This window comes from Ahaetulla prasina, chromosome 9 (assembly GCF_028640845.1).
Source record: "Ahaetulla prasina isolate Xishuangbanna chromosome 9, ASM2864084v1, whole genome shotgun sequence".
Taxonomy (NCBI): domain Eukaryota; kingdom Metazoa; phylum Chordata; class Lepidosauria; order Squamata; family Colubridae; genus Ahaetulla; species Ahaetulla prasina.
In genome coordinates, this window is record NC_080547.1 from 12,394,490 (window position 1) to 12,534,550 (window position 140,061).

At 44.0% G+C, this 140,061-nt stretch overlaps 1 protein-coding gene across 2 annotated transcripts; it reads right to left on the reverse strand.

Annotated features, from left to right (window-relative positions):
- Positions 1 to 70,326: 70,326 nt before the first annotated feature.
- On the reverse strand, positions 70,327 to 121,039 carry TRIM29 (tripartite motif containing 29). Of its 2 annotated transcripts, XM_058194087.1 has the most exons (9): positions 119,939 to 121,039; positions 96,264 to 96,359; positions 92,199 to 92,432; positions 91,221 to 91,419; positions 85,188 to 85,274; positions 83,584 to 83,700; positions 81,316 to 81,417; positions 79,372 to 79,448; positions 70,327 to 71,913 (listed from the first exon to the last, which is right to left on the reverse strand). In XM_058194087.1, the coding sequence occupies exons 1-9, from the start codon at positions 120,782 to 120,784 to the stop codon at positions 71,851 to 71,853; spliced, it is 1,821 nt and encodes a 606-aa protein (XP_058050070.1). In that variant the 5' UTR covers positions 120,785 to 121,039; the 3' UTR covers positions 70,327 to 71,850. The 2 variants fall into 2 exon arrangements, with proteins under 2 accessions (XP_058050070.1, XP_058050071.1); XM_058194088.1 differs by lacking the exon at positions 81,316 to 81,417.
- Positions 121,040 to 140,061: the final 19,022 nt, after the last annotated feature.

Here is a 140,061-nt window from a genome sequence, read left to right on the forward strand (position 1 = left end):
CCCATAAGCAGAGCAACGGATGGCTGGGTCAGCATTTGAGGACAATCATAGATCATCGCCTTTTCTTCTGCAGGAAGGAGGGTTCCTCCAAGGCATAAACTCTCTTTTCTCCTCTGGAGGTTGCAGGCCAGGGTGGAGAAAACCCCATCAAACATCAGTTGAGACCTTGATGTGCAATGTTGTGTTTGTAGTTGAAGAAGCAGGAAAGAGTGATGAAGTCGGGATAAGAAAAGAGACATTCCAGTTGGTTGCCAGGATGCAAGCTGGCTCTAAATCCAAGGAAGTTGAAGGTCATGGGTGTTGTGACCCAGGCCCAAGTAGCTATAACCAGACACAATCAGTCCCAAACAAACATATTTATTAGAACAGCGGAAAATTACTTCATTCTCAGCTTAGTCCAAATTAATAACCATCAGGTTTGGCCCTGTCCTTCAATACATTTAATATAATTATTTCATGAATTTAATAATTTTCCCATTCTTCACCTTAACCATTATAATTAACTGGCAAATGGTGGTGGTATTCTGGGAGTAATATTCAAAATTTTCAGAGGCCCCGTATGGTGCTGAGTTTTAAGTTGTGCATCCCTGCTCTGGACCATTCCTGAATTATCCTTTAGAACTGCTGGAAGAATTGCAAATTGTTCTCTCTTTCATTGCAAGCTCCATTGTGCATCAAGGCCTATAATTAAGTAGAGACTTTTAGGTTCCTAAAAATGTGTGCAACACTTGCTTTAGTATAAAATTTAAAGAGAGAGGAAAAAAAAATACAAGCAAATTATCAAGACTGCGACAAATGGGCATTATTGTGGCATGATTCATGGCACGCCAAATATTCACGGTAAAACGTCTTCGGCTACCGCACAGAAATAGAAAAGATAAACATGTCACTCTATTACAGAGGAAACTGGAATTATTTCTAGGGAGACAAGCCTAAAATGATATACTTAGCGGAAGACGCTGAAACCCCTGAAGTTTAAGTGGCAGGTGAGATCGTGTTCATTTTGCTTTGAACGTGAAAAAGGATGAAATCGGGGATATAGTGCTGCTCCTGGTCTCATCCTGAACATACTTCTCCAAAATCCAAGTGGCATTCCTGAAGTTCAGTGGGTCACTCTAACACAACCAGGGACGCACTGCTGATGTTCAGTCAATGATCTTGGTTTGTGAGCAATTTTTTTTCCTATCGGTTCTGTGGGCAGGGTTTGGTGGGCATGGTGTGGCTTGGAGGGTGTGGCAGGGGAAGGATACTGCAAAATCTCCAGTCCGTCCCCACTCCTGGCTAAAGGATACTGCAAAATCTCCATTCCCTCCCCACTCCTAGGGGAAGGATGCTGCAAAATCTCCATTCCCTCCCCACTCCTGGGGGGAGGATACTGCAAAATCTCCATTCCCTCCCCACTCCTGGGGGAAAGATATTGAAAAATCTCCATTCCCTCCCCACTCCTGGGCAAAGGATACTGCAAAATCTCCATTCCCTCCCCACTCCAGGGGAAAGGATATTGCAAAATCTCCATTCCCTCCCCACTCCTGGCTAAAGGATACTGCAATATCTCCATTCCCTCCCCACTCCTGGCTAAAGGATACTGCAATATCTCCATTCCCTCCCCACTCCTGGCTAAAGAATACTGCAATATCTCCATTCCCTCCCCACTCCTGGCTAAAGGATACTGCAAAATCTCCATTCCCTCCCCACTCCTGGGGGGAGGATACTGCAAAATCTCCATTCCCTCCCCACTCCTGGGGAAAAGATATTGCAAAATCTCCATTCCCTCCCCACTCCTGGGGGAAGGATATTGCAAAATCTCTATTCCCTCCCCACTCCTGGCTAAAGGATACTGCAAAATCTCCATTCCCACCCCACTCCAGGGGGAAGGATATTGCAAAATCTCCATTCCCTCCCCACTCCTGGGGACCAGCCAGAGACGGTATTTGCTGGTTCTCTGAACTGCTCAAAATTTCCGCTACCGGTTCTGCAGAACCTGTCAGAACCTGCTAGATTTCACTGCTGCCGTCGAGGCCCAGACAGCAGTCAGAACTAGGAAATGTGGATGCAGTGATTAGATGACAAGCTTTAGAAGCCACCAAGTTGATGATGCTTCAAATTAGCCAAAGAGGGCATGGCTGCTCTTCAGACCAAGAAAATCAGGTGTTATGGACCAGCTATGAGTTCTGTTCTCCAGAACTATGTTCATCTCTTCTGAAGGAAGTTCTAATGGAACCTGAGCTACTGTCTACTTAACATTTATTTTATTGCAGTGGTGAAATCTGAACCGGTTTGCTACGGTTTGCTGGCTGCACATGTGCGCTGTGCGCCAAGCACATGCTGTGCGTGCGCATACACAGCAAACACATACTGCATACACATGCTAGTTTTCCTGCTTTCTAGCAAAACTAAGCCATACGGCATAGCTGATCGTCGGATCGTAGCTTTTGTTTTTAACTACCAGTTTGTCCAAACCGGTAGCTTTTTTTTACTACGAGTTCGTCCGAACTGGTAGCTTTTTTTACTACAGTTCATCTGAACCGGTAGTTTTTATCACTACCGGTTTGCCCGAACCAGAGCGAACCAGTAGCATTTCACCCCTGTTTTATTGTCATTCCACTACATCATATTCTGATACTATTCTATTTAATGGATTCTTCTCACATTGCATAATCATGTTTTGCTTCTGTCCTCATTTTGCAACCTGTTGCATGAAGACTCAACCTTAAGTGACAGGAAGAAGGGACTCTCCTTTCTTCAAAGCTGCTGATGGGTTGAAGAAGAACACAGGATAGCTGGTCCCGTCTATTATTTCAAGGAAGCAAGTTCTCCTCTTTTCATTTATGAATTGTGCCAAGCAGATGATAGAACATGCTCTTGCATTTAAATCAAATGAGTGTTTCAGGTTTCTTCTCAACACAATAGATTCTTCTGGGATACGGAGCATAAAACCTTGCTCTGTAGCAATAGAATAATCTAATTTTCAATGCCTGCAAACCTTCATGTTCATTTATGACAGTGTGTATTGATTGAGAGAGCTTGACAATGAGTAAACGGATCCGTGTAGTTGGAATAAATAAATACATGTACATAATTTACCAGCAGCCTTAATATTCTAGGACCTCCAATTCAGAAATGAAAATGTTCTGGCTATTCTTCCTTCCTTTAGACCAGTGTTTCTCAACCTGGACAACCTTAAGATGCTTGGACCTTAAGACTGGCCGACTGGGGAATTCTGGGAGTTGAAGACCATGCCTCTTAAAGTTGTTGCTTTAGACCATGTCCCATCTAGAGGTTCGGCCAAACCTATTTACTTCTGCTGCTTATTCAAGATCTTTGACTACAAGCCACAAGCCTTAAATACCCGGAAAGCAGGGGTGAAATGCTCCCGGATCGGACTGGATCGTGCAATATGGTAGCAATCGTGGCCGGTAGTTCAGGGATCGGGTAGCGATGGCAGAGCAAAGCTCCACCCACCCACCTGAGTGTCATTACTTCCTGGTTTTAACCAATGTGTTTTTTCCTTCTGTGCATGCACATGCACTTCCGAGCTGGTAAGGAAAGTAAGTAGATTTCATCCCTGCAGGAAAGGTATAATTCATAATCAACATTGAAGAATGTGTTCCCAACAATTGATTCCTCTTTCATTTTTAGCATTACCTGGAAAAGATCTTGCAAACTCTTGGTTGCCACGATGTAAAAAAGATATAGAGACTTTAGAAAGAGTGCAGAGAAGAGCAACCAAGATGATTAGGGGACTGGAGGCTAAAACATATGAAGAATGGTTGCAGGAACTCGGTATGTCTAGTTTAATGAAAAGAAGGGGAGACATGATAGCAGTGTTCCTACCCTGTGGAACGAGCTTCCCCCCGGGCTTCGACAACTACCTGACCTTAGGACCTTTCGCCGCGAACTTAAAACTTATTTATTTCATATGGCTGGACTGGCCTGATTTTAAATTTTAAATATTTTAATTGTGGGTTTTAAATTCCTGTCATTTTTATGGGGTGTAATGGTATTTTAAATTCTCTGGCATATCGAATCAGTTTTTTAAGGGTTGTTTTAATTATGGTGTATGTTTCTGTTTGTATTTTATTGGCCTGTTCACTGCCCTAATTTGTATTAATTTTAATACAAATTAAAACATTATTATTATTATTATTATTATTATTATTATTATTATTATTATTATTATTATTATTATTAATATTATTATTATTCCAATATCTCAGGGACTGCCCCAAAGAAGAGGGAGTCAAGCTATTCTCTAAAGCACCCGAAGGCAGGTCAAGAAGCAATGGGTGGAAAATAAGCAAGGAGAGAAGCAACCTAGAACTAAGGAGGAATTTCCTGACAATTAGAACAATTAATCAGTGGAACAATTTGCCTGCAGAAGTTGTGAATGCTCCAAGACTGGGATTTTTTAAGAAGATATTGGATAACCATTTGTCTGAAGTGTTTCCTGTCTAAGCAGAAGCTGGACTCGAAGACTTCCAAGGTCCCTTCCAACTCTGTTATTCTATTCTATTCTACCTTGGAAACCTTCCATCATCTACCAACAAGAAACAATATCAGCGGTCTGTTAATTCCAAGGAGCTGATCAGGAGAATGTCCCAATGGAAATCAACCCATCATTCAGGGGAGAAATCTAGCAGGTTCTGACAGGTTCTGGAGAACCGGTAGTGGAAATTTTGAGTAGTTTGGAGAACTGGCAAAAACACCTCTGGATGATCCCAGAGCAGGGTGGGAATGGGGATTTTGCAGTATCCTTCCCCCAGGAGTGGGACAGGAATGGGGATTTTGCAATATTCTTCCCCTGCAGTGGGGAGGGAATGGAGATTTTGCAGTATCCTTACTCTGGAGTGGGGTGGGAATGGGGATTTTGCAGTATCCTTCCCCCAGGAGTGGGACAGAAATGGAGTTTTTGCCTGTATCTTTCCCCCGGGAGTGGGGAGGGAATGGGGATTTTGCAGTATCCTTCCCCCGGGAGTTGGGAGGGAATGGGGATTTTGCAGTATCCTTCCCCTGCCACACGCACCAAGCCACATCATGCCCACCAAGCCATGTCTACAATTTTAAAAAAATTGGATTTCACTACTGCCATCATTCAGTTGAGTTCTGTCTATTTCCCAAACTTAATGTCAACGATCTACAGGAACAACCCAAATTTCCTTATAGTGGAGCCAATTTTTCACCACTGGTCATAACTGGTGCAGGACCCAGCCATGGTATCGCTGGTGTGCATATTTATTTTTGAATTGTTTTCCTTCCTTCCTTCCTTCCTTCCTTCCTTCCTTCCTTCCTGCCTGCCTGCCTGCCTGCCTGCCTGCCTGCCTGCCTTCCTTCCTTCCTTCCTTCCTTCCTTCCTTCCTTCCTTCCTTCCTTCCTTCCCTCCCTCCCTCCTTCCATCACTGTCAAAAGATCCAGACTGTGTCAGCACTTTGCATCATTTCTGCCACTTAACAGTGGTCTCCTCTAATAATAGGCTAATAATCATAGCAACTTCCTAAGGTTACTGCCAGCCTTCCACACCGATTATATGTTGCAAATAAATATACTTCCTTCTGCATAGTGGGGTCAATAATTAAAGTTCTCGCTGGCTCTTTTTTCTTTTTCCACTTTCCTGTACTGACATGAGCCGATGGCAGATGAAATTGCAGCTTCTTGCTGCTCACATAGAAGTTCTCCTGGGGTTCACCCCTCCTCCTCCCCCCTCCCCCCCTTCTCTTTTTAAAGCATTTGCTGAGTCCATTAATTTGTGGCTGTTTTGCCTGTGACAAAGACAGGAGCTGGGCTGCAGTCTAATTAAGCTGTGCTAAAAAAAATTCCTACGGTGGGAATGGAGCAGGGAAAGAATGGAATAGAATAACAGACTAGCACGGATGTGCGAGGGGAACCTTTACCTTTACCTTAAAGAATACTTCAAAGACCTTTTTGGTATAAAAGAGAATATTGCTTTGTCTTGGGTTCCTACATTGGGTTCACCTAGCTGTGCCTTCTTCATTTGAACTTGATCCAGGCTACATTGTGGTTTCTTGAACGCCATTGCAGAATAGGATGCAACCAAAAAATGGCTGATTTGTCCTTTATTGATTGGAAATCTTGGGTTGTATTGTCCCAAAGGGTTACCTTCCAGCTGATTGGGAGGAAATGGGGATTTTGCAGTAATCTTCCCCTGGAGTGGGGTGGGAATGGAGATTTTATAGTATCCTTCCCCTGCCATGCCCACCAAGCCATGCCACACCCACCAAGCCACACCCACGGAACCAACTGTACTTTCTTGGTTTTTTTTTCTTTGAAAAGGTTTCGCTTCTCATTCCAAGAAGCTTCTTCCATTCTGAGAAAAGGTTTTCAAAGAAAAAAAAAACACCAAGGAAGTCCAGTTGCCTTTTTGGAAAAGCATCTTCGGAACTATCTCTTTGATGCTGGATTGCTGTTGACAGTGAAACAGAGAGACCCGAAGGCCAAACGCAAGCAAGAGAGAAGCGGAAATTCCTCCTAGTGGAAGATGTTTCCTTTCGCTCCGTTCAATTTTTATTCAATTAATTAATTGATTGGTTCGTCGTTCTAATTTTTCCTCTTGTTGATGGGCCACATGTCCTTCCGTGAAATACATACAATATAATGGCCTTGAAATCCCTATTAGGTATAAAACGGCTAATAAATCTTGAACGATAGCCAAATAGACAAACACTGTGATTAATCTGATCGCCCATGATTCATCAGGACTATAAAATATGGATCGGTCTTCTTTGTGGGGAGAAATTAGCATGCAGGGAAAGCACGATTCCTCTCTCTTTCTCTCTCCAATTACCACAGCGTTATCTCCTGTGGCAGAAGCTCTTTGAGATTTCAAATTGGCAGAAAAATCTCTCCCTCGACCTGCGGCTTGATCTTCTGACGAAAATCCTGGAGAAGTCAGGAACTGATTGTAGGACCTTTGTCTCCCAAAACCGGGATCACTGTTTGACTACCATCCATTTCTTATGAGCCAAAAGAGAGGTCAGGCAACCTGATTCGAGGGGGATTCACCTGCGGCAGAGGAACCCGTTCTCCTTTAACGGTGGTCTAGACAAAAGACAGGAGATGCCCAGTGGTGGGATTCAACTAATTTAACAACCAGTTCTCTGCCCTAATGACCGGATGGGTGGGTGTGGCCATGGTGGGCGTGGCCACCCCTCTGGGAGCAAAAACGGGCCACACGGGGGAACGTGCCACCACCGCACCCCGTTTTGGGCCTAGGAGGCCTCCCGGAAGCCTCCTGGGACCGAAAATGGGTCACCGAAGGGGGGAGGGGTGTGTCGCACTCCCCTGGGCCATGTTTTGGGCCTAGGAGGCCTCCCTGCACTTCCCTGGGTGCCAAAATGGACTCCTGGAAGGGGCAGGGAGGGGAGGGGCCAGCCAGCAATTATTTTTTATTTTTATTTTTTTATTTGCATTTATATCCCGCCCTTCTCCGAAGACTCAGGGCGGCTTACACTATGTCAGGCAATAGTCTTCATCCATTTGTATACTATATACAAAGTCAACGTATTGCCCCCCAACAATTTGGGTCCTCATTTTACCTACCTTATAAAGGACGGATGGAATTTAACTACCGGTTCGCCTGAACCGGCTCGAACCAGTTGAATCGCACCACTGGAGATGCTCGATGAGCTCAGGAGATGTTCTGGGACCTGGGTCAGGCCTTCTGAGATGTTGACTGTTGCTCTCGGGGAAAAGGCACCAGGAAATAGATTCTCTCCTCGTTTCTGTCTTGTAATACCACTTCCAGAAATACAAATCCAGATAGGCAGATCAAAGCTAAGATTTATTTTGTGTATGTGTGTGTGGTGGTGGTGGGGAGCTAACGACTGCCACGAAGGCTTTAGTCTCTGCATGTTCGTGCCTGTGTAGAAACACAGCATCACACGCCGTGTCATTAACGCAGCTCTGACACACTTTTCAAATGAAGACAAAGCACAGAGAAAGGAACCCAATAATTCTCAGCAGGGATGTCATCTTCCCAAGGAAAAAGCTGTTGGTAGTCAGCTGGAGCTGGTGATAGGATTAAAAAGTGCCCAATATCTAAAATGCCAGGTAAAGGTATCCCCTGTTGGGTAGAACTCTGCAGTGATTCTCAGTTGTCCAGGTTGTGGTTGTCCCAAAAGTACTATTTTTTTCAGGAGGCAAATGGACTTTCTTGTATTTTGTTTTGAAGACGTTTTGCTTCTCACCCAAGAAGCTTCTTCAGCTCTGACAGGATGGAGAGGAATGGAAGGCTTTATACTCCTTGCAGACAAGGAGGCCTCTGTAGCTCAGACTGCTAATGCAGTCTGTTATTAACAGCAGCTGCTTGCAATTATTGCAGGTTCAAGCCCCACCAGGCCCAAGGTTGACTAAGCCTTCCATCCTTTATAAGGTAGGTAAAATGAGGACCCAGATTGTTGGGGGCAATAAAAGTTGACTTTGTATATAATATACAAATGGATGAAGACTATAGGTTAACATACTGTAAGCCACCCTGAGTCTTCAGAGAAAGGCGGGATATAAATGCAAATAATAAAAATAAAAAAATAATAATAAGACAGACAGCTGGTCATTTGCATTCTTTTAGAGAGTCGTTGAGGAGGTTTATCTGTGTCCTCAGGGTCACCTGAGTTGGTCCTCCTGGGTCCTGTAATTAGTATTTTTTTCCCTCTGGAAATCCATTCCTACTCCCACAATATTCCAAGGATGTTCATCCCAAACTGTACGGCTAAAAGTCTCTAGAGATTTTTCAGTCATCCAGGAGCGCCACTCACATAACCCTCATGACACAGATAAACCTCCAAGTGGCCTCAACGACCCTTTAAAAGGATGCAAATGACCACCTGTCTGCAAAGAATATCAATCCTTCCATTCCCCACCTGTCGTGTCCCACTCCTCCGCTGACGGCCGAGTCAGGGAAATCTGAATCAGGCGTGCCTCTGCAGCTCTGCCAAAGTCCTAGCAAGGCAGGAGACCAGAAAGTGACTTCAGCAAGATATGTTTAGACTTTGCCTGACTCAGATTGCCAGAAAGCAGGTCCTTTATATAGGCCATGGGGTGTGGCTCCATGACTCAGCACTTATCCAGGCCTGCCCCTCCCTTCCTTCTGTTGCCTCCGCCTATCAAGTCTTCTGACGCGAGGGTCACTCCAGTCGGCAGCTGTTGGCAATTGACCTCCCTCAGGCTCATATGCTGTGGAGGAGGGGGAGGGGTCTAGTTGCTCCGTTTGCCTGAGCATGGAGCCAGAGCTGGGGGCTGGAGATACTTCCTCCTCTTCGGCCTGTCTGGGCATGGAGCCAGGGCTGGGGCCGGGAGGCATACTGGGACATTCCTCCATGTTCGGAAGCAGATAAGAAGGCCCCGGCTGTGGTGAGATCGGATGAGACACAACACCATTTCCTGATTCTGTTCTATGTTTATATTTTCTACTGTATGTCTAGGACATGCCCATATAGGAACCTTATAATTTAGTTTATAAGAGTATTTTTCCAAACACATGAAGGGCATTTCTTAGCACATGATTTTTAAAGGCCTTATCCACTTTTTGTCATAAATTAAATATGCATGCCATCCATATAACAAATCATAACCTTCTATATTCAAAATTCTGTCCTCTGTTAAATTAAACCAATCACTTATTGCAGAGAGCAGCTGCTTCATAATATAATTTAAAATTAGGCATTTTAAACCTCCCTTTCCGAGAATCTTGAATTATTTTCATTTTAACCCTAGCTTTTTACCTTCCCATATAAATTTGTTAATTCCTTCTGCCATTCCTCAAGATTCTTATCTTTCTTAATTATTGGTATCATCTGAAAGAGGAATAAAATCTAGGTAAAACATTCATTTTAATAGCAGCAATTCTCCCAGCAAAGATAATTGCAATTTTTCCAAACAATCAACTCCTTCTGAACTTTTGCCATAAAACCTCATAGTTATTCTTATACAATTTCACATTTGATGACGTAATATAAACCCTAAATACTTAACCTTCTTTACAATTTCAAATCCTGTTACTTCCTCTAGTTTTTCTTTCTGTTGTCTGGCCATATTTTTATTATCACTTTTGTCTTTTCTGATTTACCTTAAACCCTGAGACATTCCCATATTGATCAATTATTTCCAACAAAGATTTACTAGAATTTATAGGGTTTGTTAAAGTAATCACCAAATCATCTGCAAAAGCTCTTAACTTATATTCATACTGTCTAACTCTAATTCCTCTATCTCCTTTACTTCTCGTATTTTATCCAATAATGGTTCTAGAGTTAAAATAAACAATAATGGTGATAAAGGACATCCCTGTCTTGTTCCTTTCGCAATCTTAAAAGGTTCTGTTAAGCTACCATTGATTATAATCTGTGCTGTTTGCTCTCCATAAATTGCCCTAATTATTCTTAAAAAACCATCTCCAAATTGCATCTTTTCTATTAATTTAAATAAAAAATCCCAATGCAATCGATCAAAAGCTTTCTCTGCATCGAGAAAAATAAATGCTGCTGGAATAAAATTTTTCTTTTATGTACACTGAGAGCTTATGCACCAAGACAAATTGCTTGTGTGTCCAATCACAGTTGGCCAATAAGAAAATTCAATTCAATCCAATCCAATCCAATCCAATCCAATTCAATTCAATTCAATTCTATTTTTTATTTGTACCTTATGACTATCATTAAGTGTTGTACCTTATGATTCTTGATGAACGTATCTTTTCTTTTATGTACTCTGAGAGCATATGCACCAAGACAAATTCCTTGTGTGTCCAATCACACTTGGCCAATAAAATTCTATTCTATTCTATTTTTTATTTGTACCTTATGACTATCATTAAGTGTTGTACCTTATGATTCTTGATGAATGTATCTTTTCTTTTATGTACACCGAGAGCGTATGCACAAGACAAATTCCTTGTGTGTCCAATCACACTTCGCCAATAAAAAATTCAATTCAATTCAATTCAATTCAATTCTATTTTTATTTGTACCTTATGACTATCATTAAGTGTTGTACCTTATGATTATCATTAAGTATTGTACCTTATGATTCTTGACGAATGTAACTTTTCTTTTATGCACACTGAGAGCATATGCACCAAGACAAATTCCTTGTATGTCCAATCACACTTGGCCAATAAAATTCTATTCTATTCTATTCTATTCTATTCTATTCTATTCTATTTTTCTATAGTACGTTGTTTTTGTCTTTTCCTTAAAGTGTATGCTAACCACCTACCAGGTCTATTTGCATTACAAAAGTATTATGTTTGGCATATTGTATATTTGTTGCCACCTGATCAGCCATTATCATATTAAATTGATTCTGTAGTAACTTTATTGCATCTTTAAGTTTTTGATCATGTGGGTTATGTATTAATAATTGTTGTTTCTTATAAATTTCCTCTTCTAAATACCTCGCTGTCTTTGTTGCTTGTATCCTTATGATTTATATTGATATTGATTGTTTCATGATTGTTTATTTGTACCTTATGACTATCATTAAGTGTTGTACCTTATGATTGTTGATGAAGGTATCTTTTCTTTTATGTACACTGAAAGCTTATGCACCAAGACAAATTCCTTGTATGTCCAATCACACTTGGCCAATAAAAAATTCTATTCTATTCTATTCTATTCTCCTTCTCTTTCTCCTTCTTCGTATATTCCCGCAGGTGCATGGTCCACCTGTAAGATCACTGAACGCCATTTTGCATGCTCAGCTGTGTCTCCATGGCGCAGGCCCGTGGCTTGCATATCTTTGTTGATGGTGTCTTGCCATCTCTGTTTTGGATGCCTGCGAGGTCGCCGGACATTGACTTCTACTTGGTAGGCAGTCTTGGCCACAGTTGAAGGCGCTGCTCTCTGGATGTGTCCGTACCAGCGGAGCCGCCCTTCTCTCGTCTTCTCTATAATTGGTGCCACACCAAAACGTTGTCGGATAGCATCATTTGTGATGTGTCAACCTGACTTCCAATCTAATTCCATTTTCTGAATTAAATCAGGGAACGGAAGGGTGAATCAGGTTGAATCATTAATTTAAATCGAATCGTGGATTTCATAAAACACCCTTGTTGGCTTATTCAGAAAGTCTACAACGCTTTGCCTGTGTGTAGTGACAAGGCAGAAGATCATTGTTATTTCAACGAGCTCAGCGACATATTTCCTCCCCCCCACACACAAAAATCTTCCAAAGACCTTCAAGAACCAAGGTTAGGCGCAGCACAGCATGTCTATGGACTGCAGAACCAGAACCTTCTTCTCATCCCCAACCTATAAGCAGTGGTGGGATTCAAATAATTTAACAGCTGGTTCTCTGCCCTAATGATTTCTTCCAATGACCAGTTCACCAAACTGCTTAGAAAGTTAACAACCGGTTCTCCTGAAGTGGTGCGAACTGGCTGAATCCCACCACTGCCTACAAGCCCTACAGGTTTTTCAAAACAAGTTTCCTCTCCATTTTCTGCAGGTACACTCGGCTACAAAAGTTAAGTTGTTGAAGGAGAATATTTGAATCTTTCCCCTGACTCTCCACCTTCTGATTTTTGAAAGGAGCTCAGGACTGATTGATTATGCTAGCACTGCAAGATTCTCTCCTCCTAAATCAATAACGAGAGAGGGAATATTGCAGGATTCATTCAACACTGTGTAAGGTCCAATATTAATGTGTTTAAGCTCATAAATGCCAAACAAGAGACTTAAACAGAGGCTAGAGTAAAATAGCATTTAATCTTGATCAAGTTTAAATGGTGATGTCGTGTCCCACTCCTCCTCTGACGGCCGGGTCGGGGAAGTCTGTATCAAGCGTGGCCACAAAGCCTCCGCAGCTTTGCCAAAGTTCTGTCAGAGTTCTCAGGGCAGGCAGGAGTCCAAGATGTGACTTCAGCAATCCAAATTAGACTTTGCCTGACTCAAAGAATGTCAGAAAGCAGATCCTTTATATAGGCCATGGGGTGTGGCTCCATGACTTAGCACTTATCCAGGCTTGCCCCGCCCTTCCTTTTGCTGACGTCGCCTCTCCATTCTCCGGAAGCGTGGATCCATCCACCCTCCAGCTACCGGCAATTCCAGTTTGTGACTGGCTTCATACTCCTCATGTTCACATGCTGTGGGGGAGGGGTTTATTTGCTCAGTTTGTCCGGGCATGGTGCCAGGACTGGGGGCTGAAGGCATGCCAGGCCATTCATCTTGCTTGGTCTGTCCGGGCATGGTGCCAGGACTGGGGGCTGGAGGCATGCCAGGCCGTTCGTCTTCATTATCATCTCTGGCTGAGATAACAGGAGATGAGAGGAGCCCGGCTGCAGAGAAGGGGGCGGCCGAGGCACAAGAGGTTAGTTGTTCCACAAACATAGAGGATACATGTCAGGAAGAACTATGAACCCAAGACAAAGCAATATTCTCTTTTATACCAAAAAGGCCTTTGAAGTATTCTTTAGGAATGTCATAAACCCTCAACTCTGGCATCTTTGGAATCTGTGTATCCTGGAGTCTGGTTTGTGTATTCCCCCTCCCCAGGGTAGAGCCTCTTAATGAGCACCATTAGCATTATCTCTCTTCTGATCATCTCCTTTGTTTTCACACTTGGCTATTTGACTATTTGCACACTATTTAATTTAATTTTTTTTTAATTTAATTAAAATTAAAATTAAAAATTAAAAAATTAAAATTAGAGCTTAATTTAATTTAATTTAAATATTTGACTATTTACACACTTGGCTATTGACCTCACCCCATTCCTAAGAGGTCTGTAAGGGGCGTGCATAAGAGCACAAACGTGCCTACCGTTCCTGTCCTATTGTTTCCTTTCGTTATATCCAATTAATATAGTTATTGCATACTTTTGCTTATATATTATATAGTTACTTTCATGCTTATGCTTATATATACTGTTGTGACAAAATAAATAAATAAATAAAAATAAAATAAATAAATATTTGGCCCCCTGATGTGGAGGGAACTTCAAACATGAAAATCGTTCTTAGCCAGAATGGGGTATCATGTCTCATACATATATATGTTGCAAGAAACAATTAGCAAGTTTCCACTAATTCTAGTATTTCAGTATATCTCTTCCCTTACAACTGAATCAGCTTTTGCAGAGCTGATGCAAAATATGCAAAGAATATTTACCTTGGACCAGGGAGGTCTCCAAAATCTCCATGCTTTCACATCTCTTCCTTAAATGCTTCTTCTGCATTTTATCCTGGCTACCCCAGAAACGTTTAGCAACTTTAAGACCTGTGGACTTCAACTCCTCCCTTTAAGACGTGTTGAAATCCACACGTTTTAAAGTTGCAAAGATTGGACATATCCGCTCTAGACCAGGGGTCTGCAACCTTAAATACTCAAAGAGCCATTTGGACCCGTTTCCCACAGAAAAGAAAACACCGGAAGCCACAAAAACCCTTCCTGTGCCTGACTATTCCTTGAGCGGCCACAAAACTAGCATATGTTGTTGAATTAATCTTTCTGTTTTCTTCTGAAACTTTTCTTTTCTTGGATTTCTCCATGGTTGGCCTACCGGGGGTTGAAAAGCTCAATAAATCGCGTGCTGGTGGGTGTTGCATATTGGTGGTTGTGATGCCTATTGTTGTGTCCTCCTCGACTCCGTCCGAACGATGGCTTAATTAGCCGGCTCTTATCAGCTCTGGCAGCAAAAGAATCAGTGTCTGCCAAGAGCCCTCGATAGCTGCCAAGACGCTGGTGAGTCACAACCTTCAGCTCTAGTCAATCCGTGGATTTGCCTGATACAAAGAGACACACCAGCTCTTGTTGCCTTTTATATCCTGTGGGGTGTGGCTCCATAACTCAGCACTTCCTAGGCCTGCCTCTCCCCTGTTTCTGTCATTCCCTTCTCTCCTGCCTACGAAACCTGGGATTGAGCCAAGCCTGATTGCTGTCAGCTGGGTCTGCAGGCGTGGCCTGGGAGGGGAAAGAGTCAGGAGAAGGAGGCCTCGTTATCTCCTCCACCTGGCCTGCCTCTGGCTCCTAGAGCTGAGCCAGGGAGGCCGATGCTTGCGAGGTAAGTCCTGATGGCTCTTCCCCCTCACTGTCCAAATCACTTTCTGGCAGCAGGCCCGGCTCCAAGGCACTTCAGGCATGGGGCCAGGTTCGGGGGCGGGAGCCACAACACCTATTTTGAGCAACAGGGAGCCACAGCAGAGGGGTGAAAGGGCCACATGCGGCTCCAGAGCTGCAGGTTTCTGACCCCTGCTCTAGATAGACCTACATACACACAGCCCCAAATTTGCCCAATGAAAGCTCAGAATGTATGCTTGTAGACGCACAGTCTTTGCCCATTCTGCAATCCCTTCCTTCTTTCTCCATGTTTTCGTTTAGCTGGAAGATAAGTCAGTGATGTGTGGGCAGGTTGGAAGATTGAATGATGAACAATAAGGGACCGGCTAGAAGCCACCAGCAGATGGCTAAACAGACCTATGTGCTTGTCAACACATGCCTACACTTTTTCTCCAGCTATCTAGGTCAGCACTGTGTTTTGATGACCGCCAGCCAAACATCTCCAACATAAAGCCAACATCACAGAATGCCATAAATTCCAGAGATCAACTTCTCAATCCAAAGAATGGTGCACCTCCACATTCTCCTTAACTTCTCCATATATCTCTCAGCTTGTTAAATCGGCTTGCTCATTTTCACTTTAAATGTATGATTTTTGTTGTTGTTGGTGGTGTTATTTTCAGGAACAGGAGTTGTAAGAAGGCTTAAGGCTTTTGTTTCTTTTTCTTTTAAAGAAAAAAAAATCCATAAAGGCACAGATCATTAGCTGAATTAGCAGAGGGCTGAGATTTATGATTCTATCAGGAGGAAAACACTGATGGCGTTGTATTTCCCCCCCCCTCTTTGTTTTAAGTTGGACTCCAGCTTAAGGGCTGATCATAGGAGGGTAAATTAGACGATCATATCCCCGCTTTAAAAAAGAAAAGAAAAGAAAACTCGTATTTTTGGTTTAAAGATCTTGAGAAGGTTTATGAAGAGGTGAGAGCTGCCTCTATTTTCGAGGCTCCTGACCTACATGATTAAATCTTCAGAAGAATTATAATAATAATAATAATAATAATAATAATAATAATAATAATAATAATAATAATAATAATAATAATAATAATAATAATAATAATAATAATAATAATAATAATAATGTTTTAATTTGTATACCGCCCTTCTCCCGAAGGACTCAGGGCGGTGAACAGGCAGATAAAATACAAACAGAAACATACACCATAATTAAAACAACCCTTAAAAAACTGATTCAAATTCGCCAGAAATTTAAAATAACATTACACCCCATAAAAAATTACAGAAATTTAAAACCCACAATTAAATTTTAAAATTTAGAATTTAAAATCAGGCCAGTCCAGCCATAGGAAATAAATAGGTTTTAAGTTCGCGGCGAAAGGTCCTAAGGTCAGGTAGTTGTCGAAGCCAGAGGGGAAGCTCGTTCCACAGGGTAGGAGCCCCCACAGAGAAGGTCCTCCCCCTGAGGGCCGCCAGTTGACATTGTTTGGCTGACGGCACCCTGAGGAGTCCCTCTCTGTGGGAACGCACCGGACGCTGGGAGATAGAGGCCGGCAGTAGATGGTCCCAAAAGTAGCCCGGTCCTAAGCCATGGAGCGCTTTAAAGGTGGTAACCAATACCTTGAAGCGCACCCGGAAAACAACAGGTAGCCAGTGCAGTCTGCGCAGGATAGGTGTTACATGGGAGCTTCGAACCGCTCCCTCAATAACCCGCGCAGCCGCATTCTGGACTAGCTGAAGTCTCCGGGTGCTCTTCAAGGGGAGCCCCATGTAGAGAGCATTGACCTTCTCGTAGGTGGACAATATATCCCTTACTTTAACGAGATGGCCATAAGATGTCTGTTGAAGAAACTTCCCACAATCTGCCAGATCTCAGCATTTATGGAGCACAGAGTTATCTGTAGAAAGAGAGCAAGTGAACAAAAAAATAGAAGCATAGGGCTGGAATTAGTGGTGGGTTTCAAAAATTTTTACTACCAGTTCTGTGGGTGTGGCTTGGTGGGCATGGCTTGGTGGGCATGGCAGGGGAAGGATACTCTAAAATCTCCATTCCCACCCCACTCCAGGGGAAGGTTACTGCAAAATCCCCATTTCCTCCCAATCAGCTGGGACTTGGGATGCAGAGAATAGATGGGGGTGGAGCCAGTCAGAATTTTTTACTACCGGTTCTCCGAACTACTCAAAATCTCTGCTACCGGTTCTCCAGAACGGGTCAGAACCTGCTGAAACCCACTTCTGGCTGGAAGGGATCTTGGAGGTTTTCTAGTCCAACTGCCTGCCCAAGGCAGGAGTCCTTAACCTTAATGGAGAAATGGTGGTCCAATCTTTTCTTGAAAACCTCCGGTGATGGATCACTCACAACTCTGGGAAGCAAGCTGTCACATTGATTAATTGCTCTGTCGAGAAATTCCTTCTTATTTTCTGGTTAGATCTCCCGCTGAAGTGTTCCCATCCATCGCTTCTTGAAACGTGCCATGAGGCAGATCCCATAACTTCTATACTTGATTTAGACATCAGGATTAGATCCTTCTAATCAAATCTCCTTCTAATCAAGTCTTCAAAACAAACTGAAGCAAAGGTAAAGTAGAATACTGGGTGACACTGAATCAGTCATCAATCCACAGGGATTGACTTCTTCTTTACTATTAATCAATTTGCTTTCACCAATCACTGATTTCACTTGCTGTAGTGACACCATCACAGAACTAAATATAATTGTATTCTCTATATGCATCAGTTGATATATTGAGACAAATACAAAGAATCACTTTTAATTTAAAAATTTACAAAACGGAGAGAGAAAGGAAACAGGAAAAATTCATTTGTTCATTTGTTCATTCATTCACTCATTCATTCATTCATTCAATTTCTATAGCCACCCGTCCCAGTCAGTAAGTCAAAATGTTGACTTCTGACTCTTTCCAACACAGTAAAATACTAATATAGTTGCAACCTCCACTTTTTACATAATCTATAATTATTACCAACCATTTCTGTAACTACATAATTATTCAATCTTCAAACTAAATTTTAAATTTCATATTTCCCCCCCTCTTTCGATGAGAAGCAATAACCCAATGGGAAGAAAGGCAAATGAAATATCTCGGTTTAAAAATCACAACTAATCTTTAATAGAAATGCTAAAACCTGCCCTTATATGAGCTCTTAAGAATCAAGGGGGGTTTTTTAGCGTTAAAAGAACTTTGCATTATTTTCCTCCAAATGATATTATTGTAGTTTTGTCCCTAAATTCGATGACATTGTGATTGCTACTGGTAATTTTAACTTGATTATTCTGCTGGGTTGTTGTTTTTTTATACTCTGTAATTTTTATTGTATGTTTGTAACTCATTTGTACCCAACTTGGAAAAGTGCATTTAATGGGCAGATTAGAAATGCCGTAATTTATTTGAATATATGAAGAGGCTGTTTTGGTTTTAGAACTCATTTGGGCCATTGTGAGCCAGTCTTACACCATCTGACTTACTTCTAAAACTATATTAAGTTGCCTGCTGTGAAAGGCATCGAGTTAGGAAGACATTCCACAGACCATAAAAGTAATTTGTAATGAATTTATTTGTTGAAACATTTATTGCCTGCCTGCTATCCTAAGGAACTCTCAAGGTAAAATGAAATAATGAAATACAACAAAAAACAAGACTACTTTAAAGGGCTTTTAAGGGGATTAAAGAGGCAATTATTATGGATCAGAAGTTCTAAAATCTTTGGTAACTTCTTCTGAAGAGTAAAAGGCTAAGGTAGACTAAGAGAAGTAGGTACTTTTCTGAGCCCTTCTAATTGCTAGAAGACTTGGTCTTCAACACTGGGGAAAGGCATTTATGACCTCAATTGGTCAAAGGACACATAAGTCATTGGTGACTTATTTTAAGAGTTTAAGGCACCAGGGTAAAAAGCAGGAGATGGTGAGTTCTAGTCCAACCTTAACCGTGAAAGCCAACTGGGTGACGCTGGGCCAATCACCAGGAGATGGTGAGTTCTAGTCCCACTTTAGGAATGAAACCAGGTTGGGTGATAGGACTGAGGAATTTGTGTTGGAAGGCATTTGCTTTAATCTGAGTTGAACGATGCTGGGAATGAAGTAATTCTCAGCTGTTCGAATAAAGTTTGTTTTTTCACGGGCTGAGTTTCCTACTACTTACTTGGGCCTGGGTCACAACAACCTCCTCTCAGTGAGCGAAATGATCAATGTTTGGGCAACATCGTATTTGTCGCTACTGATCCCTGGAACAAGTTTATTAAGAGCAAGAGGCTGCAAAATGAATCGATGTGCCAGAATAGTCTTCTAATCGCAGTTCCTCAAGCCAGTACAGATGGAGTTTGCTTTTCCTTATCGAGATAAGAGGCTGAATTTGGGACGGGCAGCATTTCAGTTTGTTCTTTCCTAGCCTGGGGAAGTGGTTTTTTTTCGAGCACATCGTTGGATTGTGCCTGATGGTCTTTTTCTCAAGCCTTTTGGAGCGCGGTAGAAGAAAGACTCAAGCGTCAAACCGCCAGATAGTAGAAGAAGAAAACTTTAAATGCATTTAAAGAGCTCTAAGTCCATGAAATAAGTAGTAAGCTAGAATCCAAGGTGGGGTAGGGTGGAACAGAACTGAACAAATAGACTCCTTGCCAAGTGTGAAAGCATTAAAAGTAGAGTGCTGTAGTTGGAGCAATTTTGTGGGAAGAACAAACTGACATCGTGTCTTGTTTTTGAATGGCCTGACCTTCAACGTTGGCGACCCCAATTTTGTTCTTCTACTTCCTGAATCATATTAGCTAAACACATTTCTTCTGTCAAACTAAGAAAGCCATATTTTTCTTTTTATCTAAAAATATTAATTTTTGCCTATTAGCTCTTGTTCTCTATCTCTATCTATCTATCTATCGCTATCTATTATCATCTATCTTCTTTCTATCAACTGTCTATCATCTATCTATCTATCTATCTATCTATCTATCTATCTATCTATCTATCTATCTATCTATCTATCGCTATCTATTATCGTCTATCTTATTTCTATCAACTGTCTATCATCTATCTATCTATCTATCTATCTATCTATCTATCTATCTATCTATCTATCTATCTATCTAATCTGTCTAACAGTCATTATCAATCATCTATCTATCTATCATCTCTCTCTCTCTCTCTCTCTCTCTCTCTCTCTCTCTCTCTCTCTCTCTCTCTGTCTATTATCATCTATCTATCTACTGTATCTATCTATTATCATCTATCTTATTTCTATCAACTGTCTATCATCTATCTATCTATCTATCATCTATCTATCTATCTATCTATCTATCTATCTATCTATCTATCTATCATCTATTTAATTTATCTACAATCTTTATCTATCTAAAAATCCAAATTTAAAGTCTTTCATTTAGGAAAAGAAAACCAGCATATATTTGTCTGCAATTGTATGATAATCTTAGAGGGAGCTCATAGATCTGCAAACTGGATCCAACTACATCTGTACCTTTATTGTTTTTTATGAGGGTGAAATTTATATGCCGCCATTCTCACCAAGAGGCAACTCTAGGCAGCTAGAGTTTTGCATTGCCGTAACTACGCCTGAAAGCTAAAGAGAACAGAATTCACAGCTGTGCGCTTGTGGTTTTCTACACCCAGCAGGGGAGAAACATCTGACCCAAAATTTTATTTATTATACAAGTCCACCCTAGTATTGACTCTTTATTGCTGATGCGTTAGCCATAACTAGGGCATATAAAACCTTTGCCAGACCTATACTTGATTACTGTTCAGCTGCCTGGAACCCTCATGTATTTCAGACATCAATTCATTAGAGAGGGTCCAGAGATATTTTACTACGAGCGTTCTCAAATCTTCTGCTCGGAAACAAATTCCCTATACCACCAGTCTTGAAATTTTAGGTCTAGATAGCCTTAAACTACATCGTCTACATTCTGACCTAAGCTTAGTTCATAAGATTATTTACCAAAACCTTCTACCTGTAAATGAGTACTTTAATTTCAACTGTAATAGCACAAGGGCTATCAACAGGTTTAAACTCAGTGTAATTCACTCTAATCTTAATTGCAGGAAATATGACTTCTCAATAGAATAGTAAATGTCTGGAACAATCTACCTGATCCTGTTGTTAGTCTCTCTAATCCCCATACCTTTCACCATAAATGGTCTATCATGGACTTTTCATGTTTCTTAAGAGGTCCCTAAGGGGGCAAGGCATAAGCGCACCAGCGTGCCTCCCATCCCTCTCTTACTGTTCCCAATTCTATGTAATCATTCTATGCGTTTATAGCTATGTTTTGCCTATTTTTGCCTACTTCAAGGTTTTGGTTACCACCTTTAAAGCGCTCCATGGCTTAGGGCCCAGGTACTTACGGGACCGCCTGCTGTTACCTCATGCCTCCCACCGACCCGTACGCTCACACAGAGAGGGACTTCTCAGGGTACCATCCGCCAAACAATGTCAGCTGGCGGCCCCCAGGGGTAGGGCCTTCTCTGTGGGGGCTCCTACCCTCTGGAACGAACTTCCCCCTGGTTTACGCCAAATACCTGTCCTTCGGACCTTCCGCCGCGAATTGAAAACAAATTTATTTATTCGCGCGGGGCTGGCTTAAATTTTGTTGGTTTTTAAACTTTATATTATGAATTTTAATGGGTTTTTAGAATTTTAAATGTTTTAAAGTCTTAGGCCAATTGTGTAATAAGTTTTTTAATTTTTGTTTTAATTGTATATTGTATTGTTTGTTTTTATTTTGGCTGTACACCGCCCTGAGTCCTTCGGGAGAAGGGCGGTATAGAAATCTAATAAATAATAATAATAATAATAATATTTATATCCTTTTTTTTTGGTGCCAAAAAATTTTCATGTGTCCATGTCTCTTTGTCTATTCTGTTCCTTGTTTTCTTGTATTTGTTGACAAATAAATAAATAAATAATGAGACCCCAGCTCTCAAGGAAAAAGGAAAGTCGCAGTCAGGGTTCCGATGGATGCCCTAATTAAACCACGAGCCTGATTGTTGGGATTGTTTGATCCCAAAATTGTATATCTGCATTAAAAGATGCTTGAACTTCATGAATTCAGACAACTATCATCCCCTTTTAATGACACCCCCCCCCCAATAATCCCTTGTGGAGTGGAGTCTGAATGGAGCTGAATGTTTACTGGCCGGATGCCCTTCCTTCGACAATGCCGAGTTTCATTCAGCAGATATATTCTCAGTGTGCCCAGAGAAAGGAAATATCTGCCTCTAACCTAGGATCGAACTCACAGCCTCCAGAGCTCCACCTCTAGGCCACCGCACCACTCCTGAATTCAGACAACTATGGTTTAAGATTAATCAGGCTTGAAGAAGTGGGGAGAAAGTAACTTTCTTTTCTGCAGAGAACTTTTCAGACCAAAAGAATGACGGAATACTTCCAGCAGAGGGATCTAAACGAAGTAAATGTCACTCAACGACATTTGGAGAATGGATCTTTCCCTCCACCCTTTCCTTGAACAGCCGAAAAAGGTAGCTGGGCCACAGGATCCTAATGCCAGTAAGATAAATTGGGGGAGTGGGCAGGATATTCCTCCCCCCACATACACATACACATTTTAACACGCCACGTTTCAATCAAGCCAGCGTTAGTCTTTTGCTTCCGATAACATATAATTGCTAGTGGATAATCCCATATTAACTCCCCACTCCCCACCCAACCCCCACCCTATCAGAAGGGGCCTGGTGGGAATCAGTCACGTCCCATCTCTTAAACGGTGCCGTTATCATGTTTATGAACAGCCACACCAGGAGGGGACATTTGCATATAAATAACCTGCCAAGCCAGAGAAAAGGCACCTGGTTAACTATTTCATTTATTATTCCTGGAGAGAGGTGGAGACAAATGGACCAACACGGTGGGTAGCTGTGTCATGGAAATTCAACTGCCATCATTGATTAGACTAGGCGGGACCATGACCCCATAAATGCTGTGTGTGTGTCTGTGTGTCTGTGTGTTAAAACCATGCATGTTGATCGGTGTCCTTCTCTCCTTTCATTAAGAAGCTGAAGAGATGAAGTGTTGCGACCCAGGCCCTTGTAGGTAGTAGGAAACTCAGTCGATGTAAAAACAAACAGACTTTATTCGAACAGCTGAGAATTACTTCATTCTCAGCGTCATTCAACTAAATTAAAGCAAATTCCTCCCAACACAAATTCCTGCCAAAGGCCTTTCTTGGCAAAAGTTCAGAAGACACCGATACAAAACAAATGTAGCAAGACAAAGCTATCAACGTTGTTTTCCGGCAAAGCCCAAACACCATTGCTGGTCTTTTAAGCCTTATGGGAGGGGCCAATCATCTCTTGGCCCTACTCCCGAGTCGTCCTCTTTGCTTTAGCTGCTCTTGCCTTCTGGCAGGTCTTCTCATGCGTGCATTAGGAACAGGCTCCTCCTGTTCCTCTGCCTCACTACTATCAGCCTCTGGAGGCTCCGGTGTTCGCACCTCACTCCCAGATGGCCCTGGCCCCACCTCAGCCTCCGATGCAGAGCCCTCATCCAGGCCTTCCCCAGCCTCCAGGACTGGCCTATGCTCTTCCTCAGCCTCATTGCTGTCCGACTCCGTTGCCAGCAACATCTGGTCTTGAAAATTTCATTTGCCATATTTTTCAAAGTATAAGATGCACCTTCCCCCCCCCAAAAAAAAGAGGTTGAATATCTGGGTGTGTCTTATACTCCGAATGTAGCCCCGCCCAGCTTCTCAAACGGAGGTTTCAGAGGCTGAAAAAAGCATCAGAAACGAAACATCAGAAAAGAAGTTTCAGGAAAAAAAGCCTCCAAACAGAGCTTCAGAAAAGAAGCTCTCGAACAGAGCTTCAGAGGCTTTTTTTCTGAAGATGTTTCGGAGGCTTTCAGAGGCAGAAAAAAAAAGCCAAAAAAAAAGCAAGGCACAGAATTCACAACCAAGGAATCTGTTGCTAAAATTCACCTCTGGGAACAGCTGATTGGGGGTATTCCAGGAGGCCGATCCACCTGCCAATCAGCTTTTTTCTTATTTTCCTCCCCAAAAAGTAAGGTGCATCTTATACTCCAAAAAATACAGTAGTTGAATCTCCTGCCATGTTTTCTTTTTTTCACCAAGTAATTCTGAGAACTAAGTTTATGAAGTACAGAAAGGCAGGCTAGTTCCAGATAAGTATCTCCTAAGGCTCCGGAGCAGAGGAATTATAGGCCCATCCATCTTTCCATTCATCTTTCCATCGTAATAGTTTGTTTGTATATGTGCGTGTTCAGAGCAAAGATAGAAGATTTTTACCAGATGGTTACAAATCAGAAAATGTTATTGAGCTACCCTGTAAAAAAAAGAAAAAGAAAAAGAAAGAAGCTGAAGGCAAGGTGAATACACAATAAAAACTTTGCCTGGAAAGATCTGTGTCCTTTCCAACTTTACCACCATCCATAATTTTATGTACTTCTGTTCTGTCAGTTTCCCCATTTCAGCTGTCTCTTTCCAAAGTAAAAATAGCTAGGAACTTTAGCTTTTCATTGCAGGGTTTCAAAATCCTTCAATAATTCATAAAGCTACTCTGTCTCGGCCAGTGGTGGGTTTCAAATTTTTTTACTTCCTGTAGGCTCGATGGGCATGGCTTGGTGGGCGTGGCAGGGGAAGGTTACTGAAAATTCCCCATTTCCTCCCGATCAGCTGGGACTTGGGAGGCAGAGAATAAATGGGGGCGGGGCCAGTCAAAATTTCCACTACAGGTTCTCCAGAACTGGTCAGAACCTGCTGAAACCCATCTCTGGTCTGTGCCAATGTGATATATCCAATAATCCTGTTCTTTGGGGAACCTGCTTGTTCTGTCCCCCCTCGCCTCCATCCGAGCGATGGCTTAATTAGCCGGCACTATCAGCTCTGGCAGCAAACTAGCGAGCATCTGCCAAGTGTCTCTGTTATCTCCCTTGATGCCGATGAGTCACCCAGGAACAAACAGTACTTCAGCTCTAGTTAAGCAGTTGATTTGCCTGCTACGAAGAGGCAAAGCAGCCCTCGCTGGTTTTATATCCTGTGGGGTGTGGCTCCATGACTCAGCACTTCCTAGGCCTGCCCCACCCCTGCTTCTGTTGTTCCCGCCTCTCCTGCCTATGAAACCTAGGGTCCAGCCAGGCCTGATTGCCATCAGCTGGGTCTGGAGGCATGGCCTGGGGGCGGGGAAGAGTCAGGGGACAGAGGCCTCATTATCTCCTCCACCTGGCCTGCCTCTGGCTCCTAGAGCTGAGCCAGGGAAGCCGGTGCTCCTGAGGTAAGTCCTGATGGCCCTTCCCCTTCACTTTCCAAGTCACTTTCTGGCAGGGGCCCCGGCTCGGGGGGTGCAGACACAACACTGCTTGCCTCAGAGTTCTGTTTGCTATGGGTGTATTACTTGGAACCCTGACAGCAGGGAGTTGGGCTAAAAGACCTACAAGCTCCTTTGTAACTCTGCTTCTCTGTTATTCTGTTACAGGTGGTGTCTGGCTGCAATGGCTTATTAGTGTCACAATGTCACCCAATTCATAAAGTGACATCTGGGTAGGTTTACCGGAGGAAGGTGCCTTCATTAATAGAGAGAAATAAGGAAATTAAAAAGGCAGCCAAGAATGAACCAATAGGATATAATAGCAGTGAAGAGGTTAACAAACCTGCGCCTCCCTTGAAATGGATTTGGGGACTAATAAATCCATTCTTGACAGGCGACACCTTTTATCTGAAATTGAAATGGATGAATATTTCGTAGCTTGGGTCTCTGCAGATCCGTAGCCTAGAAAAGAGACACCAGCAGGTTATGTTGTGTGGGTGGAAGGATGGTTAACAACCCGAGTGGAAAACAGGGTGGTCTGGATTCCTCTTATTGAACGTGGGTTGTTTATGTGACATTGCCATGGCAACGGAAAGTGAAGGTTGGCATGTGCTGATGCTGTCACATCGAAAGCACTAATGGAGCCTATTAGAGGATCACAATCCATTTTGGAAACATGGTTTGCACACGTAGGAGACCAACAGAAAATAGTTCGATGAGTTGCAGGGGGTGGGTTGTTAAATGGGAGAGTCAAAGCTACAAGGAACAGGACGAGGGGTTGGTGAAAGCGTTTTATGTGAATTTTGTAATCACACTCAATGAGGAGCTGGGAGTCAAGGGCTATCCTAAAGATGCTGTCGCAAGGTTTGGTGGGTGTGGTGTGGCTTGGTAGGCATGGCAGGGGAAGGATACTGCAAAATCCCCATTCCCACCCCAATCTGGGGCCAGCCAGAGGTGGTATTTGCCAGTTCTCCGAACTACTCAAAATATTCACTACCGGTTCTCTGAACTGCTCAAAATTTTTGCTACCGGTTCTCCAGAACCTGCTGGAATTCACCCCTGACCAGATCCCTTTCTGAATCCCACCCTGGACAAAACCTGGGCCAGTACCAACGGTGTCTTGAGGTGTCCAATCCCCAAGAGAGGCCGCAGCTGGAAGGTGACGCCACACTCATCACCAACCCCCTCGAAGTAGCTTCGAGCAGCGCGGGTGAGGGTTGCGGTGTCGAGATCCCCACCTCCCCAAAATTTAACCTGCCAATTTCTTGGCTGCTGTCTCATTACCATCATGAGGCAGAACCTTATGGAACAGCCTCTGGCAGATTGTAACATCATCCGAGGTCCCTCTGAGGACAAGTCATTAGTCCCCGGTATAGATGGGCTGGAATGCCACTCTATCCGTGGTGACCTGTTCCTCATCAACCTCCAAAATCTGCTAATGCTTTAGTAGAAGACATGAGAATGTCGCCTCTTTCTTCATTTCAGGAGACGAGCGCAAGCAGCAGGAACATCTTCCGAGGCACACAAAACATAGAGGAAATGCTATTTTTAGCATTTATAGGCCACTCTTTAACGAAGTCCTTGGGGCAACTCGCAGCCCGTCGTGAAGCAATTCGATGCTGGATACGCGCTATGGAGAGAGCAAGCCTCAGTTCCATTGTAGAAGGGTTGCAGAAGGAAGAGAGGTTGGAGAGAAAGAGACACCACTTAAAACAACCTTGTGGTCTTTCTTTGCCTCTCCTGTAAGCGCTGGAACGCCAGGTAGGGTGGAGCGTTTGCAAGCCGAAGGAAGGAAAGACAACTAAAACCCGAAACTTGCTCATTTTGAAGGAAAAAGAAACAATAGTTTCCCCGCTCTGTGCATTTAGAGATTTCCTCCTAATTATTCAGGTAAGATATATTTTGAAAGGGTGTTTGTGGAAAGAAAGACACACTGGGAAAGGCAGACAAACAAACGCACACATATTCTGGTATTCCCTTCGGAGCAGAGAAAAAGAATAAGAAATATCAAGCCGGTAAACAAAGCCATCCTATTATTTTTTGGGAAAGTTAAATGTTAAGCAAGCTAATATTAATTTATGCTGTGGTCCAGAGGTGGTATTCAGCCGGTTCTATCGGTTCGGGCGAACCTGTAGCGGCGACTGCGGGAGGCTCTGTCCACCTACTAAAAATGTCATCACATCCCATTTATCCATGTTTTTGACACTCTGCGTATACGTGGAAGGCCCTGCACATGCGTGGAAGGCCCGTGTGTGCTCACATTTGCAAACCAGTAGTGAAGGTAAGTGAATGCCACCCCTGCTATGGTCCTTTTTGGTGTGGTGGGGTCTTTTTACTTTTTCCCCTCCTATGGCTGACCATGAAAATTGCTGATGTTTTCACTAGGCTTAGGATGAGCTGATGAACTTCAAAGGCCCCCACAAGACGGGCTACTGTTGAAACAGTCTCTTAAGGTGACATTTGTCACACGGAGTAGATCACAGACCCCGCAAGTATTATAATGTACTGTAGACCATAATGTACTACAGAAGTCATGAACTTGCAACCAAGGCTTCTCAGATGGGTAATCAGTTCCAATTAAGGGTGTCGGCTCCCATCATCATAAACACTACCTTGAGTAGAGGGCCAACTAGAAAGAGTCACAACTTTGCTGTCCTTGTTCCACCAAACACTTCAAGGTCATTTGCAGAACATCAGAAAAAGACAGTTTGATCAAGAGAAAAAGTAAAGTAAGGTTCTACATTTAGGCAAAACAACCAAAATGCACAGGTACCAGATATGTGGTACCTTGCTCAATAGTAATAACTGTGAGAGGGATCTTGGAGTCCTAGTGGACAACCATTTAGATATGAGCCAGCAGTGTGCAGCAGCTGCCAAAAAAGCCAACACAGTTCTGGGCTGCATAAACAGAGGGATAGAATCAAGATCACGTGAAGTGTTCATACCACTTTATAATGCCTTGGTAAGGCCACACTTGGAATATTGCATTCAGTTTTGGTCGCCACAATGTAAAAAGGATGTTGAGACTCTAGAAAGAGTGCAGAGAAGAGCAACCAAGATGATTAGGGGACTGGAGGCTAAAACATATGAAGAACGGTTGCAGGAACTGGCTATGTCTAGTTTAATGAAAAGAAGGACTAGGGGAGACTTGATAGCAGTGTTCCAATATCTCAGGGGCTGCCCCAAAGAAGAGGGAGTCAAGCTATTCTCCAAAGCACCTGAGGGCAGGACAAAAAGCAATGGGTGGAAACTAATCAAGGAGAGAAGCAACTTAGAACTAAGGAGAAATTTCCTGACAGTTAGAACAATTAATCAGTGGAACAACTTGCCTGCAGAAGTTGTGAATGCTCCAACACTGGAAATTTTTAAGAAAATGTTGGATAACCATTTGTCTGAAATGGTGTAGGGTTTCCTGCCTGGGCAGGGGGTTGGACTAGAAGACCTCCAAGGTCCCTTCCAACTCTGTTGTTGTTGTTGTTGTTGTTATTATTATTATTATTATTGTTGTTGTTGTTGTTATTGTTGTTGTTGTTGTTGTTATTGTTATTGTTATTGTTATTGTTATTATTGTTATTATTGTTATTATTGTTATTAAATTGGCACGGCCCCATGGAATCTGGAATATTTGGGGCTCCAGAGTGTAATGCAGAGCAGCAGGTTAATTAAGATATTGAATATTCATGGGGGGAGGGGGAAACCTCTAATCCCTAATTAGACTGTGTTTGGATTCCTATAAAAGTGGCCTTATAGCCACCAGAATTCTAAAGTAATATTGCAAGTGGGGGGGGGAGGTTTGTTTGTATGTGTATGTGTGTGCTTGTGTATGTATGTGTATACCCAGACATGAGTGAGGGTGTGTATTATTCAGGAAAGGGTTCCGTCCAAATATGAACATTCCCCCAGGCAGTGTTTTTCCCTCCCTTGAAAAGATACATCTCTCGATTTCATTAACCTCTTTCTGAAAATAATACACAATTAGACTTCATATGACAAACTGGCTGAAAAAATAAGAATCTGTCAGGAGGAGGAGGGGGAGAAGGGGAGGAGAGGGAGGAGGAGGAAGAAGGAGGAGGAAGAAGAAGAAGAGGAAGAGGAAGAAGAAGAAAAAGAGGAGAAGGAGGAGGAATAATAATAATAATAATAATAATAATATTTTAATTTGTATACCGCCCTTCTCCCGAAGGACTCAGGGCGGTGAACAGGCAGATAAAATATAAATACACACAATAATTTAAAAACAACCCTTAAAAAACTAATTTAAATGCCCAAAACGTTAAAAAACATACTCCCCTGTAAAATAACACAATTTTAAAAACCCATCCAATAAAAATAAAAATCAGGCTAGTCCAGCCATATGAAATAAATAAGTTTTAAGTTCATGCGAAAGGTCCTAAGGTCAGGTAATTGTCAAGTCCGAGGGGAAGTTCGTTCCACAGGTGGAGCCCCACAGAGAAGGCCCTCCCCCTGGGGGCCGCCAGTCAACACTGTTTGGCTGACGGCACCCTGAGGAGTCCCTCTCTGTGGGAGCGTACCGGACGATGGGAGATAGAAGCCGGCAGTAGGCGGTCCCGTAGATAGCCCGGTCCTAAGCCATGGAGCGCTTTAAAGGTGGTAACCAATACCTTGAAGCGCACCCGGAAAACAACAGGTAGCCAGTGCAGTCTGCGCAGGATAGGTGTTATGTGGGAGCTCGAGAAGAATAAGCGTTCTGAACTAGCTGAAGTCTCCGGTGCTCTTCAAGGAGCCCCATGTAGAGAGCATTGCAGTAGTCCAGGCGAGAGGTAACAAGGGCATGAGTGACTGTGCATAAGGCATCCCGGTCCAGGAAGGGCCGCAACTGGAAGAAGAGGAAGAAGAGGAGGAGGAGGAAGAAGAGGAAGAAGAAGAAGAGGAGGAGGAGAAGAGGGGGGAGGAAGAGGAGTTTTTCAATGTCAAGCAGAACATCCTCTTAGCAGCTCCACGTAGGATCTCTTCTATTTCCTTCTATACATGAAAAGTATAAAAAGTGGCTTCTCTGATGTCAAACCATTGCTTTGTCTGTCCTGTCTCTGGTGGGGGGGGGGGGTTAGGGGGGGTTAAAAAGAGAGGATCCGCATTCCCCATTCTTCCAATTCAATTTGCTGTGGCTTCTGTCACCAGATTCCCACAGGAACGGCAGAATCCCTCACTCAGAACTGACTTGAGCATCTTTGCATTAGGACAAAGCCTGTTCCGAGCGAGGTCAATTGGCTCCCAATCTTCCTTCTCGGTTCTGCTGGTGCAAATGTAACAGTAACAAGAGTTGGAAGGAACCTCGGAGGTCATCTAGTCCAAATCCCCCCTGCTCACGCAGAAGACCTGTCCTAGGGATTCAAACCGCCGAACTGCCAACCTTTCTGATCGACAAGCTCAGCGTCTTAGCCACCTAGTCAGGCTTAATTAATGCAACGATGCCTCGGAAGTTTTATTTATTTGTTTTTTTTAAGGGACCATAATAATTGCTGATGGTAATTTAGCATCACGGGTTCCTGCCCTTCAGCTCACTAAAACAGACCTGCTCCCCACGGCTCCGAGGAAGAAGGACGGAAGGGGGCAGAACCCTGGCTGAGCTTTGATTGACTCACCGAGTGATGCAGCCCCAAGTAAAACCCGTAAAGACGGATGTGTCACCCCGCAAGCCATTAGACGGCCCCGCTCCCCAACTGTGTTGTCACCGGATTATTTTGATCTATCTCTTTTCAGAACACAGCGATTCGTAAAGCCAAGAGATTTGAAGCGGGACAAAAATCTTATTTAAAAGGATTTGCCTTTTTATTCTTTCATGTCTTCCCTTCACAACATCCCTTTCAAATGTATTTTATTAACAGGTCTATTCAATCCAGACTGGAACTTAAACTGAGCTTGAGGAGTTGATTTTTCTGAGTCATTTTTGCTTCCGCTAATCTCCCCACCCACCCAAGTCTCTCATCTTTCTTCTTTTCATACATTTTGCGTCGCTGTTTCTTCTTCCTCAGCACATTTTAATCCAGCATCAGACATAAAGTTTCTTTCTTCCCCACCCCACACCCCTCTGATCTGCTGAGGGTAGTTCAATCACAGACAGAGAGCATTTCTCTGTTCCCTTACTTCTTTCGGAGATGGTCTCACTCCTCCAATCCCCATGTTCACACAGATTTCTGCAGTGAGGCTGTGCAGGCACAGAGGCATCTCGTCTGGTAGTATAACTATTGAAATTGAGGGAGGGGGTTCTTGCTCCGTGACAAGATAATAGTTACTGGAAGGAGAGGGGGGTTGGGGAGGGCTTGCATTAGAGAAAAATGACATTCTTTTATTTGCTGTTTACTTGACAGGTGAGAAAACCCCAGCTTTAACTAACCAGAATCTTCAAAAGGAGGACAGGGAGATAGATAGATAGATAGATAGATAGATAGATAGATAGATAGATAGATAGATAGATAGATAGATAGATAGATAGATAGATAGATAGATAGATAGATAGATAGATAGATAGATAGACAGACAGACAGACAGACAGACAGACTGACAGACAAAGGAGGACAGGGAGGACAGGGAGATAGATAGATAGATAGATAGATAGATAGATAGATAGATAGATAGATAGATAGATAGACAGACAGACAGACAGACAGACAGACAGACAGACAGACAGACAGACAGACAGACAGACAAAGGAGGACAGGGAGGACAGGGAGATAGATAGATAGATAGATAGATAGATAGATAGATAGATAGATAGATAGATAGATAGATGATAGATAGACTGACAGACAAAGGAGGACAGGGAGGACAGGAAGATAGATAGATAGATAGATAGATAGATAGATAGATAGATAGATAGATAGATAGATAGATAGATAGATAGATAGATGGATGGATGGATGGATGGATGGATGGATGGATGGATAGATGATAGATAGATAGATAGATAGATAGATAGATAGATAGATAGATAGATAGATAGATAGATAGATAGATAGATAGATAGGGTTGATAGAAGAGAGAGAGAGAGAGAGATGTGATAGATGATAGATAATTGATAGATGAGAGAGAGAGAGAGAGAGAGAGAGAGAGATGTTGGATGAATGGACAGACAGTTTGTGTGTACAGGAGCACAATCCTTAGCACAATGTATGCTATGTTCCAAAGATCAACAGCTCAAAAACAGCAGCACATCCAAAGAAGCTTACAATCTAATCCTGCATTCAAATCTGTCATGTGGTTCTTCAAATATTTACCTATGTAAAAGGCTTCTATTCTACTAACTTTGGTTTAAACAGGCGGGGGTGGGGAGAAGTTGCTTGATCACGAGAGATGGTACCTACATCATTTCTTTCCAACATACCTCCTTCACTCTTCACGAAAACTCTTTGGAGACACTCTTTCCAATCTGCGATGACTCTTTGGGATGAAGTTCTTCCTGAAGTCTTCTTCTCAGGTTCAGTTGAAAAACATTGTCCCATCTGAAAGTCCAGGCATCTCTTATATATTGGACAAGAAGGACTATCATCTTGTCCTTCATCTCAGGTGCAAAGCATATTGGGGACTACCTTGAGCTTAAGAAGACAGGAGAAACATATGTGCAAATTCATGGTATATATCCTCAAGATTGGACCAATGTAATGAGTTCTCCAGGTCTTGAAAAATGGGCATTTGGAGAAGATTAAAGACACCATAGGTTACAAAAATATGGGAAACAAGAAGGGAACCATAATACATTGGAAGATGATGCAGGACTTGGAAATGAAGTAGTGAGAGGATGGAGCCCTCCAGCTAGAGTTGATAGGATCTTATGCCTGAGAAAAGATTTTCATGGTGACCTAGATAATCTCCTTCATTGCTCCTTGAAACTGCTGGTGAGTTTTTAGAGATAAGCAGACATCTTAATACCATATCTCATGTATGGATAAATTCTGGATCTACAAATCAAGGACGTTGATGATTGAAGTGATGCCCCTGAGTAGGTACAGCCAGGATTTAGGGATTATTTTTTCATGGGTGGTCAAAGAGACAATTCTGTGGTTGTCCTTGTTTATAAAGTATCACAAATGACTCTGATACTGTATATGCATAAAGGCTACTTTACAACCTACACTTTATTTGCAGATCCTCCTCAACTCAAAAGGGGAAGGAACCAAGGGCACCCATTTGAGGCAACTTAATCAGGGTGGCTCCAGGATCAATTCCTTTTCCACAACTGAAGAGGACCTCTGTGTTCCAGAGTCCTGATGGTGATTGAATCACGTATGTGCACACATAAATGCCAGGGTGGGGCTGCTGGGGCTTCTCAGGGGTTCCGGAGAACCTCTAGCTAAGATTCTGTGCAGTTCTGTGCACCCCCAAATCAGTGGTGGGTTTCAAAAAATTTTTACTACCGGTTCTGTGGGCGTGGCTTGGTGGGTGTGGCATGGCTTGGTAGGTGTGGCAGGGGAAGGATACTGTAAAATCTCCATTCCCACCCCACTCCAGGAGAAGGTTACTGCAAAATCCCCATTTCCTCCCGATCAGTTGGGACTCAGGAGGCAGATAATAGATGGGGGCGGGGCCAGTCAGAATTTTTACTACCGGTTCTCCGAACTACTCAAAATTTCCGCTACTGGTTCTCTCCAGAACTGGTCAGAACCTGCTGAAACCCACCTCTGCCCCAAATCCCACTCCTGGCTGGCTTCACTCACTCTTCCCCGCCCCTCCCAGGAGTCCCCATGCATCCCGTTTTGGATGCAGGTAAGCGCAGGGCGCACACGCAGGGTCAGGGAGAATAGGCCTACCAGAAGTTCGGGAGGGCCTCCAGAGCCTGGGGAGGCTGTTTTTGCCCTCCCAGAGGCTTGAGGAAAGCCTCCGGAGCCCAGGGAGGACAAAAACGCCCCCCACCCATGTTACAGGAGGCTGACTATGCCCCGCCCACCATGGCCATGCCCACCCAGCAACCGGGCCAAAAACCCCTTGCTAAAATTTTTGAAGCCCACTCCTGAATGGCCGCGGAGTATTCATAACACATGTGAGATTCTCCTTGTTCAAGCGCCTGGCCAACCAAACCAGGCTTCAGAATCTTTCCGTTTGTCTTTCAAAAACTCAATTACTACAATTATTTTCTTAAAAGGAGATTTAATAGGCTCACCTCCTGCCCTGCGGATTCCTACACACAAGAGACGTGGCATGGAAATTATTTTTTTCCCCGCTGATTGCTCAGCTGTCCCCCAAAATTTAGATTTCATACAACCTAATCGTCCTCGTTAGCATAATCTGGGTGGATTCATTCCATATCTCAGCGACACGGTTGATTATTTATAGGGCCCAACAGCTGATTACAATTAACTTTGATTAATGAAAGACTTTCTGAGAAGACTCCCAGGACAACAGGAAACAACAAAGCATTGGGTTGTTTTTATAGCTCGGCTATCATTTATAATCAGATACAAGCATGTATCTTTTTAAAAAAAAAGAAAGAAAAAGAAAAGTGGGAAATATACATGCCTAGATCATAAAGCATTAAAAGGAAGCATGAAAGTGTCTCGCTCTCTCTGTGTGTGTTTGTGTATGTATTTCTAGTTTCCCTGTTGGCAATTGCTGCCTCTATTTTAGCCACACGCGATGCTAATTTATGCCTCCTAATGAGAAATTGCGCTGGGCTAGGGCTCCTTCCTTTCTTGTCTACTGTAGACCGAGTTGAAGGCTAAGCTGATGAAGTACGGGGCAGTGAATTTCCTTAATTTATGCAGATGCATGCACAATGCCAATATTTTTATATGGGAAGCTTGCAAAGAAAAACCGAGATGGGAGGGGGGGGGAAATGGCTCGTTTTATGAAGTGTCCATAACTAAGCAGACTCTTCATTCTTCTTCCTGAGATTCTTACCCTGCTGAAGGGCCCAAGTTAAGTGAGATAAATATACTCACAATCGTTCTGAAGAGGGAAGATGCTGACAGCATAACCCAAACTGATGTCTCTTGGAGTTGCAGGAGGGATTGAATACCCGTAATGTCTCGAAGTAGGGGTGCTCCGCTTCTGAGGGAATGTGTGCATCACCTACACCCAACAGGGAATTACAGTAAGTCAAAGGTATCTATGATTCCATGATTCTATGGTCTTAGGATTCCATGATTCCACGACTCTGTGATTGACTGCTCTATATCTTGATTAGAGACCCTGTTTTAAGACAGTCAGGTATGTAGCATATTTCAGGACAAAGGACATTCAGAAATTCTTCCAGAATTTCTATGATTCCATGATCAATGATCTTATGAGTCTATGATCCTAGGATTCCACAATTTCATGAGTCTATGATTGACTGCTCTACATCTTGATCAGAGACCCTGTTTTAAGACAGTGAGGTGTGTAGCATATTTCAAGATAAAGGGCATTCAGAAATTCTTCTGAAATGTCTATGATTCTATAATTCTGATTCCATGATTCCGTAATTCCATGAATGACTGCTCTATGCCTCGATCAGAGGCTCCGTTTTCAGACAGTGGAGTATTCCTCGTTGCCCATTCTTCCTCAAATAATCTATTCCTTCTCTCTCCTCGTAAGTTCTGCCTCTCATTTAGACCTGCCCTTCCCCAACAAATCCATGTTCAATTTACTCCAGTGCACAATATGGAACACCAGGCTCTTTCTCCCTTGAGTTGTGGGTCTGCTGTTCCAGCCACTTGCTCCACAGGAGGTTGCTTGTAATTCTGTTTTCCCAGCAGGAGCCCAGTGATCGGATAGGCACTCTCGGGCTCTAGTCTGGTTGTGTACCTTCAGATCTTTCCCCTGGTATTTAGCAACTAAGCTCTAAGTTTGATCTTGAGCTTCTTACAAAGAAGCCAACTGTTAATCTTTCCTTCCCATTGAAAGAGAGAGAGAGAGAGAGAGAGAGACAGAGAGAGAGAGACAGAGGGAGACAAAGAGAAGAAAACAGTGGAAGGAGTTCAGCTCACTATGGAATGAATCAAAAAAGTGCACATGTGCCAGATGGAGTTTTCCACCAATGTTGGCTCATAATGGGTGGAATGCAGAACATTAGAAGAAGCCAAGAAGATATATATATATATATATATATTTGTACAGTGGTGCCCTTTGAAAGTGTTACTCTACAGCACCCAAAATCTCCATCCAGCAGGCCTAGATAGCAGGGGGGCAATGAAAGCAGAAGTCCAAGACATTGTTGTGACCCAGGCCCAAGAAGGTAGTAGGAAACTCAGTCAGTGTAAAAACAAACAAACTTTATTCGAACAGCTGTGAATTAACTCATTCTCAGCGTAGTCCAAACTAAATCAAAGCAAATTCTTCCCAACACAATTCCTCAGTCTTATCACCAACCTTGGTCTTAATTAGGCAAACTACCAAAGGCCTTTCTTGGCAAAAGTTCAGAAGACGCCGATAAGAAACAAATGCAGCAAGACAAAGTTATCAATGTTGTTTGCCGGCAAAGAGCCCAAACACCGTTGCTGGTCTTTTAAGCCTTATGGGAGGGGCCAATCATCTCTTGGCCCTACTCCCGAGTCGTCCTCTTTGCTTGAGCTGCTCTTGCCTTCTGGTAGCTCTTCTCATGCATGCATTAGGAACAGGCTCCTCCTGTTCCTCTGCCTCACTACTGTCAGCCTCTGGAGGCTCCGGAGTCTGCACATCACTCCCCGATGGCCCTGGCCCCACCTCTGCCTCTGACACAGAGCCCTCATCCGGGCCTTCCCCAGCCTCCAGGACTGGCCCATGTTCTTCCTCAGCCTCATCGCTGTCTGACTCTGTTGCCAGCTCCGCAGGCTGCTGGCGGACCACAACAAACATCTGGAAGAAACCCTGGAGAAAGTGTGATTAGGAGGTCCTTCTTGCTGACCTCACCATCAAAGCTCACTAGCTAGAGCATAGAAGACCTCGAACAAATAGTGCAAGAACAGACGATGTGGAGAGACTTGGCCCATAGAATCGCCAAGAATCAGGCATGACTGAACGGATATCATCATCATCTTCTTTCTCACCTAGTTCTATATGGAATATTTCCATTGTAACTGTTGTGCCTCGCCCGCCCCCCTCTCCGCAGCCGGGCCCCTCTTATCTCCTGTTATCTCAGCCAGGGACTGATAGTGCAGACGAACGGCCTGGCATGTCTCCAGCCCCCAGTCCTGGCAGCATGACCGGACAGACGGAGCAAGACGAATGGCCTGGCATGCCTCCAGCCCCCAGTCCTGGCACCATGCCCGGATAGACCGAGCAAATAAACCCCTCCCCCGCAGCATGTGAACATGAGGAGCATGAATCCAGTCACGAGCTGGAATTGCCAGCAGCTGGAGGGTGGACGGATCCACGCTTCCGGAGAATGGAGAGGCGACGTCAGCAAAAGGAAGGGAGGGGCAGGCCTGGATAAGTGCTGAGTCATGGAGCCACACCCCATGGCCTATATAAAGGATCTGCTTTCTGGCATTCTTTTTTTTCTTTTTTTTTTTGTTTACATTTATACCCCGCCCTTCTCCGAAGACTCAGGGCGGCTTACAGTGTATAAGGCAATAGTCTCATTCTATTTGTATATTTTTACAAAGTCAACTTATTGCCCCCCCTACAATCTGGGTCCTCATTTTACCTACCTTATAAAGGATGGAAGGCTGAGTCAACCTTGGGCCGGGCTCGAACCTGCAGTAATTGCAGGCTACTGTGTTCTTAATAACAGGCTTTTACCAGCGTGAGCTAAACCAGCCCCTTGATTCTTTGAGTCAGGCAAAGTCTAATTTGGATTGCTGAAGTCACATCTTGGACTCCTGCCTGCCCTGAGAACTCTGACAGAACTTTGGCAAAGCTGCAGAGGCTTTGTGGCCACACTTGATACAGACTTCCCCGACCCGGCCGTCAGAGGAGGAGTGGGGCACGACAGTAACATGCAGAATGACATTCTAGAGCAGGGTGTCCAACTTTAAGACTTGTGGACTTCAACTCCCAGAATTCCCCAGCCATCATGAGGAAGTCCACAATGTCAGGGTTCCAAGCAACACCCCTAAAGAAAGAAAACTCTGAGGCTTGAATTTCCACAAAGTTCCATCTTATTAGAGATGTCATATTGGCACATATGGGAAAACCCGAATCTGAAAGCTTCCAGGTTTTCCCCACCCAAAGGAAAGTTCAAATTCCTGCCCAACACCCACATGTCCATCACACGGTCCAATCAAGGCACCGTCCCAACTGGAGATGCCTCCCAGTTTCAGCTGTCCAGGTGCAGGGCAAGATGTCCTGCAAGATGTCAACATATTTGCACTGAATATCAAGATCAAGTGAGCTTTTGCCCTTCTGCTCCTTGTATGGTTTCTGTCCTCCCTGAGCTTGCCTTAGCGCATCTGCGTTAAGGTTTGATAGGTGTACCACCCCAGTCAAACTCCCCACCTGACGCTGTCCCCGGAGCAGGTCACCTATCTCTCAGGACTGACTGATCCATGTTCAACTGCTGTTCACATGAAACCCTTCTCCACTTTGGCCTTCAAAGTTCTCATTTGAATATTTGCTACTACCACCGAGATCTGCGCCCACGGCAGCTCCATCTGGGCCTGAGTCTTAAAATTGCCAAGATTGGACACCCCTGTCCCTAGATCAGGGGTCTGCAACCTTTTTTTTTTTTAATTTGCATTTATATCCCACCCTTCTCTGAAGACTCAGGGCGGCTTACACTATGTTAGCAATAGTCTTCATTCTATTTGTATATTTATATACAAAGTCAACTTATTGCCCCCAACAATCTGGGTCCCCATTTTACCTACCTTATAAAGGATGGAAGGCTGAGTCAACCTTGGGCCTAGTGGGACTAGAACCTGCAGTAATTGCAGGCAGCTGCTGTTAATAATAGACTGCATTAGCAGTCTGAGCCATAGAGGCCATTTGTACCCATTTCCCACAGAAAAGAAAACACCGGAAGCCAGAAAACCTGGGTGGGTGTGGCCAACTTCCACCAGTCACATGACCACCCCCTAGCCATGCCTACTCAGCCAATCATTAGGGCAGAGAACCAGTTGTTAAAAAACACCACGAACCACAACATCTTTTTGCCATATTCTCTCTCTACCCCTCCCTCTCTCTGTAACTATGTCTCTCTCTCTCTCCCCCACTCTCTGTATCTCTCTGTCTCTGCCCTGGCTGCTTCTCCATCCCCTGCTGTCACCCTTACCTTCTCAGGCCAGGCGAGGAGTGACTGGGAGGGGAGAGCGAGGGGTGAGGCCAGCCAGGGGTGGGATCAGGTGATTAGGATCACCTGACAGGGAGCCACAGCAGAGGGCCCAAAGAGCTGCATGCGGCTCTGGAGCTGCAGGTTGCTGACCTCTGCCCTAGATGGATCTATCTTGGTCTAGCCCAGCAGGATTAAAGCTTGCACCCGCTAACAAATTTGGCATGGGATGAGTATAGAATAGACAATAACAGTGACAAATTCATCTCTGCAGACATTTCAGATTCCTCCTCCCCCTCTCCCTCTTCTTTGAAAGCGGGTTTCTAGCCCTTAAGGCAATGAAGCTGGGCTCCAGAATGCAAGCTTTGTGAGCTACACTGATAACAGTGTTATGGTGAATTGGATTTTGTGGTTGTCCATCAGAAGACTAAGGTCTTTTGCAGAGTTGTCCTCATCTTCTCACATGCCGCCTAGCAGGAATTGTCACGCATATGAGAATTGGAGCAACGTGTGCTAATTCTCCCCATTCGCAGGATTTACAGTAGTGGCCAAAATTGTGCAAACCTTTTGGGAAAAGTGTGTTTTTGATGGTTAATAACACCACTTTTTGGGGGGAGTTTCAAGATAAACATGTTCCACTGCTAGAATCTCAGTTTCACATGATAACAGCTGCAGAACTCAAAGACTTGGTTCACTCCATGGGAAGACGTTGTAAGGCCGTAATTCATGCTAAAGGTTACCCAGCTAAGTATTAACTGACATGGGGATTATTTTTGTATATCTCGTTTTTTTCTACGTGTTTCACTTTTCTTCTTTATACTACTGTATATCTGGGATGGCGTTCACCCCTTTAGACCACTAACCCACATATTGTTGTGCCTCGTCCTCCCTCCTCCCCTCAGCCGGGCCCCTCCTGTCTCCTCCTGGGCCTGCTATCAGATTCGGAGTCTGATAATGAAGATGAATGGCCTGTCATGCCTCCATCCCCCGGCCCTGGCCCCATGCCCGGACAGGATGCCTTCTGACCCCTCCCTTTCTCAAACAGCAGAAAACAATTCAAAGTGGGAAGATCCTCGCTTCTGGAGATTTGAGAGGTGACGTCAGCAGAAGGAAGGGAGGGGCAGGCCTGGATAAGTGCTGAGTCATGGAGCCACGCCCCAAAGCCTATATAAAGGACCTGCTTGAGTCAAGCAACTTTGAGTCAAGCAAAGTCTCATTTAGTTTGCTGAAGTCACAACTTGGACTCCTGCCTGCCCTGAGAAATCTGAAAGGAATTTGGCAAAGCTGCAGAGGCTTCGTGGCCACACTTGATACGGACTTCCTAGACCCGGTCATCAGAGGGGGAGGGGGACACGACATATATCTTGGAGCAGAATTCTTGCAAATAATCCCATGCAAGATCAAGGGGCTGCTTTCCGGCTTTTCCACATCATGCTCGAAATCGCCTGACAACACTGTCTGGATGAATACTTGATTCGCTGCAGTAAATATTCATTCTATATTCATTTTAATTCTGCTCGGGATCAATAATTTATTCGGCATCTTTCTTTCTTTATATCTTTGCTCTCTCTCTCTCTCTCTCTCTGCCTTGCTGAAGGAAGGAAGCAGCCAGAGAGAACAAAATAATTTTCATGGCTTGCTGATCTCCAAATATTGCAAGGTGCTTGACTGGATCTCCAGATGTAGAGGGGGCTTCAAATACCCTGACGCCCCCCACCCACCCAAAGAAAGGGAGCAAAGAAGATGGCCATTATTATTTATGTATTTAAATGGATTGACCGCCCATCTCCAGTGAATTACGGGCAGCCCACAAAACTAAGAGACGCCTAAAAACAACTAAAAATATCGACTCAAAAGTAGCCTGGACTCAGGGGTGAAATGCTTCCAGTTCTGACCGGTAGCGGTACCGGTGATCCGGTAGTGATCGTGGTTCAGTGGTTCAGCGATCCAGTAGCGATCGCCGAACCACTGGTGTCATTAATTCCTGGTTTTAACCAGGAAGTAATGTGTTTTTTACATTTTGCATTTAATGTGTTTTGCGCATACGCAGAAGGTTTTGCACATGTGCAGAAGGTCTGTGCGCGCATGTGATGTGCACAAGGCATGTTAACTTCCAAGCCGGTAAGGAAGGTAAGTCTATTTCACCCTTGACTGGACTAATATGCTCCAGTAACAAAATCTACAAAACCAATCAAAGGCCATATCAGCTTTCCGACCTATACCCTAATTAAACCATGAGCCTCCAGACAAGCTTCAAAAGAAATCCAGTTATTTATTAAGAGCTCCATGTCTGCAGGTTCCAAATGAAGCCAACTCTGACCCCACACAATTTACGGCCCAATCTTGACCCTGTTTCCCGCTCCCCCCAGGGTGTGTCATCAGTCACACTCACCAACGGAGCAATTTCATGAGTTGTAGAGATGGCCGCTGTGGGTCACCCTGGGGAATAGCCTTGAGAGAGAAATGTCTGGAATGTGCTTTTGTTTTTGGGTGCCATGATGCTTCACCATCCCCATTGCCTATGGCAACTCGAGAGCAGGCCACGGATGCTTCGCGAGTTGACAGGCCATTGAACAAATAACAAACATCAATCCTGCTCCCAGAATTGGCTCTTCAGTCACATGGACCCATTGTTAATTTACATCTCCAAATACGAAAGTAGCTTTTATGGAACTTAATGTACACCGGAACGCAACACAACACATCGCAATGGAGCGAAGAAGCTGTTGGCTGTCTCTTGGCTTCTCTCCGCCTTTCTTGAGGTTCTCCATCAGATGGACAGACTTGTAAAAAAGAAGGACTTTGAAAAATTGCACTCCAGGCTATCGTAGACCCAAATTGACATAATTAAAGACTATTTTAACTTCGTTTTTGGTATCACCCAGTGGTCCACCAAAGCAAATCAGAAGACCATCCCTGGTGAACAGAGTTGGGTTCCTTCAAGCTCACTGCAGGCTGATATACAGCCATGTCTGACTATTGGAATGATGGATGATACCCCCGTGACCAAGGCACAGCTTTTAAATCCAGCAGTACAGATTTCCTGACAAAAAAACCAAGTTGCTTTGTTTGTGGCAGCTGAAATGGGAGAAGATAAAAATGGTAGCTTCTGTGGTGGTTTGCCAGCAGTTGTGGAGCTGGCAATGGAGTCAGACAACAATGAGGCTGAGATGGGGCCAGGGCCATTGGGGAGTGCGGTGAAGACTCCAGAGCCTCCAGAGACTGATAGTAGTGAGGCAGAGAAACAGGAGGAGCCTGTTCCTGATGCATGCATGAGAAGGGCTGCCAGAAGGCAAGAGCAGCTCAAGTAGAGAGGACGACTCGGGAGTAAGGCCAAGAGATGATTGGCCCCTCCCATAAGGCTTAAAACAGGCATTTGGGCTTTGCTGGAAAACAACATTGGTAGCTTTGTCTTCTTGCATTTATTTTTGTATCTGTGACTTCTGAACGTTTGCTTTGGCAGTTTGCCTAATTGGACCAAGGTTTGCGATAGGACTGAGGAATTTGTGTTGGGAGGAATTTGCTTTCATTTAGTTGAACTACACTGGGAATGAAGTAATTCTTAGCTGCTCGAATAAAGTTTGTTTGTTTTTTCACTGACTGAGTTTCCTACTACCTACTTGGGCCTGGGTCACAACAGCTTCTCCGAGTCTCTCTTCCAAGATTAATGTAGCTGCAGGGCCCCAGCATGGAACAGATGAAGGAAGAAATTATAAATGAGAATCCTTCATGTTGTGCATCTCACATTTTTATACAGCTAGAGAGAGAAAGGTATCCTATGTCAGTTACAAACCTGAGCCACCTGATATTTTATTTGTGTTCTGGGTGTCAACTTGCAAAGCATCCCTCAGCTGCTCTCAAGTTGCCATAGGCCAGGGGGGGATGGGAAACTGGTGAAACGGCACATCAGCCAAAGACAGATGCACATTCCAGACTTATCTCTCTCAAGGCTGTATCCCAGGGTTACCCCCAGCCTTGGAGGGGAGTGACCTCTACAACCTGTGAAATTGCTCCATGGAGAATGGAGGGGGGGGAAACACTCTGCGAAGGAGAGGAAACAGGGTCATAATTGGGGCGTAAATTATGTAGGGTCAGAGCTGGCTTCACTTGGGAATGTGCCGACATGAAGCTCCTAATAAATAACAGGATTTCTTTTGAAGCTTGGCTGGAGGCTTATGATTTAATTAGGGCATCTCTCAGAACCCTGACACTGGGCCATGGCCCAATAAGAAGAGGAGCCAAAACAGGTGATAGGATTACTTGCCCACTCACCTGGGACAAGGTGATGAGGTTCTCCAGGACAACGGTGTGCACCCATCTACCCCTACATGTTTCACAATATTCACTTGGTGAACAGAAGGGGCATGTGGCAGAGCAAGGCACCAATTTTCAGCATGTTTATCTGCAATGCTACTTTTGGGGTTCACATAAGACAAGGAGTCTTCAAACATGGCAACTTCAAGACTTGTAGACTTCCAATCCCAGAATTCCCCAGCCAGCCGTCCCAAAAACCAGCAAGGTTGATTGGCTGAGACAGAGGAAGGAGGAGCATCTGACTCACTTTAATCCAGTGAGCTCTGGGATCAAGTGAGGACTTCAGCACGGGTCGAACTCAGCACTGGGGATCGGGGGGGCCAAATGCTGAGTTCGAATGGGCCTCTGGTGGCTCAACAGGCTAATGCAGCCTGTTATTAACAGCAACTGCTTGCAATATTGCAGGTTCAAGTCCCACCAGGCCCAAGGTTGACTCAGCCTTCCATCCTTTATAAGGTAGGTAAAATGAGGACCCAGATTGTTGGGGGCAATAAAAGTTGACTTTGTATATAATATACAAATGGATGAAGACTATTGCTTAATATAGTGTAAGCCACCCTGAGTCTTCGGAGAAGGGCGGGATATAAATTCAAATAAAAAAAATTTAAAAAATGCAACATATGTGATGCCAGACTCCAGAATCAATTTTCTAGCTCAACTTCCTCCCAGACCATGTTTATCAGACCATCCATTTTAAATGAGCTTGGAACGACACAGCTGAAAGTTCTGCCTTCCCTGGATTCGATGCAAATGTATTTCCACCCTACCCTCCTGGCTCAACTGGGCCGTGTTTCTCCGCCGTGCTGTGAATGGCTACTTCGCTCTTACATCTTCATGGAAGCCTCAGCTGCATTCGTGAAATTGATCTATTAGGCTATCCCATTTATGGATTTAATCACCCTTCCTTTTCCAACGGTGGCTTGGAGCCAAAAGCCAATTAAGATCAATAGGAGGATTTCAGTGGCTTTTCTATTTGGCTTTTAAGCAGGTGAATTTTTCAACACCTAGGATGCACACACAAACACACAAGAGATTTCTGATCGCTATCTTTATAGTACTTTTTCAGCTGCATGTTGGATTGAGATTAAGAGACAAAAATAATAATCCAGAAAGCGCATAAGAGCAAATCACTTCTCTATATAAAATAATCATAATCATAATCATAATCATAATCATAATATAAAAATAAAAATGCAGACTCTGCAAAGAAGCAGATGAAACCATCGATCACATTCTGAGCTGTTGTAAGACAATAGCTCAGACCGACTACAAACAACGTCACAACACAGTTGCTCAGATGGTCCACTGGAACTTGTGTCACAACTACCATCTGCCTGTAGCAAAGAACTGGTGGGATCATAAGCCTGAAAAAGTGATTGAAAATGAGCATGCAAAACCACTGTGGGATTTCCGAATACAGACTAATAGAAGTTTTGGAATACAATATCCCGGGTATCACAACTGTGGAAAAGAAAAAAGTATGGATAGTCAACATTGCTATACCTGGTGAAAAAGTCACCAGATATCAAGATTTGAGAATCGAATTGCAGAGACTCTGGCATAAACCAGTGCAGGTGGTTCCAGTGGTACTCGGCACACTGGGAGCTGTGCCTAAAGACCTAGGCAAGCACTTAAAAGCAATTGGTGCTGACAAGATCACCATTGGTCAGCTGCAGAAGGCCACCTTACTGGGATCTGCTCGCATAATTCGCCGATACATCACGCAGTCCTAAACGCTTGGGAAGTGTTCGACTAGTGTTCTGTGTTACGAAATCCAGCATAGTTATCTCATATGCTGTGTATACTGCCATTTTGTGTAAATAAAATAATAATAATAATAATAATAATAATAATAACAACAACAATAACAACAACAACAACAACAATTATAATAATAATAATAATAATAATAATAATAATAATAATAATAATAATAATAATAATAATAATAATAATAATAATAATAGACACAAGAAAACCATCTAGCTCAGAGAGCTTCAAAGGGCCCCACAGTCATTGTCCTCCCCTACCTTCCCATAAACCCCACTCCCTTCTGGAACTGAAGATGTTACCTAGTTGGGTAACGAAACATCTTCAGAAGAACAACCATCCTTTCCTGTCCCATCCCACCATCACTGATCTACTTGATTGATTGGCTTGGAAAAAACCTGAACTGAGCCACACCATTGTTCAGCCATGAGCTCTCCCAGTTTGACCATGCTAAACACATTCCTCATACTTTACTCCTGTTGGCATCACTGTAAGCCCTCCAAGGTTGTTACTGAAGATGAGGTCTTATTTTTATTTTATTTATTTATTTATTTGTCACAGCAGTATATATAAGCATAAGCATGAAATAACTATATGAATTGGATAAAATCAAAGGGAACATTAAGACAGGAACGGTAGGCACGTTGGTGCTCTTATGCACACCCCTTACAGACCTCTTAGGAATGGGGTGAGGTCAATAGTAGACAGTTTTTGGTTAAAGCTTTGGGGATTTTGGGAAGAGACCACAGAGTCAGGTAGTGTATTCCAGGCATTAACAACTTTGTTTCTGAAGTCATATTTTCTGCAATCAAGATTGGAGCGGTTCACATTAAGTTTAAATCTATTGTGTGCTCGTGTATTGTTGCGATTGAAGCTGAAGTAGTCTTCAACAGGAAGGACATTGTAACAGATGATTCTATGAGTTAAACTCGGGTCCTGTCGAAGGCGGCCGAGTTCTAAATTTTCTAAACCCAGGATTTCAAGTCTGGTGGCATAAGGTATTTTATTGTGATCAGAGGAGTGGAGAACTCTTCTTGTAAAATATTTCTGGACACATTCAATTGTATTTATGTCAAAAATGAGGTGTGGGTTCCAGACAGGCGAGCTGTATTCAAGAATTGATCTAGCAAATGTTTTATATGCTCTGGTTAGTAGTGTAATCTTTCCCCTATGCATCAGGAATAGGCCATGAAGCACAGGGTTCCATTTTAGCAGCCATCCACAGTGAGCGGTCCATAAGCTGAGACTCACTCCCTGCTATATTTCTTCACTCTGGCAGTGTCCCTGTTGTGATACCAGCCCCCGAACCTGGCTCCATGCCCAACAGTGACTCCGAGAGTGAGGGGGAAGGGCCGGTAAGGCTTCCTCAGGAGCACCGATTCCTTTGGCCCGGCTCCGGGAGCCAGAACCAGACCAGTAGGAGGACATAATGAGGCCGTCATCCCCTGATTCCTCCCTTCCCCAGGCTACGCCTTCAGACCCAGCTGATAATAATAATAATAATCAAGCTTGGATCGACCCGCGCTTCAGAAGATTAGAGAGGCGTCATCATCAAAGGGAAGTGTGGGGCAGGAGCCCCACCCCACAGGATATATAAGGAGCTCTGGGACTGCTCTCACTCCACGGGAAGCAAAAGTTTAGCTTAACCATTTCAGAAAGAACTGAAAGTCTTGCTACGTGAGTCACTTGTTTGAACTTTGGCAGGCAGCTGCGATTTCTCTGCCAGGACTGATAAGAGCCATGAATCCACTGGCTGAAGGCCAGCTCGTGGGTCTGAAGTAGGGAAGAAGACAGAACAGTTCCTAGCCCAAAATCTTTGTGTTTTTTTGCAAGAGAAGATAAGCAAACTCTACCTGCCTGGCTCTCTCTGTGATTTGCAATTCCATTTACACTTCAAAAGTAGAAATAGTAGGCTTGCAGGCCCAAAGGAGATCAGGTTAATGATGGAAGAGGCAGGAGATTTTAATTTTGTTCACCCCAATGGAACCTCACCAGATCAGTGGATTTTCAACTCCTTTTAGCATTTAAAAAGAAAATCTCTTTGGTAGAAACAAGGATGCATGATTCAGTCCCAAGCAAAGGGCACAGGAGAGATCCAGATGGGAATATTAACAGGTTCTCCCTAATTACACCTCTCCTTCTCAGAAGAATTCCAAAGTAGACCAACAGCCAGTTGAACAGGGAAAAATGATCTCCATGTTCAAGAAAAGAAAGAAGGAATATCATGTGATGTGATGAGCAACATGATGTTGTGGTCCGCCAACAGCCTGCGAAGCTGGCAGCGGACTTGGACAGTGATGAGGCTGAGGAAGAACATGGGCCAGTCCTGGAGGCTGGGGAAGGCCCGGATGAGGGCTCTGCGTCAGAGGCAGAGGTGGGGCGAGGGCTATCGGGGAGTGATGTGCAGACTCCGGAGCCTCCAGAGTCTGACAGTAGTGAGGCAGAGGAACAGGAGGAGCCTGTTCCTAATGCATGCATGAGAAGAGCTACCAGAAGGCAAGAGCAGCTAAAGCAAAGAGGATGACTCGGGAGTAGGGCCAAGAGATGATTGGCCCCTCCCATAAGGCTTAAAAGACCAGCAACGGCATTTGGACCAGTCTTTTGCTGTTTCCTGGGCAGCCCCGTGGATCAGAACTAAGCACCCCCGGGCCAGATCCAGCCCCTGTGCCTTGAGTTTGACACCCCTGTCCTAGTCAAACACTCAGAAAGTTCAAACTGCCCAAGGAGCTGCTGGTCCAGTTCTACAGAGGAATTATTGAGTCTGTCATCTGCACCTCTATAACTGTCTGGTTTGGTTCTGCAACCCAACAAGACAGACACAGACTTCAGAGGATCATTAGAACTGCAGAAAAAACAATGGCTACCAACCTGCCTTCCATTGAGGACCTGTATACTGCACGAATCAAGAAGAGGGCCGTGAAAATATTTACAGATCCCTTACATCCAGGACATAAACTGTTTCAACTCCTACCCTCAAAATGATGCTATAGAGCACTGCACAACAGAACAACTAGACACAAGAACAGTTTTTTCCCGAAGGCCATCACTCTGCTAAACAAATAATTCCCTCAACACTATCAAACTATTTACTAAGTCTGCACTACTATTAATCTCATCATTCCCATCATCCATCTCCTTCCACTTATGACCGTATGACTGTAACTTTGTGGCTTGTATCCTTACGATTTATATTGATATTGTTTCCTGATTGCTTATTTGTATCCTATGACTATCATGAAGTGTTGTACCATATGATTATTGACAAACTTATCTTGTCTTTTTAGGTACACTGAGAGTGTATGCACCAACACAAATTCCTTGTGTGTCCAAGCACACTTGGCCAATTAAAAATTCTATTCTATTCTATTGAGGAAGAGACCTATCACTCTGGACAGCTTTTATCGAGGATGGAAGCTTCTCTTCACGGACATGTACAAAAACACACAAACATACCAGCTTGAATTGCAATGTAGCAAAATCCCTGCATTTTGGTTGCTAGAAGTTGAGATGAATCTTTTTAGTGCTATTGTGAAAATCCAGGCAAAACAATTGCTTTCCAGCAAACGTCTCAAAAAACAAAACAAAACACCTTCACCGCTTTTCCAACCAATGCTTAAAAAAACCCACCTTTCACAATCGGACAAAGTTTATGCCATATGCTCCACTCACAGGGGAGGGAAGGCTAGTCGTGACCTTGATCTAGAAGTTTTTGGGCAGTGTATGAAAAATATATTAAAATTTGTTTGGCTATTTTCTCAGGGGTTGTTTTTTTCCCCCTAGTAGGGCTTGGCTTTAAATTAAAATTTCAATCTGGCAACCGTGCGGCGAGACCAAAGGAGACCATTTAATTCTTTAAAATGTTCCTAACCTCCTGCAAGGGGGGGAAGCTTTCGGATCCCTGCACTCAATGGGGGCTAGAGGGGGTCACCAAAGGATGCTGGCTAGTTGACAAGCTTCTGCTGAACAACAACAACAAAAACAAAAGAAAAACACAGCACCATCTGGGCAAAGCTGTATCTCAACTCAGCCTGTACAGAAGATCTGTTGGGTGAGGACCATATTTTTGGGTAGCAATGGTGCGGTTTAGGGAATCTGATACCTTTTAACAAAATGTGTTGATTGGACAAGATGATAGAAGACTCCTTCTGATTTCCTGATCTGAAGAAATCCACCCTTGATGTTGATCTCAGATGGGTGGACAGGGATACTAATCCAGCTGTATTCCGTTCACCTTTCTCTTTTAGGGTCTTACTGTAAATGGCCATGTTTTCAACACATTTTCAAAATACAGAATAACAGAGTGGGAAGGGACCTTGGAGGTCTTTTCGTCTACCCTCCTGCTCAAGTAGGAGACCCTATTGTTGTGACTATTATATTGATATTGATTGTTTCCTGATTGCTTATTTGTACCCTATGACTATCATTAAGTGTTGTACCTTATAATTCTTGATGAAGGTATCTTTTCTTTTACGTACACTGAGAGCTTATGCACCAAGACAAATTCCTTGTGTGTCGAATCACACTTGGCCAATAAAAAATTCTATTCTATTCTATTCTATTCTATTCTGTTCTGTTCTGTTCTATTCTATTCTATTCTAAAACAAGCAGGCTCAGAGAGCACCAAGGAGCCTACAGTCCCATCCTCCTCTTTCTCTCCACAATCCCTATTCCCTTCTAGAACTGATGATGTTACCTAGTTGGGTATTGAAATGTCTACAAGAAAAGGAGGAGAAGGAGGAGGACTGTGTTGCTCTCTGAACTTGGTTGTTTTCTTGCAGATGTTTCAATACCCAACTAGGTAACATCATCAGTGCTAGTAGAGAGTTAGGTTTGCTCTGTATTATATAATGGTAGAATAAACTAGACTAGACTAGACTAGACTAGACTAGACTAGACTAGACTAGACTAGACTAGACTAGACTAGAATAGAATAGAATAGAATAGAATAGGATAGAATAGAGGATAGGATAGAGTAGAGTAGAGTAGAGTAGAGTAGGGTAGGGTAGGGTAGGGTAAGGTAAGGTAGGGTAGGGTAGGGTAGGATAATAGAATAGAATAGAATAGAATAGAATAGAATAGAATAGAATAGAATAGAATAGAATAGAATAGAATAGAATAGAATTCTTTATTGGCCAAGTGTGATTGGACACACAAGGAATTTGTCTTTGGTGCATATGCTCTCAGTGTACATAAGGAGGATAAAATATATTCATCAAGAATAAAAAAATACAACACTTAGTGATAGTCAAGATTACTAATAAGCTATCAAATCGTACTAGGAAACAAATAAAAACAATGTAATTGAAAGATACAAGCAACTTGGTTATAGTAATAAGTGGGAAGAGATAGATACTAGTAAGGAAGAGAAGAATAATAGTAATACAAGCTTAGTAAATTATTTGACAGTGTTGTGGGAATTAGTTGTTAAGCAGAGTGATGGCATTCGGGGGGAAAACTACCATATAATTATAGACATTTAATAGAGAGTTCAATCCTAAGCTACAATATTTACTTCTATCTATTGTCTCCATGCTTAACATTTAATGTTCATGAGCAGCTCTGCCTTTCAGGGCCTGTAACATGAGTCACCCAAAGTTGATGGACATCTTTTAATTAGCAGGCAAGTGAATTACACTGAGCTACCACAAGCCCCCATCTCTTCTTGACAGGCTGGGAAAAGGGAAATTCTCTCATTTGCAGTTTAAGATAAGAAATAAAAGGCGAGATCGGCAGCAAACAAATCTAATAAATTGGACTTGTTAGATAGTGTCTGTTGATGGTGCCAACAGATTACGGGATGGATATTCACCAGAATTCGCAAATATTCAAGAAGAAAGCAGAAAGCACAAGCAGGCTAGGAATTTACTCCAATCTTCTTATTTTAAAAAATATTTTTATTAAAAAAATTTTTAAAAACAAAAAGAGATTTTAACACTTTTTTCTGTACAACAGTTTTGTGTCGGCAACCAATACTTATACATTTTTTTCTCCCTAATCCTAATGTGTCTTTTATACATATATTTCTAATATTAATTATTTTATTTACATATATACATAGGCATAAACGTGTACACAATTTTCTTTCAACAATTTTTGTTTCCTCTTGTTTGTTCTTATATTTCTACTCCTATTTCAACCATTGTTTAATCTTTCCTTGTCTTTTTTCTTTTTCCTCCAACCATTTATACCATTTCTCTCATATTAGGTAATATTCTGTTTCCTCTTTTTCTTGTGTCTCCTTCATAAGCTTATCCATTTCTGCACATTCCAAAACTTTTCTAATCACATTGTCTTTGGTTGGTATATTATTGTTTTCCCAGTTCTGTGCGTAAACTATTTGTGCTGCTGTAATTATATGAATAATTAAATACTGTATTTCTTTTTCATATGACCCTGAAAGTATTCCTAGTAAAAATGTTTCTGGACTCATTTCTATATTTTGTTTAATAATTTCTTCTAGTTGTGATTTAAGTTTGCTCCAATATTGTTTTGCTTTGTGACAGGACCACCACATAATATAATATAATATAACAACAGAGTTGGAAGGGACCTTGGAGGCCTTCTAGTCCAACCCCCTGCCCAGGCAGGAAACCCTACACCATCTCAGTCAGATGGTTATCCAACATTTTCTTAAACATTTCCAGTGTTGGAGCATTCACAACTTCTGCAGGCAAGTTGTTCCACTTATTAATTGTTCTAACTGTCAGGAAATTTCTCCTTAGTTCTAAGTTGATTCTTTCTTTGATCAGTTTCCACCCATTGATTCTTGTTCTACCCTCAGGTGCTTTGGAGAACAGCCCGACTCCCTCTTCTTTGTGGCAGCCCCTGAGATATTGGAACACTGCTATCATGTCTCCCCTGATCCTTCTTTTCATTAGACTAGACATACCCAGTTCCTGCAACCATTCTTCATATGTTTTAGCCTCCAGTCCCCTAATCATCTTTGTTGCTCTTCTCTGCACTCTTTCTAGAGTCCCAACATCTTTTTTACATCGTGGCGACCAAAACTGGATGCAATATTCCAAGTGTGGCCTTACCAAGGCATTATAAAGTGGCACTAACACTTCACGTGATCTTGATTCTATCCCTCTGTTGATGCAGCCCAGAACTGTGTTGGCTTTTTTAGCAGCTGCTGCACACGGCTGGCTCATATCTAAATGGTCGTCCACTAGGACTCCAAGATCCCTCTCACAGGTACATGTGGTAATATGTTCCCTTTTGCTGTTTGCATTTCCAACATAACGGTGAGGTATTGGGGAACATCTTTGCCGATCTAGCTGGTGGCAAGTGCCACCTATAGAACATTCTGTACATTTACAAAGAAGCAACTTAGAACTAAGGAGAAATTTCCTGACAGTTAGAACAATTAATAAGTGGTACAACTTGCCTGCAGAAGTTGTGAATGCTCCAACACTGGAAATGTTTAAGAAAATGTTGGATAACCATCTGACTGAGATGGTGTAGGGTTTCCTGCCTGGGCTGGGGGTTGGACTAGAAGGCCTCCAAGGTCCCTTCCAACTCTGTTGTTATGTTATGTTATGTTATGTTATGTTATATGTTACTATAATCTTCTGCATGTGTTAGTTATATTTAAGGAAAGAGAGAAGTGGAAAGAAAAAAGATGAGGTCTTAAATTGGAAGAAACTGTAAGTTTGGACAGTTTTGCCCAGCCTGTCTAGAATTCAAAAGCCAGCAAAGGTCTAACAGAGAAAGAGAAGTTTTGAAATAAACTATGACTAAACAACCCCTTAAGGTTTTGTGAGTGGCCTCCAGCCCATTTTGTTTTATTTTATTATTTTATTTATTTTTATTTTTTTAATTTAATTTAATTTTATATTTTATTTATTAGACTTGAATGCTGCCCAGCTCGGCTTTTATTTATTAAATAGATTTTGTTGTGGTCTGCCAGCGGCCAGCAGAGTTGGCAGCAGATTCAGACAGTGAAGAGGTTGGGGAGGAACGTGGGCCAGTCCTGGAGTCTAGGGAAGGCTCTGAGTCAGAGGCAGAGAGGGGGCCAGGGCCATCTGGGAGTTCTTTGCTGCCTCTGGCATCTCCGGAGTCTGACATCAGCGAGGCAGAAGAATAGAGTGAGCCTGTTCCCAGTGTGCTCATGCGCAGAGCTGCCAGAAGACAGGAACAATTAAGAAAACAGGGTCGACTTGGGAGTAAGGCTTGGAGATGATTGGCCCGTCCCGTAAGTCATAAAAGAGAAGTGACGGGACGTTAGCTTTTGCAGGAAGCAATGAGTTCATCTGGTCGGTAAAGCTCTGGAAAAGTTCTGTTTGACTCTGTGCTAAGTTTGGCCTTGCCCTGCATGTGACAATTAGTTCTCTGGCAGCATTCCAAGGGAGATAAGGTGGGTGTTTATAAACACTCCCCTGAAAGACTATTTGAGAAGCCTTTCAGACTGGGAATGACAATAACTGACAGTCATATGAATTAAAGAGGTTTGCCGGGACTAAGATTGTACTGTATACTTTCTAAGGAAGCCTAGTGTCAGGCTGCCTCTGACTATAACTAGGAAAGAATACACCTTGACTTCATTTGCAAATAAAGAAAAGTACTTTTACTAATTACAATCTGGATAGCAACAGTGCTTAAGTTGAATCTGAGACAGAATATGGCTGACAATCTGTATCACCCTATTCCTCCCTCCTCTTTCCCAAAAGGTCATCAGGTCTGGTCCAATGCCAGCTCCTTCCCGGGGTCCCGGGGTAATCTTCTTCCGTAGGTCTCTGGTTGTCAATCAAATCAGGAATGCAATGTCTGTTAGCGTTCGCGCTCAAACATTCCTGTTGAATTCAAAACATTAATCTCCCCTCGCACCTTAATTATGTCAGACCGACACTCTTAAAGGCCCCTCTCTTCCTAACTGGAATCCAATAGCTATTTACATTAGAAATACAATCCCATTCTATCTAACAACTGAATATAAGGAGTACAAAGAGATACGAAGTTTGGAGTGGAGGCTGACACCTAGGTCAGAACAGATTTATATGGATGCCCAATTCACACACAATGACTCTGGGTAATGTTAGGGTCTTTGTTGATACTGTACTTATATATATATTTGGATGGGGCTACAATAATCTTTTTTTTAAATATTAGTTAACATTCAGTACAATGTAGTGCAGGGGTCTCCAACCTTGGTCCCTTTAAGACTTGTGGATTTCAACTCCCAGAGACCCTCAGCCAGCTGGCTGAGAAACTCTGGGAGTTGAAGTCCACAAGTCTTAAAGGGACCAAGGTTGGAGACCCTTGGTGTAGTGGATTAGGAAAGAGAATTAAGAAAAAAATCAAACTGAGTTTTAGGCTGAGCACACCCACATCCTGGTATCCTAACCACCCTTCTCAACACACTCCACAAGATTCATGTGTGATTTTGATCCTAGATAAAGAAAAGTTGACAGCCTATTTTTCTATTGTTGGATCCCACCCTTTCCCCTAGCTAAAATACAACCCAAAAATGGAAATGCTTCTCCCGAAAGACTGAATTCTCCACCCCGTGTTTCTTTCTGCTCTCTTCTAAAGGAAATTCGCACCACAGTCCATTCATCAAATCACAGCCATCCAGAAGCTGGCTTGAAACATGCCATAAATTCAGCCAACCACAAAACAAATAGCCCTTCAGCCACAGACAATGAATGAATGCAGAAAGATTTTTCAGAAATGTCTCTATCATGATCAATATGACGTTGAATTGTAGGGCAGGCTCGAAAGACAGACCACGTTAAGCTAAAATGAGAATGAGAGTTTCTGGTTCATGAATGCCAGGTATTTGAACCAGGTTGTTACCTTAAGCTGTGGCGGGATGCAACCGGTGTAACAACTGGTTTGGTGAGCGCGCGCTTTGAGCGTGCTCATGCACACCTAACACACTTGCGTGCAGCATTCAAAATACAGCAATTTGAAGCTCAGCTGCTTACCTTCTAACACAGCCCTGATAAGTAGAACAGTGGAGGTGCGGAAATCAGCTGATCCAGAAAGAAGGAAGTATAGGACAGGTTAGGGCGGCGGTGGGTGAGGCCAGCTGATCGTCGGAACTACCAGTTCTCCCGAACCGATCTAAACCGGCTGACCTTAAGCCAGTGCTTTCCAAACCTGGGGAAAATTTACCCAAAATTGAGTAAAAAGTAGTTTTTCTTTGAGTAACCATACACGAACCAACTACCCACCATCACATGGACTTTTAAATTGACCTAAAGATTGAGATGTCTATTTGAAAATCTCCCGAAGTATTCCTATTAAGACGAACATCTATGAAATTACCAATGGGAATTATTTGTTGAGGTGATCTAAGGATCATCCCACGATATTCTAAAATACAGGAAGTCTTTGAGTTATGACCATCCATTCAGCAATTGTTTGAAGTTACGACAGTGCTAAAGGAAGGGACTTGCATCCGATCCTTGAAGTTCAGTAGGACTTTCTGATAAACAGTGTGGGGTAATGAAGGAGGAAATTTAGGAAGCATTGCATTAAGGCCATGGTAGGGTTTACTTGTTTAGGCATCACATATTGTGTGAATGTCATCATTGTCATCCATTCAGTCAATGCCGATCCTTGGCCACTTTATGGATCAGAACTCTCCATGTCTCTCTGTCTCTCACTGCCTCTTTCAGATCTACAATGGTCATCCCGGTGTCCAGCCGGTGGGCCCTAGGGCAGCCCCTTCTCCTTTTTCCACTGATGACTCCCAGCATGAGTGAAGAGTGGTGCAGTGGGCTAGAGGTGAATCTCTCACCTCACAGTCAGGAGGCTGTGAGTTTGATCCTAGGTAGAGGCAGATATTTCTATCTGAGCACACTGAGAATATATCTGCTGAATAAAATTCCGTATTGGCAAAAGGAAGGGTATCCAGCCAGTAAACACTCAGCTCCATTCAGACTCCAACCCAAAAAGCACTATGGGGTCATTAAAAGAGGATAATGATGATGATGACTCCCAGCATGAGTGACTTTTCAAGTAAGTCAGCTTTCATGATGTGACCAAAGTATGACAGCTTCTGTTTGGCTTCAAATGATATTTTTAGTGAGGTTTGGTCCAAGTCTTCTTTGTTTTTTTATTTTTGCAGTCCATGGGATGCATAATAGTCACCTACAACATCCACTCTTCTCCTATCTGCCTTTTCAAGTTTCACAGCCATAAGTAGCAATTGGGGGGAAAAAACATCGTGTTTACTAATTTGCATTTGATTGTGTGAATGTACCTTTTATTAATCCAGCTTTAGGTATTGGCATGCAGTGTGAACAGTGTTCTTTCCCCTGTTGAAAAGACAGAAATTCCAAATTATTCCCAGGGATGGTAGGGAAATAGCTCTAAGGGCTGATTTTGCTCTGTGCTCCTCATTAGAGGCCCGGTTCTGTTCTCATGGGTAGCAGAATAGAAAGAACAGCTGTACCAAGTCAGATCACTTCTGGTCCAAGACTCCTTAATAGAAAAGCTGGGGAAGCCACGAGCTGAATTCACCCATGAAATGAAAGAGTGGCACAGAGGTTTATTTTGTAGCAAAAAAAAAGTGGGGGAAAGTTTCCAGGGTTCTTTCTCTCTCAAAGTTCTTTTCCCAAGGATAGGAGGAGGATATCTGAAGTTTTTAGAACACGGGAATGTCCATCTTCCCCAAAAAATTGGTACTCTGATCGAAACACCAACAAAGGAGTTTCCTTTGCTCAGCTGTGGGTTGTTTTGTCAGTTATGTCCTTTCTTTTATCAACAAGTAGCTGGTAACCGAGCATTGCCCCAGTATTTATAGACGTTGAAGACTTTGACAGGGAGCCATTGAGAGGAGCCTTTTCCCCCCTACTTCAATGCCCATCATCCCCGCCCCTCTCCCTTTCCCCTCCCATACACTCCTCTTTTCCGCCTTGTCTACAATCCTGGCACTTTGCCCCAGATCCATCAGGCACTTCCCCATTGCTCCACTGGAGGGAGAACTTCACGGCTGCCTTTCCAGAGGAAGCTGCGAAGGAAGTGACATCACAAACAATTGCCACTCTAGGATACCACACTCACTCTCCTTAACAGCCCAGGCTCTCCCTACCCCCTCCCATGACATCACAAACACTCTAGGACACTGCACTCGCTCTCCTTAGCGGCCCAGGCCTTCCACAGTTATGCTGGAACACACAGATACAGACACACACACACACCAGGGATGTCTTACCCACACAGTATTTGTTTCCAGATAGTAAGTCATCTGCGTACCAAGTTTGGTTGAAATTGCTCAAGGCATTCCAAAGTTATGCTGGAACATACATACATACAGCCTTTTTTATATAGAATTTTTATTGGCCAAGTGTGATTGGACACACAAAGAATTTGTCTGGGTGCATATAGATAGATAGATAGATTCCTGATTATAGTCACTCATACCCTAGTCATCTCTCACCTTGACTGTTGCAACATCCTTCCAGGTCCAATTCAAGGTACAGTTGTCATCTATAAAGCCCTCCATGGCTTGGGGTCAAGTTGTCAGAGCTTGTTGTAACGGGTCTTCTCTCTTAAGGAGGTCCATCTGGTGGGACCAGGAAGAAGGGCCTTTTCCTTGGTGGCTTCCCCATAAAATGGGGCAAAACTCATTTAACCAATGTTTGACTTAGCAACATAAAATGTTGGGCTCCTTTGTGATCGTAAGTCAAGGACTACCTATATATACATGTGATATAGTACATCAGTGGTAAAATACAGTGTTTTTCAATCTTAGAAAGTGTAAGCAGCCAGCCCTACCTTTTAATACAGAAGCAATTCTGCAGAATGATGTAGCAAAAGTGTTTTTGCGTCAGGAAAGGATTACATTTGATTACCTTTCGTATTCCTTCCAATTTTATGATTCTTTTTTTTTCTCATTCTGTCTTTGCAGCTACATTCAAAATTCTTGAGAAGTAAGGATTTCTGGGTGCAGGAGTTTTTCTTTTTTTGAGAAGGAAATAAGATAGAATACATCTTGGGAACCTGATGATACTTTAGGACATAAAGTTGATTTATATAAATATCTAAGTAGAGAGCTTCAACATAAAATAGCTTTACAGATCTCTTCTTTCCACTTCTATTTCCAAAGGAAATGCCACTATCATTGAAAAAGTACAAGAGATTTCTGGAAGGTTACAGGAGACCGGCCAGGCCTATAACCCTCAAATGTCCAAGAATACAAATTGCATAGAGAGCTGGTCTTGTGTGAATCATCAATCTCTCTGTTTCCATGTTTCCCATCTGTGAAATAGATGCGTTAATGGATCTTCTTCGATTATGCTTTTGTGCTGTTCTGGTCACAAATGAGTTTTGTGTCTTCCTTCTTTTTTTATTCTTCCAATTTTAAAAACTGCTGTAAATTTGTATATTAGGCAGTACCTCCATTGTTCCTTCCTAACGAACATATTAATATAGGATAGGATAGGATAGGATAGGATAGGATAGGAGAGGAGAGGAGAGGAGAGGAGAGAAGAGAAGAGAAGAGAAGAGAAGAGAAGAGAAGAGAAGAGAAGAGAAGAGAAGAGAAGAGAAGAGAGATTGGAATAAATAGAATAGAATAGAATAGAATAGAATCTGGAAGGGACCTTGGAGGTCTTCTAGTCCAGCCTCTTGCTCAAGCAGGAGTACCTATACTATTTCAGATAAATGACTGTCTAATTTCTTCTTAAAAATGCCCACGATTTCTGGTGGCAAGCTGTTCCACTGGTTAATTGTCCTCATTGTTAGGAAATTTCTCCTTAATTCCAGGTTGCATCTCTCTTCAATTAGTTTCCAACCATTGCTTCTTGTCCTGCCCTCCGGTGCTTTGGAGAATAATTTGACCCCCCTTCTTCTTCTTTGTGGCAGCCCCTCAAATACTGGGAGACTGCTATCATGTCACCCCTATTAAGTTCACATCACCAAGTCACAATTGCCATGTTTTGTGAGCCCATCTACCCCACTGTGACTTGTAAATCATGCTGGACTGTTACCCTGCAAATGGAATCAATGATAGTTTATTTTGCAGGCTTAACTTAGCCTGACCTGGGGCCTCTATTTTTTTTCTTCAACCTGGTCTGAGGGCAATGCATAAATAAAACTCAGAGATCTCTGTGTAACTGCTTATGCCAATTCTATGTTTTGCTGCAAAATTTGGCCACAGCTGATAGCTATCTGTAATGGTCAGTTCAAAAGAAAAAGCAAGTTCTAAATTGCAGAGCCATATCCAGACCGAAACAGCAGGGAGCTATTAAAACAACTGAGAACCAAATCTTCTATTCTACTTCCATGGGCTTAGCAAGAATCATTCTAAAGAGCATTCTATTAACCTTAATCTCTTTAAACAGATATAAACTCATTTTGGAAAATGCAGGAGGTTAATGTGTAGTCTAACCTCCAGGAAGTGGTCAAGCAATGTAGCCCGATACATGCCTGAAACTTGCAGTAATTAATTTATACGTGTTTCCTGGCTTTCTCCCCGATGTAAATTAAAAAAAACTAATCTCTTCGACTGCCAATCAGCCATCGCCCAGTTCTCTGAGGAGGCCCAAACTTCATCAAGCAAGCTAGGGCCAGTCTCTTTGGACAAGAATTGACCGTTCCTCGCCACCATCCCAGACCAATTTCATGCAAGCTGAAAACATTGCAGCCAGGGTGGGAAATTCAAAGTATTTGGATCCCCATCAAGATCGCCAAGTGTCCAAATTTTGACCAAGTGACCATGGGAATGCTGCAACAATCACAAGTATGAAAAACAATTATAAGTCACTGTTGTGCCTCGCTCGCCCCCCTCTCCGCAGCCGGGCCCCTCTCATCTCCTGTTATCTCAGCCAGAGACTGATAGTGCAGACGAATGGCCTGGCATGCCTCCAGCCCCCAGTCCTGGCACCATGCCCAGACAGACTGAGCAAATAAATCTCCCCCCCCCCCAGTGTGTGAGCATGATGAACATGAAGCCAGTCACGAGCTAGAATTGCCTGCATGATGGGTGGCTGGAGGGTGGACAGATCCCCGCTTCCGGAGAATGGAGAGGCGACGTCAGCAAAAGGAAGGGAGGGGCAGGCCTGGATAAGTGCTGAGTCATGGAGCCACACCCCATGGCCTATATAAAGGATCTGCTTTCTGGCATTCCTTGAGTCAGGCAAAGTCTAATCTGGTTGCTGAAGTCACACCTTGGATTCCTGCCTGCCCTGAGAACTCTGACAGGACTTTGACAAAGCTGCAGAGGCTTCGTGGCCACGTTTGAGACAGACTTTCCAGACCCGGCCGTCAGAGGAGGAGTGGGACACGGCAGTCACTTTGTGATGACCTGGGGCGTGGCACAAAAGCAACAGAGCCAAAGAACAGGTCTAACTTCCCTTTGTTGCTCCAACTTTGCCCCCAGATGTTCCCATGAGACTTTTTAAACTATAAGTTACTATAAGTCCTGGAGCAAAGCTCTCACATGCACCTTCAGCATCCTCTGGCTGTGAGTAGTCCAGTAAGCTAGATTAGCCAAACAGTAATCAGGGCAAGACGTTCAGTAAAGCAGGCAAACTGGGCAAGTCCCACAAGACAGAGCACAGTAATCTCCAGACGTCGGCAAGTGCACACGAGGCTCCACAGATTCAACACTTGTCCCCCACAAATGCCCCTCCCAATGGCACCTCCTTACATCTCAGTCCCCAGGCGTGCCTTCTGAAGCGGGGCGGGGCACTCTCCTCCCTCGTAGCTGGCTCAGTCTGCGTTGTTCTCGCCTTCTCTCTTCTCTCCATACTCTAGGATCAGGAGTGGGCGGTCCCTGCTCTTCGCCTGAGCTCTGCCTCTCCTCCTCCTTCCTGTCTGCAAGTCTTTCTAATCCTGAAAAGCCCTTGCATGGACTGACTCTGCCCTTCCCCAGTTTCCTTCAAGGCCAACGGAGCTGCCCTCTCATCTTTGTTGGTTCTTCTCCCAGCTCATCTTCCCCTGCAGATTGAGACTCCGATAGGGGGTGTGACACATTTTTTTCAGGAGTGTTGTAACTTCAAACCAGGGGTGAAATGTAAAATTTGTTACTACTGGTTCTGTGGGCATGGCTTGGGGGTGGGTGGGTAATATGACTGGGTAGATGTGGCCAACTTTTTCTTTTTTACTTTTAAAAGCCAAAGAGGTTGTAGAAAAAATGCTTTTAAAAGGCTCCTCTGACGATCCCAGCTGAGTTGCCTGATCGTCAGAGGCTTTTCTTTTCTTTTAAAAGCATTTTTTTTTTACTTTAAAAGACAAAAAAGCCTCTGACGATCAGGCAACTCAGCTGGGATCATCAGAGGAGCCTTTTAAAAGCATTTTTTTTCTATAACCTCTTCCGCCGAAGAGGTTGTAGAAAAAAATGCTTTTAAAAGCCTCTGATGAGCCGTGTGATCATCAGAGGCTCTTTTTTTACATTTTAAAAAAAAATTTCAGCCGAGGAAAAAATGCTTTTAAAAGTTTTTTAAAAACCCTCTGATGATCGCGTGGCTCAGCTGGGCTTGGGGGGGGGGAGGGATTTTTGCTACCGGTTCTCCGAACCACCACCCGCCATCGCTACCGGATCAGACTCCCCATATTATACTATTGATACATTAAGAATGCATTATGCTGCTGATAATAATTCATCGGGGGTAGCAATAAGTGTTAAGGGATGGAGCAGCCGAGAACTGAGTGTAAAAAGAGGCTCTTACAGAACTGAATAATGGAATCTATGACCTTCACACCCCACCTATCACTGTCACCCTCATCTTGTCCTTTGCCTGCTGTGTTTTCATTCTCCGCCAGCTATAAATGGGAAAACGATGTTTTCCTCTTGATCTGAGAAAAGATCAGCCAATGTGACAGGCCAAATATCCAAACTAGCAATATTCAGGGACATAAAACAGCAGAACGGAGCCAAGAATGGTGTGTGAACTGCAGTGAGGCAGTGACATCTGCTGTCCATTTCTGTCTCTGCAGACCCCCCAATTTTTTATTTTTTATTTTGGTGGTTGTTTTGTTTTGTGATGCTGGAATAGCAAATTACAGTCACCCAGGTCTCGAATCTGGGCCACGTGTAACAGAGTGAGTGCCTGTGCCTTGGCTCACCTCCTGCCCACCTAGCAGTTCAAAAGCATGCAAATGTGAGTAGATAAGTAGGTACCACTTCGGTGGGAAGGTAACAGAGTTTTGTGCACCTCGACATATAATCATGCTCGCCATATGACAACCGAAGTGTCTTCGGACAATGGAGATAAGCACCATGCCCTAGAATTGGACAGAGAATTATTATTTTTCCCCACAGTACTGTTTTATGTCTAAATATATTTATCTATGTAACATGTCTAAGCATATTTACCCTGTAGTAAGGCTGTAGCATTATTATCTTCTCTACTACCTCCTTATAATTATTATTACTCTGCTGTTTTGCACATATACTGAAAGCTCCTGTGCCAGAAACAAATTCCTTGTGTGCCTAATCACACTTAACCAAGTAGTCTCTTCTCTTCTCTTCTCTTCTCTTCTCTTCTCTTCTCTTCTCTTCTCTTCTCTTCTCTTCTCTTCTCTCCTCTCCTCTCCTCTCCTCTTCTTTTGTCTCTCCTTTCCTCTCCCCTCCCCTCCCCTCCCTTCCCTTTCCTTCCTTCATTCTCTCCCCTTCTCTAATCTCCTCTCCTCTACTCCCATTCCATTCCATTCCATTCCTCTCTTCTCCCTTCCCATCTTCTCTCCTTCTCCTACTCCTCCTTCCCATCTTCCTTTTTGTTCTTCTCTTCTTCTCTCTTCCATTCCCTTCCATTCCTTCATTCTCCTCTCCTCTCTCCTCTCCTCTCCTCTTCTCTTCTCCTTTCCCTCCTTCTCTTCTTCTTCTCCTTCCTATCGTCCTTTTTCTCCTTCTCCTCTCCTCTCCTTTCCTCTCCTCAATTCTATTCCGTTCCATTTTTTCTGTTCCGTTCTGTCCTGTTCCATTCCGTTCCGTTCTGTTTCATTCCATTCCAATCCAATCCAATCCAATCCAATCCAATCCAATCCAATCCAATCCGGCTTCCCCCTTTGATTTTGCTTGTCAGAAACCAGCTCGGAAGTTCGCAAATGGCGATCACGTAACTGCAGGACACACTGCACAACCATCCTAAATACATGCTGGCTGCCAAGCGTCCAGATTTTGATTCTGTGACCATGAAGATGCTACAAGGTTTGTAAGTGCGAGAACTGGTCATAACTAGCTTTTTTTCCCATAATGTTGTAACATTATGTTGTAACTTTTAACAGTCTCTAAAGGAACGGCTGTAAGGCAAAGACTGCCAGTATTGGGGAAAGAGTCGAAATCCATTTATTTTTGTTTTCTTCCCCGGGAAGCTGTTAAATAATAAATCAAGGCTTTCAAGAATCCAGCCAACTTTTAGGAGGAAATGTTTGAATGTCTTAGAGCCTGCAAGCCAGACCTTCTCAGCGTTCCTGGTTTTGGGGGGCTTTTGAGCAATAGCTCAAGTGGTAGGGGGTTGTTTCAATCAATCGGAGTAGAGCTGGAAGGGACCTTAGAGGTCTTCTAGTCCAACCTCCTACTCAAGCAGGAAACCCTATACTGTTTCATACCAGGGTTATTTTGTGGGGCATAATTTACAGTGATTTCAGTTCAACAGCTTCCGAGGGCGAAGATTATCTTCAAGTTTCTTCGTTTGCAAGAAGAGATCAGAGGTGGGTTTCAGCAGGTTCTGACCAGTTCTGGAGAACTGGTTGTAGAAATTTTGAGTAGTTCAGAGAACTGGTAGTAAAAATTCTGACTGGCCCAGCCTCCATCTAGTCTCTGCCTCCCAAATCCCAGCTGATCGGGAGGAAATGGAGATTTTACAGTATCCTTCCCTGCCACGCCCAAGCTACGCCCACCAAGCCATGCCACACCCACTAGGATACTGTAAAATCTCCATTCCCTCCGCACTCCAGGGGAAGGATACTCTAAAATCCACATTTCCTCCCGATCAGCTGGGACTTGGGAGGCAGAGAATAGAGGGGACGGGGCCAGTCAGAATTTTTACTACCTGTTCTCCAAACTATTCAAAATTTCCGCAACCGGTTCTCCAGAACTGGTCAGAACCTGCTGAAACCTACCTCTGGTCATAAGTCGAGAACTACCTGTAGAGGACCTCTTTTTTTTAAAAAAAAAAAATATGGATTCTGTTGCATCGCACGTAATAAATCATCCCTCCTTTGCATTTTGTCTCTTCTTTATTTTCACAGCCTCCTGGCTATCAAATCTCCCACCTCCCACTTTCCCACATGGGCTGCTGGGTAGAAGAATCCAACTGATCCTGGGGAGAAAATGGCTGTCCATGCCCCCCCCCCTCATCCCCGCCACCAGCTTTGTTTTCCCCAAAACAACAGCTGAGCCTTTTCACAACTGAACGAACAACGGGATTCCCTGGGAATTGATCTGAGGGTGGGACCTCTTGCTCAAAGGCACAGCAGCAGGGGCTCACAAAACAGTTGGCAACCTGGCTTCCAAAGGGGTGGGTGGGTGTTTTCATTAAAAAAAATAAAATGAAATGAAAATCTGGGCTTATCATAATCTACCAAGCTATGATTTCTATCATCTTGGATGGGAAGTTTTTTTTGTTTCTACAGTAGAGGCTCCCTCTGTGGCCGCTTTGTCTTCCTCCATCTTCCCTGAGTCTTCACGCTGTCCGGTTCTGGGTTGACGTTTGGGGCGCAAGACCAGGGGTGGGCTTCAAAAAATTTAGCAAAGGGTTCTCTGTCCGGTTGCTGGGTGGGCGTGGCCATAGTGGGTGTGGCCTAGTCAGCCTCTTGCACCACGGCGCCCTCCCTGGGCTCCGGAGGCTTTCTCCAAGCCTCGGGGGGGGGTGTGTGAAAATAGCCTCACCAGGCTCCAGAGGCCCTCTGAAGGCCAGAAATGGGCCCATTTTTGGCCTTCCCGAACTTCTAGTAGGCCCGTTTTTTGCCCTCCCTGAGCCTCCATGCACACCCTGCAGTTAACCTGCATCCAAAATGGGCCACGTGGGGAGTCCTGGGAGGGGAGAGGCAAGGTGGGAGGGGCCAGCCAGGAGTGGAGTTTCTCCGAACAGCATAGAATCTTGGCTAGAGGTTTTGGCGAACCCCTGCAAACCCCCAGCATCCCAGCCCTGCTCAGGACCCCGGACAGCACCCCGGGGAACTGGTTGAAATTTTAGAGGAGATTCGGGTTAATGTCAGGGTTCCAAGTAACACTCCCAATGAAAGAAAACCCCGAGGTGTGATGTTCCTCAAAGTTCCATTTTATTAGCAGTGTCGTATTGGCACATCTGGGAAAACCCGAATCTGAAAGCTTCCTGGTTTTCCCCACCCAAAAGGAAGTCGAAGTCCCTGCCCAGCATGCACAAGTCTATCACATGGCCCAATCAATGAACTATCCCAACTGGAGATGCCTCCCAGTCACATGCCCCCAGGTGCAGGGCAGAATGTCCTTGACTCCCAGAGAAAGGAATGTTATTATGGCTATATATCTTCCCAGCTCCATGCAATTCCCCCTCCCAGTTTCCCACACCGCTAAATGTGGCAGGCCTGAAGGTCCAATGCAAAAGATGGCTTCCAGGCCTGACACCCTGACCTTCAGGGATCAATGGAGCTCGCCAATATTTCTGTCCCTCCTACACAGAGAGACCATGTCAGGTCCCATAGATCCAGGAGCGAAATTCAGTCTGTTCTACCCAGTTCGGGTGAACTGGTAGCTGCGGCTGCGGGAGGCTCCGCCCACCCACGCAGACGTCATGACATCGCTTTTTTGTGACGATCTTAAGCCTCTCTGCATACACAGAAGGCTTTTGTCGTGTGCCACTCCTCCGCTGACGGCCGGGTCGGGGAAGTCCGTATCAAGCGTGCCTCTGCAGCTCTGCCAAAGTCCTATCAGAGTTCTCAAGGCAGGCAGGAGACCAGTAAGTGACTTCATCAATCCAAGTTAGACTTTGCCTGACTTTGAGAATGCCAGAAAGCGGATCCTTTATATAGGCCATGGGGTGTGGCTCCATGACTCAGCACTTATCCAGGCCTGCCCCTCCCTTCCTTTTGCTGATGTCGCCTCTCTATTCTCCGGAAGCGAGGATCTGTCTAGCCTCCAGCTGTTGGTAATCTTAGCTCATGACTGGCTTCACATTCTTCAGGCTCACTTTGCTGAGGGGGAGGGGTTTAGTTGCTCCGTTTGCCTGGGCATGGTGCCAGGACTGGGGGCTGAAGGCACGTCAGGCCCTTCGTCTTGCTCGGCCTGTCCGGGCATGGTGCCAGGGCTGGGGACTGGAGGCATTCCAGGACATTCTTCCGAACTATCAGCGTCCGGCAGGAGATAAGAGGGGCCCGGCTGCGGCAGGGGGAGCAAACAAGACACAACAGCTTTGCACATGTGCAGAAGGCTTTGCACATGTGTGGACGATGGCGTGTGTGAGTGGAGAAAGAGCGTGCACAATTGTGAACCAATAGGGAAGGTCAGTGAATTTCACCCCTGCATAGATCCCTATTGGGACATTGCCATTTTGATCAGGAAGGGGCCTGGGTGGATTCTTTAGTTTATAGCCTTTTTCCTGGTGCCTACATCTATCCTGTGCTTTGATTTAGCTTCTTGGGAATGTAAAGTGGGGAGGGCCATCTCTCTTGTCTCTTGAGCCTCCAGCAAGCGACCGACACCTGCGAACAACTTCTTATCACCTTCTCAGCCTGCGATTCTCAAAACAACTTTGCACCTGTGGATTGGCTTATTCAACACCAGATTGAAGGGAGGGATTTCTAACTGCTTTACCCTAACGGCGTTGTTGTGCGAGAATCCTCAGATCCTGCTTCCTTTGTCTTGCTATCACTTTCCTTCAATAAAAGGTTCCTTTTGAAACGTTAATTGTTGCAAGGGTTCTGCTTTCTTGAACGGAGAGGCAGGCCCTTACAGGCAGACAGGCAGGCAGGCAAGCAGACAGACAGGCAAAAAGACAGATAGACAGACAGACACATGACGCACAGTGTCGTTATCTGTGTTTCTGCGTCCTTTTCCCAGGAAAATAAAAAGCAAGGAATGAAAAGCAGTGATGGAAATCACTGATAAGAGGGCTGGTTTGCCATCTGATAGCGCAGTGGTTAGAATGCAGTATTGCAGGCTGATAATTCTGCTCTCTGCCAGCAGTTCGATCCTGACCGGCTCAAGGTTGAGTCAGGCTTCCATCCTTCTGTGGTTGGTAAAATGAGGACCCAGATTGTTGGGGGCAAGAGTTGACTCTGTAAATCGCTTAGAGAGGTCTGTAAAGCATTGTAAAGCAGTATATAAATCTAAGTGCTCTTGTCCCTTCCTTCCTTCCTTCCTTCCTTCCTTCCTTCCTTCCTTCCTTCCTTCCTTCCTCCCTCCCTCCCTCCCTCCCTCCTTCCTTGTGGTTAGAATACAGTATTGCAGTTTAACTGTGCCCACTGCCAGGAGTTCGATCCTGACCAGCTCAAGGTTGACTCAGACTTCCATCCTTCCGAGGTCAGTAAAATGAGGACCCAGATTGTTGGGGGCAAGAGGCTGGCTCTGTAAACCGCTTAGAGAGGGCTGTAAAAGCACTGTGAAGCGGGATATAAGTCTAAGCGCTATGGCTATCTCCTTTCCTGTATCGTCAGTGAATTTAACGTTAGCAAAGGAACAGCATTTTGCACAGTTTGACATCTCACGAAAATAATAAAAAACACACACACATGCAAATCTGGTTTCTTGGTCATTCTAACATTTTATTCTCCAGAATACTTTGAACTAAACATTTTTGACGATCAAAACTTGGGTCAAGCAACCGACGGCAAATGGCCCCTTGTTGGGGTTTTGAATCTATGTTTTTTTTTAAAACCGCAGAAAAGTTTCTACCGATGATTTACATTCAGAAAATGGAATATTGCAACATTCCTGCCTCAGGGGGGTGGAAATCAAATTAATGGTTTTAGAAATGGATCCAGTTTTAAAAGGGGAAAGGCAGGAACCAGAATGCTGTTTTTGTTAGAATCAGGATAAATTTAGTATTTACGAAGGAGGAACACGCTACAGGTAATCCTCGACTTACAACCACAATGGGGACAGAATTTCTGTTGCCAAGCAAGGTTTGTTGTTGAGTGAGTTGTGTCTTTTTTGCCACGGTTGTTAAGTGAACCAGCCAGTCATTAAGCAAATCTGGTTTCCCCCCCAGTGACTCGACTTGTCGGAAATCAGCTAGGAAGGTTGCAAATGGTGATCGCATGACCCCAATCACGTGGCCCGGATCACATGACTCCGGGATGGTACATCCATTGTAAATGCACCCTGGTTGCCAAGCGCCTGAATTTTGATCGCACAACCGTGAGGATGCTGCCACAGTCATAAGTGCGAGGACCCGTTGCAAGTCACAATTTTTAGAGCCATTATAACTTTGATCGGCTACTAATCGAATGGTTGTAAGTTAAGGAGTACTGCATTGTTACACGCATTTATTCCTTTTCTCCAATATTCAGACACGGGGAGATTTAAAAATAAACTATTAAAATATTTCCACTTTGGGTGGCCAGATGACCCTGAAAATGTATTTCTCAATGAAGTCAGAATTATTTTGGCACAGCTGCTTTTCCTTCCCGCCTTCCCCCCACCCCACTTTTTCTCTAATTATCCCTGAAATATTACAAAATACTTTCCTTTTACTTACTTGTCGGAAAGGGATTGTTTAAAAAAGAAAAAAGAAAAAGAAGAGAGAAAAAGTTTCATGGGATTTTTTGCAATAAAAAAAAAGGTAAGCTTTGCAAGAACTTAACTGCTGCCCTCGGCTGACCTCACAATCCGACACGCTTAAGCAAAATAATAACAAATGGCCAAGAGGAAAAAAAAATCAACAATTGCAAATGTCTGCAAGCTTTCAGAAACGACAGGACGCCAATCCTAAGAATCGTGATCTTCCTTGCATTTCAATAATGCAAACAGAGATTCCAGTGTGAGGTTTGGTGTGCGGTTTGCTCACAAAAATAAGGCCAATGGAAGGAGCTCTTCTCCTAGGTCAAGGTTGCCTTTGTTCGTTTTTGTCAGACAAGCAAAGGAGTGACGGCAGGCTGGTTTTTTAAAAGGGCTTCATTCATTGATTATTAAGAGCTGCTTTGGACAGGAGGAAGATCAGCCGACACTGAATTGGCCATCGAGGGACCCAAACCCCTACCCGGAAATCCATTGTCAGGCTTCCCATTAGAAGAAATTGAACAGAAATTGAACAGTCCTGCCACCGATTCCTTTTCTTTTTCCCTTGTTTAGAGGGACCTGCAAGAGGGTGGGGTGTTTTGGTTTTTTTTTCCCCATGCAGCAGAGTCCAACCCAAAAAGTTCACGGGGGGGAAGGAGGCAGGAGGACGAGGGAGGGAAGAAGGAAGGAAGGAAGGAAGGAAGGAAGGAAGGAAGGAAGGAAGGAAAGAAAGAAAGAAAGAAAGAAAGAAAGAAAGAAAGAAAGAAAGAAAGAAAGAAAGAAAGAAAGAAAGAGGAAAGAAGGAGGAGGGGGAGGAGGGGAAGGAGGAGGAAGGAAGGATAGGGAGAAAGAAGGAAAGAAGGAAGGAGAGAAGAAAGGAGGAAGGAGAGAAAGGAGGAAGAGGAGGAAGAGGAGGAAGGAAGGAGGAAGGAAGAAAGAAAGAGGAAAGAAGGAAAGAAAGAAAAGAAGAAAAGAAGGAAAGAAAGAAGGAAGGAAGGAAGGAAGGAAGGAAGGAAGGAAGGAAGGAAGGAAGGAAGGAATAAGGGAGGGAGGGAGGAAGGGAGGGAGGGAGGGAAGGAGGAAAGAAGGGAAGAGAAGGAGGAGGAGAAGAGGAGGGGGAGGAAGAGAGGGAGGGAGAGAGGGAGGGAGAGGGGGAGGAAGGAAGGAAGGAAGGAAGGAAGGAAGGAAGGAAGGAAGGAAGGAAGGAAGGAAGGAAGGAAGGAAGGAAGGAAGGAAGGAAGGAAGGAAGGAAGGCAGGCAGGCATATTCCTTCAAGTCATTTTAAACAGTTCTCCCTTATTCTGGTAGGAATGCCATCAGAGGGTGCTGATGTGTGTTTATTTTTATTGCATACATTGGAATGGACAAGGATGTCTACTGTGCAAGACCAAAAAACAACAGTCTAGACTGAAACCCAACATAACATTCACTTCTCAGCCCTGTCACCTCCTTAAAAGGTTTATCCTTGGAAAGCATTCTTCATGCACCCAACCGTTTCCGGCTCTCCCAAATTTGGAGACCGAGAAGACCCCCCTCAATCTTGTGGGAGACGTTGAAGTTTAGATACCAATTTCCGAGATCAGACAATCTGGTTTCCCTGGCAACTCTAAGACATTCTTTCAGTCTGGAACATTGCCCAGGCATCCACTCATCCTTGGCCTGATTCTTCCCGTCCAACGAGAAAGAAACCAAAGGGAAGATGCACCCACATGCACCCGCTTTTAAAAATAATTCCCCTCAAATGTAAACCGAACCGCTGAACCAAAGCACATCAGCCAGTATCATCAGCGGAGGAGAAGAGCATAGCTAAGACATCTAATCAATCTTCTATGGATTTTTTTTCTCTCTCTCGCTCTCTCCTCTTTTCTTCTGCAATTTGAACAACCAGCAGGAGGAGGAGAAATGCTACAGGTTCACTACCGTCACCTGACTAGCAGCCAGAGGGAAGCAGTTAATATTTAGGGTACTTCTTCGATTCTTTGGTTCCGAAGCACCTGAAGGCAAGACGAGAAGCAATGGATGGAAACTGAACAAAGACAGAAGCAACCTAGAACTAAGGAGAAACTTCCTGACAGTAAGAACAATCAACCAGTGGAACAACTTGCCTCCAGAAGTTGTGAATGCTCCAACACTGGAAATTTTTAAGAAAATGTTGGATAGCCATTTGTCTGAAAAGGTGTAGGGTTTCCTGCCTCGGCAGGGGGTTGGAATAGAAGACTTCCAAGGCGCCTTCTGACTCTGTTATTCTCTTATTCTGATTGCAGTGACAAAGCAGATGGCCTTGGAATGGTGTCGGCCAACCAAGTCTCCATTAATGTCAGCAACAGTTGGACCCGCAGCTAGAAATGGGCTGCTAAAGTCACAGTTTCAAGCAGCAGCTCGTTTGCTTAAACCCAATGTGTCTTGGGAATACGCTGAGTAAACACTGGCAAGGCATTAGTAAGAGCAAAGCAGTTACATGAGGAAAGGGGGATCCATTAGTCAACCAACATCCATCTGGAGTGAACTTAGTTCTCAAGGGCTGCAAAGCATGGATCGAAAAGAGCACAGTGGGACCCATTTCCGCCCAGGGTGAGATGTACATCCTTTCCTCTAGAGCATCCACCCACCCCTCCCCCACTTAAAAGAAAGAAAGAAAGAAAGAAAGAATTAGGACGATTTGATTAATACAATAGCGGGAATATCCATGGACATTCTGGTTACTTGTCTTCTTCCACCTCCGCCTTGCTCACGGGGCTTCATTGGAAGTGACGCCATTGCCCTTGTTGACGTAGAAGGGACGGTAATGAGACTGGATGGAGAAAGCAGAGAAAGAGAGCAGTGAGTGGGCTGGTATTCACTGAGCTCCATCAACTTATGTTTGTCCGGTACTACAGAGGAATGATTGAGTCTGTCATCTGCACCTTCAAAACTGTCTGGTTTGGTTCTGCAACCCAACAAGACAGGCACAGACTTCAGAGGATCATTAGAACTGCAGAAAAAACAATGGCTACCAACCTCCCCTCCATTGAGGACCTGTATACTGCACGAGTCAAAAACAGGGCTGTGAAAATATTTACAGACCCCTCACATCCTAGATATAAACTGTTTCAACTTCTACCCTCAAAATGATGTTACAGAGGACTGCACACCAGAACAACTAGACACAAGAACAGTTTTTTCCTGAACGCCATCACTCTGCTAAACAAATAATTCCCTCAACACTGCCAAACTATTTACTGGTGGCTCAGGCTGTAAGATAGCCTGTTATTAAAACACAGCAGCCAGCAATTACTGCAGGCTCGAATCCCACCAGGCCCAAGGTTGACTCAGCCTTCCATCCTTTATAAGGTAGGTAAAATGAGGACCCAGATTGTTGGGGGGGCAATAAGTTGACTTTGTAAATATACAAATAGAATGAGACTATTGCCTTACACACTGTAAGCCGCCCTGAGTCTTCGGAGAAGGGCGGGATATAAATGTAAACAAAAAAAACCAACCCTAAGTCTGTTCTACTATTAATCTTCTCATCTTCTCATCATTCCCATTCACCCATCTCCTTCCACTTATGACTGTATGGCTGTAACTGTGTTGCTTGTATCCTTACGATTTATAGTGATATTGATTGCTTCCTGATTGCTTAATTCTACCCTATGACTATCATTAAGTGTTGTACCTTATGATTCTTGATGAATGTATTTTGTCTTTTTATGTACACTGAGAGCATATGCACCAAGACAAATTCCTTGTGTGTCCAATCACACTTGGCCAATAAAAACTTCTATTCTATTCTATTCTATTCTATTCTATTCTATTCTATTCTATTCTATGTACACTGAGAGCCTATGCACCAAAGACAAATTCCTTGTGTGTCCAATCACACTTGGCCAATAAAAACTTCTATTCTATTCTATTCTATTCTATTCTATTCTATTCTATTCTATTCTATTCTATTCTATTCTATTCTATGTACACTGAGAGCCTATGAACCAAGACAAATTCCTTGTGTGTCCAATCACACTTGGCCAATAAAAACTTCTATTCTATTCTATTCTATTAATTATGCCTGCCTGCCTGCTTGCTTGCCTACCAGTGGAATAGAATGTTAGAGATTCCTTGCCAAGTGTCGTGAAAGCATTAAAAGTAGAGTGCTGTAGTTGGAGCAATTTTGTGGGAAGAACAAACTGACATCGTGTCTTGTTTTTGAATGGCCTGGCCTTCAACGTTGGCAACCCCAATTTTGTTCTTCTACTTCCTGAATCATATTAGCTAAACACATTTCTTCCATCAAACTGAGAAAGCCATATTTTTCTTTTGGTCCAAAAAATATTAATTTTTGCCTATTGCCGTGTTTTTCCAAAAATAAGACCCTGTCTTAAATTTGTTTGAACCCCAAAATAAGCGCTGGGTCTTATTTTTTTGGGGAGGTCTTATTATTTTGGGGCACGTGGAGCAAGACGGGGATCCTCTTGCCGTCTTACCTGATTTCCAGCTCTATCTCCCTAACCCTAACCAGAGGAAATGGTGGAGACCAGCTATGCATTCACTTAAATATTTTCAGGGAGGGCTTATTTTGGGGGAGGGTTTATTTTCAGGGAGGGCTTTTTTGGGGGGGCTTATTTTAGTGCATGGACTCAAAAACTGATTAGGCTTATTATTAGGGAATGTCTTATTTTAGGAGAAACAGGATATCTCTTGTTCTCTCTCTCTTTCTCTCTCTCTCTCTCTCCTATCTATCTATCTATCTATCTATCTATCTATCTATCTATCTATCTATCTATCTATCTATCATCTTTATCGTCTCTCTCTTATCTTCTATCACCTATCCAGTGGTGGGATTCATATAATTTAACAACCGGTTCTCTGCCCTAATGATTTCTTCCCACAACCAGTTCACCAAACAGCTCAGAAAGTTAACAACCGGTTCTCCCGAAGTGGTGCAAACTGGCTGAATCCCACCACTGCACCTATCTATCATCTATTTATCTATCTATCGTCTATATCTATTTATATCTATCTATCTATGCACTGGCTCAGTGGCTAAAATGCTCAGCTTATCGTCAGTTCAGTAGTTCGAATCCCTAGTGCTGTGTAACGGGGTGAGCTCCCATTACTTGTCCCAGCTTCTGCCAACCTAACAGTTTGAAAGCCCGTAAAAAAGGCAAGTAGAAAAATAGGGACCACCTTTGGTGGGAAGGTAACAGAGTTCCATGTGCCTTTGGTGTTGAGTCACGCTGGCCACATGACCACAGAGATGTCTTTGGACAGCGCTGGCTCTTTGGCTTTGAAATGGAGATGAGCACCACCCCCTAGAGTCAGGAAAGACTAACATCATGCGGGGGCATCTTTACTTCTATCTATCTATCTATCTATCTATCATCTATCTATCTATCTATCTATCTATCTATCTATCTATCTATCTATCTATCATCTAATTAGATTTTTATCCTGCCTTTATTATTTTTAGCAACTTAAAGCAATGAACATATCTAATACTCCTTCCTCCACCTATTTCCCCCTGTGAGGTGGATAGGGCTTAGAGAGAAGGACTGGCTCAAAGTCACCCAGATGGTTTTCATGCCTAAGGCAGGATTGGAACTTGTCATCTCCTGGTTTCTACCCTGCCACTTTTAACCGCTATGCCAAACTGGCTCTATGAACATTTGGGGAGCCACTAGGACCAAGAAGTAGTCCTGGATCCTCTTAAGATAGACCACTTTTGGAAGTTGTTACCTAAACATAATAATTGTGCCCAGTCACAAAATATTAAATTATCTGGAGACAAATCCATCATGGTTACGTGCTATCTCCCACCCATTTTAGACATGGGGAACTTTTAATGTTCCTCCGGGCAAACGGACCTACTTCGAAATGAAGCTCTGGTTTAGCTTCACTTTCCATTTGGGTTTTCTAAGAGCACTTTTGGGGTCCCTGTACATCCAAGAGGCATGGCCTAAATCCTCAATGCTTCCTGAGGCCCTTCAACAGCCCAATCACGGTCTCCAGAAATCTCCCAGTGGAAGATTCCAAATTGTAAATTGTAAATGAGAGAGAAGGCAGGAGCTATTAAAGGCATGGCTGGAGAGCAATCACATGGACTGTATTATTTTTAATTAAATTTAAATGTCAAGGAAATGGAGACCATTTCATTTTTATCTTGATTTCCACCCACCCATCCAGCCCCAAGAAAGGCTACACTCCAGCAGCAACAATCTGTCTGCTCCTAAAAAAAATTAGCAGAGGCAGCTTCTTGTAGAGCAAAGGGATGATAGATGCAGGGATGAGCTTCGCACATTTTAAAATTAATACTTTGGTTGTTTCTAATGCCAGGCTCCGACAAATCAATTCTCAGAGAGGGCCTCATTAAAAATTTAAATTACATTTGGCCCCCCATTTATTTTATTTTCGCAACTCTGAGCTGATGCAAATCTTTCTTTCTGGAGAACATGGTTCAAACCAAGGAATAGCCTGTCGTTAAAGGAAAATTAGAGGGACGCGGTGGCTCAGGGGCTAGGATGTTGAGCTTGATCGGCAGCTCAGCGGTTCGAATCCCTAGTGCTGCCGTGTAACGGGGTGAGCTCCCATTACTTGTCCCAGCTTCTGCCAACCTAGCAGTTTCGAAAGCACGTAAAAATGCAAGTAGAAAAAATAGGGGCCACCTTTGGTGGGAAGGTAATAGCATTCCGTGCGCCTTTGGCATAGAGTCATGCCGGCCACATGACCACGGAGACATCTTCGGACAGCGCTGGCTCTTCGGCTTTGAAACGGAGATGAGCACCGCCCCCTAGAGCCAGGAACAGCTAGCACATATGTGCGAGGGGAACCTCTACCTTTACCTTAAAGGAAAATATTTGTAGCCCAGGGTTGAAATGAGGGGTCTGACTCTGAGCTTGGTTTTTTCTTCTTGCAGACAATTCATTATCCAAACTAGGTAACAGCATCGGTGCTTTGATGATTGTTTGGGTAGTTTGGGTAAAGAAACATCTGCAAGAAAACACCCAAATTTGGAGAGCACCGAACGCCAAAGAAAATATGCTGTCAGTCTAAAGAAACGGATGCCCAGCCCTCAATTATACATGACATAGGCACAATTTTGTCCCCCAAATACAGGTGGGTTTTTTTGGTGCCGTCAGCAATATTGCAGCACCCTTATATCACCCCTCCCTGTTTCTACATGGATTGTGACATCTCACGATGACAAAATGGTGAACTCCTATGGACATCACCACGCCCAACACTCCTTAATTTCATTCCCAAGTGCCGATGAGGCAGTTTGAAACCATCTTTACTTGCATTGATGCATTATCTCTTCCTCCGGCACCATCCAAGCGGTTCTAGACCAGAGGTCTCCAACTTTGGCAATTTTAAGCCTTGTGGACTTCAACTCCCAGAATTCTGGGGAGTTGAAGTCCACAAGGCTTAAAGTTGCCAAGGTTGGAGACCCCTGTTCTAGACATCTTGAGGGATCTAGAATCTTTTAGGCATTATCCCCAATTCCCTCATAGCAGGAGTCTCTAAATCTGGCAACTTTAAGCAGTGGTGAAATCCAAATTTTTTTACTACCAGTTCTTTGAGCATGGCTTGGTGGGTGTGGCAGGGGAAGGATACTGCAAAATCTCCATTCCCATCCCACTCCAGGGGAAGGATACTGCAAAATCTCCATTCCCACCCCACTCTGGGGCCAGCCAGAGGTGGTATTTGCCGGTTCTCCAAACTACTCAAAATTTCCGCTACTGGTTCTCCAGAACCTGTTAGAACCTGCTGGATTTCATTCCTGATTTTAAGCCTTGTGGACTTCAGCTCCCAGAATTCCTCAGCGGGATTCCAGAATTCGACAAGTCTTAAAGTTGCCAGATTTGGAGAGCTCTGCCTTAGAGCCATGAGAAGGATCGGTCATAGGTTTTACACCAGAACCTGCCTTTTTGGACATTCCTTCCAAAGGCTAACTCCTCACTCTGGCTGATGCTGCAGAAGGTGTTGTAACTAATTGACAAACTAGTAAAAAAACCTACTTTTTAATAACCCTTAATGGGCTAATTTCTTCCTGGCTGGGCCGCTGGCATTCACATTGACAGATCTTACCTTAAGAATACAGATTACTCAACGGTGTACCTACTTCAAGTGGTTTTAAAAGCCCAGTGATTCTGCCGGCTATGTAAAATCCAGTTCAAGTGTGTTTTGTCTAGGAACGCTTAATGCTGTTTATTTATTCATCTGATTGTTTGCTGCGGTGTCTAACTGGGGAATATAAATGGACTTTTCGAAGACCGAGTAGCCTTTCTGAATATTGACAAAACTAGTGTATTTTGTCCGTTCTCTACAGGAGCAAGGTAAGATTGGGGGGAGAAAAATGCTGGGATGCAGAATAGGATATGTTGAGTGGGATGGGCAGGAACCGCCTTCCACAAGAAGTTGCTCTTGGTTCGGTTTGCCACCAACCTGAACAGGTAAGATTCCAACAGAATAGGTAAAGGTAAAGGTTCCCCCCCCCCGCACATATGTGCTAGTCGTTCCCAACTCTAGGGGGCGATGCTCATCTCCATTTCAAAGCCGAGGAGCCAGCGCTGTCCAGAGACGTCTCTATAGTTATGTGGCCAAAGGCGCACGGAACACTGCTTCCTTCCCACCAGAGGTGGTCCCTATTTTTCTACTTGCATTTTTTTACCTGCTTTCAAACTGCTAGGTTGGCAGAAGCTGGGACAAATAACAAGAGCTTACCCCGTTACGCAGCACCAGGGATTCGAACCACTGAACTGCTGACCTTTCGACCGACAAGCTCAGCATCTTAGCCACTGAGCCACCATGTCCCTTTTCCAGCAGAATAAAACTTTTTTTCTTTTTGCATCTTTCAGAGATCAGATATGCTGGCACCTACAAGCTGAGAATACATGAGAGCAGCGTTTCTCAACTTCTGCCATTTTAAGCTAGGTGGACTTCAACTCCCAGAATTCCCCAGCCAGTGGGGGAATTCTGGGAGTTTGAAATCCGCACAGCTTAAAGTAGCCAAGATGGATGAAACTCTGCATTAGAGTCACAGTGTAGCATAAGATTTTTAAATCCCTTTCGTGTTTTCTGCTGTTTCTTAGGGATGCTGTGCAGTTAATTATTTTCAGTGTCAATATTTTCCTCCAAAAACAGAGCTTAGCCAGTATCTTGTCCGTGATCCTTGTTAATCGTTTTTTCGAAATCCTCTCTCCGACTACAATTTCTCCCTTGGAGATGGGTGAATGAAATACATTGGAGAATAAATCTCAGGGCAGGGAACTGATGGGATATTAGTCCTTGCGACTGGAGGAAGCGGGTGTTTCTAAAGTACAGGTAGTCCTCGACTTACAAGGATTCACTCAGCGACCGTTCAAAGTCACGACGGTTGTACCGCCTGCAATCTTCCCAGCTGGCTTCTCACAAGTAAGAGAGTTGGTTTGGCCTAGAGGTTAAGGCACTAGGCTGGAAAGTGGGAGACTGTGAGTTCAAATCCTGCCTGAGCCATGAAAACTAGCTGGGTGACTTTGGTCCAATTACTAGGAGGCCGTGAGTTCTAGTCTCACTTCAGGCATGTAAGCTGGCTGGGTGATTATGGACCAGTCACCATGAGACCAGGAGTTCTAGTCCCACCTTAAGCCATGAAAGCCAACCGAGTGACCTTGAGCCAATCACAAGGAGATTGGGAGTTCTAGACCTGCCTTAGTTACGAAAGCAATTGGGTGACTTTGAACCAATCCCAAGGAGACTGGGAATTCTAGTTCTGCTTTAGTCATGAAAGCCAACTGGGTGACTTTGAGCCAATCCCAAGGAGATTGGGAGTTCTAGCTCTGCTTTAGCCATGAAAGCCAACTGGGTGACTTTGAGCCAATCCCAAGGAGATTGGGAGTTCTAGTCCTGCTTTAGTCATGAAAGCCAACTGGGTGACTTTGAGCCAATCCCAAGGAGATTGGGAGTTCTAGCTCTGCTTTAGCCATGAAAGCCAACTGGGTGACTTTAAACCAATCACCAGGAAACTGGGAATTCTAATCCCGCTTTAGCCATGAGAGCCAGCTGGGTGACTTTGGACCAGTCGTTTTCTCTCAGCCCGACCCACCTCAACTGGGTTGTTGTTGCTGTTGTAGGGAAAATAGGAGGAGGAAGGCATGGTTGGATATGTTCACCGCCTAATTTGTAAAAATAATAAAGGCGGGCTATAAATAAATGAAAGAATGATGACGAAGTCAATGAGGGAAGCCTGGATTTGCTTAACAACTGTACGATTCATTTAACAACCACAGGGGCTTACCAGCATGCTTTGCTTGGAAGATTTCCAGGTCTGCGGCTGTGCCTTAGCCGTCTGGTGCCTCACAATGGAAGGATAAGCTGAGAGGGAGACACAAGGCAGCTTTGGTTACTTCTAAAAATGTGCTTTCTTGCCTGCACTGGTGTGCTTCTCTGAAGTTAGCAAAGTCAAGCAATCCGAAAACACACAAGCTTTTGAGCAGACTGGTATCCAGGTAGTCCTCGACTTACAACCATCTCTTTAGTGACCGTTCAAAGCGACAACCTGAAAAATGTGGCAGGTCCTCGCACTTGCGACAGTATTGCCGTATCCCCACAGCCACGTGCTCAAAATTTGGGTGCTTAGCAGCCAGCGTGTGTTTATTTCACGGTCCTCGCCCTTACGACCATTTCAGCATCCGGCGGTTAAAGCATGATCGCCGTTCGTGACCTTACCAACCTTGCTTTCGACAAACGAGATCCATGGGAGAAGCCGGATTGGCTCCCTGGTGGCCTGGTTCGCTTAAAAACCACAGTGATAACAGTGGCAAGGAAGGTCGTCGAATCACGCGTGACTCACTTCTCAATTGTCATGCTTAGCATTGGTGGTCCCCATTCTGATCGTAAATGATTTTTTATTCTCGTTTCTCCAGTTTTCAAAGAAACAGGCCTTCCAACATGCAAAAGCATATGGATGAAGTCAACGTAGCCACCATTATTGCTGAAAATCTTCAGAATAACAAAGTTGGAAGGGACCTTGGAGGTCTTCTAGTCCAACCCCCTGCTCAGGCAGGAATCCCTGTACCAGCAGTCAGCAACCCACGGCTCTGGAGCCGCATGTGGCTCTTTCATCCCTCTGCTGCAGCTCCCTGTTGCTGGTCAGCTCCACAATTGTTAGGGCTTTCGGTTAGGACAGGCAGAGCAAAATGGATGCCATGCTAGGAGGAGACTCTATGGTGGGGGGGACCGGATTTCCGGTTGGCTCCAGATTTGAATGGAAGGCTTCCGGTTTGTGGCTCTTTGAGTGTTTAAAGTTGCCGACCCCTGCCCTATACCACTTCAGAAAAAGGGTTATCCAATCTCAAAAACCTCCAGAGTTGGAGCACCCACAACTTCTGGAGGCAAGGTGTTCCACTGGTTGATTGTTCTAACTGTCAGGAAATTTCTCCTTAGTTCTAAGTTGCTTCTCTCCTTGATTGGTTTCCACCCATTGCTTCTTGTCCTGCCCTCAGCTGCTTTGGAGACTAGCTTGACTCCCTCTTCTTTGGGGCAGCCCCTGTGATACTGGAATACTGCTATCATGTCACCCCTAGTGTTGTGACTCCAGCCCCCGAACCTGGCCCCATGCCCGAAAGTGACTCTGAGAGTGAGGGGGAAGGGCCGGTAAGGCTTACCTCAGGAGCACCGATTCCTTTGGCTCGGCTCCAGGAGTCAGAACCAGACCAGTCGGAGGATGTAATGAGGCCGTCATCCCCTGATTCCTCCCTTCCCCAGGCTACGCTTCAGACCCAGCTGATAATAATAATAATCAAGCTTGGATTGACCCGTGCTTCAGAAGATTAGAGAGGCGGCGTCATCAAAGGGAAGGGCGGGGCAGGAGCCCCACCCCATAGGATATATAAGGAGCTTTGGGACTGCTCTCTTCCACAGGAAGCAAAAGTTTAGCTGAACTGTTTCAAAAAGAGCTGAAAGTCTTGCTATGTGAGTCATTTGTTTGAACTTTGGCAGGCAGCTGCGATTTCTCTGCCAGGACTGATAAGAGCCGTGAATCCACTGGCTGAAGGCCGGCTCATTGCTCCGAAGTGGGGAAGGAGACAGAACACCTAGTCCTTCTATGCATCAAACTAGACATACCCAATCCCTAAGTCAATTGCGGTCGTAAGTCGAGGACTACCTGTACAAACAAACGGAGAGGAAAAAGACAGGATAGGAAGAAAAGGGTCCAAAGGACGTAGAAGCCCTGAAGTACCATTCTTAGTATAGAGGCTTCCGTCAGATTGCTTGCTGAAATCCCCAGGTGAACTCTGGCCAATTGGGGGAAATTGATATGGCATCTTGGTTCCATTGCCAACTGGAAAATAGAAGAAGTAACACGATGGTGAGATGGGTAGAATCCTCCAAGCTTCCCAGCCCCATTGGGCGTGATCTCCAAAGCGCTGGACCAAGAAGATAATCGATCGATCGATTGATTCAATTTGTATGCCGCCCTGTCTCAGAGGCGAATTTGGGGTTGACGAATCCCAGAATCCGCATCAGGAGAAGATCGGGAATCGTCAAGTCTAGCATGAGGCAGGTTGGGTTTTCTGCTCAGGAGCACTGAAGACCTTAACTTGCTACATCAGGAAGCGGAAAATTGAACACCTGAACTCCATAGAGATCAGGAAACCGTGTTTGGGTGGGGGGGAAATATCCAACCCTTTGAAATTTTGGGGTTTCCATTGGCATAAGCCCAGATGCCAAGTTCTCCTCAAATTTTCCAGGGTCCCCGAATTTGTACTTATATTCCTGCAAAGACATCAACTCATAAATATGACATTCACTCGTATTTTTATTTTAAAAAGAAAAGAAATCCACCAACTCATCGTCGTCCAATGTTGTTCTTACTTATTTGCATAATGGGCCTATTGTTCCCTTAATAATAATAATAATAATTAACATCGTATTGAAATCTTCTAAAAAGCCCTGATCCCTTTTCTTTTGGAGAGAGAAAAAAACAGATACGCATCAGCTCAAAACGGGCTGTTTTTCGAAAATATTCTCTTTGTCCTCCATTGAAAGGTCTTAGGCAGGCTACAAAGAGGCTGTGCCAAGCTTGCCCCCACTGGCTCTTCTGCTTGAAATTTTGGCATGGCGCAAAGTTGGATGTGAAATTATGTTGAAGTGGTCCCTCTCTCTCTCTCTCTCTCTCTCTCTCTCTCTCTCTGTGTGTGTGTGTGTGTGTGTGTGTGTGTTTCTCTCTGTGTGTGTTTTTCTCTGTTTCTCTCTCTGTGTGTTTCTCTCTCTCTCCCTTTTTCTCTCTGTGTGTGTTTCTCTCTGTGTTTTTCTGTTTCTCTCTGTGTATTTCTCTCTCCGTGTATTTTTCTGTTTCTGTTTCTCTCTCTCTCTGTTTCTCTCTCTGTTTCTCTCTCTCCATGTTTGTGTTTTTCTCTGTTTCTCTGTGCGTGTGTTTCTCTCTTTGTGTGTTTCTCTCTGTGTGTGTTTTTCTCTGTTTCTCTGTTTCTCTGTGTGTGTGTTTCTTTCTCTCTCTGTTTCTCTGTATCTATCTTTAACTCTTTCTCTTTCTCTTTCTCTCTCTCTCTCTCTCTCTCTCTCTCTCAGCAGAAATCGCAGGTGGACCCAGGCTCGATGCTATCCCATTTAGGTACGTTTTTGAGGCCGGCCGCATGCACAGAGGGCGTACCCACAAGAAAAGCACATGTGTGAAAGGCCAGGTGCATGTGCGGGAGGCAGGCGTGCGATTAAACCAGACACATGCATGCCCGAAGTGAGCGTGGCCGCGCATGGTAAACCGGTAGTAACATAATGTGAAACCCACCGCTGACCTCTGGTGACCATCTCTGTTACTAAGGACACACATGAGCTATTGATAATATTTCTCAACCTCAGCATCTTTTTTTTTTTAATTTGAATTTATATCCCGCTCTTCTCCGAAGACTCAGGGTGGCTTACATTGTGTAAGGCAATAGTCTTCATCCATTTGTATATTATATACAAAGTCAACTTGTATTGTCCCCCCCCCCCAACAATCTGCCTTATAAAGGATGGAAGGCTGAGTCAACCTTGGGCCTTGTGGGACTCGAACCTGCAGTAATTGTATGTAATTGCAGGCAGCTGTGTTAATAACAGACTGCATTAGCCTGTTGAGCCACAAGAGGCTCTAAGATATGTGGACTTCAACTCCCAGAAGTCCATGCTCTAGGTCAGGGGTCTGCAAACTTGGCTCTTTTAAGACTTGTGGACTTCAACTCCCAGAGGTGAGCAACTCTGGGTGTTGAAGTCCACAAGTCTTAAAAGAGCCAAGTTTGCAGACCCCTGCTCTAAGTCTCTCATAACACACTGGTCCCAATTTAACCCCGTTTGGTTTGTCTCTAGGCACTTGGTTTACATTGTAATGCCACAGTTCTGACACAGGGGAAAGTCGGCTGCACAACAGTTATAGACTAGGACGCAGAAGCAAAGTTTGAAGGAAACCTTTCAAAAGGATGGACAAAATTTGAGGTGAGGCATGACAACTTACCTTTCAGGGAGAACGCCGAGTTCCCGGTTGCAAGTGTCTCTTCGGCCGTTTGCATGGAAGAAAATTCCCAACCTCGGGTGTTGTAATTCCCTCCTAAATTCCCTCCTAAATTTCCTCCTAAATGAGAGAATTCAGGCCAGACAGTAGTCAACAAGATGGGTGAGGTTCTTCTGGAGTCATCATTGAAACAATGGGAAGCAGGAGATTGGCAGGAGATAATTGACTCTTTGGGGAAGGAATTTTGTTCAGTAAACAATTTTTTTTTCCCCAATCATGGTTTCCTCTGAGTGGACATTTAATGACTCACTCGTGGTTTATGCCTTGGTCCAATTAGGTGGGCACTTACTATTGCGGAAGACAGAAATAGACAGGTCAAGATGCTTTTGGTGAACCGGGTAAAGACACTGGAGAATTGTCTCTATTGAAATTATTTAGCCTGTCTATTGAATCGTGGCTTGCAGAGAGAAGTGAAGAGAGTCAAGTTCTCCTGGTTCTAACTCTGGGGAAACTGGAGCAAAGTTTTTGCTTCAGATCAAAATCAGGAAGGAGAAAACCATCTCCATAAACCAGTGGTGAAATTTAAATTTCTTTTCTACCGGTTCTTCTTTTTTTTTTTGGTAATTGCTTTGCCTTATTTATTTATTTTGTCACAACAGTATATATAAGTATAAGCATGAAATAACCACACGAATTGGATACAACCAAAGGGAACATTAGGACAGGAACGGTAGGCACGTTTGTGCTCTTATGCACGCCCCTCATAGACCTCTTAGGAAAGTGGTGAGGTCAACAGTAGACAGTCTTTGGTTAAAGCTTTGGGGACTTTGAGAAGAGACCACAGAGTCAGGTAGTGTGTTCCAAGCATTAACAACTCTGTTACTGAAGTCATATTTTCTGCAATCAAGATTGAAGCGGTTCTGTGGGTGTGGCTGGGTGGGCGTGGCTATGTGACTGGTGGATCAAAAGACAGAAACTCACTAACAACGCCCTGCTGGAGCAGGATTGGACTAGATGACCTCCAGGTCCCTTCCAGCCCTGGATTATCCTCTGAAGCTGCATCTAGTGCCAGGTTTGTAGTCCTTCCTTCCTCTCCCTTTTCCTCCCTCCCTCCTTCTTTCTTTCTCTTCCTTCCTTCCTTCCTTCCTTCCTCCCTCCCTCCCTCTCCCTCTCTCTCTCTCTCTCTCTCAAATGAACCTCCCCCACCATTTTTGCCTACACCCCCCATTTTTTGCCTTGCAGGCTTCAGGTTTTTTACCTTTTAACAAATGCTTTTAAAAGTAAAAAAAAAAAGAAGCCTCTGAAGATCAGGCACCTCAGCTGGGCTTGTCAGAGCCTTGTTTTAACCCTTTAAAAGCATTTTTTTTCAGCCAAAGAGGTTGTTAAAAAAATGCTTTTAAAAGTAAAAAAAAAAAAGGCTCTGACGATCGCGTGGCTCAGCTGGGCATGGGGGTGGGGGCAGGGATTTTTGCTACTGGTTCTCCAAACCAACAACCGCCATCTCTACCGGATCAGCCGATCCGATCCAAACCGGGAGCATTTCACCCCTGCCAAAGACCCAAAGTAAACAATTGGATATGTTGTGTAGACGGGACGATCTTAGTTACCTTTTGGACTCAGGAACATGGAAAACCTCTTCAGGTTATCTGGCTGGTTCCAGTCGGAAAAGTTGTTCATCATGTAACGGTGATCGCCTACAAATTGAGGACAACCGAAGAAAGAATCGCAGTTTTCAGGAGATGGATACACAGCAACCGCAAAATGAAGAGGATTAGGTGCAGCGTTGTACAAGCAGGGCAGTCTTTTATTTCTTAGCTAAGATGGAGTTCCTCCTGCATGTGGAAATCTAAGGTCAACAATTAACATTGGTCATCCAGGGGCAAGATGGGTGTGGACACCCTTCAGAACTTAAGGGTGTTCCAGCACTGGAGGCTTTTAAGAAGAGACTGGATTTCCACTTATCTGGAATGGTATGGGGTCTCCTGCTAGAAGACCTCCGAGGTCCCTTCCATCTCTGTTATTCTGACTGTTTAGTCCAGCATCCCAATCAGCAGGAAAAAGTTTAAGTTTAAGTTCAAGTTTAACCATGAAGAGAACCAAAGATTACTTGTTCAAACTTCGGCATGCAGAGGTTGGCACCCTGCATGGATTCATGAGACTGCAGAAATCTCATTGGAAGCTATAATAATAACAGAGTTGGAAGGGACCTTGGAGGCCTTCTAGTCCAACCCCCTGCCCAGGCAGGAAACCCTACACCACTTCAGACAAGTGGTTATCCAACATCTTCTTAAAAATTTCTAGTGTTGGAGCATTCACGACTTCTGCAGGCAAGTTGTTCCACTGATTAATTGTTCTAACTGTCAGGAAATTTCTCCTTAGTTCTAAGTTGCTTCTTTCCTTGATCAGTTTCCACCCATTGCTTCTTGTTCTACCCTCAGGTGCTTTGGAGAACAGCCCAACTCCCTCTTCTTTGTGGCAGCCCCTGAGATATTGGAACACTGCTATAATGTCTCCCCTAGTCCTCCTTTTCATTAAACTAGACATACCCAGTTCCTGCAACCGTTCTTCATATGTTTTAGCCACCAGTCCCCTAATCTTCTTTGTTGCTCTTCTCTGCACTCTTTCTAGAGTATCAACATCTTTTTTACATCGTGGTGACCAAAACTGAATGCAATATTCCAAGTGTGATCTCACCAAGGCATTATAAAGTAGTATTAACACTTCACGTGATCTTGATTCTATCCCTCTGTTGATGCAGCCTAGAACTATGTTGGCTTTTTTGGCAGCTGCTGCACACGGCTGGCTCCTATTTAAATGGTTGTCCACTATTATTTTTATTATTTACATTTATATCCCGCCCTTCTCCGAAGACTCAGGGCGGCTTACAGTCTGTAAGGCAATAGTCTCATTCTATTTGTATATTTACAAAGTCAACTTATTGCCCCCCCCAACAATCTGGGTCCTCATTTTACCTACCTTAATAAAGGATGGAAGGCTGAGTCAACCTTGGACCTGGTGGGACTAGAACCTGCAGTAATTGCAGGCAGCTGTGTTTTAATAACAGGCTTCTTACAGCCTGAGCCACACCGCGGTCCATTAGGACTCCAAGATCCCTCTCATAGTTACTACTATTGAGCAAGGTCCTGTACCTGTGCATTTTGGGTTTTTTGCCTATAAACTATAAGCTTATAGGCTTATAAACTAAACTATAAGCTGACTTTTTATAGTTTGACCTGTGTTTGAGATCATCAATCAACCCCCAGCAGATGCCTCCTTCCTGTGCCTTGCTTGCCGTTGCAGCTCAGATGGTAGGAAGTTATCACTCTGGGCATCGCCCATTGAATTCAACCAGTATGAAAATTGCAAGGTCGTTGTCTTTAAATGAGATGCCAATTAAAGAAGTGAAGATTAAGATATTTCCTTTTTCCCCTTGTGGGCAAAAGTAGGTGAGGTAATCAGGGTGTTGTGATGGCTGGGTGTGGCAGATATTAATGTAGAAGGAAATATTTGTAGTTTAGGGTTGAACGGTGGGGTCCTCGGCGCCTTGGTATTTTCTTACAGACGTTTCATAACCCAACTAGGTGACATCATCAGTGCTAGAAGGAAACGGGGTTTGCTCTCTACACCATTCAAAAAAGACAATCAAAAATCGGAAAAGGAAACAAAAGAGACCAAAATATTTCGTCAGCAGGAATCAACATCCGCATAAGCACGGATTAACACCAAGATTAATACTAGCCAACAAACGAACAGTAAACAATAACCCGATTGAGGAAATACCAACTCAGACAAACACTCAAACATTAAATTACAGCCTAATCAAAGTACCAACAAGAACCAACTGCTTGCACCAACACTGACAGGGGAAGCCACTAGTATGTAAACAGAGAGAAAGCCCTACTCTCTCCTAGTACTGATGATATTCTCTAGTTGGGTCATGAAACATCTGCAAGAAAACAACCAGAAAGCACGTAGAACCCCACAGTCCTCTTTCTCCTCCTCCTTCTCCTCCTCCCCCTCCTCCCTGCACACCTCACTTCCTTCTAGCACTGATGATGTTACCTAGTTGGGTAATGAGATATCTGCAAGAAAACAACCAGACAGAGAGCACCAAGGACCCCACAGTCCTCTTTCTCCTCCTTCTCCTTTCTCCTTCTCCCTCTCCCTCTCCTTCTCCTTCTCCTCCTTCTTCATTTTTCTTCCCATCCATTTTCCTTCTTATCCTTCTCCTCCTCCTCCTCCTCCTCCTCCTCCTCCTCCTCCTCCTCTTCTCCTCCTCCTCCTCCTCTTCCTCCTCCTCCTCCTCCTCCTCCTCCTTCTCCTTCTCCTTCTCCCTCTCCCTCTCCTTCTCCTTCTCCTCCTTCTCCATTTTTCTTCCCATCCATTTTTCTTCCCATCCATTTTCCTTCTTATCCTCCTTCTCCTCCTCCTCCTCTCCTCCTCCTCCTCCTCCTCCTCCTCCTCCTCCTCCTCCCCCTCCTTCTTCTTCTTCTTCTTCTTCTTCTTCTTCTTCTTCTTCTTCTTCTTCTTCTTCTTCTTCTTCTCCTCCTCCTCCTCCTCCTCCTCCTCCTCTTCTCCTTCTCCTTCTCCTCTCCTCTCCTTCTCCTTCTCCTCCTTCTCCATTTTTCTTCCCATCCATTTTCCTTCTTATCCTCCTTCTCTTCCAACTTTTCCTCCTCCTCCTCCTCCTCTTCTCCTCCTCCTTCTCCTTCTTCTCCTTCTCCTCCTCCTTCTTCTCCTCCTCCTTCTTCTTCCCCTCCTCCTCCTCCTCCACCACCAGCCTGCACACCCCACTTCCTTCTAGCACTGATGAGGCTACCAAGTTGGGTAATGAAACATCTGTAACAAAACAATCCAGCTCAGAGAGCACCGAGGACCCCACAGTTCAACCCTGAGCTACAAATCTTCTCTTCTACAGTTCTTGGTTTTGTCCTTGTGGTTAGGATGAAGATGTCAAGGTCATTTTCATTGTTGAAATTGCTACGCGTGCCCAAAAGCAAAAGTGTCCAGGGATGGGGAGGTCAACATTTACAAAATGCCAAGCACAGTGTTGTGTTCAGAATCCTGGTTTTCGTTTACACAGCAAACAGGGGGAGGGGAGAGATTCCGTCCCATTGCTGCACCTGCCATCTCGCCGATGTTGACCTGTTTGCAGAAACTCATGGCGCACAAAAATATTAGCCAAATAGATAATATACGGTATAAATTGGGCTTGTTGATCTGAGCTGCCAAGCTCGGAGCTCAGACCAACAGCCCAACTACCAACCTGAGCTACTAACATTCAAATACATTTCATGCAATACAAATATCAGGTTATTTTTCCTTCCCTGCCTAATGTAACTATATCCCTTCCATTCAGAATTGGGAGGACTTGCTTTATTTAAGAGCAACACTTTGAGGAATGCAATATATGCTGATGGGGGGCTATTTAATGATGCACATCTGCATACTCCCACCATCTGTCTCTTTGCTCCTAATGGCTTTCGTATTTTGAAAAAGACGCATTTCCAGGGCTCTGCATACATTATCTCAACTCAGAGTGTTACAGTCTTGTAACGTACGCTCAAATAGTATTTCTCTCAGTTTATAGACAAAAGAGGTGAGGCTGGGAAAATGTCAGGAGGATGAGTATTACTGCAAGCTCCAGGTCTTTCCTCCCAGTAGTGTGAATAAGGCTATAATGAATTCTGGAGACACGCACTATTTCAACCCAGCTTTTCTCCAATATGGTCATTCTCAGGATACAGATGCATAAACTGCGTGTGGCTGAAAGCTGGCTTAGCAAACCAGCAAACAAATCAGATACCTGGAACTGCATTCACCACTGTTCCTCAGTATATCGCCATATATCCCTATATATCTATCTTATTTATTTTATTTATTTATTTATTATTCAAATTTATATACCGCCCTATCTCCCGAAGGACTCATCTATCTATCCATCCATCTATCTATCTATAAAACATTTGTATACAATTAAAATAACTATTAAAAAACTTATTCTAATGCCAAATATTAAAAATATAAATATAAATCTTAAAACCAAATTTAAAACCCCTATAAATTTAAAATCTATGAATTTAAAATCTAAGCCAGTCCTGCACAGATGAATAAATGCGTTTTGAGCTCGCGACGGAAGGTTCGGAGGTCCGGAAGTCTATCTGCACGTATATGTCTGTCTGTCTGCCTATCTACCTATTCTATCATTTATTCCTATATCTATCTATCTATCTATCTATCTATCTATCTATCTATCTATCTATCTATCTATCTATCTATCATCTATCTATCTATCTATCTATCTATCTATCTATCTATCTAATTCATATCTACTATTGTATCTATGATTTATATTTATCTATCTATCTATCATTTATACAGTATCTATCTATCATTTATCTATCTATCCATTATATCTACTATTGTATCTATGATTTATATCTATCTATCTTTCTATCTATCATTTATACAGTATCTATCTATCATTTATCTATCTATCATATCTACTATTGTATCTATGATTTATATCTCTCTATCTATCTATCTATCTATCTATCTATCTATCTATCTATCTATCTATCGTACTTATCAATCCAACTATCTACTATCTATCTATCTATCTATCTATCTATCTATCTATCTATCTATCTATCTATCTATATCTATCTATCTATCTATCTATCTATCTAGCCATCCATCCATCCATCCATCCATCCATCCATCCATCCATCCATCCATCCATCCATCCATCTATCTATCTATCTATCTATCTATCTATCTATCTATCTACCTACCTACCTACCTACCTACTTACCTACCTACCTACCTATCATTTCTCTAGATGCATTGCGGTCTCCAAATCTCCATCATTTAGGGGCATCTAAGGTCTAGAACGGATTTCAAGACCTGTCTTTTGGCCAAAATCTTTGTCTTTAGATCAAAATCTTAATGAAAGAATCAGGACTGAGGTTTTCCACAATGACTTTCAACAAGTAAAGGATCAAAGACTTTTTCAACAAGTACAAGCTGTCTCCTCCTCTCTTCTTCCCAAATGAAAAGGTGATAAAAATCATGCCTTGGTCACCTGGCCCAGCCTCCCCTTGCCCTGGACTAAGCATCTATCAAGATTTCTCATCCGCTTATCTCGGGAAATCCATTTTTTTTGTTCTCACTGCCTCTTACAAGGTAGTGAATGTTCATCTCTCATTCAAGATAAGTATCTCAAAAATGAGAGAGATCAAAATTGCGTTCAGCATTTTTCTTCTTTTCCTAATTGCGATCTAGCGATTCTCAGGATAGCAATCTGACTAAGAATTATGTTAAATATTAGCAGGGGTTATGAATGATTGCGCAACGCAAGGTAAAAACAGTAAGACTCAGCAATAAAAGATTATGACTAGATCTACATTAAAAAAAACAAACTGATGTGATGCCACCCATGATATCATCCCCAGCTTGCCTGAGGCCCTTCTAACTTGTACAAGTTCAACAATGTTCTCCTGGTTATGGGGAACAATGGATTGACATGAGACCAAGGTCTCCTCCTGCATCTTCCTTAACTACTTGCCCTTCCCAACCAGGGTGACCCAAGGTGGCCCCTTTTCACAGTTGAATGGACATCCCCTCTCAGTTCCCCCTACCATTTTCCATGTGGTTTCTCTCAATGAAATTCCTGCTAAGGTCTGCCTTGCAGATCTTCTCAACGTGCCTCATGCATACATTCAGGAGGTCATCTCTGAGTATCCCCATTGCTGGACTCATGTTCTCTCCTTCAAGCAAGATGCTGTATGTCGGCAGAGATGGAGGGATAACATAGCTTCTCATCATTGCTCCAAATTCCTGGGAAGAGAGAAGGGAGAAGAGAGAGGAGAGAGGAGAGAGGAGAGGGAATAGGGAGGGGGAGGGAGGGGGAGGAGGAGGAGAAGAAGATGAGGAGGAGGAGGAGCAGGAAGAGAAAGAGGAGGAAGAAGAGAGAGAAGAAGAAGAAGAGAGAGAAGAAGAAGAAGAGAGAGAGAAGAAGAGGAGGAGGAGGAAGAGGAGGAGGAGGAGGAGGAGGAGGAAGAAGAAGAAGAAGGAGAAGGAGGAGGAGGAGGAGGAGAAGGAGGAGGAGGAGGAGGAGGAGGAAGAAGAAGAAGAAGAAGAAGAAGAAGAAGAAGAAGAAGAAGAAGAAGAAGAAGAAGAAGAAGAAGAAGAAGAAGAAGAAGAAGAAGAAGAAGAAGAAGAAGAAGAAGAAGAAGAAGAAGAAGTTTTCAATGTGAGGGTATATTGCAAAAATATACGAGGTTGCCAATTTCAACACATACTTAATAAGATAGGTTTGCCTGAAATGTAAACCAAATTAAATTCCCCCCTGGCTAATTAACCTTATTAAAGCCATCCCAGGTGGATCCTACTGCCAGGCAGAATGCACATGCATTCCCATTAATATGTATCGACAATTTTAATGGGAGGAGGGCAGCGTTGCTACCAGGTAAGCCCAGACACATTGAGATGGAAATGGAAGCTTTTCTTAATCTAAGGAGATGATGTCAACGGATTCAATGCCTTAGCAGTTGATTAGGCTGAAATCATCCTTGTTGATGGACTTTGTTCTCCCAAGCCACCCGAGAAAACTGTACCTGTAGGAAGAGCACAGAGTCGCTGATTAGGCCAATCTGTTCCCTGGTTTCCTTGTCCTCCTGCAACAATTTGACTCTCTCTTCCAGTTCCTCCACAATCTCCTTGATGTTCTCCACGGCCATCTTCTCCCGGTGATCCAGGCCGGCCTTGACCTCATCCCGCTGTTTCTCAAAGTCACGGATCAGCTCTTTGAAATGTTGGTCTACGGTGGCTTTTTCGTTGGCGGTAAAATTCTAAACGGAGACCCCCGAAAAGGGTGAAGAGAAAACCCATTTTCCATTAAAAAATCTCGAAACAGCCTTCGCAGAGCCACTATTCATTTAAGATCTTCCTTCAGGAACAGGACTCTCTATTTTGTAAGGAGGCGAACCTCTCTTTCTATGAAAAAATCCTCACTTTAAACCAAGGGATTTTAATTCTTTCTCACCATCAATCAAAGGCTCTGAAGACTTCGGGCATAACTCCCGGAGATCTCCAAAAGTAGCGATCAAATTATAATTTCAAAGTATTCATACAGGAGAAGTTATTAAACCCAGGATTGGGGAATAATCTTTAACTGGATGTAATCTTAATAGAAAATGACTGCAACTTTTTGGAGTTTGGCTTTCAGATAAAAGAAAAATGTTGGCTTCTTTTGCCAGTAATAAGTTCAGCAAAAATTTCATTTCCCTAGTCATGTATTTAGATTAGATCAGTGGTGGGGTTCAGCTGGTTCTTTCCGGATTGCGCGAACCTGTAGCAGTGACTGGGAGAGGCTCTGCCCACCCACCCAAACGTAATGCGCGACTACTGCGTATGCACAGAAGGCCATGTGCATGTGCAGAAGTCCATGCATATGCTCAGAAGGCCATGCACATGTGCAGAAGGCCATGCACAGCCGCAGAAGGCCATGGGCATGTGAAGAAGGCCATAGGCATGTGCAAAAGGCCTGTGCATGTGCAGAAGATCATGCATATGCGCAGAAGGCCATGCACATGCGCAGAAGGCCATGTGTATGTGCCAAAGGCCATGGGCATGTGCCAAAGGCCATGGGCATGCGCAGAAGGCCATTCATATGCATAGAAGGCCATGGGCATGCGCAGAAGGCCATGTGTATGTGCAGAAGGACATACGCATGCGCAGAGGTGATGTGTGCAAGCGCAGCGAGCATGCCCGCACGCTCATATTTGTGAACCGGTAGGGAAGGTAATTGAATCCCACCTCTGATTTTGATATGGGATAAATAGAGAATCCAGAGGCGGTCATTTCAATTCTGTCATTCACATTCGAGATGCTTTCGTTGGAGCAACCACTTCTGAGCAGCCTAAAATCCCAGCGACGGAACCAGCGGTGGGATTCAGCCGGTTCGCACCATTTCGGGAGAACCGGTTGTTAACTTTCTGAGCAGTTTGGCAAACTGGTTGTTGGAAGAAATCATTAGGGCAGAGAACTGGTTGGTAAATTAAATTATTTGAATCCCACCACTGGAAGGAACCATCCTACCAAAGAACCAGCCACGTATTTTAATTTTTTGTTAAAAAATAATTTGCTGAGCAAGGAGAAACCACAGAAGTTGTCTGCAGAAATCATGCCACGACTTGCAGCCGAGATCTAACGAATCCTCCCCTTGTGGCTTCCTTGCTCATTCATAAGGCTTCTTACCACCCATTCAAGTCAAGCGATAGGTTTCTGCTGAGAACTTTTTTTCTTCTCACAGGAAAATTATCCGCTAAATTTCTCCCAAAACGCAGACAGTTTCTTTGCGGTCATGGCAAGAAGACTATCCATAAATGATGTCAAATTCTGAGTGCATGGGGTAGGCGTGGGTGTGAATGAATTCAGGATTCTTAGGTATGTGTGTATAGCCTCAAACTAGAAACATCACTATTATAAAATTCACAGGAAATAATAACAATAATAACAACAACAACAACAACAACAACAACAATAACCCATATCAACCATCAGCACCAATCAATGGTATTTGTGATGCCTTTTTGAATGTTTAGTTGACTGAGTTGCATGTTTAATGAATAAAGATAATAATAATAATAATAATAATAACAACAATAATAATAATAATAATAATAATAATAACAACAACAACAACAACAACACAACCAAGTTGCTAAAATAATCCACTGGTCATTACGTAAAAAATACAACTTGCCTGTATCCAAAAAGTCCTGGGAACATAAAGTGGAAAAAGTTACAGAAAATGAGAAGGTGGAAGATCTTGTGGGACTTTTGAATACAGATGGATCGTCACTTGGAACACAACACGCCAGATATCACAGTTGTCGAAAACCGAAACGTACAATTTATTGACATCTCAGCACCAGGAAATGCCAGAGTCGAAGAAAAAGAACTGGAAAAAATCATGAAATATCGCGACCTGGCCATTGAAACTACACAGCTATGGATGAAACATGTAACAGTGATATCCATTGTCATCGGGGCGCTTGGGACCATGTCCAAGAATTTTATAAGATACATCAGCAAATTGCAGCTTCCTGAAATAACAGCAATGGAACTGCAAAAAACTGCACTACTTAGAACATTGTATATCTTAAGAAGGTACTTGGTTGATACTTAGGACGCTGGCAGTAACCCGTATCAACCATTAGCACCAGTCAATGGTATTTGTGATGCATTTTTGAATGTTCAGCTGACTGAGTTTCATGTTTAATGAATAAAGTAAATAATAATAATAATAATAGATCTGGGATTAATTCTGCTTTGATTAGATCTCATCTCATGGAAAGGTTATGTTCTGGGCACCACACCTTAAGAAGGACCTAGAAAACTGGAACAAGTTTGGAACAGAGCTGTCAAAGACCAGCGATGACATCCCACCGAAAAGATTAAGAGATGGAAACATAAAGAGAAGTATGAGTAGAGATGAGATCAAATACCTGAAAAGCAAAAGATTAAAGTTTAATCTTCATTGTTCTGGGATGAATCATTTGGGGGGAAAATGGATTTTAGCTATAGGGCACCAGATTTGGAGTGGGGAAATCCTATCAAAAAGCTGTGATCAACAAACCGAGTTATATCCTGTTATTATATTGGAAAGAGTTAACGTGGCACAAATTAAAAAGTGGACTGGTAGCATCTCTGCATGATGTCACTCTGGATCCACCACTCTAGGGTGAAAGAGGAAACTAAGGGGTGAAGAAATGGGTGTTTCCAACAAAGAGAAAATGACCCACGCCAGGTTCCATGGAGCTCCAGCACTGCAAATCCAAGCCAGACTTGCAGTGATTCTCAATAAACTCCAGTTGAGTCAAATGGACCTTGATGGAGCTGATGAACAGAAAGTAGCATGTAGGAGATGACCAGGCTAAGCCCGAGGGAGGGAGTCAAGTACATCATCAGTCATGAGTTCCTTCGCTCCCACAACAGATCTAAGTCCAGCCCACCCTGAATTCTATTGACTCTTATCTACTGCCAGTTTGCTTGGACTGTTAGTTGTTCAGATTCTTGTAGAACAGGGGTGTCAAACTCAAGGCCCGCAGGCCAAATCCAGCCCGCAATGTGGTCAGATCCGGCCCACAAGGCCGTCCTGAAAATATAAGGGGTCGGCCTGCATTGCTACAGTCCAGTCTACCCAATATGAAGCAGAAACATTGAGCCAGCATGGCTTCATCCCAGCTTATCCAATGTGAAGAGAGGCCCATGTCGCTTTGGCCCAGTCTACCCAATGCAAAGAGGAAACATGCCAACAGTTTGGGGAGTGGCATCAACCTGGCCATGCCCACCAGTTGGCCACACCCATCAAGGTCCCCCCCCAAGGTCAACCACAGCCCTGATGTGGCCCTCAATGAATTTGAGTTTGACACCCCTGTTGTAGAGAGTTTAAGCTTACAATAAATCTTTATACCCATTTGAACTGCCTGGATCTTCTGACTTCCCTGGTACTTGACACAGCATCGTGAAAGGGCTACGTTGACGTGTCCAACCAACATGGGTCGAGAGGCTCAGTTGCCACGGATGATCGGATTGAAACCAAGCGAACTCAAAAGGGGAAGTCAAGAGCTACCCATGAGAAGACCGAAGAGGAAGGAGATTGGTGCATTGCTCACCTTGATACGGTCTCTCTCCTTGTGCCACTTGTCCACTTCATCGTCAAGCTCAACGATCTTCAGCTGCAGCTGTTCTTTTTGCAAAGAGAGTTCGGTCTACAGGAGGAAGAGAGAAGGAGAGTGATGAAATCGCGTAGCCCCAAGTCAACTCTCATCTCTTTGGCCCTTGAATCACGGGGCCTCCAGCTACCGCTTGTTGGCAAGCGTTGAGTTGGACTTGGAAACCACCCACGTTTTTGATTGTTCTCCAGTACAGCCCAAAGCTCTGAGCGCCCAAAGCAAAGCTGTGAAGAATAAAGAGGCTTAGAAGCCGTCAAATCTATATATTTTTTTATTATTATTATTAATCGCTCGGGAAGAAATGGGAGTGGGACAAATGGACCTGTTCATTAAGAGGGGCAAGGAGAAGAGGTAGGTTTCAAAACCCAGCTGGGTTTGAATCAAAGCACCATGCCCAGGGTGCGCCTTTCCAACTCTAAATGCTTTTCGCGTTAATTGCTGGATGATGTCACCTTAATGTTGCAATTGATCAGAAGATGCCGTGGTTGCAACACGACTGTGGATTTGGGCCTGGCCCTTTGGCCCGGGGGACAAGAGAAGGTGGAGGAAGGAAAGGAAAGGAGGCTGTTGCTGAGCACTTGACCTCAATCCATCCATGCGGCTGCCCCTTCCCCCATTTTAAGGTGTGGTCTGGGCAGAGGGGAGCTAGAGACACCTTCATGGGTTCCTTAGCAAGTCCATGTACAAAGTGCCAATTTCATAAACACACGAAGGACCTTAGAAGGGAATATTTATGGCTCAGGGTTGAACTGTGGAGTCCTTTATTTATTTTATTTATTTGTCACAACCGTATATATAAGCATAAGCATGAAAATAACTATATAATATATAAGCATATATATGAGCATAAGTATGTAATAACTATATTAATTGGATATAATGAAAGGAAACAATAGGACAGGAACGGTAGGCACTCTTGTGCTCTTATGCACGCCCCTTACAGACCTCTTAGGAATGGGGTGAGGTCAATAGTAGACAGTTTTTGGTTGAAGCTTTGGGGATTTTGGGAAGAGACCACAGAGTCAGGTAGTTTATTCCAAGCATTAACAACTCTGTTACTGAAGTCATATTTTCTGCAATCAAGATTGGAGCAGTTCACATTAAGCTTAAATCTATTGTGTGCTCATATATTGTTGTGATTGAAGCTGAAGTAGTCTTCAACAGGAAGACTACTTTATTTCCTTGCTCCTCTCTGAGCTGGATTGTTGTCTTACAGATGTTTCATTACCCAAATAGGTAACTTCATCAGTGTCAGAAGAGAATGGGGTTGTATTGTATATAAACAGAGAGCAAACCCAATTCTCTTTTAGCACTGGTAATGAAAGGTTTGCAAGAAAACCACTAAGCTTAGAAAGCACCAAAGACCCACATTCCTTCTTCTCCTCCTCCTCCTCCCCCCTCTCCCCCTATTCTCCTTCTCCTCCATTCCAGAAAACCTCACTTCTTTCTAGCACTGAAGATGTTACCTATTTTGGTAATGAAACATCTGCAGGAAAACCACCAAACTCAGACAGGACCAAGGAGCCCACACAGTGGTGAGATTCAGTCCGTTCGCAGCTATTCGGGAGAACCGGTTGTTAACTTTCTAAGCAGTTTGGAGTACTGCTTGGTTGTTTGAAGAAATCTTATTCTGTGTTTTTTTTCCCCACTTTACAGGGCTAATCCTGTAAGGAAGGCAGGAAGGAAACATTCTGGAATTGTTTCTAGCCTAATCTTTATTGCCCTGCTTACAGAAACTGCCTCTCTGGTTAACCCTTATTACATTGTAACAGCTAAGGTGAAGCACCCATCGATGTGAGTTGAGTTGGCCACACCCACACGGTCACATGATCACCGAGCCACACCTACCCAGCTGGTCATTAGGGCAGAGAATCGGTTGTTAAATTATTTGAATCCCACCACTGAGCCCACAAAAGGAATTTAAAACATCTGCGGTTGTGTTCACATTTGTGCAAGTTGAGGAACTGATGTGGCTTCCAACCATATGTGGTTCCTTACCTATGTGATGTATACCACATTAACAGTCCCATATCAGTTCTATGTATTCACATCCAAATGAGCCCCTGGATTCACAAGCTAACACAATTCACAAGCTAACACAAAGTTGATACAATCCAGCCTCCAGTTAGAGACACCTGGAGATGATTCCTGTGGAGGGTTCCTAAGCAGGGGGGTTGGACTACAAGACCTCCAAGGTCCCTTCCAACTCTGTTATTCTATTCTATTCTATTCTATTCTATTCTATTCTATTCTATTCTATTCTACTCTACTCTACTCTACTCTACTCTACTCTACTCAATTCTTCATTCCAATATTCTATTCTATTCTATTCTACTCTACTCTACTCTACTCTACTCTACTCTTCATTCCAATATTCCTATTCTATTCTATTCTATTTTCTATTCTATTCTATTCTATTCCATCCCATCCCATCCCATTCCATTCCATTCTCTATTTATTCCAATTTCTCTTCTTCTCTTCTCTTCTCTTCTCTTCTCTTCTCTTCTCTTCTCTTCTCTTCTCTTCTCTTCTCTTCCTGAGAAGCTCAGACTGAGTATCTGAAGGCCAACTCTCTCCCTTATTAATGATGTATAGAAACACACTTTGTATAAATAAGGAGGTGACATTTCGTTGCGATAGCTAATTAATTCATTAGCTCTTAGGTTTAACTCACTGCCTTCACCTCCTCTATGCAAATCAGCATTCCAGCCTCAGATAACAACCCAACTTTTGCTGAAGAGCTGAAGAAATCGCTCAAGTTTTGCTTCAGGTGCACGGGTCCCTGAGGCTGCAGATGACCCCCCTCCCCCCCCGGGAACCACTCCAAAACGTTGCTTCATTGTAATTTTTAATTTGGCAGAAGAGGGAAAGATGAAAGGCATGAAGAGTAATCATGTGAACTGTATGAAATTAATCTCATTTAATTTGCATGGAAATTAAATTACATGCCATTTAATGCTGGGCCTTGACCTACCTGCCTCCTGTTTGGTTCCGGGGACACCTCGTTTTCATAGTCCCCCACCCCACCCCCTCTCAGGTGGCCCAAGGCCCTTCCAAAGTTGAATCGACTCATGAGCGGGACCTTCCCAGCTTTCAGATCTCTAAGCCAAGCACCATCTCAGGAGTTCTTTTCTATCTTGGATCAGACTTTCTCTTGGCAAGAGCATGAAAGGCAATAGTTGTAAGTTGCTCCCTTAAGATAGGGATGGGATGGGTTGAAAAACGTTTCTCACTCGTTTGGACTACTGGCAGAATTCGGCACGCCTGAAGCAACCCTGACACCATTCATGAGAATGGCTTTTCTCACACTTCTTGTCTGTTTGCAAAAAAATAAAATAAAATCAAAATGCTTTTCTTGAGAGCTGGTGTATAGACCGGGGGTCAGCAATCTGCAGCTCTGGAGCCGCATGTGGCTCTTTCATCTCTCTGCTGAGGCTCCCTGTTGCTGGTCGGTGCCACAATTTTGAGAGAAGCTTCCAGTTAGGGAGGGGGGAAACATGGCGTGCCAGGAGGAGACTGTAGGGCAAGGGGAGGGTTTTCCAGTCAGTTCCACAATTGATAGGGCTTTTGGTTAGGACAGGTAGAGGAAAAAGGACACCACACTGAGACTCTATGGTGGAGGAACCGGTTCCAGAATTGAATGGGGACTTCCGGTTAGGACTTTTGTGGCTCTTTGAGGGTTTAAGGTTGCTGACTCCTGGTATAGAAGAATAGCTAATGTAACGAGTTGAGGAAAGTGGAGGGATTTATGCTTGGTTCAAAGATCTCCCCCTCTTCCAGGGTTTGTTACCGCACAAGTTGTTTGCATCCCGATTTCATTAACAGTAAAAGCACTCAAGCAACTTATCCTCTTATAGGAGGTGTAAAATACAAAATAATGCACAATAGAAGCATGCAACAGAGACAATGCAACGTTTGGCGTCGCTGCAACCCAGGTGGGAGTTTTAAACAGAGGTGGTTTCCACATATTTTTACCACCAGTTCGCCACACGCGCACATTCTCGCTTCATGCACCAGTGTGCCTTCCACACATGTGCTTTGCTTGTGCGTGGGCCTTCTGCGCATGCGCCCGGCCTCGAAAATGTGGCTAAATAGGATGACATAGCGCCGGGGTGGGAGAGCGGGTTCACCTGTGATCGCCGCTACCAGTTTGCCCGAACCGGTCTGAATACCACCATTGGTTTTAAAGGAAGGTTTGCTAAGTAAATTGTAACTATCCTGTTCTCAGATAATGAGGTGCCGTAATGAGTGGTATTACTCACCCAACGTTATGACTTTGTAAGATGTGTGAACCAGTGAGAGAGAGAAAAAAACAGTGACGCGCATAAGAAGAAGTGATGATAATTAAAAACTGTGCAAATAAATTTGTGGACAGAACGGAAGTCTTCCTGCCAGCTAACCCTGATGCTTTCCACCTGTAAAGAAAGAAAAACGGAGGGGCACCTGGGGGCACTGCGAAGCTCGGTGGAAGTCTAGACTTGGTCCTGATCAATTCAAATTCAAATTTCTAGATTCTACCACATCGCAAGATCTAAAATGGACAGCTAATATCAAAAACATCATTAAAAAAGGACAACAAAGAATGTTCTTTCTGCGCCAACTCAGAAAGCTCAAACTGCCCAAGGAGCTGCTGATCCAATTCTACAGAGGAATTATTGAGTCTGTCATTTGCACCTCTATAACTGTCTGGTTCGGTTCTGCAACCCAACAAGAAAAACACAGACTTCAGAGGATAATTAGAACTGCAGAAAAAATAATTGCTACCAACCTGCCTTCTATGGAGGACCTGTATACTGCACGAATCAAGAAGAGGGCTGTGAAAATATTTGCAGATCCCTCGCATCCTGGACATAAACTGTTTCAACTCCTACCCTCAAAACGACGCTATAGAGCACTGCACACCAGAACAACTAGACACAAGAACAGTTTTTTCCTGAAGGCCATCACTCTGCTAAACAAATAATTCCCTCAACACTGTCAGACTGAATCTGCACTACTATTAATCTTCTCATAGTTCCCATCACCAATCTCTTTCCACTTATGACTGTATGACTGTAACTTTGTTGCTGGCAATCCTTATGATTTATATTGATATATTGACCATCAATTGTGTTGTAAATGTTGTACCTTGATGAAGGTAACTTTTCTTTTATGTACACTGAGAGCATATGCACCAAGACAAATTCCTTGTGTGTCCAATCACACTTGGCCAATAAAAATTCTATTCTATTCTATTCTATCACGCCAGGTGGTATCCCACCTTGCTTCTGATGGCCGTGGAACTGCTCCAGGCCTAAGAAATAATTAATCTCTTCTACCTTCTGCCTCAGAAGGGGGAAGTTCTACTGACCCCAGGATCTGGTTGGCTGCTAATGAAATGGATTAATTGGGACAGTCCTAATTACAGCTGGAGGCACGCAGCAGGGAGATGGCGCGATGTAAAGCGTGTTCTATTGATGATGCCTTGTGTCATTCCAGTTTTATCCACTTTCTCCCAAGAAAGAATTCTTTCTGACCCAAGGACCTTCTCTTGGGAACATCTGCACGGAAAAGAAAAGAGGGACCACACAATCGGGCGCCTTCTTTCATCACAACCCTGAATAATGAAGTTGTTTTTTTTATTTGCATTTATATCCCGCCCTTCTCTGAAGACTCAGACTCCGAAGACTACACTATGTCAAGCAATAGTCTTCACCCATTTGTATATAAAATATACAAAGTCAACTTTTATTGCCCCCAACAATCTGGGTCCTCATTTTACCTACCTTATAAAGGATGGAAGGCTGAGTCAACCTTGGGCCTAGTGGGGCTTGAACCTGCAGTAATTGCAGGCAGCTGCTGTTAATAACAGACTGTCTTACCAGTCTGAGCCACCAGAGGCCCCTATAAGATGCCTCTCTCTTTCTCCAATAGAGCTGTTGAAGTGACGAGATTGTCCTTCAGGTCATTTCTTAATAATACTCATTTACCAGAAACTCTCTGGAGCACAATGAAAACTCACTTGGCTTTTCAAGTATCACAGTGATCTCCCCCCCCCCCCCGTGTAGAACCACTCTGGAGTTGGACAAAGATTCTCTCAAAACATTGCTCTACCCCATCTGGGAAAGAAGAGTTACTCATCCTTCATACGCAAGCGATGTTCTCATTCACTCCCTTGATTTACTTCCATATTACTCACACATTCAATATGATCTGCGCGCTAGCTTGGGAACTACCCGATGGATTTTCTGGAACTCCGTTGCTATGTAGCAGCAAAGTCCAGTTGTCCAGTTACTGCCACACTTTGCCAAGAGAAAGACTCGAGACCAGGAAGGTGAGAGAAACAGACTTTATTGATGCATCAGAGCCCAGTGTGTTCAAACACCAAAGTCTGGACTGCCCGGGATACGCCCAGGCAGGTGGTTTTAAAGACTTCAATTCAAAAAGAAGAAGTAACTATGGAAAATTACAGAAAGTACAGTTTCATATCTTAGCAACACATTTCATACAACAAAAAGCACCTAATATCCAAATATGGTAATGGTTGAGCAAATATCATACACCACCCATATGGTTTCCTGTTATGTTCCATTTCTTGTAGGTTTCAACAATGTTCCCGTAGAGCAGGCACTTCCAGTTCCTCATTTATAGTAAGGTCAAAAAGCAAACAATCAAGAGATATAAAATGTAAGGTTTTGAATACAAGGTAGATATATATGTAAGAGTACAGGTATCATATTAAAAGGGAAAACCATGGATTATTCCAATGCTCCCACCTCAGCTACAGGTTGCAGAATGACCTGTGCATGTCAGGGAGAAGACAGGAAACATGAGGAATGCCTCCACCGTTCCAGCATCTGCCTGTTTTCAAACTATCTTCAAGGTCTATCTAGGGCAGGGTTTCCCAGCCTTGATGATTTCCAGTTCATATAACTGGATGCACAGCCATGGCTGAGAATTCTGGAAGTAGAAGTCTACTCACTGTCAATATGCCAAGATTGGAAAACACTGGTCTATGGTGTTTGCCTGGGTGTGTCCAATGCTTACTCAAGAACAACCTTCTTCAACCTGGAATCTTTCTGCAGCATCAAAACAACCAGCGACCACAATTCCTATCAGCCCCCAAGGATTTGTCTTACCAGGAAGAGCTATATTGGTTCCACCCGAAGTTACAATTTTGCATAGCCAGTCTTGTTTGATTATTGGCCCTGTGGAGCAGGGGTGAAATGCTCCCGGTTTGGACCGGATCGCACAATCCGGTAGCGATGGTGGCGGGTGGTTCGGAGAACCGGTGGCAAAAATCCCTGCCCGCACCACCGTCCATGCCCAGCTGAGCCATGTGATCGCCTTTTTTTTTTTACTTTTAAAAGCATTTTTTACAACCTATTCGGCGGAATAAGTTGTAAAAATACTTTTAAAAGTAAAAAAAAAGGCTCTGACGATCACAGCTGAGCCATGTGATCATCAGAGGCTTTTTTTTTAACTTTTAAAAGCAATGCAGGACAAAAGGACAAAGATCACGTGCCACAGCTGATCACACACACACCCCAGTGCGCTTTTCTACGTACCACATGCCTCCTTTTAATGTGCACTGTGCACATGCACCTCGCATTTGGTGCGTAGTGCACATGCGCAGCCAGCGAACCAGTAGTTAAACGGGTTCAGATTTCACTACTGCTGTGGAAGTACCAACAATGTCCCTGATTTTGAACTCCATCTACACAGAGAAGTTGCACAGATTCAGGACGATGTAGGTTAGAGGTAAAAAATCAACCTCCATATGGTTGGTTTCCGACTTCAGAAGACTTATTGTGGAGATAGATTTGAAGCTTTGTCTCTGAAAGTGTAGGATGAATAGTTTCCTAGCTTCTTGGATTTCTCTCCTTCTCCGTGGTCTCCTTTCACATCTCCTGTCCTCCCTAGATGATCTGAGAAGGAGTTTTGCACAGAGCGGCTTGTTGGGTGGTGTCTTTTTCTTATCCACCATGAAAAATAAATGTGAGAAGCTGGAGGCTTGTGGAGAAATGGGACCAGGCACCATCCAGTTGCCACTTCGGACAAACTCGTGTTGGCCACCTAGGCAAAATACTGACCATTGCAGAAGAAGACTAAGCAAATGGACCTTCTGCAGAAGGTTTAAGGGGAAAGTTAGGGCTGGCTCTCAAATGGCCCAGAAATGTCCATCTAGGGGCCTCTGGTGGCTCAACAGACTAATGCAGTCTGTTATTAACAGCAGCTGCTTGCAATTACTGCAGGTTCAAGTCCCACCAGGCCCAAGGTTGACTCAGCCTTCCATCCTTTATAAGGTAGGTAAAATGAGGACCCAGATTGTTGGGGGGCAATAAGTTGACTTTGTATATAATATACAAATGGATGAAGACTATTGCTTGACATAGTGTAAGCCGCCCTGAGTCTTCGGAGAAGGGCGGGATATAAATGCAAATAAAGAAAAAAATCTTCACCCTCGTCAAGAATTCCCTGTCGATTTATCCCCAGAAATAAAGAAGAGCAACTGATTAAGAATCAGTCCAGCCATCTCAGTGAAACCTGACCGCAGTATCATATAATTAGATCTAGAATATATTAGGAGGGAGGGCTGGCAAGGTTAGAAGTCAGCCAACGTTTTGATTTATTAAGCAGGCGCATCTGCTGCATGCAGAAACCAAGAAGCCGTGTGGACTGCCAGCCAATGCTCAGCGGTTGGTGTTCTTGGTGTGCTCCCAAATGCCTGCCAGCTTTGAATGTGCCTTCCCCAAGCTGCCATGTTCAGAACAGGAAGGATATACGAGCATGCCTTGCAGGAGATTTCTGAGAAGATCATGTGAGGTCTCCTGAAATCCAAAGGGAGGCAGAAATGGCCTCCTTTGAAATTCCTCCCAGCAATTCACCGGGATTGGATTTCTTTCTAGCCAGATTCCCAGGGTGTGTTCACACGGCACCTTTGTGGGAACCGAAGCTCCGTTCTTCTTGAGAACGTCAGGTGACTTAGTCTTGGCATACACGTCAGCTGTTGACTTACCGTTCTTCTAAAGACTAGGCAACACTCGGGTGTATGGTGTTGGTTCACAAGCTTTAGAGAGGTCCTCTATGGGTGAAGGACAAGGTAGGAGGTATCTGAGGAGTATCCTATTTCACGCAGGTTTTAACAGGTGTCTTCCTGAATAAGCTCGAGGATGGAAGCAGCAAATAATATACAAGGCAGAGGTCGGCAACCTAAAAGAGCCGCAAAGGTCCTAACTGGAAGTCCCCGTTCAATTCTAGAGCCGACTAGAAGTCGGTTCCCCCACCATAGAGTCTCCTCCTAGCGCAGCATCCTTTTTCCTCTACCTGTCCTAAATGAAAGCCCTATCAATTGTGGAGCTGACCAGCAACTGAGAGCTGCACCAGGGGGATGAAAGAGCCACATGCGGTTCCAGAGATGTGGGTTGCTGACCCCTGACCTAAGGAATCATAAAGAGACAGTACCGCCAAGAAAATGAATGCTACTATTGTCACATATTTCATTTCTATCTTGATCCAGATAGGAGACCAATAATCAATAGCGCATGAATGAATGAATAGAGGTAAGTAAAGGTAAAGGTAAAGGTTCCCCTTGCACATATGTGCTAGTCGTTGCCAACTCTAGGGGGCAGTACTCATCTCCATTTCAAAGCCGAAGAGCCAGCGCTGTCCGAAGACGTCTCCGTGGTCATGTGGCCGGCATGACTCAATGCCAAAGGCGCACGGAACACTGTTCCCTTCCCACCAAAGGTGGTCCCTATTTTTTCTACTTGCATTTTTACGTGCTTTCGAAACTGCTAGGTTGGCAGAAGCTGAGACAAGTAACGGGAGCTCACCCCATTACATGGCAGCACTAGGGATTCGAACCGCCGAGTTGCCGACCTTTCGATCGACAAGCTCAACGTCCTAGCCCCTGAGCCACCGCGTCCCCTTGAATAGAGGTAAAAAGGAGTCTAAAAACCACATCTTTCCATATCATTTTCAGATATTCTGAAATGGGATAAGATCACAGGTGGAGGAGCCGCCATAAAACTTTTGGCATTCTACAGCATCTTATTCTCAAAATAAGACAGGAATCAAAATATTTTTCTGTTAGTTTCGGATATTTTTTTCCCCTTCTAGTCATTGCTTTTAAGCTCAGTTTTTTTGTTTTCTTAGTTGCTCTAAAATATTGCAATTAACTTCAAATTTCTGCTCTGTTAGACTCTCTAATGGGTGTGTGTGTGTATATATGTGTGTTTAGTTTTGTAGGAACCATTTCAGCCTCTTAAACTGAGGAAGGACAAAACAAGGAAATCTAATATTAGAAGTTTTCATCACTACAAGGAACCTGTTCTCCAGAAAACTGATGACTCCCACTTTATATTCGAAACCAATTTACCCCAAAAGTAGTTTGCACTAAAACAACATATTGCTCACCCAGGTATGTTTGCTGGGAAAACGTACAACTCCAACTGCTGTGAGGATTGCAACTAAATTCAGAGATATTAGAAAAGATTAATGAGGGTGAAATGGGACATTACCAATATGAGTGAAAAAAGGAATCTAACTCTTGGCCCTGGTTCAACAGTGCGGAATATATCAAAGAGATTGGAGATAAGTTAAGCCAAATTGAAATCCTACCGACATGTACCGCTAAGCCATGTTTGATTAATTCTGGTTTATGGACCACACAACCGTTGGTTATGCAATAGACTAAACAACAGTCCATGGCTTACAAATGTGTGACCAGGCCCAGCATTTAGTTCAGCTATCACACAATCCTGTTTATTTTAACCATGGTTTGCTTAACAGACATCCATACATTTCATATAACTGTTCCATTTTGTAGACCATTTAGATTCATTTTTTAATGCTTTTTTTCTTCTGAAACGGCATAAAAAAAGCACTTGCAATACGTAAAGGACATATAAAAGTTCAATAGAAGTGTGTGGCTAGAACGCTGTTCAATGGAACAGCAACGCCAAGATGGCGACATGAGCGCAAATACTGGCATTATCTATGCGCAGCTTAGTCTCTGATGCGAGTCCATAAACCACCGATCCTGCGCAGACTGCACTGGCTACCTGTTGTCTTCCGGGTGCGCTTCAAGGTATTGGTTACCACCTTCAAAGCGCTCCATGGCTTAGGACCGGGTTACTTACGGGACCGTCTACTGCCGTCTTCTATCTCCCAGCGACCAGTGCGTTCCCATAGAGAGGGACTCCTTAGGGTGCCGTCAGCCAAACAATATCGACTGGCGGCCCCCAGGGGGAGGACCTTCTCTGTGGGGGCTCCTACCCTGTGGAACGAGCTTCCCCCTGGACTTCGACAATTACCTGACCTTAGGACCTTTCGCTGCAAACTTAAAACCTATTTATTTCATACGGCTGGACTGGCTTGATTTTTAAATTTTTAATTTAATTTAAATGGGTTTTAAATTTTTGTAATTTTATGGGTGTAATTTGTATTTTAAATTTTTTGACAAATTGAATAAGTTTTTTAAGGGTTGTTTTTTAATATTGTATGTGTCTGTGTTTGTATTTTATTTGGTTGTTCACCGCCCTGAGTCCTTCGGGAGAAGGGCGGTATACAAATTAAATTATTATTATTATTATTATTATTATTATTATTATTATTATTATTATTATTATTATTATTATTATTATTATTATTATTATTATTATTAAACCACGGGCATTGTCATCATTATACCTGTGTGTCTCCGAAAATACAACCTACTCAGAAAGTAAGTCCTAGCTTGATTGTACACGTGGGCTCAATATAAGCCCTAATTAAGACCCCGCCCACTCCAGGGTGCACGGGTAAAAATTAAGCTAGGGTGGAGATTGGGGGTGGTGGAGCTCTCCTACTATTTGCTTTTGCAGACAGTTGCAGCCAGGCCTCTCACACCTCAGCCTGTTTCTTCTGAAGCCAATAAGGCTATCCTGAAGGCCTCTGTAGCCGATAACAGAGCTCCGGATTGATCAGGAGCTCTGTTATCGGCTACAGAGGCCTTTAGGAAAGCCTTGCCAGCTGCAGAAGAAACGGGCCGCAGTGTTTTATTTTATTTTATTTATTTATTTACTTCATCAAGCATGTATTTTATGACAGATACAAGTGCAAACGTAATTATAAATCCATGTAAAGGAGATGAATAAAAGAAAAACATTAGGACAGGGGCGGTAGGCACACCGATGCACTTATGCACGTCCTTTACCCCACTAGATTAAGAGAGAAGGGGGGAAGGAGGGAGGGAGAGATGAGAGAGGGAGGAAGGGAGAGGAAGGGAGAGAGAGGAGAGAGGGAGGGGGAGAGAAGAGAGAGAGAAGAGAGGGAGGGAGAGAGGGACGGAGGGAGAGGAAGGAAGAGAGGAGAGAGGGAGGAAGAGAGGAGGGCGGGAGAGAGGAGGGAGGGAGGGAGAGAGGAGAGAGGGAGGGAGAGCGGAGGGAGAGAGAGGGAAAGGGGGAGGGAGAGAGAGAGAGGAGAGAGGGTGGGAGAGAGGAGAGAGGCAGATGGAGAGAAGGAGAGGGAGGGAGGGAGAGAGAGAGAGAGAATTTCTATTCTTTCCACTCTAGACAGTCTACCAACATTTGGCAGGGGCATTGGACTACAGCAACCATAATTCCCTTCCAGGGTCCCCAGTGGCCAAATCCTCCTTCCTTAAGGAGCCATCTGTTGAGCTAGTTGCTTTGGAAGAAGAAGAAGGCAGGGAGAGAGAAAGGGATATTATTTCATTTCTATTTCATTCATTCAACTCCTTTGGGATGTTTGAATCATTTTCCCCAATTAAACTAAAACTTTAACTTCAGCAGCTGCTTTTGCTGGGTCATCGTCACCAGCTCCTGGCCTCAGAAGATGACCAGCAGAGGGCCTCTCTTTTGTTGTTGAGGAACCCGAAATTCGAGATCGCCCTTTCTCTCTCCCTTCTGTGCAATTATTTAATTCTTTTTTAATTGCTACCCTGACGGCCTCCCTCCTACACATTCCCACATCGCCTTGGCCTCCTTGCAAAACCTTTTGTGTCCTTCAGTCTCTTTGTCTTCCTTTCTGCAGCCCAGAAATTGGAGAGTCTTTGCAACCTTTCTCAACCTGGCCCACTTTAAGATGGGTGGATTCAAGTCGCCGAATTCCCCACCCATCTTAAAGCAGCCCAGGTTGAGAAACAATGTTTTGGGGGATGGAGAACCATCAGGCTAATTTAGGATACTGGATCCAATGTGGGTCAGTCAGAGGCTCAGTCTTTTGAGCTTTTGGACTCTGAAGTCCACCCTCAGGGAACTTCTCTCAGACCAGAACGTCTGTTTTGAGCTATGGAGATTCTCAGTCATCCAGATCATGGTTGTCCCAAAGGGGCTTTCTCAAAAGTCTTTCTTTGATTTTCTTTGAAGACATTTCGCTTCTCATTCAAAAAGCTTCTTCAGCTCTGACTGGATGGTGGGGAAGGAATGAAGGAAATGAGAAAGAGAGGGAGGGAGAAAGGGAGGGAGGGAAGGAAGGAAGGAAGGAAGGAAGGAAGGAAGGCAGGCAGGCAGGCAGGCTGGTAGGCAGGAAGGAAGGAAGGAAGGAAGGAAGGAAGGAAGGAAGGAAGGAAGGAAGGAAGGAAGGAAGGAAGGCTGGCAGGCAGGCAGGCAGGCAGGAAGGAAGGAAGGAAGGAAGGAAGGAAGGAAAGAAGGAAGGAAAGAAGGAAGGTGTCAGTGTTCCAGAAAAACCCCAACTCCAAGTAAAAACTCTGAAGCAAGCATCTTTCAAAGTTCTATTTACTAGGATAGGTAAACTGGCATATCTGAGAAATCTGAGAGGTCCGGGTTTTCCCTCAGTAAATCAAAACCCCCAAGACCATCCCCTCACTCCTCAGTCGATCACATGCTCCAATCGCCATCCATCCCATCTCGGGACAGCACTCCGACCACTCCTTCTCCAGATGCAGGATCGGCCTGACCTTGACCGACAGGAAGAATGCTATTATGTCTAAAGAGAACTCCTCTACTAAATCCCCTCCTCCTACTTTCCCATACATGAGAAAATGGCAGCACGGAAGCTTCTGGCCTAATGTGGCTTCCAAAACTGACAGAAGGAAGGAAGGAAGGAAGGAAGGAAGGAAGGAAGGAAGGAAGGAAGGAAGGAAGGAAGGAAGGAAGGAAGGAAGGAAGAAACAGAAGTCTATGGAGATTCTCAGTCATCCAGATCATGGTTGTCCCAAAGGTGCTTTCTCAAATGTCAACTGGACTTTCTTTGCTTTCCCTTGAAGACGTTTCGCTTCCCATCCAAGAAGCTTCTTCAGTTCATAATCTATGCACAGAATAGCTGAAAAACACTATAGCTGGAGGAGGGGCTCCAGCACAAGTCTGAAAACTCGAAAGACTAAACCGCTGGTCCCGGTCGACCGACCCAAACTGGAACCCGCAACATTATTTTGGGACATGTGTATTTGTTTTCATTCATAATTTATGATGCTGCATGGATTTCCTTTCCCATAAGCGTTATCTTCACATTTGTTCCCATCCTTCCCCAGAAGCATTTTTTTTTAATAAGTGGTATCCACAGTGTGTACGTTGTGCGTAAAAACCATAAAGAAGCTAGCTATGGCCCTGCTATTGAAGCCTCCGGTCTTGCTATATACATTGTGACAAACAAAAATGGAGCAGGACATGAATCATGCCATTGCAGACATCATCTTAAATACACCCCTGCGTAGAAATCCCTCCTCTTTTCTCAAAATAACTCTGGGAATGTTGCTCAGGTGAGTGAAAACTACTAGTCTAGGGTCATCCAGTAAATTCCCAGGTAACTTTCATCACCAAAACATTGGGGTGTGCTTTATGCAACACACCAACCCCAAAGCTGGGTGACTTGAGGATGGACCACGATGGAAACCAAGTTGAAATCTCCTATAAAGAATCAAGAACCGATGGATGAAAATTAATCAAGGAGAGGAGCAATCTAGAACTAAGGAGAAACTTCCTAACCGTGAGAACAATTAACCAGTGGAATGGCTTGCATCCGGTGCTCCAACTCTGGAGGCATTCAAGAAGAGACTGGACAGCCATTTGTCTCAAAGTAGAGGGTCTCCTGGTTGAGCAGAAGTTTGGACTAGAAGACTTCCAAGGTCCCTTCCAACTCTACTATTCGATTTGTTTCACTTCAGTTGGAGATTTTACAGTATCCTTCCTCTGCCACGCCCGCCAAGCCATGCCCACCGTGCCATGCCACACCCACCAAGCCACACCCACAGAACCGGTAGTAAAAAAAAAATTGAAACCCACCACTGAAACTAATCAAGGAGAGAAACAACCTGGAACTAAGGAGAAAATTCCTGACAGTTAGGAAAATTAAGTAGTGGAACAACTTGTCTCCAGAAGTTGTGAAGGCTTAAAAAGAGATTGGACAACTGCTTGTCTGAAATGGTTTAGGGTCTCCTGCTTGACCAGGGGGGTCGGACTCAGAGACCTCCAAAAGTCCCTTCCAGCTCTGTTATTCTGTTAAATCAGTGACATTCTGGTATTCTGAGAGAATCAAGTTAGAAGCTTGAATAGTTCTTAAAATAGCTCCAGCAAGAAGCCATCAGTAACTTAAAACACCCAAACGCCCTCCCCCTCCTATCTCCCAAAATACAGGAAATCCTGGTCCCACTAGAAACTGAGTCTATCCATGTCAGAACTAGCCAACAAACTGGGTTGGGCGAACCTTGATTCTAACTGAAAGCTCAGGGTGGTGTGCGAACCCAGCATCTTGGATTAATTCAGCAAATTGAGGTTCAATTAACCATGAGTAATATGCTGGGCAAACCTAGATGTGAGTGAGATATTTAGATTGTAGGTCTAGCCAGCGCGATCAACACCTTCCCCTCCCTAGTGTGTGCCCCACAGCCACATAAGGTTCGCCACCGCAGGTAGAGAACTCTGATTTGTTTAAATGTGAATGACTAAAAAAAGTAGGTGTATACAGTAATACATGTACGGGCAGGAGGAGAAATCTAAACTTCTCTGTTGAATGAAATTTGATCAGATTTAGACTACATTTTCTTTGTTATTTAGAGAAACAAGGGGTGCGTTCTTAAGAATTTCTCACCGAAGGGAAAGGGTAAGGAAAGAGGAAGAAAGAAGGAAGAAAGTAGGTAGGCAGGTAGGTAGGTAGGAAAGAAGGGAGGGAGAAGAAAGGATAGGAGGAGGAGGAGAAGATAGAGGGTTAGAAAAGATGGTAGTGAGAAGTGGGAAAGAGGCGGGGAAGTAGGAAAGCGAGGAGAAGGATGGTGGGGAAAGTCAAAGAAGGATGAGAAGGGAAGAAAGGATTAAGGGAGGGAGTGGCGGTCGAGCAGCCCTGATTGAGTATAATTTGAGTATAGGATCGATTGTTGGATAAGTGATTGTATTGTACACTGGTCAAATTGTGGGAATTATTATGGAAAAATAAAAAATTTTGCCCTGTAAAAGAATTTCTCACATTTTATTAAAAAAAAAAATTTAAGGAGGAGGAACAATAAGAGGATATACCCTTTAAAATAGTCCATCGAAGAAGGGAAAAAAATATTTTCCCAGAAAAATATAATAAAGGGAAGGTATATTTAATATTGCACGTTTTCACAGCAGTGAGAATTTGTATTTGCCCAATACTGGAAAAATGAGGTAACTCCTTCAGATATAAAATAGAACCCCCCAAAAATATTGACTGTGCAAGAATGGATGGGTTAACATTAAAGATACAGGATAAAGAAGACACAAAATATTTCTTAACCTGGGATTTATTTTATCAATGGTTAAATAATAAAGGTAGAAATTAGAAGTTGGAAGAATACTATTATATACAAGTAAAGAATATTATTACTGCTATTATTATGCATATGTAAAATGACCCAGACAGTACACTATCTATTAAGTATCTATATATATTAAAGAAAAATGTATAAATAAAAGTTATTTTTTTAAAAAAGAAGAAGAAATATAGGTAATCCTCGACTTACGACCATACTTAAGCCCAAAACTTATGTTGCAAAGTGAGATAGTAGTTAATTATATTTTGTCCAATTTTATAACTTTTCTTGCCACCGTTGTAAACTGACTCACATGCAGTTGTTAAGTTAGTAACATGGCATGTCACATGGTCGCAAAAGAGGATCACGTGACCCCGGGATGCTGGGACCGTCATAAATATGAACCGGTCACTTTTTTCAGTGCCATTGTAGCTTCGAACGGTCACTAAATGAACCGTTGTTAAGTCAAGGACTATCTGTATTTTTTTTTTAGAAAAAAAACATATCTGCCTTTGACAAATCCCATTCGCCAACCTCTTTGGCCTGCAATTCCTAAGGAGAAAGGACACTTGTTGCATTAAATCTTTAGGCAAAAGGAAATGCTATACAGTTCTTTGACAGATTCACAGAGTTGGAAGGGACCTTGTAGGTCATCTAGTCCAACCCCCCACCCAAGCAGGAGACCCTACACCATTCTGACAAAAGGCAGTCCAGACTCTTCTTGAAAACTTCCAGTGATGAAGCTCCCACAACTTCCAAAGGCCACTTCTGTTCCATGGGTGGATTGCTCTCACTGTCAGGAAATTTCTCCTTATTTCTAGCTTGAATCTTTCCTTGATCAGTTTCCACCAATTATTCCTTGTCTGGCCTTCAGTTGCTTTGGAGAATAGCTTGACCCCCTCCTCTCTGTGGCAGCCCCTCAGATATTGGAAGACTGCTATCCTGTCTCCCCTGGTCCTTCTCTTCACTAGACTAGCCAGGCCCAGTTCCTGCAACCGTTCATCGTATGTTTGAGCCTCCAGTCCCCTAAAATCATCCTTCTTGCTCTTCTCTGCACTCTTTCAAGAGTCTCAACATCTTTTTTATAGTGTGGTATAGTGCAGGTGTGGTCTTACTAAGGCTTTATAGAGTGGTATTAATACCTCACTTGATCTGGATTGTATCCCTCGGTGAATGCAGCTATTTTTTTCCTCAGCCTCTATGGAGGTTTTTAAAACTTCCATTACAATGTCCCTTTAAATGAGTGGAGCTAAAAGCTTTTCAAGACCGAAAGGAGGTTAGACGCTCAACAAGAGTGGAAATAGACAAAAAGAAAGCAACAGTTTCAAATGTAAGTTGTGTTGGTAATACGACGCTTCGGTTTTGTTTTTTTAATGCTTCCTCTGCCATCCACGAGGCTCCAAAATCCGTGTAATCCTGCCAGATTCCAGCAAATTGGTCTAATTTGCCTCCCTGCTAATCCTTAAAGCATCCGTCGCTGACAAACTCTTGTGGAATTGCAAACACTTACGGGTTTTTCACAAAGTTGGTGAATGAGTTTGCGCGTCGTGCTACAAGAAGCCATCTTCTTTAACTGTGGTTTGCTCAAGAAATCGTCAGCAAACCGAACCTGAGGCAAAGCCAACCGAAAGCCTAGAGAAATGGGTTCTTTAAAAGAGGGGTCTCCAAATCTGTCAACTTTTAAGACTTGTGGACTTCAACTCCCAGAATTCTGGGAATTGAAGTCCACAAGTCTTAAAGTTGCCAAGGTTGGAGACCCCTGCTTTAAAAGCTATGAAGCCCTTTTAAAGCAGCTCAGCCAGAGGTGGGTTTCAGCAGGTTCTGACCAGTTCTGGAGAACCGGTAGTAAAAATTCTGACTGGAATTCTCTATTCATCTATTCTCTGCCTCCCAAGTCCCAGCTGATTGGGAGGAAATGGGGATTTTGCAGTATCCTTCCCCTGGAGTGGGGAGGGAATGGAGATTTTACAGTATCCTTCCCCTGGAGTGGGGAGGGAATGGAGATTTTACAGTATCCTTCCGCTGGAGTGGGAGGAATGGAGATTTTACAGTATCCTTCCCTGGAGTGGGAGGAATGGAGATTTTACAGTATCCTTCCCTGGAGTGGGAGGAAATGGGGATTTTGCAGTATCCTTCCCCTGGAGTGGGGAGGGAATGGAGATTTTACAGTATCCTTCCCCTGGAGTGGGGAGGGAATGGAGATTTTACAGTATCCTTGCCCTGCCATGCCCACTAACCCACACCCACAGAACCGGTAGTAAAAAAAAAGAAGAAGAAATATAGGTAATCCTCGACTTACGACCATACTTGAACCCAAACTTATGTTGCAAAGTGAGATAGTAATTAAGTATATTTTGTCCGATTTTATAACTTCTCTTGCCACCGTTGTAAACCGACTCACATGCAGTTGTTAAGTTAGTAACATGGCATGTCAGATGGTCGCAAAAGAGGATCACGTGACCCCGGGATGCTGGGACCGTCATAAATATGAACCGGTCACTTTTTTCAGTGCCATTGTAGCTTCGAACGGTCACTAAATGAACCGTTGTTAAGTCAAGGACTATCTGTATTTTTTAGAAAAACATATCTGCCTTTGACAAATCCCATTCGCCAACCTCTTTGGCCTGCAATTCCTAAGGAGAAAGGACACTTGTTGCATTAAATCTTTAGGCAAAAGGAAATGCTATACAGTTCTTTGACAGATTCACAGAGTTGGAAGGGACCTTGTAGGTCATCTAGTCCAACCCCCCACCCAAGCAGGAGACCCTACACCATTCTGACAAAAGGCAGTCCAGACTCTTCTTGAAAGTTTCCAGTGATGAAGCTCCCACAACTTCCAAAGGCAACTTCTGTTCCATGGGTGGATTGCTCTCATTGTCAGGAAATTTCTCCTTATTTCTAGCTTGAATCTTTCCTTGATCAGTTTCCACCAATTATTCCTTGTCTGGCCTTCAGGTGCTTTGGAGAATAGCTTGACCCCCTCCTCTCTGTGGCAACCCCTCAGATATTGGAAAACTGCTATTCTGTCTCCCCTGGTCCTTCTCTTCACTAGACTAGCCAGGCCCAGTTCCTGCAACCGTTCATCGTATGTTTGAGCCTCCAGTCCCCTAAAATCATCCTTCTTGCTCTTCTCTGCACTCTTTCAAGAGTCTCAACATCTTTTTTATAGTGTGGTATAGTGCAGGTGTGGTCTTACTAAGGCTTTATAGAGTGGTATTAATACCTCACTTGATCTTGATTGTATCCCTCTGTGAATGCAGCTATTTTTTTCCTCAGCCTCTATGGAGGTTTTTAAAACTTCCATTACAATGTCCCTTTAAATGAGTGGAGCTAAAAGCTTTTCAAGACCGAAAGGAGGTTAGACTCTCAACAAGAGTGGAAATAAACAAAAAGAAAGCAACAGTTTCAAATGTAAGTTGTGTTGGTAATACGACGCTTCGGTTGTTTTTTTTTTAATGCTTCCTCTGCCATCCACGAGGCTCCAAAATCCGTGTAATCCTGCCAGATTCCAGCAAATTGGTCTAATTTGCCTCCCTGCTAATTCTTAAAGCATCCGTCGCTGACAAACCCTTGTGGAATTGCAAACACTTACGGGTTTTTCACAAAGTCGGTGAATGAGTTTGCGCATCGTGCTACAAGAAGCCATCTTCTTTAACTGCGGTTTGCTCAAAAAATCGTCAGCAAACCGAACCTGAGGCAAAGCCAACCGAAAGCCTAGAGAAATGGGTTCTTTAAAAGAGGGGTCTCCAAATCTGTCAACTTTTAAGACTTGTGGACTTCAACTCCCAGAATTCTGGGAATTGAAGTCCACAAGTCTTAAAGTTGCCAAGGTTGGAGACCCCTGCTTTAAAAGATATGAATCCCTTTTAAAGCAGCCCAGCCAGAGGTGGGTTTCAGCAGGTTCTGACCAGTTCTGGAGAACCGGTAGCAGAAATTTTGAGTAGTTTGGAGAACCGGTAGTAAAAATTCTGAGTAGTTCGGAGAACCAGTAGCAGAAATTTTGAGTAGTTTGGAGATCCGGTAGCAGAAATTTTGAGTAGTTTGGAGAACCGGTAGTAAAAAAAAAATTGAAACGCACCCCTGAGCCCAACGTAGCCCACACCCAAAACGCATCTTGCATGGGCTGATTCCCAACTTCAACAACTTGGCCGTTGCAAGAATAAAATGGGAAGAGAGAAGAGTGGGGAGAAAGAGTAAGATAGGCAGGTCATCTGCAGAATTTGAAAACATAACGTTGGGGGGGGGGAGAAAAAAAATGGAAACACATAATTTGAATACTTGTGGCTTCAAAGCCCACGCTGAGATCTTAAACTCCGATTGTTTTAAAGTGGTTCAAGCATTTTGCCTCTCGTCAAAAAACAGAAGCATTGAAACCGAAAATTATTTCCTTGTCTCAAACGCCTCTCACTCAAGCAGCTTGTGATGGGGCTCACAGAAATGACCCTCGCGTGGATTTTGAGATGGGATGAAGCGGAAAAACAGCTTTCCCATCCCGTCCGTATCTGCATTAACAGCCAATAGAATTCCAAAACAAATCAGCAAGAATTACACGTCGGAGCATGCCTACTTGGGCGGAGGCCTTGCAACCAGGCTGGGGGTGGGGTGGGGTGAGGGGGGCTTATGGATGTGGGGGTAAATAAAAGCAGGTTAACAGGTCTTTTGTGATAAGGGCCACAGGTCCAAATCGTTACTTAAAGAAAATTAGAATTACTTTTCCCGAGGTGTGTGTTTTGGCCGAGAGGTCAGGGAAATAATTAGTCCACGGGTAGATTATCTTTGCAGGGACTCGGGGGGGGGATGAGATTTTGTTTTTCCCCTAACCACCTTTTAATAAATAAATATTATATGCAGGGCTCCGCTGTCCTATGTAACTTGAATGTTTCATGTTTTAAACCCAGTGGTTGCAAAAGGATTCTTCAGGATGATGAGGGGAAGGGAAGGGAAGGGAAGAAAAGGAAGATGGAGGAAAGGAAAGGAAGAAAAGATGGGGGAAAGGAAAGGAAAGGAAAGGAAAGGAAAGGAAAGGAAAGGAAAGGAAAGGAAAGGAAGAAAAGATGGAGGAAAGGGAAGGAAGGGAAGGGAAGGGAAGGGAAGGGAAGGGAAGGGAAGGGAAGGGAAGGGAATTATATGCATGGCTCCGCTGTCCAAAGTAAGTTGAATGTTTCCCATTTCCCAGTGGTTGCAAGAGGATTTTTCAGGATGATGAGGGGAAGGGAAGGGAAGGAAAGGAAAGGAAAGGAAGATAGAGGAAAGGAAAGGAAGAAAAGATGAGGAAAGGAAAGGAAAGAAAAGGAAGAAAAGAAGGAGGGAAGGGAAGGGATGGGATGGGAGAGGATATTGGAAAAAACTTATTTCTATTCATTCTATCCATACCATTCAATACAGGTCAGCAGAGATAAACATCTGGTTCGCCTTCCTCAATTTTTCTGAAGTAAAGTCCCCCTCCCCCACCCCCAGGTCTGGGAGGCAAGACTTGAACCTGTTTTCTAAGATCTAAGCCCTCAACACAGAACCTCCAGTCCTCGCTAAAACTCTACTCAAGCCAAGTCAGATGTTGTATTTTCTCCAAGGCAGCTTCTTTGTAAACCCACCCACAAAACATGGCTGGTATCTTTCCAAAGAGGTCCAGTTTTAATCAACTCAACGCTGTCTAAAATCCACCCCATTTCCCATCCACCTCAACTGGTGGGTCGTAACTTCAGGTCAGAATCTTTGCGGTAAGGAACCGCATATCAGCCGGAGTAAACGAAAGCGCGTCCTGGTTGCCTTTCTCCCTGAAAAACCAGGTTTAGCTCATGCGCGCATGTTCTTTGCATGGCTCTGGCAGCCTCAAGACACACTTTGAAAAGGAGATACGAGCCGAAGCAACAATTCACCGAGGGGACGTTACCTGAAATGAAAAGCTTTTTAAGTGGCAGCAATTCAACCAGGCACGGGTACAAATCCAGCACACCTTGAGCAATTCAATGATGGATATAGCCGAGTCAATTAACTCTTTGTAGAGCCCAAAGACAATATGATGGTCATAGCAAACACTCTTTTCCAGCAACCTAAGAGACGACTCTACACATGGACATCACCAGATGGTCAACACAGAAATCAGATTGACTATGTGCTCTGCAGCCAAAGATGGAGAAGCTCTATACAGTCAGTAAAAACAAGACCAGGAGCTGACTGTGGCTTAGATCATGAGCTTCTTCTTGCAAAATTTAGGCTTATAATATAACAACAACAGAGTTGGAAGGTTTAAACTAAAGAAAGTGGGGAAAAGCACCAGGCCACTCAGGTATGAACTAAATCGCATCCCTGATGAATATACAGTAGAGGTGACAAATAGATTTAAAGAATTAGATCTGATAGACAGAGTGCCTGATGAACTATGGACGGAGGGTCGCAACATTGTACAAGAGGTAGCAACTAAAACCATCCCAAAGAAAAAGAAATGCAAGGAAGCAAAATGGCTGTCTGAGGAAGCTCTGCAAATAGCTGAGGAAAGAAGGGAAGCGAAAGGCAAGGGAGAAAGAGAAAGATACACCCAGTTGAATGCAGAATTCCAGAGAATAGCTAGAAGAGATAAGAATGCATTCTTAAATGAACAGTGCAAAGAAATAGAAGAAAACAATAGAATAGGGAGGACCAGAGATCTATTCAAGAAAATTGGAGATATGAAGGGAACATTTCATGCAAAGGTGGGCATGATAAAGGACCAAAATGGCAGGGAGCTTTGCTGGCTGAGGGACTCTGGGAGTTGAAGTCCACAAGTCTTAAAGAGACCAAGTTGGAGACCCCTGATCTAGGTTATTTGGTCCCGGTTTGGTTGGAAAATGCTTCCTTGCAAAAACTGGGTGAGGAAAGAAAGAATAAGGCTTCAACAACATGCCAAGAAAAATATATATATTTACAATACCTCCTTTCCCGATTTCTCAATTTCTACCGTCACGGTGGTATGGTTCTTGTGTTCCTGGAACATGCAAAGGTAACAGATGCAGACTTGGTCGGTCTGGCAGAAGAGCTCCATGGTCTTGCCATGGATGGGGCATTTCCTGGCTTCAAAGTCTTTGATGGGATCCAGCAGCTGGTGGTCTCGAAAAGCAGCCCCTTCGAAGTGGGGCTTCAGGTGAAGCTCACAGAAGCTGGCTTGACACACCAGGCAGGACTTCACCGCCTTCTGCTTGTTGTCGATGCAAGAGTCACAAAAGACCTCTTCCAGAGCCACCCGGGGTCTTCCGGTAGGTACTCTACTGATCCGGTTGAAGTTGGTCCTTTTGGTCTCTCCAGTTTCCCCTAGGGTGGTGAGGATAGGTTTTCTTAGATCTGCAATCTGCCCACTGGAAAACATGGGCTTCTTCCCTTCTCCTTCGCTGCCGAAAGGTTTCTTGGTCTCCACGTTGAACAGGGGCTTCCTCAAATCTCCTCGCTCTGGAAAAGTGACCTGGGACCTCCGAGTTTCTCCTCCAGCGGGAAAACCTGACTTCTTAGCCTCCCCGGACTCCATGTTGAAGTAGGTTGACCTCTTCTCATCTGATGATTCCACAAATTGGATGATCGGTCTCTTCCAGTCACCTCCGGCATACATCGAATTCTTGAGTTGGGTTGTCTCCAGGTTTGGCGCCACATTGTTTTTGTTGGCTTCTTTCTCAGCTTTGTTTGGGCTGCTGGATTTCTTCCCTTCTTCTGTCTCTTTCTTGGGCGAAGTGGGGGTCTTGGCTTCCTCTGGCTTGCCTGCGGTCCCATTTGTCCTTGCCGTTTCCATCTCGTGGTCCTTTATCCCCCTGCGTTGGCTTTCTGGCTTCTTCTCTGCAGCCGCACTCGGTGAAGGATAGGATCAAATTGCAGCCTAAATTTGCGCCTTTCTTTACAGAAACAGTCAAGTTCTCAGGCCTTGATCCCAGCGACGAATGAAAAAGGGAGGCAGGGAAAACATTACCTAAATGCCACACCTGGAAAATGGGGAGGAGAAGGAAACACCTAGATTATACAGGTAGTGCCAGAGAGAAGACAGGCAAAGAGATATTACAAAAGGCATCAAGGAATCCTGCTTAATTATAGAAGGTGCTCCACACCCAAAAATATACCTGTCTAACCAGGTTAGGGAGTGAAAAACTATTTATGTGTCACACTACTTTCTTCTTCTTCTTCTTCCTCTCCTCCTCCTCCTCCTCCTCCTCCTCTTTCTCTCCCTCTCCTCCTCCTCCTCCTCCTCCCCCTCCTCTTCTTCTTTTTCTTCTTCTTCTTCCTCCACCTCCTTCTTTTCTCTCTTCCTCTCTCCTCCTCTTCTTCTTCTCCTCTCTCCTCCTCCTCCTCCTCTTCCTCTTTTTCTTTTTCTTCTTCTTCCTCCACCTCCTTCTTTTCTCTCTTCCTCTCTCTTCCTCTCTCCTCCTCTTCTTTTTCTCCTCTCTCTTCCTCCTCCTCCCTCCTCCTCCTCCTCCTCCTCCTCCTCCTCCTCCTTTCTTCTCTTTCAAGAATTATTTTCATTATGAGGCTGCCAGCAGGCCTTCTACCCGCTTCAAAAAAATAACTACTTCTTGACAGCAGGAACGCGTACGTAGAATTAGCCAGAGAGGTTTAAAATATCCACCAGGCAAGTTTTATTAAGCGGGATGCATGAACATAAGCAATTTAGCTTGCAATTAAAATTCATGAAGAGAATAAGAAACCAGCTACTACTAAACATCAAGGAGAGAATGGCACCCTCAACACCAGATGCCATCAGGGTTCTTCGTGACAACCAAAAAGTTGATCATCTCCGGCTTTGAAATTCTCCTTCAGGTATTATCTTTTCAGACCTTCAACGTTAATCCTCATCTATTTTATTTCCGGAATGTAATTGTAAACTCCCATGCGGTTTCTACTTCAATCAACGAGAAAGGGCCAGAGACTAAGGAGTACGGTTGAAAATATAGCTTCGTGTTCACCATGAAGACCAGGTAGAGTTCATCTTGTGGACACCAAAGGCAATGAAGAGCATCTTTCCTGCCTTCTCTATTTCCACTGCCCTGACCTCGTGAGTGACACATACACATTCATCTTTTCCTGAAAATAATACCTTCATTTATGCGAGCGTCCACTTACCATCCTAATGAGGCTTTTCAGTAAATAAGGATGCTGTTATGTCCTTGTTTGTAATCGGCCACCAAGGATTCCTCACGGGGGTACCACAACCTCCCCCAACTCTGTTTCAGAAACATCGCCCATGCTCCAATTTCTGAAAAGAAGCACCTTAATTAAGTACCATACTTTTTGGAGTATAAGACACACTTTCCCTCCCCCACACCCCAAAAAGAAGAAATTGGGTATGTCTCGTTTAATAGAATAGAATAGAATAGAATAGAATAGAATAGAATAGAATAGAATAGAATAGAATAGAATAGAATAGAATAGAATTTTTTATTGGCCAAGTGTGATTGGACACACAAGGAATTTGTCTTGGTGCATATGCTCTCAGTGTACATAAAAGAAAAGATACGTTCATCAAAGTACAACATTTACAACACAATTGATGGTCAATATATCAATATAAATCATAAGGATTGCCAGCAACAAAGTTACAGTCAACAGTCATAAGTGGAAAGAGATTGGTGATGGGAATTATGAGAAGATTAATAGTAGTGCAGATTTAGTAAATACTTTGACAGTGTTGAGGGAATTATTTGTTTAGCAGAGTGATGGCCTTCGGGAAAAAACTGTTCTTGTGTCTAGTTGTTCTGGTGTGCAGTGCTCTATAACATCGTTTTGAGGGTAGGAGTTGAAACAGTTTATATCCAGGATCTGAGGGATCTGTAAATATTTTCACGGCCCTCTTCTTGATTCGTGCAGTATACAGGTCCTCAATGGAAGGCAGGTTGGTAGCAATTATTTTTTCTGCAGTTCTAATTATCCTCTGAAGTCTGTGTCTTTCTTGTTGGGTTGCAGAACCAAACCAGACAGTTATAGAGGTGCAAATGACAGACTCAATAATTCCTCTGTAGAACTGAATCAGCAGCTCCTTGGGCAGTTTGAGCTTACTGAGTTGGCGCAGAAAGAACATTCTTTGTTGTCCTTTTTTGATGATGTTTTTGATGTTAGCTGTCCATTTTAGATCTTGCGATATGATAGAACCTAGAAATTTAAAGGTTTCTACTGTTGATACTGTGTTGTCTAGTATTGTGAGAGGTGGAAGTATGGAAGGGTTTCTCCTAAAGTCTACCACCATTTCTACGGTTTTGAGTGTGTTCAGTTCCAGATTGTTTTGGTTGCACCACAAGGCTAGTCGTTCAATGCAAAGAAGGACTAGGGGTGACTTGATAGCAGTGTTCCAGTAACTCAGGGGCTGCCCCAAAGAAGAGGGAGTCAAGCTATTCTCCAAAGTACTTGACGGCAGGACAAGAAGCAGCAGATGGAAACTCAAGAAAGAAGCAACTTTGAAGTAAGGAGAAATTTCCTGACAGTGAGAACAATTAATCAGTGGAACGACTTGCCTCCAGAAGTTGTGAATTGTCCAACACTGGAAGTTTTTAAGAAGAGATTGGAAACCATTTTTGGTACAGGGTTTCCTGCCTAAGCAGGGGATTGGACTAGAAGACCGCCAAGGTCCCTTCCAACTATTCTATTCCAACTATTCCATTCCATTCTTTATGGCTTCACAGACTGGCAGCTGCAGCAGCAGTGGTGGGGAGGGCATGGTTTTGCACACGCAATCTAGCTCCTGCTCATTCACAAACGAAGCTTTGCACATTCACCCACCACTTGTGCAGCCTGGTTCCCAACTGGCCATGGAACGGGACTGGTCTCCATTCCATGCGTTAAGGACCCATGACCTAGGAAGCATGGAAGAACTCCTTCACCATCCAGAACTAGGATAGCTGGAGAGACCTTCCCTGCTTCTTCAACAGGATATCCACCGTGGTGGGATTCAAGTAATTAAACAACCGGTTCTCTGCCATAACAATTTCTTCCAACAACCAGTTTGCCAAACTGCTCAGGAAGTTAACAACCGGTTCTCCCGAAGTGGTGCGAACTGGCTGAATCCCACCACTGGATATCCATCAGCAAAATTAGACTGGCTTCAAGGAATCGGCTTTTACTGCGTTACATTCTTTGATCCTGGTTTGGCTAGAATCAGGACCTGCAAGGGGAAATGTAGAACAGAAAGCATCATATCCTGAGGTTATGGAAAACCTTGACAAAAACTATTCAGAGAGGGAAGAGACCAAGGTCTTTTCACATCACCTTTCTTGCTACCAAAAATCAAACTCTCGCAACAATTGCCCTAAAATAACACATCAGCCCTCCGTGGATTTCGCCAGTGCCTTAAAAAAGCCAATAGCAATAGCACTTAGACTTATATACTGCTTTACAGTGCTTTGCATCCCTTTCTAAATGGTTTACCGAGACAGATTATTGCCCCCTACAATCTGGGTCCTCATTTTACGGACCTCAAAAGGATGGAAGGCTGAGTCAACCTTGAGCCAGTGAGGATCGAACTGCTGGCAGTTGGCAGAATTAGCTTGCAATACTGCATTCTAGCCACTGCGCCAACACAGAAGGAAGGGAGGAAGAAGGGAAGGAAAGAAGGAGAGGGAGGGAGGGAGAGAGGAAAGGAGGGAGGAAGGAAGGAAGGAAGGAAGGAAGGAAGGAAGGAAGGAAGGAAGGAAGGAAGGAAGGAAGGAAGGAAGGAAGGAAGGAAGGAAGGAAGGAAGGAAGGAAGGAAGGAAGGAAGGAAGGAAGGAAAGAGTAGCAATAGCCCTTAGACTTATATACCACTTCACAGCGCTTTCACAGCCCTCTCTAAAAAGTTTACAGAGTCAGCTTATTGCCCCCTACAATCTGGGTCCCCATTTTACCAACCTCGGAAGGATGGAAGGCTGAGTCAAACTTGAGCCTGGTGAGATTTGAACTGCCAAATTGCAGGCAGCCGGAAGTCAGCAGAAAGTAGCATGCAGTACCGCACTCTAACCACTGCACGACCGCGGCTCATGCTAGCAATGATTGTGTCATCCCACTCCATGGGTGTGGGGGAAGTGGGAGAATTGGCTATAGGTCATACTTAATCTTCCGGCTCAACCAAGTATGCAAAACACCTAGATTTAGAGCGCACGATCCAGGGAGACACTTCGGCTTCTTCTCTGAACAATTGGCCAAAGCACTGCAGAGGAACGACACTCGTTGTGTTTGACTTTCTGGTACATGTTGCCAAGAGCAGGCATTTGTCAACCGCGACCCCGTGGCTCATATCTCAGCCCGGCGCCGTGATCCTTCTTGTCATTGCCTTCCACATGCCAGACATGTCTAGACACTGTGGGGTGGAGTGAAGTGCTAGGAATGAGGGTGACAAAGTGCCCCGGTCAACGCCTCCTGGTTGTGGTGCTACGGAAGCTTTCTCTCTTTCTTAAAAAAAAAAAATGCAATACTGTCATTATCATAATCGCCAGGCAAATATTCCATTTATCATTAGGGACAGTGTAAAAGCCAAGTCACGCCAGGCTGTAGGTCAGAAGAAAGCATGTGAGAATCTGATGTGCAGTCAGCTAGAAGGGTGTTTCTAGTTCTTCTTTCCGTGAAAGAAACTTGTGTGACTTTTGTGTTGGGCTGCCTTCGAGGGGAGGTGTTGTCTTTCAAGGCTGTGTAACCTTCAATCAAGGTTGCCTCCAGATTTTGCCGAAAACTAAACTCAGCGCTGCAATTTTTTTAAAAAAGCATCTGTAGATTATTTGAGGAATGTCAAAGGATGTCAGACAGGTTTTGGAGTAGCCCAATTGCTTAAGGAACAGGTTGGGGGGGGGGGTTCTATCTTTTAGAGAGTTTTTCAATTCAGTTTTTCGAATTCAATTTATCTCCCAAATATAAATCTATTTCTAAGGGTCTTTGTTTCAAGAACTAGTATATCACTACATCCTGGGCTGTACAAAATCGGATAAATTCAGTCTAATCCAACCCATTGTTTCAGGGGGTTTCAGTTGGAAAGTTCAGAGACAAAATTCTTCAAAGTTCCTTTGCTTTGTTCTGTTTAAAAATAAAACACTTCCAGAAAGTTTTGATCACCAATTGCTACTATCCACATCCTGGACATAAATTGTTTCAACTTCTACCCTCAAAAAGAGTTTGAGGTTCTGACAGTTTTCTGGAGAACTGATAGCAGAAATTTTGAGCAGTTCGGAGAACCGGTAGCGGAAATTTTGAGTAGTTCAGAGAAGCGGCAAATACAACCTCTGGCTGGCCCCAGAGTGGGGTGGGAATGGGGATTTTGCAATATCCTTCCCCCAGGAGTGGGGAGGGAATGGGGATTTTGCAGTATCCTTCCCCTGCCATGCCCACCAAGCCACACCCACCAAGCCACGCCCACACAGAACCGGTAGTAAAAAAAAAAAAGTGGGTTTCACCACTGAGTAGGGCCATTAGCTCAGACTCAATTCATGCCAGGGGTGGGCTCCTGGGGGTTCACAGGGGTTCGGGAGAACCTCTAGCTAAGAATCTGTGCAGTTCATAGAACCCCCCAAATCCCACTCCTGGTTGGCCCCTGCCCACCCTGCCCCTCCCAGGAGTCCCCATGCGGCCCCATTTGGATGCAGGTAAGTGCAGGGCATGCACGGGGGAAAATGGGCCTACCAGAAGTTTGGGACCATTTCCAGCCTCCAGAGGGCCCACGGAGCCTGGGGAGGTCATTTTCGCCCTCCCAGAGGCTCGAGAAAAGCCTCCGGAGCCCGGGGAGGACAAAAACACCCCCTCTCCCCGCCGTGGTGCAAAAGGCCAACTAGGCCACGCCCACCATGGCCACGCCCACCCAGCAACCGAGCAGAGAACCCCCTTGCTAAAGTTTTTGAAGCCCACCCTTGATTAAAAATGCTAAAAATAAGTGGGGCGGTATGGAATCCTACTCGGTTTCAAATGCTGTTTGGCGCAGGGTCAGAAGATAAGCATAAACGATTAAATGAGGCAGAAACAGGACCGTGAAGTGCAAAAAAAAATGAGGTCGCCACACCCTTCGTTGGGGCAATTTCGCTCTACGAAAGAAAACACTCGGGAGCTGTGTGGGAAAAACATGCTCAGACAAGAGAACGGTTCTTCTCGGTACAGTTGAGTCAACGCGCCAGAGTTCCCACCCACCCCTTCCTCTCTCTCTCTCTCTCTCTCTCTCTCTTGGAGTCTAAGCAATTTCTCTTTTGTCTTCAATAAAGTAATAAGAGAGGAGCTGGAGGGTGAAAATCAGAAGGCCAGCAGATGTAGGAGGAAGAAAAGAGAAAAAGGAAAATAGATCAACTGATAGAGAAACAGAAGAACTAAGTAGTCAAGGGAAGGAGACACAGATGATAAAAAACGCAGGAAAATATATATATTAAAAAGCCAACTTAAACCCACAAAAGCAAAATAGGTAGCAAAATAGACATTCTAATTGAAGAGAATATCTGTAGCTCAGGGTTAAACGGTGGAGCCTTGGTCCTGTCTGAGCTCGGTGGTTTTCTTTGCAGATGTTTCATGACCCAACTAGGGAACTTCAGCAATGCTGGAAGGCAGCTTGTGGCTGGCTTGCAGATGTTTCCTTGCCCAACTAGGGAACATCGTCAGAGCACTGATGTTGTCGTCTATTTTGGGTAAGGAAACATCTGGAAAGCCAACCGCCCAGCTCAGAGAGCATCAAGGGCCGCAGAAAAGACATCGCTTTCTCCTGGTTCATCACAACTGTTTTCTGATACACGTTAGAAGTGTTAGATCCTTCAACCTCGCTAATTGTGAGATGTGCTGGGCTTCACTCCACATGTTCAGTTATTCAGAGATTTCCCAAGAACAAGCCTCCCGAGAAGCCAACTTCCAGTGGGAACGGTACTCATCAAAGGAAAACAGCATGTTCGGGCAAAACCTCCTGGCAGAAGAGCAAGCAAGCGTGGCTGATGACTTTCTTCCTAGCAAGGAAGCACCCTTGGATGAAAACACCCAAACCTTACCGGTCTCTTTTAGCAGCCAGCGGGGGAAAACTCCCTCGCTTAGATCAGCAAATAATGTTGAACTGCCTCTGTAGAACTACCATAAGAAAGGCTGAGCGCCAAAGAATTGAGGCCTTTGAACTCTGGTGCTGGAGAAGACTCCTGCGAGTCCCTTGGACTGCAAGGTGATCAAATCAGTCAGTCCTAGAGGAGATCAACCATGACTGCTCTTTAGAAGGCCAGATCCTGAAGAGGAAACTCAGATACTTTGGCCACCTAATGAGAAGGAAGGACTCACTGGAGAAAAGTCTAATGCTGGGAACGATAGAGGGCAAAAGAAGAAGGGGACGGCAGAAAACGAGGTGGCTGGATGGAGTCACTGAAGCAGTAGGAGTGAGCTTAAATGGACTCCAGAGCAGGGGTCTCTAACCTTGGTCTCTTTAAGACTTGTGGACTTCAACTCCCAGAGTTCCTCAGCCAGCTTTGCTGGCTGAGGGAGTCTGGGAGTTGAAGTCCACAAGTCTTGAAGGGATCAAGGTTGGAGACCCCTGCTCCAGAGAATGGTAGAGGACTGGAAGGCCTGGAGGAACGTTGTCCATGGGGTTGCGATGGGTCAGACACGACTTCGCAACTAACAGCAACCACAACAACAACAACACCTCTGTAGAAGCAAAGCAAGAAGGCCTAGGAAGATGTAACAAGAATGGGGAAAGAGAGCACACTAAAGTTGCTATGGAAACTTAGTTGTATCTAAACCCAAGTAAGAACAATCTGCTGGTCCTTGCAATATTGTTGGACTCCAACTACTATCCGTCTCTGCAGCACATCAGTGGCCAGGATGATGGAAGATGTAGACATGGGGTCTCCTGTATCTAGTGTAAAGATGGCAGGAGATTGGTCTCCATTTCAGATGATGATGTTTGTTTCTAGAGTACTTTATTCTTCTATATAGCAATAGCACTTAGACATATATACTGCTTCATAGTGCTTTTACAGCCCTCTCTAAGCAGCTTACAGAGTCAGCCTCTTGCCCCCCAACAATCTGAGTCTCATTTTATCCACCTCAGAAGGATGGAAGGCTGAGTCAACCTTGAGCTGGTCAGGATCGAACTCCTGGCAGTGGGCAGAGTTAACCTGCAATACTGTATTCTAACCACTGGGAGAGAAGGAAGGAAGGAAGGAAGGAAGGAAGATAGCAAAAAGTTCTTAGATTTATATACCGCTTCACAGTGCCTTACAGCCCTGTCTAAGTGGTTTACAGAGTCACCCTCTTACCCCCAACAATCTGGGTCCTCATTTTACCCAGCTTGGAAGGATGGAAGGCTGAGTCAACCTTGAGATACCTTCTTCTATTTAAAGGACTTTCCGGTCAAGGTCTCTTTACAGATAAAGCCACCCCAGAGAAGAAGCTTTGAACATCCCCATTAATAGCCAAAGTGCAAAAACATTATTTCAGAGCTAACACCTGGATAGTCATCTGAGTGAGTACCTAGGTCATAGTTCTATTCTATTTCTGTTCCAATTATTCTAATTATTTCTAAATGTGCACTTATTGCCATTAATTAAAATGCACGTTTCATCCCAATCGGTGCCCTCATGCCCTCTTAAATGTATTTATTTATGTCAGGCATTTACATAAATTTTCCAGTTTTCTTCCACTCAGATCATAGCAACCGACAGAGTTTTCCTCTTGTCCTTCAAACAAGATGATGAAAGGCACGAGAGCCAGAAAAAGAGCCAGGATTTGAACAGCTTTGGAGGAAACAGCTTCCAATGCTGCTAAGATATCAAACTCTGGTCTCCTGTCCTTCTCACTTATCTCCTCAGTCCAAAGATCCATTGTCATCTAGAGATGGAAAAAAGAAGCCAACACTGTAGTTCAAGCATGTTATCTTATCCATGCCTTTTATACTAGCAGAACAATTCCAAAACCCTCTCAAGGTGTTCTCATCTTGGGGAACCTCAACAGGTCAAATTCCTGTAGACCACTACTAAAGACCCTAAGAAAACTCTAGGATCCAGAATGATCGTCCCTACTTTTGGTTGACCCTTCTGCTTGGAGTTCCTTCAAAGGTATCATCCTGTTGTGACCCAGGCCCAAGTAGGTAGTAGGAAACTCAGCCAGTGTAAAAACAAACCAACTTTATTAGAACAGCTGAGAATTAATTCATTTTCAGCGTAGTCCAACTAAATTAAAGCAAATTCCTCCTAACACAAATTCCTCAGTCCTATCTCAAACCTTGGTCCAATTAGGCAAACTGCCAAATGGCCTTTCTTGGCAAAAGTTCAGAAGACACCGATACAAAATAAATGTAAGACAAAGCTATCAATGTTGTTTTCTGGCAAAGAGCCCAAATATCGTTGCTGGTCTTTTAAGCCTTATGGGAGGGGCCAATCATCTCTTGGCCCTACTCTCGAGTTGTCTTCTTTGCTTGAGCTGCTCTTGCCTTCTGGCAGCTCTTCTCATGCGTGCATTAGGAACAGGCTCCTCCTGTTCCTCTGCCTCTCTGCTGCCTGCCTCTGGAGGCTCTGGAGTCTGCACCTCACTCCCCGATGGTCCTGGCCTCATCTCAGCCTCCAATGCAGAGCCCTCATCCAGGCCTTCCCCAGCCTCCAGGACTGGCCCATGTACTTTCTCAGTCTCATCGCTGTCTGACTCCATTGCCAGCTCCCCAGGCTGCTGGAGGACCACAACACATTCTGCTTATACCTCCTCTCAAAATTCCTTCTGACTCCTGCTTTCCAACCTGTTCAAAACATTTCAAGGTCCAAACAACTCAACTTGGTCCCAAGTGGGGTTGGCCAATCCAAACATATCAAAATTGTTCTGATGTCAAAACAGAGCAGAACAATCTAAAAACACGCTGAAAAGAACCGGCTTGAAAACAGGCCGCTGTGTCCTCTGTTTCACAGTAGAACAGCCTAGTTTTGGGTCACACCAGTTTCAGTCATTGGTTGGGATGTGGTTTGGGAACAAAACGTGACCTGAGACATGTCCCATGCACTCCCTGGAAAATAGCAGCTCCCATCCTGCCTTGCACTTCAGTTCCCATAGAAGAGAATATTTACAGCTCAGGGTTGAACTGTGGAGTCCTTGCTGCTCTCTGAGCTTGGTGCTTTTCCTGCAGACGTCTCATTACCCAGCTAGGTAACATCATCAGTGCTAGGATTTGTAAGGAGGAGGAGGAGGAGGAGGAGGAGGAGGAGGAGGAGGAGGAGAAGGAAGGGAGATGATGATGGAGAGGAGGAGGAGGAGGAAAATAGTGTTTGAGAGGAGAAGGAAGAGGAGGAGGAGGTGGAGGAGAAGAAGGAGAAGCAGAAGGAGAAGGAGATGATGGTGAAGAGGAGGAGAAGAAGAAAGAGGAAAAGAGATGGTGATGGTGATGGAGAGGAGGAGGAGGAGGAGGAGGAGGAGGAGGAGGAGGAGGAGGAAGGGAGATGATGATGGAGAGGAGGAGGAGGAGAAGAGATGGTGTTTGAGAGGAGAAGGAAGAGGAGGAGGAGGAGGAGGAGGAGAAGCAGAAGGAGAAGAAGATGATGATGGAGGAGAAGAAGAAAGAGGAAAAGAGATGGTGATGGTGATGGAGAAGAGGAGGAGGAGGAGGAGAGATGGTGTTTGAGAGGAGAAAGAGAAAGAGGAGGAGGAGGAGGAGGAGGAGGAGGAGGTGGAGGAGGAGGAGGACCGTGAGGTCTTTGGTGCTCTCTGAGCTTGGTTGTTTCCTTGCAGACATTTCATGACCCAACTGGGGAACATCATCAGTGCCAATGCAACTTCATTCTTCCACATCTTCACAGCGCAGCTTCACTTCTGGCTGCCTAATAAGGCCTGCAGTTGAGGTCTACAACATTTGGAGGTTGGTGAAGAGACCCCCCCCCCAAAAAAAAGAACATCCTTGAATTTCACACTTGCAGGACGTTTTAGGAGCCAAGAGGCAGAATAACAAGAAGAAGAAAAACTTCTAAAAAGTTCAGCAGGAAAAAAAATCCTCTGCTTTTTATGTTCCACTATCCCATTGATTTATTTCTTGGGCCCTCATTCCCTGCCTGTGTTTGTGTGAAGAGGAGTGGATGCCTATATATATATATATATATATTGTTCAGCTAATTACAAATCACTTAAACACTCCATCAAGTCCAGACTCAGCTCATGGAGCGTCATGGGACTAGCTGACGCCCAAAGTTTTCACACTAGCATAGCCCGAGGGAGACGCCTGGCCTACATCAAGGCGAGGGAGGGCCTAGCTTCTGAATCCACCCAGTTCCCCCCTCCCCATATGTCTCCCCCAGGCTTAGCCTGCTCTGCCAGCCAGGTATAAAAATGCATTTATCTCAACAGCCTTGCTGTTGTACAACCAGGGCAGGGGTCTGCAACCTGCGGCTCTGGAGCCACATGTGGCTCATCCCTGTGCTGCGGCTCCCTGTCACTCAAAATATGCATCACAGCTGCCAATGTGAGACACCTGCCGGCTCGTGATTGATTGAGCTTTTCGGTCCATCTTTTTTTTTTCCCCAGAGTTCAAAATGTTTTTGTTGCATGCAAAAAATAAAAACGTGTTTTTACTCTGTAGCAGGTCACTGATTTCATAAATGCAACGCACTCTAGTTTTTTTATACGTAACATAAAAGTAAAAAGACAATATGTACAGTGTTATCTTCATTTTAGATGTCAAAAGGTTTTGTGGTCCCCGGTGTTTTCTTTTCTGTGGGAAACGGGTCCAAATGGCTCTTTGAGTGTTTAAGATTGGCGATCCCTGAGCCAGGGCAAGGGAAGATGTCCAGTTCTCTTGATTTAGTGTTGGGTCAAGATATTTTTCTGGTTCTCCTTCTCTGGTTGTGCAAATCCAACAGGGTGGCAGCACAATCAGAACCGAGAATGCTTTTCTCCCTAACCTGTCATTAGCTTATGGCATTCTCTTCCCAAAGATGAGAAGATAACGAAGCTTAGGACAGCAAGGTCATCGCGTTGATAGCAATCGGGGATTGGAGAAGGAGAGACGGGTTTGCGGGTCACCATGGCTAAGTAGAACCTCTGATTCCAGGAGTAGTAGACCACTGAATCCCAGTTTTCAGGGAATACCAGTATGAGAAAACCATCACCTTTAAGCCTTTGGTTTAGCACTCTGTACAGATCCTTCAGGGACGCGGTGGCTCAGGGGCTAGGACGTTGAGCTTGTCGATCAAAAGATTGGCGGCTCAGCGGTTCAAATCCCTAGTGCTGCCGTGTAACGGGGTGAGCTCCCGTTACTTGTCCCAGCTTCTCCCAACCTAGCAGTTTCGACAGCACATAAAAATGCAAGTAAAAAAAATAGGGACCACCTTTGGTGGGAAGGGAACAGCGTTTCGTGCGCCTTTGGCGTTGAGTCATGCCGGCCACATGACCACAGAGACGTCTTCGGACAGCGCTGGCTCTTCAGCTTTGAAACAGAGATGAGCACCGCCCCCTAGAGTCGGCAACGACTAGCACATATGTGCGAGGGGAACCTTTACCTTCTACCTTTAGAGGTTCTTCTGGCCCAGGAGAACTCCATTTGGCGGCTGAGAATTACTTTCTTCACTTTTTCTCAGGACCATCGCTTTCCCTAGATCCATGATGGCAAACTTTTGACATGCCCGCATGCCGGCGTGCCACCTTCCAACTTTATTGTTTCATGTTCTATATCTCTGGGAAAGGCTGTCCCATAAGGAAGACATCATGACATGTGTCCAAGATCCTTCTACGAGCACCAAAAAAGACCAGGTCCACTTTGCCAGACGCAGTAGGGCAGAAACCAGTGAGGGAAGATGGTCCCACAGGTAACTTGGCCCCCAAGTCACGTAGGACTTCAAGGTGTCAATTAGCCCCTTGAATTGTACCCAGAAGCCTAACAGGTCAAGATCAACAGCATAACTCCTTCAAAAGCCACATCCAAAATAAATAAGCACGTTTTGACACAACCTAATCGTTTTTGGAGCCTCCTGGATTTATTTATTTATTTTAATACCCAAGTGATTTTAAGAAGTTTCTGTTCAACAGTTACTTGCGCAGAACAATGAAAACATTTCATCTGTGCGAATTCCAGTGTCAGCTGAGGACACGCCTTCATCATCACCAATTTGATGTGATGGAATGTCAACCCTACAGCCCATGGGAGGAGAATTGTTTGGTTCAGCTCGATTGAGGGAGGTCAAAAGTCTTCTGTGCATTTGAAGAACAGTTCTTTGAATCACGATGGCAAATCAAATGGGCCCGATTTGTTAAACCAGGGGTCTCCAACCTTGGCAACTTTAAGACTTGTGGACTTCAACTCCCAGAATTCTGGGAGGAATTCATTTATTATTTATTTCTCACCACAGTATACACAAACATCGTCATAAATAAAAACAACACATCATGAAAGAAATATATATATATATATATATATATATATATATATATATATATATATATATATATATATATATATATATATATATATATGTATGTATATGTATATATATAAAAGTAAAAGTATGCAATAGTTATGTTAATTTGATATAATGAAGGGAACAATAGGACAGGAATGGTAGGCACTTTTGTGCTCTTATGCACGCCCCTTATAGTCCTCTTAGGAATGGGGTGAGGTCAATAGGAGACAATTTTTGGTTGAAGATTTTGGGATTTTGAATAGAGACTATGGAGTCAGGTAATGAGTTCCAAGCGTTAACAACTCTGTTACAGAAGTCATATTTTCTGCAATCAAGATTGAAGCAGTTGACATTAAGTTTAAATCTATTGGTTGCTGTTGTATTATTGCGATTGAAGCTGAAGTAGTCTTTTACAGGAAGGATATTGCAGTAGATGATTTTGTGTGTTAAACACAGGTCATGTCGAAGTCGGCGGAGTTCTAAGTTTTCTAATCCCAGGATTTCTAGCCTGGTGGTATAAGGTATTTTGTTGTTTTCGGAGGAGCGAAGAACACTTCTAGTAAAATATTTCTGGGAGTTGAAGTCCACAAGTCTTAAGGTTGCGAGAGTTGGAGACCCCAGCGTTAAACTGTAGCCCAAGTCGAATTGGAGCATCGATTTGGATGCTTTGGCTCACGATTGTCGCGTTGTGCAGTCACATGATTGTGATATGCAACTTTTGCTGTAAATCAGCAAAAACAACAACAATACTGGAGAAACTGGATTCACTTAATAATTGCATGATTTTTTTATTTTTATTTTTTATTTTATTTATTTGTCACAACAATATATATAAGCATCACACAAAAAGATTATATAGTATATAAACATATATATGGGTAAACATTAGGAGGTATAAGCATATATATATATATATATTTGTTTTCTGAGGTTTTCGCGGGTGTTTGTATGTAGGCCTTTGGTTATTCGAGTTTTCTCCCATGTAAAATTGGAAGTGTCTTGGCGACGTTTTGACGAAGTCTCATTCGTCATCTTCAGGCTTCAGCTTCGTCATTGCTCCCAGAAGACGAAGCTGAATACAATAAAAATTGAAGATTTTTAGCTTCGTCATTGCTCCCAGAAGACGAAGCTACATACAATAAAAATTGCCGTAAAGTTGGGTTTGACTCAACTCACGACCCCATGGCAGAAATTCCAATCTCAATTATGGTTATAAGTCAAGGACTTCCTATAGATCCAGCACATAAACAATAGGGACCTTCCTTAACTGCAAGATCCTTTGCAATGCTGCACATCAACCACAAGGTGTCCTCATCGGCACAGATTAACCAAAAGAGGAAAGTTACTTCATTCAGGTTCACATTAGAAATGTCACCGTGAGGTTCAATTGATCGATGAGTCAGTAATTTGTTCAATCAATGATCAGCAAAAAAATAAAACGAAAATAGAGCGAAGCAGATAAATAAAGTAATATGCCAGCAACTACCAGAATAAAGCACACTATATAACATTCATTCTTCAATTGCTATGTTCACACAGTTGTTAGTTACTTGGATGATAGGTCCGAAACATTAATAAGTATAAAATAAAATCCATATATCCCCTACAATTTATTAGTTAAGATGCATTAAATCAAAGGTTTAAAAGAAAGATAAATACCCCTTTAACTGATTATATCTGGCTTTCATCGCAACAACAACAGAAATGCTAAGAATTCTGCCCCAGCGCTTCCATTAATGGATGATCCCAGCCAGCCATGGTTCTTCTCAACGACTAAGATAAGGAGTCCCACCCGTGGGTTATGATGTTACAGGAATGTCCTTTCTTCTTTGAATGATGGTGTGCCATGTCGATCATGGTTTGGCTGACACCACAAGCTAAGCCAAGCCTCATTCCCCATTTCACTTGGGTGTGTTGTAGCAACCTGAACGTTTCAGAAAAGCTTCAGTCACAATTCTAGAAAGAGTGCAGAGAAGATGATTAGGGGACTGGAGGCTAAAACATATGACGAATGGTTGCAGGAACTGGGCATGGCTAGTCTACATGATAGCAGTGTTCTGATATCTCAGGGGCTGCCACAAAGAAGAGGGAGTCAAGCTATTCTCCAAAGCACCTGAGGGTAGAACAAGAAGCAATGGGTGGAAACTAATCAAGGAGAGAAGCAACTTAGAACTAAGGAGAAATTTCCTGACAGTCAGAACAATCAATCAGTGGAACGACTTGCCTGCAGAAGTTGTGAATGCTCCAACACTGGAAATTTTTAAGAAGAGGTTGGATAACCATTTGTTGGAAATGGTGTAGGGTTTCCTGCCTAAGCAGGGGGTTGGACTAGAAGACCTCCAAGGTCCCTTCCAACTCTGTTATTCTATCCTAAATTCTATCCTAAAAAACCCTTGTTTCTTTCAACATGGCCCTGTTTTGAATTGCAGAAGGAGGCGTGCTAGATCTGACTTCATTTGTCATTTAAATTCTTTCTCATGTATTAATCAAAAATCTCCACAAGAGACTCATGGTGGAGAAGGAAACCGGGTCGCGCTAAATAAGTAGGAATCCAGCTGCTGGGAATGTACTCAGTCAGAATCTTTCCTCCATTACAAAACTGGCGGTTTTCCTCTTCGCATATTCAGGATATATGGACAAAATGGGATGTTCTAAAAAGTCCTCGGTTTAGTTTTTTTTTTACACAGGAAGAAGTGGCGCAAGTGCGGTCAGAAATCAAGGACCATCTGTAATCTTGCTGTAAAACCTACATATAAAACCTAAAAAGCCAAGGTGGTGCAGTGGTTAGAGTGCAGTACTGCAGGCTATGTCAGCTAACTGCTAGCTGCAATTCAGCAGTTCAAATCTCACCAGCTCAAGGTTGACTCAGCCTTCCTTCCTTCCTTCCTTCCTTCCTTCCTTCCTTCCTTCCTTCCTTCCTTCCTTCCTTCCTTCCTTCCTTCCTTCCTTCCCAGTGGTTAGAATGCAGTATTGCAGGCTAACTCTGCCCATTGCCAGCAGTTTGATTCTGACCGGCTCAAGGTTGACTCAGCTTTCCATCCTTCCGAGGTGGGTAAAATGAGGACCCAGATTATTGGGGGCAAGAGGCTGACTCTGTAAACCGCTTAGGGAGGGCTGTAAAAAGCGCTATGAACCGATATATAAGTCTAAGGGCTATAGGGCTATTGCTATTTTGACATTCTCAAGATGTCTTTGTTGTGGTTTCGGTTTTGTGTGTTGTGTGAAGCCCTACTGGAGTGTCACCATGACCTGCAGCTTGGTTCATGACATCAACCCAACCGTCAGTGGTGGCCATCCAATAAACCACATTGAATCAAATGATAATTCAGCATGTTTTAACCCGGTCAGAAGGCGGTACGAATTCCTCCACTTTCTCCCGGGAATTTGAGATGGCCTCTTCCACTGGGAATCATTCAGGAGTTGCAGAAATGTAAATGTTTTGGATTTAAAATTCCCATCATTGGATGAGAAGCTTGCTAAACGAGGAGGGCTGTTGCTACTTGATTTATGTAAGGAGGAATGGGGTAAGAGTGAATGTTTCCTCCAGCAGAAGCTTATTTATATTTAGCTTATGAATATGCAGATGACTTTCTTCTGAAGAACCCATCCCAGCACCAACCAGAAGCCACCCTGAAGCTTCATGGATTACTGTGTCCGGGCCAACATGAAAGGAACGTTGATCGTAATCTTGGATTGAACATTCAGATGTCCTTGACCAACCACTTAATCCGCCTTCCCACCCAGCTCTGCCCTGCAGGTAAATCGTCTGAGCTCCACCCAAAACTCTCTCCTACCTTACTTCTATGGATTGCTGCCCTGATGTGACCTATGTGACAGAGCAAGGAAAAAAAGAATATTTATCACTGACCCTCCCACCCCACCCCCTCTCCAATAAATTATCTTCTGGCAGAAAGGAAGGGCAGCCCATCCCTCTTTTCAGAGCATGAAGAAAATGGATTTTCGACCTCTTGGGTGATCCATTTCTCTACTTGAATCAAGGAAACAACTTCAGTGGGTTTGGCCAATTGCACAGGGATGTGCCCAAGCAGAGGTCTACCAAAGTTGTTGGAGTTCTGGACAATGTGGCCTCTGGGGAGATCCCATCACCACCATGTTCCATAAGGTGCTCAACTCCGTTTCAAAGCTGAAGAGCCAGCGCTGTCCGAAGACGTCTCCGTGGTCATGTGGCCGGCATGACTCAACGCCAAAGGCGCACGGAACGCTGTTACCTTCCCACCAAAGGTGGTCCCTATTTTTCTACTTGCATTATTTACATGCTTTAGAACTGCTAGGTTGGCAGAAGTTGGGACAAGTAACAGGAGCTCACCCCGTTACGCGGCGCTGGGGATTCGAACCGCTGAAATGCTGACCTTTCAATCGACAAGCTCAGCGTCTTAGGCACTGAGCCACCTGTGTACTAGAGACTAGAAGGTACCAGAGACCAAATCCAGCCATCCTCCGCCACGTAGTTCTGGGTGCCCTAGGCGAAAAAGAGTTGCAGCAACAATATTTGCTTTCAAGTAGTTCAGAAACCAAATCTGGACTCTTCGATACGCACAGCCAACTCACACGTTGCTACTCCTGCTGTATTCTGCGTTTCCTGTTATTTTTTTCACATTCTCGCCTCAGTGTTCTACCTAGCTTTGGTCCCTCCGTCTTGTGGGGAGTAAGAAAACAGACTCCGCTTTATAGTTGTTGTACCGATCTTTCAAAAGGGACGCGGTGATTCAGGGGCTAAGATGCTGAACTTGTCGATCAAAAGGTCGGCAGTTCAGCGGTTCGAATCCCTAATGCTGCTGTGTAACGGGGTGAGCTCCCGTGACTTGTCCCAGCTTCTGCCAACCTAGCAGTTCGAAAGCACATAAAAATGCAAGTAGAAAAAATGGGGACCACCTTTGGTGGGAAGGTAACCAGCGTTCTGTGTGCCTTTGGCATTAAGTCATGCCAGCCACATGACCACAGAGACGTCTTCGGACAGAGCTGGCTCTTCAGCTTTGAAATGGAGATAGCAGCGCCCCTAGAGTCGGGAACAACTAGCACGTATGTGCAAGGGGAATTTTTAGATCTTTCAAATGACCAGTTGTCAAATAACAGGAGACAGTTTGCAACCCTGTTATAAAGTATTGCCACTGAGATAAAGAACAGAAATCCAGATGCTCAGGAGCGTCTCTTGAGCGCCATCTGCTGGTCCATGGGCCACAGCCATGGATGAGAATGAGTTTCTCCAGGGTGTAAAATCCATCAACCTTCAGGGCACATGACAGCCTGGCCTGTTGGTAGCTGACATATAGAAGGAAAAAAGAGCGTCTGGCGGATTGGTAACCAGAACAGAACAAAAGTTGGAAAGGATCTTGGAAGTCAGAATTCTAGTCCAACCAGTGGTGAAATGTAAAATTAGTTACTACCGGTTCTGTGGGCGTGGCTTGGCGGGGTAATAATGTGATTGGGTGGGCATGGCCAACTTTTCTTTTTCTTTTTACTTTTAAAAGCATTTTTTCGGCCAAAAAAAAATGCTTTTAAAAGTAAAAAAAAAACCAACCTCTGATGATCGCGTGGCTCAGCTGGGCAGGGTGGAGGGGGAGGGATTTTTACTACCGGTTCTCCGAACCACCCACCGCCATTGCTACCGGATCGAGTGATCCGGTCCGAACCGGGAGCATTTCACCCCTGAGTTCAACCCTCTGCTCAAGGAGGAGAGCCTATACCAGTGATGGGTAACCTTTTCAGTGCCCAAAGTGTGTGCACGAGC

What these genes read in the sequence shown, in the direction of transcription:
- TRIM29 (XM_058194087.1), bottom strand. Translation starts at nt 120,784, where the DNA reads ATGGAAACGGCAAGGACAAATGGGACCGCAGGCAAGCCAGAGGAAGCC. An exon ending in CATGTTCCTGAGTCCAAAAG is followed by an intron (nt 83,701 to 85,187) that starts GTAACTAAGATC and finishes TCTCTCATTTAG; the next exon opens with GAGGAAATTTAGGAGGGAAT. An exon ending in CTCGGCGTTCTCCCTGAAAG is followed by an intron (nt 81,418 to 83,583) that starts GTAAGTTGTCAT and finishes TCTATTTTCCAG; the next exon opens with TTGGCAATGGAACCAAGATG.